The 107,197-nt window shown below is 47.2% G+C and overlaps 4 protein-coding genes and 1 non-coding gene across 9 annotated transcripts; 3 read left to right on the forward strand and 2 right to left on the reverse strand.

The window, feature by feature from the left end:
* Window positions 1-799: 799 nt before the first annotated feature.
* LOC116629011 (NHS-like protein 2) lies at window positions 800-18,091 on the forward strand. 3 transcript variants are annotated; one of them, XR_004298691.1, is made up of 5 exons: window positions 800-1,859; window positions 3,081-5,408; window positions 7,085-7,217; window positions 8,044-9,324; window positions 16,960-18,091. XR_004298691.1 is itself a non-coding variant. In XM_032399302.1 (4 exons), exons 1-4 carry the CDS (start codon window positions 1,697-1,699, stop codon window positions 8,366-8,368), a joined length of 2,949 nt encoding a protein of 982 aa, XP_032255193.1. In that variant the 5' UTR covers window positions 800-1,696; the 3' UTR covers window positions 8,369-16,388. The 3 variants fall into 3 exon arrangements, 1 of the variants encoding a protein (XP_032255193.1); XR_004298692.1 differs by lacking the exon at window positions 16,960-18,091 and adding an exon at window positions 13,769-16,388; XM_032399302.1 differs by lacking the exon at window positions 16,960-18,091 and having other exon boundaries at window positions 8,044-16,388.
* A 25,564-nt stretch (window positions 18,092-43,655) lies between these two features.
* On the forward strand, window positions 43,656-94,725 carry LOC116629013 (peptidyl-prolyl cis-trans isomerase NIMA-interacting 4). Of its 2 annotated transcripts, none has more exons than XM_032399304.1 (4): window positions 43,656-43,831; window positions 46,391-46,464; window positions 52,178-52,297; window positions 53,091-53,268. In XM_032399304.1, exons 1-4 carry the CDS (start codon window positions 43,789-43,791, stop codon window positions 53,247-53,249), a joined length of 396 nt encoding a protein of 131 aa, XP_032255195.1. In that variant the 5' UTR covers window positions 43,656-43,788; the 3' UTR covers window positions 53,250-53,268. The 2 variants fall into 2 exon arrangements, with proteins under 2 accessions (XP_032255195.1, XP_032255196.1); XM_032399305.1 differs by lacking the exon at window positions 53,091-53,268 and adding an exon at window positions 94,636-94,725 and having other exon boundaries at window positions 43,677-43,831.
* TRNAR-CCU lies at window positions 53,423-53,495 on the forward strand. Its single transcript has one exon. It is a non-coding gene; the product is annotated as a tRNA-Arg (tRNA).
* Window positions 56,360-76,556, reverse strand: LOC116629012 (DNA excision repair protein ERCC-6-like). Its single transcript, XM_032399303.1, has 2 exons — window positions 76,471-76,556; window positions 56,360-60,952 (listed from the first exon to the last, which is right to left on the reverse strand). The coding sequence occupies exons 1-2, from the start codon at window positions 76,536-76,538 to the stop codon at window positions 57,280-57,282; spliced, it is 3,741 nt and encodes a 1,246-aa protein (XP_032255194.1). The 5' UTR covers window positions 76,539-76,556; the 3' UTR covers window positions 56,360-57,279.
* A 6,629-nt stretch (window positions 94,726-101,354) lies between the features above and the next one.
* On the reverse strand, window positions 101,355-106,319 carry LOC116629010 (40S ribosomal protein S4, X isoform). 2 transcript variants are annotated; one of them, XM_032399300.1, is made up of 6 exons: window positions 106,213-106,319; window positions 105,546-105,726; window positions 105,050-105,147; window positions 103,370-103,541; window positions 102,494-102,651; window positions 101,355-101,518 (listed from the first exon to the last, which is right to left on the reverse strand). In XM_032399300.1, exons 1-6 carry the CDS (start codon window positions 106,237-106,239, stop codon window positions 101,417-101,419), a joined length of 738 nt encoding a protein of 245 aa, XP_032255191.1. In that variant the 5' UTR covers window positions 106,240-106,319; the 3' UTR covers window positions 101,355-101,416. The 2 variants fall into 2 exon arrangements, with proteins under 2 accessions (XP_032255191.1, XP_032255192.1); XM_032399301.1 differs by having other exon boundaries at window positions 105,546-105,661; window positions 106,213-106,290.
* Between the last annotated feature and the right edge of the window lie 878 nt (window positions 106,320-107,197).

Below are 107,197 nucleotides of genomic sequence, written 5' to 3' on the forward strand. Positions count from 1 at the left end.
GGGGGCGGCGGGGGGGGGGGGGGGGGGGGGGGGGGGGGCGGGGGGGGAGGAATGGAGGCATGCAGGCGAGGGGGCTCTCACTGCTCTTTCTTCACTCTCTCCTGGCACTGCCACGCTAACCGAGCCCCTTTGAGAGCAAACAAATTCCTCTTAACGGAAAACGCTAGGACTCTGTGAATGTGTGGGCTCTTCGGAACGTCCGTGGGAACTTAAAGTTTGTGAGCTAGGTTTCGTTTGGGGAGAGAGAACTTCTTGTGCCAGAAGCCAGCTTGGTAGCACCCAGATAGGAGTCGGAGTCGAAGTGTGAGGTTTGTAGTGTTGGTGGTCAGAGGGAGGATCCCACCAGGGACACAGAGCTGGGGCCTCGTGGCACTCGCAGTAGAAACTCGGTCTGCTAGAGAGGTGGGCTTCTTCACCTTGTGCGGCAAGTGTTTGAGAAGGGAAGTAATAGAAAGAGACCAAGGCAAATGCGGCTCGGCTGGCTGTGATTTGGGAGCACAGGGCACCCTAGACCATGCCCGTTATTAACTCATGCTCCACACTCCACCAGCTGTACGTGGAAGAGGAGGAGGGTCCGTCATTTCAGAAGGAGATAGGGCCAGCGACCTGATGAAATGAAGCCCTCCTAACTTAAAGGGACCAGGGGCCCCCTGGGAGCCAGCACTGGCCAGTGGTATGCTGGAGAAAAAGTTGCTGAAGGCCATGAGGGCAGGTCTGGCCACGTGTGGTAGCGCTCCCTGAATATGGGGGCATTCGGCGCCACCCGCATCCCCTCGGCAAATCAGAGGCAGAGCTCAGAGCCTAGGGAGATGCACCAGGAGGAATGAGGGCCGGGAAGAGACTCGCCAAGTGAAGGCGGGCGCTTTGTCTTTAAACTTCCACCTTACTCTCAGTGAGCCTGGCCCTGAGTTTTGCCCGCAGAGCCCCTTGCTGGGGGCAGGGTGGGCAGTGGGTTACATATGCAGCCACGGGGCCGAGAGGGGAGGGTCTGGTGAGCCCGCTGTCGCTGCGGAATGAGAGACAGCGCGGGGAACAGCGTGCCTCACCCCACCCCTGCCCCAGCAATTCCCCTGGAGCAAAGACTGACCCAGGGTTTCGAGAGAAATAGATCTCAATCACTACACAGGGGTGAACGTTGATAAAATGTGATCAGGTGACTGGAGGACAGACTAGCAGGCTGCTTCCTGGATGGTGGGGGGCCAGTGGGGCAGCTTCTTGGAGGCCCTGTCCTTACTGGCCCATACAAAGGCTTTCTTTGAGAAACGATTACAATCAAGCAACATCTAGTCTCAACCTGTCTCTCTACTCCAGTGGTTCTCACCCCGGGCTGCACATCTGAATGATCAGTCATCCGGGGAATTCAAGAAAAATGTTTCTATCGGGGTCCTACAGCCCAAGATTTCAGTGTCCTTGATGGGGTTCAGATACTAGGGTTTCAAAAGCTGCTCAGTTGGATTTGATATGCAGCCAGGGTTGAAAGCCCTGGCTCTCGGCCACCTAGGACTCGCAGGTGACCCAGGGTGCGACCTGTGAAAGCCCACATGTATGTCTTGGGGCTGCGGGTGCCCGGGGCCAAATTGGGAGGGATGAGGAAGAAGGGCCACTTGCCTGGACTCTGTTCATGCTCATCGCTACTGCCATCATCCCCTCTGTGCACCTCAGACTGATTTCCACTGTGCTGTAAACAGAAACCAGGATGCACCCAAGTGTCTTTATTTTGGCTACAGGGCAACAGTTTGATAAACACGCAAGTTTGCGACACTCGTTGTTTAACACAGAGACAGCCGTGAACCCCAAATCCACCCTGAGGCGGAGGCGGACCATTATTGGATTCTCTAACTTTTCCCAGCGAGACCAAGGTGACCCCACCACAGCTGATGCCCCAGACCCTTCCCCTTGTTCACTTCTACCAGCCCTGCCCCCCAGGAATAATTCAGAGTGCGTGCATGTGCGTGTGCGTGGGGGGGGGCTTTGGATGTCCTAAAAAAAAAAAACCCATGTGGTAATTAAGGATAACCAAGGGCCCTTTGTCAAGAGCGTCAACTGAATATGGAAAGCAGGTTTCCCAGGCTAATAAATTCATTATGTTATTGTTTCCCATTCTACATGGAATATAGCCGTATGTGTCAGATTTAGGCATATAGATCAAGGCAGGAATCATCATGAAAAGCACCATCCTAACAGAACCATTACTGCTACTAAATGGAGGCCAGCCAAAGGGCGCAGACCAGAGAGATGTGGATGCGAGTCCCGGCCTCTCCACTTACTAAAACCATGAGGCCTTGGCCAGTTTGCATCACCTCTCTGAGCCTCAGCGCCTTCATCTGTAAATTGGGGATAACAACACCAAGCTGGCGGAGTTGTGCGGATTAGAGCTGTTACATGTAATGGGCCTACCATGCGCCCGGTGCATAGTGGGTGTTCAACGAATGGTGGTTGCTCTTATAAATTTATTATAGTCGTAGCAGCAATAATGTGACAGTAAGGATTGTTGTGGATGAGAAAACCTTTGGGGATTTTGGACATCGGAATTGTTTCCCCACATCTGTGGGTCATCCCAAGTCCCTCGCGTGTGGCAAAGCTAAAAAGGGCCAGGTGCCAGAAACGCAACCAGGCTCTGAACTTGCCGCCCGTGGCATCCTCCAGATTCATTGCCGGGGCTGGAAGTCCCACGGCGCTGTCCTTTGGCAGGTCCACAGCCCCCGCTCTCGTCTCAGGAGAGGAGGAGCACTGAGGTCTGGGATCGTTCGTGAGCCTGGGCTGAAAGCTCGGGGGGGAAAAAAAAAAATCCAGGTAGCCCCACACGCCACTTGAGCTCTAAAAGGAATAATTAAAGCCGGCAAGGCTTTGGCAGCCTCCTGGACAATTCAAGGGCAAGGCACCCCGTGACTCACCATGTGGTGATGGGCAAGGACCCAACTTCCCCAGCATCCTCATCTCGGGAGAGGAAGAACCAAGGAATCCTGACCAAGCTGTTGGCAGATGCTTCTTGGCAAAACTTTGGTGCACCTGTCTCGAGACGAGGACCTCAAGGGGGATCCCTGGCGGCAGCACTAACTCTCTGTGTTTACCTTCCCCAGGTCACGGCAACAGGCCGGCCGGCAGCGTGGCCCGCACCGCCACCTCGGACATCAGGCCCAGTCATTCGGCCCCAGAAGGTGTGCATGGAAGAGTGGCAGTTGGTCAGGAAGTTCAGTTCCCAAATCTCACCTCCCCAGGACTGAGGAGCCCTTCTAGTGACCCGGAGGAACCGCTCCAAGTGCGCGGTGTCACCAAACCCCCGGGCATGGAGAGCATAGGAATGGTGTACAGCGTCCCCAGTTCTTGCAACGGGCCGACAGAATCGACATTCTCTGCTTCCTGGAAGGGAGATACTTTTACCTACATGACTCCAAGTGCCGCCAACCAGAGCAATCGAGTGGGTGAAAACGGAAGAGATCCTTCCTCGGGCAACGCTTGGGTCCCTCTGCACGCGCTGCCGCCTCTAGTTCCTAAGGAGGCCGCTACCCTCCTTGTCACTCGTGATAACCCTGCAGGATGCAGTGGGTCAGCTGGCTACTCTGAGCACCCTACTCAACGAAGGCAAGCATCAGAGCGACCCTCCAAGATCGGCCTCCTCACCAGTGGTACCTCAAGGCTGGAGACAGGCCCAGGGGGGTCCAGCAGGTTCCGGGAGCGGTCTCTGTCTGTGCCCACGGACTCGGGTGCCGCGGATGTGGACTACAAGGAGGAACAGAAGGCCAGTGAGGCCTGCGCCCTGCCTTACGCCAGTACGAGTTCTGAGGGCAGTAACAGTGCCGACAACATCGCCTCCCTTAGCGCCCAACAGGAGGCCCAGCACAGGAGGCAGAGATCCAAGAGTATCTCGCTCCGGAAGGCCAAAAAGAAGCCGTCCCCACCCATGCGCAGTGTCTCGCTGGTCAAAGATGAGCCAGCCCTCTCGCCGGAAGGTGGGTCAGCGCTGCCCAAGGACCAGAGGCCCAGGAGCCTCTGCCTCTCCTTGGAACACCAAGGACGTCCCTCATCCCACCCCGATGCTCAGGGTCACCCAGCTGTGCCAACCGTCAAAGATCCGGAAGGTACACAACTCTCCCAGCACTGGTATCTGGCTGACTGGAAGTCCGGCGACACCTACCAGTCCTTGTCCAGCTCCAGCACTGCCACCGGCACCACGGTCATCGAGTGCACCCAAGTTCAGGGCAGCTCAGAGTCTCTCGCCTCCCCTTCCACGTCCAGAGCCACGACACCTTCCCAACTCTCCATCGAGGTGGAGGCCAGGGAAGTATCCTCCCCAGGAAGGCCCACCGGGCTGATGTCACCCTCCAGTGGATACTCCAGCCAGTCGGAGACACCAACGCCCACCGTCTCCATGTCCTTGACCCTGGGCCACCTGCCCCCTCTGAGTGGCGGCGTCCGGGTGCGTCCGGTGGTACCCGAGAGGAAGTCGTCGCTGCCTCCGACCTCACCGATGGAGAAACTTTCCAAGTCTCGGCTGTCGTTTGACCTGCCGTTGACCTCTTCAGCCAACCTGGATCTGTCCGGGATGAGTATCTCCATCCGGACCAAAACCAAGGTGAGCCGACATCACTCAGATACAAATTTTGGGGCCAAGCTGGCCCAGAAAACGAGCCCCAACCAGCCCGTCATGCCCATGGTCACTCAGTCCGACCTCCGTTCCGTGCGCCTGAGGTCAGTCAGCAAGTCTGAGCCGGAAGATGACATCGAGAGCCCGGACTATGCTGAGGACACAGGAGCGGAAGTCTTCACCTTGCCAGAGAGAAAGACGAAACCCCCCATAGCCGAGAAGCCCCCCGTGGCCCGAAGGCCTCCGAGCTTGGTCCACAAGCCACCATCGGTCCCCGAGGAGTACACACTCACCTCGCCGACCTTGGCTATGACCCCCAAGAGCTCAATGCAACACACGCGGCCACTCCCTCAAGACATCTACACGGTGGTGCGGAAACCAAAGCCCTCCAGCTTCCCCGAGGGCAGAAGCCCCGGGGAGCCGCCAGCGCCCTCGTCTCTCGCTTTCACACCTTTTGCCAGTTCCTCTGGTGCTTTCTTCTCAGGAACACAGCAACCTCCCCAGGGCACCACGGAGGACGGGGGCCCCAAGGCGAGAGCCCTGCCTGAAAGAATCAGCCTCCAGAGCCAGGAGGAAGCGGAGAGAAAGAAAGGCAAGATCCCACCTCCCGTCCCCAAAAAGCCCAGCGTGCTGTACCTGCCTCTCACCTCACCCACGGCTCACATGGAGGCGTACGGGGCCGAACCGAGGCTGCCTCTCAGCCCCATCATCACCCTGCAGGAAGAAGCCAAGGGTCCCCCCACCAGTGACCACCCGCAGTCCCCTGGTACGAGGGCGACTTCACCACTGCAGGCCGAGGGTGAAAGGGAGGCAAGTCCTCTAGGTTAGTAAACTGCTGGCTTTTCCTTTCAATCCCAGGAAAGATGACGGTGAGCATAGAGTGCCAGAGACGGAAGCAGATGCCCCCCAATAATGATCCTGAGTCCAGGACAGCCGGGTCAGTAGGAGGCATCTCTTGAGGGTTGGGGTTCTTCCAAAGAGGCCTCGCTGCCCTTGGGATCAGGAGCGACCCAGGCAGGGATGGATCTCCAAGGCCCACTTTGGGCCGGTCCACCCTGGAACCCCCAAGGACTGAGAGAATAAAATCAAACTAGGTCTTAGCACCCTAGGACCTTAGGAGCCCATCTGCCTAGTCAGGCACGCATCCCCCGCCCTAGGAACTCTCTCTCTGCCTCATTGGACAGCACTTTTCTCTAGCCACGCTGAATTTAGTTTCACGCACGGGACTCAGTACCCTCCCAGGCTGAGTTCCCGTGCGACGGCCCGCTCGCAGGCTTCTGAAACAATAGCATAGGTTTCCAGCGGCACCCTTTCTTAGTGCTTTCTAGAGGAAAGGGCGCTCACTTGCTGGGATTCTTTGAGGCTGGCTCTTCCCAGGACAATAAGACTAGGCTAGATAATGTTTCTCGTCCTTTTTGGGGGTCTTTTTTTTTTTTTTCATGCCCCTTTCTTGTTTCCATTGCGGTCAAATGCACCTAACGTGAAATTTACCATCTCCAGAGCGCTCTTCATCTTGCAACACTGAAGTCTGTACCCATTAAACAATAACTCACCACCGTTCCCTCCCCCTAGCCGCTGGCAACCACTCTTCTACTTTCTGTCTCTATGAATTTGCCTCTCTCTAGGGAGCTCGTGTAAGTGGAATCACACCGCACTGGTCTTTTGTGGACCGCCTATTTCACTTAATAGATTGTCCTCCACATCCATCCGTGTTTCTCATCCTTTTTTTGAACCCTTAACACCAAACATCAAATTCTTATCACCTCCCTGGGGCACCTGGGTGGCTCCATCACGGTTTCTGTTCAGGTCATGATCCTGAGATGTTGGGGTCCTGGGGTCAAGCCCCACATCGCATCGTCGGGCTCCTTGCTCAGTGCAGAGTCTGTGAGTCTGCTTGTCCCCCTCCCTCCCCCTCAGCTCCTCCCTCACCCCATGCGCTCTCTCTCTCTTCCTCTCTCAGATAAATAAGTAAAATCTTAAAACAAAACAAAACAAAACAAAAAAACAACATCTTATGACCTTCCTTAAGCTGATTTGGACTTTCAACAGAAGTTAAATCATAGGGACTAGAACAGGCAAACAAATCAAAGCCCACAGGTAATTTTAGAATATGCTTTGTCAAACTCCACAGGCTCCCTCTGAGATTCAGATAGGTCCTGCTCCCACCTACTGGTTGAGTCATTGCTTTAGATTACTCTCAGCTTTTTTGATTTTTAAAAATGATGCATTCAAAGCAAGAAAATGCTCTGGCAACCTGTTGTAATGGAAAAGGCATGAGAAAATAAGGACCCATGCTGATTTTCACCACTCAGGCCACCTTGGCCAAAACATGAATCTTCTGAACATCGTGTTCCTCTGCAAAACGGAGACATTAAGGGTCTCTGCCCAGCAGTCCTTTCAGACTTGCTTTGAACATCAAATGAGGTACACGGGTGAGAATGTGCTTTGTCCTAACTCCTGTGGGCCAAGTATTTAATTCCTTCTGGTTCTTACGCCTAGGGAGCTCTGCAGAACCAAGCACTGAAGAAAAAAGTGTAATCAGCGATAAAACAGCCGAATGGATCGCCGAAGACGATGAGGACGTGTTTGTGGCTTCTCGCACAACGGAAGATTTGTTTACTGTGATACACAGGTCTAGACCCATTTTCTTAATTCCTAACGTCTCCTTAATGCCTTCCCTTTTGAGCCCTCTAAGCAGCCATGAGCACTGAAGCTGGAGACTAAGTGCAGATACCCACACATGGGAACGGCAGTGCCAGGCCTCGCAGATGCAGTTCGCTGACATCTTTGGGTGACGTGGAGGAGGGGCCGGGAAGGGAGGACCAGGTGCCGAGTGAGAGGCCCCTCGTCTCCTAGCAACCGCAGGCCTATTGTGGCTCCATCTGCTCTCTGCAGCTCTGTCTACAGACAGAGACATTTAACCCTTCACAGCATTCCTTGTACCAAACCCATCTCAGCAAGAAGCGCGGTGGGGCACCGAGCCGGGTGTCAGAGCAGGAACGTAGGCAAAGGGGGACCGGACGGGGACCCCCGTTCTTGGACAGGGGCACAGAGCAGGGGCTTGGTGGTGAGAAAAACTAGAAAGAGCCCAGTTGTCAGGGCTGCGGGAGGGCCCGTTCCCTCGGGCTCTCTTGAATCCGAGTCACCGAGCTACAAGCCTTGACTCCTTAAATTCTTCCTGGGTCCCAGAACCAGGGCATGGTCGAGCCTGCAGGCCCTCCAGCTGTGGGTATTGAAAGGAGGGTACAGGCAGGGAGCCAAACAGGGGACTCTGAGGACTTAGCAGCTAGTGAGAGAGAGAGAGAGAGAGAGAGAGCGCGCGCTGGTCAGCGCAACTGCTCGCAAGGCTGCTCCGTGAGGCTCCCAGGTCATGTCACTGGCCTTCAGGAAGTTATATGAAGCATTAGGAAAATGTCTGCCGCGTTGAATTCACTCAGAGCAAACTTTCTCTTATTTAGGTCCAAAAGAAAGCTGCTTGGCTGGAAAGAGCCTGGGGAGGCCTTTGCCGGCGGCGGCAGACCAAGCTCGCATTCGCCAGTAAAGAACCCAGCTGATTCTCCGGTCGGTGAGTCAGCTACCCCTCCCGGGTCAAGCGGCGGTGCCAATCTAGATGCTGGCAGAAACGATGACTTCAAGGCCTTGCTACAGAAGAGGGGAAGCAAGGCGACTCCAAAGTCCCGCCCCTCGGCAGCCGAACTGCTGAAGACCACTAACCCACTGGCTCGGAGAATTATTGCACAATTTTCAAAAGACTACGAAACCACCGATAACCCCAGTACCTAAGGCCCGGGTTCAGCAAACAGGGTTTAGTCACCAGACTTGAGTAGACGAAGGGGAAGAGAAAGGGTTTGAAAAAGGAGTCGTGGAAATAACAGAAGAGCCTACTTGTCCTTTCCATTCATTCACCCCCTGGACAGCAGGAGAGAGGCCACTCGACCTAGAACTGAAATCATCAGGCACTTTAATCACCTTCGGACATTTCGCATTGTCATACGTGTAACGATCTTGCCATTACTGACTACAGATTTTCTCCTTCTTTCCCCCCAGTGCTGTGCCCTGAGGAGAAATTCTCAGGCGCAAGGGCACCTGTGCTGTCTTTTCGGTCACTGACCGGGCTGCTCCGTCCCTGACTCCTGTCACCGAGGGGCACAGTGTGGGGGCCGACTGGGGCTGCCGAGACTGGGGGTTTTCCGATTATTCACTTTCCGGGCAAGGCCTTGATGGCCCTGTGTAGAGAAGCAGAAAGACTCTGAGGCCTCTTCAAACCACAGTCTTGCTCTCCGAAGCCCCCCTCAGAGAGGCTTGCGGGTGTACACTTATTTCAGCATGGGGTTGATTGGCTGGCTTTTGTCATGCAAAATATGAATGTGACTCTGTCTTGAAATTCATGCCTTTTTCAGTTGGATTGTCTACGCGGAGAACAGGGTGATGAGTTCCGATAAACATGTAGACCCCCCCCTCCCCCTTTAGCTAGGAAAAGTCAGGACTGGGTTGCTTTGGATGAACCAAGTTCAGCCAGCAAACGAGGCAGCCATGCGTTCTCTCAGATCTAGCCGAGGCAACTCGCACGCGCGCGTGCGCCGTGACATTCTCCAAGGGTCTGTCCACAATGAGAGCTAGGATCGGTGCCCAGCTCAGGCTGCATTCTAAGAACCCTCGTTTCATTTGCATATAACCTTCATTACAGGAAGTAATTAGCTGAAGGAACAGCATCATCAAAGGCTCAAGGAGGAGAGAAAGTAAGTGTAACTTGTCCACCTCCATTCAGTTTAGATTGTGGTTTGTGGTTGCTTTTGTTTGGGTTAAAGGAGGTCTTATTCTGTTCCCAAACCGAGAATGTATGGACTAAAAAAGGATATATCCAAAACCTAAAAGCCTGCCTTGCAAGTTGCTGTGGCCCATAACATACACACACACACACACACACACACACACACACACACACACACAAAGGGCTAATTTTTTTTTTTTTTTTTTTTTGGCCATTTAGGTTCCACCTTGTGACCAACTTTCAGTTAACTATGCTGTGGGGGAGTGGATGGTCTGGGGAAAATAGGGTGCTGACAGAGCCCCAGAACAATCCCCGTGACCCCCCTCCCACAAACACACAAGCTTACAGGCACTAACTATTCTTGTCAGTTCAATTTTCTAAACAGGTCAAGAGCAGTGATTCATTTGATTTTCGTATGTCTGGTCGCTGGGAGGTTGGGGGGAAAAAACAGACGACGCATTGAACAAAAACTGGCTGACCAGTCATGGAGGGTTAATTGTCCACGTTCCCAAGAAGGGAAAAGAAAAGTCAAAGGAAATTGTAGCCTGCTTCCTGGACCCCTTCCTCCTTCACCACTGCCATCCCCCCACCAACGGATTCATTGGCCAACCTCCTGGAGGCTGCAAAAACTGCCCCAGAGACAAGCAGTTCTTGATTTTGATAGGCCGCCTTGCTCACCAATGAGAAGCAAGCTCTTAGCTCCAGGGCCCACACTCTAGCAGGCAGAGCAGCTGAAAAGCTACCCTGAGAGCTGAGGAGACTCGGAAGCCGCTTAGAAGCCTTCAGCCTAGGCCCTGGGTTGGTACAGTTCTGAATTCCGGACTTCTGAGTACAGGCCGGCCTCACCAACTTCTGCGCGATCCGCACTTGCCCCTGGTTTAGGCAGAGGCCACTTAAAGTAATAAGCCGCGAGAACCCAGTTGCTTTCGAAAGCATCCCAACTATTTGGTTCGAAGGCCCTGATCGAATTTCAGGGGGTTTGCCTGACATCAAATAGACTCATTCCTGGCCTGAATTTACATACGAATGCCACACTCGTCTGCCCCAGCCTCAGCATTCCAAAAGACAGAAATATTTTCCTCCGTAGGGAAGTGAAGGGGTGTTTGTGCTTTGGCCTAACAAAAGTGAAAGGCTTCCAGGGCCTTCTCCTGGGGAAGCACTTTGAACAGCTCAACTCTGAAGCCGAATACGAGACTCACATAGTATAGGATTTGTTACTTTTGCTGATTTTTCTGGAAGCTTCTCGTTTGCTACTTCTAGTGGGTTTCGCCTCTCCGCTCGCCTTGCTATCTCTGGTGGTTTTCCCAAAAGGTTCTAAAGCTGAATGACCGGACACCTTTATGTTTTAACGTTTCCTTGAGTCTTGCTTTCCTCTATGGTAGTCTGTATACCTGGGATTTTTATAACGTCTTCTGCATCATTATTATGGCCCTGAAATTCCCGGTGGTGTTTCTCATTAGCACAAGAGGATTTGGGGCAGTGATTGTATGGCCAGAGGGAACACCGAGGACTAGAAATGTTCCTTTAATATTTTGCAGCAGGGGACCTAATCCCAAACAAACAGCCAGACTGTAGAATTTGTTAGTCATTGAGGACCGTAAGACCAAACATCTTTCCTGCTCTTAACACTCAACATCTCTCACCCCTGTGATTATCATAACACCAGCTCTCTCTCCCACCGAGGCACACAGCACGGTGTTTGCTGCCTTGTACCCCTACTTGCTAAGGCTAGAGAAGACAGGCTGCAAGCCCCTCCAGGCAGGCTTTCAGAGAACCTCCTGCTGCCTCTGTTACTTGTGCAGATAATAATGATAACAGGTTTTGAAGGTGGAAATCAGAAGGGGTTCAAGTGAAATGAAGTTGGCCCCAGGAGGTCAGCTTCCATTTCAAGTTGTTTCCATCCTTCTGGTTTGCTCTGATTCCAGCCAGTAGCAGCAGGTGGCTCTGCTAGGCTGACCTCAGTCTAGTCACGAGTAAAGAGAGTCATCCCCAGGATTGGTTAATGAGTAGCTAAGAGTGCTTTGCTCTAGGTGGGTGTTGATTACGTATTTGTGGTTCAAATGTTGAGGGGAGAGAGCAAGCCATTCTTGGTACAACAGGAAGCCTCGTTGGTGCCTCCCCTCCTTTGCCTGCCTCATCTCTCTCCTGGGCCTCCCACCGGGCCCCAACTTGTCCCTCAGCCCCAACTCCCATGACCTGCATCCCTAGCCTATCGCATACCCTTTCAGGAGGCGGGACCACAGGCAGCGAAATAGTTCACCTTAGCCTAATGACCACAAGTCGACCAGTTGGTCCGAGGGCATTACTTCGAGTGTGCAAAGATGGAGGAGATTCTACAAGGCTGACAATGCCCATTTCACCGGACATCCATCTTAATTAACTCTCTAGATGACACGGATCAGCTCATGATCCCACTGTACCTGTCTGTCTGAGCAGATGTGTCCATGCACCTGCCCTCTTCCTCACGAACAAATCATCCCCTAAAAAAAGACGAGTTCATGGCCAGGGCTCTGTTCCTCACCAGAGGAGTAGCCTTCCATCTTCACCAAGTGTGTAAACACAGTAGAAAGCTTTCACTGTAATCGGATCTGCCAGGGCCAGGACCAGAGTGAGGTGAATGAGGCGCCCGCTCTCGGGGCCGCGCCGTGCCTTACCCTCGGGCCAGCCCTGCTCTTTGCACTCTATAAATATCAGTTTATCTTCTTCCCGAGCGCAAGTGTGGTTCCTCCAATAACTCCCTATCTGCCGTTGCCCCAGATATCTTATTACCATCTCTTTTTCCACTGCTCTCAACCTTTGTATGCCTATACATCAGAGAGCCTTCAATATGATCAGAAGACATGGTTGATTTCCAAGTAACCTGCTCCGACTGGCAAGTCAGCCCCCATTTCGGTAGGGATGCAGACAGGGGCAGCCCTTCAGCAAGATCGTGGATAAGTTGGAGGCCTGCCACTGGGACCCTCTCTCTCCTCTTTCTGCTCCATGTTCCCCAGACCTTGATTCCCAGAACCAACCCTCCTGAGTGCCTCTTCGTTTGTTCTCCTCACTCAGAAAAACATGCTCTCAGGAAAGAGATGAAGTCCTTTACTTGGACATTGTAAGGCTTAATGCTACCTTTTTTGAGGGTCACTTGCATTGTAACAGGGGAAAAGCCTTAAGCCAAAGGAATTGAAGTTCTACTTGTAGAATGTTAGGCACTGATTAGTTGCCGAAGTGTATTTTTCACCACGGAATGGCCAAATTCCCTGACAGCTAACTCCAGAAGACAGAAAATGCTGTAGTCTCCTGGAATTATTTTATCACATTGCCGGTGGTTGGCTACATAGTCCTGATCCCCAGTGCTGTCCTCTTGGACAAGGGACCAAGGGACCACATCTACCAAGAGACTCTCGGAAATGGCTCCCGAAAGGCCGAGATCCTCGCTATTGTACAGTGACGTTTTTACACGAATGGAAGTCATACTAATCATTTTAGTAAAAGAACACAAGGCGTTAGGGTTTGTGAGACTGCGTCCTGTTCGTGAAAGGTGAAACTGTCCAATCAATGTCTGATCGATGTCGGTCGCCTGGTGTTGGTGGTGATTATTAAATTTCCCGGAGGTACAGCTTTACTGACCACAAGCCTCTGCTTCCCCTACACTTATTTATGTTTTGTGCTATCACTTTCGCTTGGTGTGAGAGAGACCAGATCTCTGCCAGAGCACCCAGTCCCTCCGAAGCCTTTGCTTGTGTTTCAGCTTTAAGTCATGAAGATATTAGGGATTTAAGAGGACAGGAGAGTGGGAAAGAGGTACAAACAGCTGCCTCCGTCAAAGGGCAGCAAGAATTGTAATTTAAACAATGACATGAAATAAAGTTCTAGAATATTCTGAAACAGACTTATATAGGGATACAGTAGTAAATGGTTAGCGACAAATATTTGAGGCGCTTTTAATAAGTGTAACAAAAATACTTTTGCATAAGTAATGGGTTGTGTGAAATACGTATATATGTTTGTTCAGCAAAGCCCAAAATCGAGGCCAGTGGTTCTCAGAGTGTAATCTCGGAACCAGCAGCAGCAGCCGCAGCCCTAGGATATGTATGTATGTATGTATGTATGTATGTATGTATGTATGTGTGTGTGTATTCCAGCGACGTTACTTCGTCAAGCCCCTGAATCACTATAGCCACGACTATCCAAATGGTTCCAGCCTTTCCCGTCGTTTCTTCTGTCCTTAGAGTGATCAGTGTCTGGCCAAGTGATGTATATTTTCGTGTTGGTCAGGTATACATTTGTCTGGTGTTAAGAAACGATCAGATTGAATCAACGTACTTGCTTAACCTGCAAAACCCTTGATTTGACTTAGCCAGGACATCTGACCTGCTTAGAGGTTTAAATTTTTTTTTTTTTTTTTTTTTGTAATTCACGAATAGGAAAAAGGAAGAAGTATTCTGTTTGTTTGGTATTGCCAACCCTTAAATAGCTATCTTCACCGTGGTGGCTGCTCTCGACGAGGGCTCCGATTTTAAGATTTTGCCTACATAGTGAAATTTGATATCAACAAATCCACCAACAAAATCTGAACTGGAACAGCCAGTTAACCCCTCTCAGCTTCTCTTTAATGCCAAGCTTTATAGGAACTTATTCCTTATGTGGTGTTCAGCTTTTTTTTTATGTCCAATTTTATAAGATGTTATGCATGCGGACGCAGCATTGTGCTCATTGTATAAGTCACACTGAATTCATTTCTTCCTCTGTATGTATGATGGTGATGAAATATCAGTCTGTATGTCCTGACTTCTCCCAATCAACTGTAAATGACAAATCTTTTCATTAATTTTTAAATGAGATATATTAACTCTGGCTAGTAGTTAAAATTTTATTCTTTTTATTATATTTCATTGCTACTCTTTTCTACCGACTCCAAAGCTTACTCTGGGGAATATTTCTTATTTCTACGTTGTTGTATTTCTCTTATTTCTATATTTATCTGTAGTCACGGAATGTTAGAACTGAAAGGGACCAACCTCTCATTTCACACATGAGGTCCAGAAAGGTCAAATAACTTAAACGAGGTCATGTACACAGTAGGAGGGTCTGGCCTCAATCCCAGGTCTCCTGCCTCTGGGCCCAGTGTGTTTTCATTTAAAGCACTGCATTTAGAGAGGACCCACGGCTGGCTTCTACTTTTACGACACATGAATTTCCCGGGTATTTCAGTGAACTAATTAGCTATGCTTTAAGGGAAAATGCTCAAGATTTCTTTAGTTGAATCTGAAGACAAATCTCATTTTCAATTTAGAAACATTCGTTTCCCCTCCAAATTCAGTATATGTTCCCTACTTTGTTTTTCCTAAGAGATGTTTGAAAAATGAATTTTTGTAGATCAAATTCTACTTTCTGGTAGAGAAGCGTCCTATGTGGGGGAATCTTCTGGCGACTTCTTTTGAAAAACAAAAAATCCAATGTCCCCTAATATCTCTACTTCTTTTTAGTGTGAACTTTTGTAATTGGTATTTATTTAAAGTAGGGCAAACCAGTATAGGCTTTCCTAGAATCTACTTTATCCTTCCCTTCTGAAACTTTATGAGATATTTTCAGACTGTTAGATGCTCATGAGATCCTTAGTTGTGTTCTAGAAACTTCACCTAACTTGATGTTATGTCAATTCCTGGGCTCAAACTCTATCTCCATCTTACCAGAAAATTACAGAATTCCCTAATCAGTACTGAGCTCTGCATGCATTCTCTTTTCTGGAACATTCTTTGCCTAGTGTGACTCTCTCTTTAGCTATTCTTGGGCTTCCTTCCATGGTTCATGCATACCTTACTATTCTGTGGAACTGCAGTCAGTGTCCCTTTAGGGCCATGCTAGTCACATGGAGTGGTATTTCCAGTTATTTCCATCGTTCCCTTGTTTCTACTGGACCTCCTCTGGTTTCCATTTTCAGGAATGCTCAGAGATTGGTGGGATCTTGACCCGGGGGGTTGACACGCTTTTTTGGCAAAGGGCCAGAGAGTAAGTACTTTAGGTTTTGGCGTCCACACGTGGTCTCTGTAGCATATTCTTCTTTGTCGTTGTTTCTTTTCTTCTTTGTTTTACCACACTTTAAAAATGTAGATACCATTCTTAGCTCTTGGGCCATAGAAAGCCCCCAAGCTGGATTTGACCTGCTTGTCATAGTTTACTGACCCCTGGTCCGGACAATCTTCTGGGACAGGCATTTCTGTGACTGGCCCCATGTGATAACTAAATTGTATGCTGGATGATGGGGCTCGCTACCCTCCCACCTACTTACTACGCTGTCACACCAGTCTGCACAGAAGTGGGTGGAAAAGGGCTGCATATGTCAACCCATGACTCTTTAATGGGGTGCTCTTCATCATGGTCTTTCTTTCTCTCTTTCTCCCTGTCTCTCTGTCCCTCTGTCTCTCTCTCACTGACTACCTTGGTGTAGAAACCTTCATTCACTTTTCCAGACCTCCTGTCTTGGTCATCTAATGTGCCTCTTCTTCCTCGAGTTTAGGGTAAACTGGCAGGGAAGAACGGATTTCTGACTTTTCTTATTTCTTTTGTCCCATCACTGGTCTCCCAAACTGTGGCTGGGCACCCCTGCCCTGGATCATCTGGCCTGCCCTGCCCCATATTGTCATTGTGAGTTTAAGGCTGTCTCTGGAAAGTCTGGTGGCCCAGGCCATGAGGTTCCAGTCCAGTCTACAATTTCCTAGGAAAATCACCAGACCTCTTGGTTCCCATGGTTGGTTTTAAAACCCAGAATATCCATGTGTCCATTCTCTATAATGCCATTTGGATCTGTTCTAGACTTATTCCCAGCAAGAAAACCAACAAGGTATAGAAAGTATTCTGTGCCCACAGTGTTTACGTGCCTAAACCCCCTGCCTCTTGGGCCCCCAGGCCCCAGGACGGACTCCTTGGGATGCCCCATGCAGCACCACACCCAGCAAGCATGCGGCACACCACCGCCTCCTGTTTCCTGAACCTTTTTTTTTTAAAGATTTTATTTATTTATTTGCCAGAGAGAGAGGGAGAGAGAGACAGAGAGCAAGCACAAGCAGGGGAAGCGGCAGAGGGAGAGGGAGAAGCAGGCTCCCCGCTGAGCAAGGAGCCCGACGTGGGACTCGATCCCAGGACCCTGAGATCATGACCTGAGCCGAAGGCAGCCGCTTAACCCACTGAGCCACCCGGGTGTCCCTGCTTTCTGAACCTTTAAAAGAATTCCCTAGGGGCACCTGGCTGGCTCAGTCCATAGAGCATCTGACTTTTGATCTTGGGGTTGTGAGTTCAAGCCCCTCATCGGGCCTAGACCTTACTTTAAAAAAGAAGAAGAAGAAGATTCCCTAAAGTTTCCTCACAACTCTCTCCATCTCACTCCCATCTCTACTTCTCATGCCACCTGGGAGTCTAAAGCTCAGATTCGCATTTTCACATTTGCTCATAGAAGCACTGAGGGGCATGACTGACGAGGGCGGGTGCCTGAGCGTGTGAGCATGGTTTCTCCCCCGGGACTGTGAAGGCCCCCATTGACTAATGTCTCTCTCTCTCTCTCTCTCTCTCTCTCTCGCTCTCTCACACACACACACACCCACGCACTCACTCCGTCCAGTGTTCTCATCAGTTCTCTGGTCCAGGTCTACGTCTGGTCAAGGAGAAGGGGATGGTGTGTGGCTCCTGAGGCATTTCCTTTTTTCTTGTCTTTTGAAACCTTCTTTCGGCTGGTTTGTGCCGGCTTCTCTCAAGAAGCCATTTGAAGAAACTCCTCTGTGACAACTGTGGACAGGCTGACGTACAGAGCGCTAGGACTTTAATTCGATATGAACTCGGTCACTCAGACATACTTCTGAGGCTGCAGTTTTTCCTATCGAAGCAAATTGCCTCCTAGGACCTTTCGGCTTGCTTCCTGTCATTTGAGCCCAGGGATCTGCCCAGTTACTGAAAACTAAATTTTAAAAAGTCAGAGGCGTGAGTACCTTTCAGGATCTCCCTATGTGAAAACATCCATGAAACAGTTTCTTTCTGCCTTTGGTGTAAGATTGCCAGACTGCACGGAGCACTGGGTGTTGTACGCGAATAATGGATCGCGGAACACTGCATCAAAAACTAATGATGGAATGTATGGGGCCTAACAGAACATCATAATAAAAAAAATCAAAAAGAAGAAGATTGCCAGACTGAGGAAGGCAACCAGGCTTATGCCTTGAACTCTAAGACAGCGAAAGGGCTACACTTGCCAAAAGCAAAACGAGGAAGGAGGGTTGCCTAGTCCTACTGTGCATAAGTCAGCAGACAGACTTTTCTTACGTTAGCGTGCAGGGCTTACGAAGTGCCAACAACGCGCTAAAGAAAAATAAGGGAGACAGGAATTTACAGACCAGTATCCTAAACTGGAAGGCGGAGATAAAGCCATTCCCCCAGTGATGAGACAGTGTCCCTGAATAAAAATTTCAAGAAGCAGCAGAAACTAGGAGAGACCATCATCCCAATCCTTTTTAGAATTCTAACACAAAATGGAAGGAAGCCCTCTGTGGGGTGATATGACAAAGGGTTTTCTTTGTCTTTTCTTTCTTTCTTTCTTTCTTTCTTTCTTTCTTTCTTTCTTTCTTTTTCTTTCTTCTTTCTTTCTTTCTTTCTTTCTTTCAGCATTCCATACTGGCTTGCTACCAGCAATTGAAGTGTATTCTTTATAAAGCTAGAGCTGTTTGTGTCTTCTCAGAATAAATTGTTTCTGTTAAAAATCATTTTCCGTTTCACCCTCTGGTTTTCATTGTAGCAGTGATGCCTTTATTCAGACACTAAGCCCAGGTCGCGAGCCTGTGTCACCGACCACACAAGTGTGGGGCCCACACACAGAGGGGCTGATTCTCACAAACCCCTGAGAGCCCAAAGCCCATAATGCAGGACATGGTGTCTTGCAGGCACCTGGCCCCCCCAGCGGTAAACCTAAGCTACCCAGGCAGGTAATTCGTGTTCAAGGACTTCGTCTCGGGGATTCAGATGCGACTGCTTATGGCAGCACCAAGGGGCCGCAGACGAGGCGGGGCTCTGGTGAAGTGGGCAGCCCGTTGCCAGGCTCCGGAGAGGAGGAGGTTGCCATAGCAACCGTGCTCAGGGCATGCACTCCCTCTTTGTTCTCTGGCTCAATGAAGCCATCCAGCAGGGCAGACCAGAGTGAGTCTGGGCTGGGGGCAAAAAAAAAAAAAAACAAAAAAACACCAGATGTGGCCCAGATCACTTCCATCCCTCAAAAAAGGGTGTGCTCCCACCATGCAGGTAGGGACAGCTATATTTCAGGGTCAACTCGCATCCGAAAGGAGCTTTGTTCTCTGTTCCCCACTGGCCCAAGCATGTAAAGCTGAGGCCCTTGCAGCCGACATCCTTGTCTCCCCAGGCCTTACGTTAGCTCACGTCCCCTGACAATACCAGGCTGTTCTTCCAAAAAGACACAACAGAGCTGGAAACAACCTAGAAGGCTCACAAGGGAAGGGAGAGGGGCCAAGGCAACTCTCAGAAAATGGTAGATGTTAGGATTGAAGATAAAGGCCAGAGACAGGCTGGCTGGAGGTGGGCCTTGTGGCAAGCAGTACCTCAGTGGGACCCTGTGGTTCTGAGTCTAGTAGTCATCCTGGCAGGGTCAGGGCCCCCTTGTGCTACCAGACCTTGAATTGGGGAAGCTTTTTAGGGACTAACCCACACTGACCAAACTCACCAAAGACATGTCAAAGGCAGGGTATGGTATATTAATTGACCAAGAAGAGAACCCACTTTTAAAGCACAGGTCATACGGACACCTGGCTGGCTCAGTCACTAGAGAATGCGACTCTGCATCTTGAGGCTGTAAGTTCGAGCCCCACGTTGGGTGTAGAGATTGCTTCAAAATAAAATAAAATCTTGGGGCGCCTGGTTGGCTCAGTTGGTTAAGCGTCTGACTCTTGATCCCAGCTCAGGTCTTGAGCTCAGGGTCATGAGTTCAGGCCATGCCCAGTGTGGAGCCCACTTAAATAAATAAATAAATAAATAAACAAACAAACAAATGAAATCTTGAAAAAATAAAAAAAATAATATAGCACAGGTCATAAATAGGAAGACTGCAGGCTGGATTGAGCTCACACACACTGTCTGGAGTACACGATTTCTTTTTCAATTTTTTAAAAAAGATTTTATTTTATTGAGAGAGACAGCAAGTGTGCACACGAGTGGGGGGAGGGGCAGAGGGAGAGAGAGAATCTCTAGCAGACTCCCCGCTGAGTGCAGAGCCCCACGTGGGGCTCGATCCCACCACCCCGAGATCATGACCTGAGCCACAACCAAGAGTCACATGCTTAACCGACTGGGCCACCCAGGTGCCCCTCCCTGTTTTTCAATTTTTAAAAATTTAGGTGGGACACAATTTCTCCAGTTTACCTAGTCCCCCACCACTCCCTGTTGCAGTAAACCCAACCAGCTTCGTTCATTTATACTGCTTGGTACGTCCCTGAAGGCATTTGAGCCTGTGAACTTTGCATCAAGGTGTAGTTGTGGGTTGGGGTCCCCCCCAGGAAGCACTCTGGGGTGGAGTTTGGTGAGCAGGATGTTTATTAGGGAACACCCTAGGGATCGACATCTGTGGGAGAGAGGAAAGGAAATAGGCTTCAGTAGAAGGGGAAAGGGGCAGCAATGCAGGCGCCAAAGAGCCTCGGCAACCTCTGGCATCACACGGACCCATCAGAGTTGTCCCGCCCTGGGCCAAAGGCAGGCCTTCATACCCCTGCTCCAGTGAGGGGGAGGAGCTAAGGGAGAAGCAGACACACCGCTGAGCAGGGAGTCCGATTGTGGGGCTCGCTCCCGGGACTTCAGGATCAAGACCTGAGCCGAAGGCAGACGCCTAAACAACTGAGCCACCCAGGCGCCCCTGGTCATCTCTTTTCTCTCAGTACTTCCTTCACATTGCTCTAAGCTTCTGCTCTGCTACTCAACTTTCCACTGCTCCCCTCCCTCCCGTCCTTTTCAACTGTGCCCACTGGAACCCCAATTAGGTTTTAGGGATCAATAGCCCTACAACCCAGAAGGCCCCCCACAATACCTTCCTTAACTGAGGACTGGCTCTCTCTTGAGAACTGCATTTCTCCTGTAGGCTTCTCCTCAGAGATCCTTCCCTGTCGTCCCCCTTCCCCGTTGTCCCCCCCACAACTACTTCTGCATCTGGAGGTGGAGTGGGTCCCTTCCTTACTCCCCGCGGCGCCTTTCAGACCATAATTCCTGAACCTCTCAGTCACTCCCCTTCACACAGTCTGTCATCCCATTCCTAGACTTGCCAAAATCTGGGACCATGTGAATATTCAGGTAGGAGACCCATTGCAAATCCCTGGCTTCTCGTTTCTTTGGCCTACTCATCTCTGATGACCTCCTTTTCTGCTCCAATCACCCACTCTCAGGGTCACAAATGGACCTCGTTATCCTCCAAAATTGCCATTTCATGGGACGCCTGGGTGGCTCAGTGGGTTAAACGTCTGCCTTCGGCTCAGGTCATGATCCCAGGGTCCTGGGATCGAGCCTGCATCTGGCTCCTTGCTCAGCGGGGAGTCTGCTTCTCCCTCCCCCTGCTCATGTGTGCTCTCTCTCTCTCTCCCTCTCAAATAAATAAATAAATAAAATCTTTTTTTAAAAAAACAAACAAAATTGCCATTTCACTGACATCTTAACTTTAATCTCCCGCAACCTCACATCTTTCCAACTCTCTCTCATTCAGTTATCCCATTACACTGTTTGATTTCATTGAGACCTCTAATAACTGAATTCATTTATTCAGTAGGCATCTACCACAAACAAGGCATTAAGTACTGGGGATACAGCTTTGAATAGGACAAACATAATCCCTGCTTTCGCGGAGCTCAGCCTACTGTTCCCTTATCTCTCAGCCCTTCTCTCTATTTTAACTTCTTCACCAATTAGCGTTTTGATCACTCTCATGCAAACATCCTCAACTACTTTAGTTCCATTGTCCTTCCTCCCGTCTTCTAGACACAACCCCACCTGGATCAATCCAACTGTCCACATTCTCTGTTCCAATGTCCAGGCTGCTGGAGAAGACCACACGCAGTCATGCAAAGTGGTGTTCTCCTACCGAAAAGGGGCCTTCAGCTCTACTCAGAAAAATCCTTCTCTGGTTCCACAATCAGCTCTCTCTTATTCATCGCAACTTCAAACCTCCACTCTCTTCAGACTCAAAACCCTCCACTAGCCCCTCCTCCCTGCTACTTCTCCAGCAGATGACTTCCCAGAGGAAATAGAAACCATCAGACAGGATGGTTACCGTCCTAACAGCAAATCCACAAACCCATCTTTTATGTGCATTCTTCCTTATCCCCCCTCTCTCTCCAACTTCTCCTTTTCAATGAACATTTATTCAACAAATATGCACCCACCATATGACAGGCAGCGTGCTAGGAGCTCGGACTGTAATGGTGAGCAAAACAGTCAAGGTTCCTGACTTTCTTCTGAAAGTCATTCCAGCATGAGGGAGCAGACAACATGTTAGTAAACAAACCAACAAAATCGTTTTAGATTATTAAGGAAATACAGTCAAATGTTATGATAGAAAGTAATAGGGGAGAACTATTTTGAATATGGTGGTCCAGGAAGGCCTCTGTCAGGTGACTTTTGAACTGAGGGGAATGAAGTTGTGTTTGAACACATTAAGTTTGAGATTCTTATTAGTTACAGAAATGGAAATCTCAAGTAGGTTACAGGTTATACCTGGAGCTAAGGAGAGAAGTCAGAGCTAGATATATAAATCTGAGAGCCATAAGTATAGGTGTATTTTATGCCTTGGTGCCAAATAAGCTCACCTAGGGAGAGAATGTAGATAGAGGAGAGAATTGAGACAGAGACGTAGGGCCCTCCAAAACTTGGAAGCCAGGTAGAAAAGGGGGTTAGCAAAGAAAATTGAGACAGAGCAGAAGGAGAAAACCTAGAGAATGTGGCATCATGAAAGTAAACAAGGAAGGTTTTCCAAGAAGGAAGGAGTGATCAAATGTGTCAGGTGCTGCTGAGAGATCAAGTAATACGAGGACTGAGATGTAACCACTGGGTTTGTTGGATGGATGAGAAGAGCAGTTTCGGTAGAGTAGCAAAATGGAACCTCAGTTGGAGCTAGTTGGATAGAGAACTGGAAGAGAGGGAGTGGAAAGAATGACGACAGACAAGCCTTTGGAGAGTTTTTGCTGTGAAGGAGAGCAAAGCAATAGGAGCATTATTTGGTGGGGGAGACTGAGTGGAAAGAGTGTTTCTGAGGATGAGAGAGATGGGTGCTCGTTTGTATACAGATGGAAATCATCTGGGAGCAAAGAAATATTGATGAAGCAAAAGCCCTTGAAAAGGTAAGAGTGAGGGGGCCTGGGTGGCTCAGTTGGTTAAGCATCTGCCTTCGGTTCAGGTCATGATCCCAGAGTCCTGAGATGGAGTCCCATCAGGCTCCTAGCTCAGTGGGGAGTCTGCTTCTCCCTCTCCGTCTGCCCCTCCCCCTGCTTGTGCTCTCTCTCTCTCAAATTAAAAAAAAAAAAAAAAAAAGTGAGAGTGAATAATATCCTGAACATGGGAGGAAGTGTTGGATGACTTTTTACTTCCTCCATAGAAACAGGACAGAAGGCAGAGTACTTGGGCACAGAAGCAAGTATATGGACTGCTATGGATGTAGGAGCCTGGGGAAGTTCACTTCTGGCTGCTTCTAATTTCTCAGTGAAATAGGAAGCAAAGCCACCAGCCGAGATGGTGCAGCCTCCTTGGGGGAGGGGTCACTCTCTCTGGAAATAAGGAGGCAATGTGGAGATCCACAAGGTGTCCCGGTTGGGGGCGGAATTCCTTTCTCTTAACTCCTTCAGGTTGGAACAAAAACAGATCCACATCTCTCCATCTGAAAAATCACTCTTCCTGGACCTCACATCACTTTCCAGCTACCGTCCCAGGCCTCATCTTCTCCTCTAAGACTAACAGCATAAAAGAATTGTCAACACTGACCACATGCCTCTCACAACTCTCTCTGATCTGACGTCTGCCTCCATCCCTGCACTAGGTTGGCTCTCCTGAGAACCACTAAAAATCTCTGTGTCAAAAAAAATCCAGTGATGCTTTTAGTCCTTATCTTGTATCTTTGAAGCACTTGGTACTGTTGACTGCTGCCTCCTTCTTCAAAAGCTTCTTCTTTTGACCTCCTCGACACCACACTCTTCTGGTTTCCTTCTCACTTATCTGACCGCTCCTTCACAATTTCCTTTGCTTCTCCCTCCACTCTTCCTCTAAGCACTGGACTCTTCAGGCCTGTGTCCCAGGCCTTCTCCCCTTTTCCTTTACAAGCTTGCCCTGTCACATCATCCACATCTACTGCTCCTCTCCCTGTTTCCTACCTCAGTGAATCGTATTACCACCCACTCATTTACACAAACCAGAGGCCTGGGCATCTCCCCAGATGTCTCCTTCTCTCCAACATCTGATACACTTTGCAGATTCTACCACGTAAATTTCTCTTGTGTCTCTTTATTTGTTTAATTTGTTGCCAGAGGGGCTCAATAAATGTTGAGAACCCTATCATCCTAGTTCATTTATTTCACATGATAAAAAAGGAGCCTCATACCATACTAAGAAATCAGTTCCAGGTAGATAAAAACCTAAATATGAACAGCAAAGCTGTAAGGCTTTTGGAAGATTATATAGGAGAATATCCTCATGACCTCAGAGTAGAGAAGGTTTTCTTAAACAGGACACAAAACCACTAACTATAAAGGAAAGGTGATAAAATTCAGCTCCTTTAAAACTAGGAAACCATTTAGAGAGTGAAAAGGCAAGCCACAGAAAAGGAAAAGATATTCACAACGCATATAACCAACACAGAACTAGTATTCGGAATCCACAAAGTACTCCTACAAATTAGTAATAAAAAGACAGAGAACTCAATAAAAACAATGGGCAAGAGACCTATATGGGCTCATGATAAAAGAAGAAATCCAAATATCCAATAAACATGGAATGATGTTTAGTCCCATCTATCAACAGAGACATGAGGAATGAACGAGGATGGATTACAAAGGGATGGGGGAAACTTTTGGGTGTGATGGGTATGTTCATCACCTCAATTTCTGGTTTCACAGATGTTTACTCATCAAATTGTCACTCTAAATACGTGCAGTTTGGGGCGCCTGGGTGGCTCAGTCGTTAAGCATCTGCCTTCAGCTCAGGTCATGATCCCAGGGTCCTAGGATCGAGTCCTGCATCGGGCTCCCTGCTCAGTAGAGAGTCTGCTTCTCCCTCACCCTCTCCCTCCCCCTGCTCATGCTCTCTCTTGCTCACTCTCTCAAATAAATAAATAAAATCTTTAAAAATAAATAAATACATGCAGTTTGTTGTACATCAATTATACCTCAACAAAGCTGTAAAACACACACACACACATAATGACATACCATTTCATACCCACCAGACTGGCAAAATATATATATATATATTTTTTAAAGATTTTATTTATTTATTTGACAGAGAGAGAGAGACAGCGAGAGAGGGAACACAAGCAGGGGGAGTGGGAGAGGGAGAAGCAGGCTTCCCGCCGAGCAGGGAGCCCAATGAGGGGCTCGATCCCAGGACCCCGGGACCATGACCCGAGCTGAAGGCAGATGCTTAACGACTGAGCCACCCAGGCGCCCCTGGCAAAATATTTTTAAGTCTGCCAGTAACTAGAGTCGAGGAAGACATGAAGGAACAGAAACCGATATGCTGCTGGTGGGCATCTAAATTGATTTCAACTGCTTTGGAAAACAGTTTGTGTTTCTCTATTAAAGTTGAAGATACACATTCCCCAGTACCAAGCAATTCCACTCCTGGCTATATAACCTAGAGAAATGTGTATATCTTTCCCAAAAGAGATATAGAAGCTTCATAGCACATTGCACATGGCAGCCCAAACTGGAAACAAGCGGACAGTCCATCAAGAGGAGAATGAGCCAACTGTGGGATTCTTTTTATTTTATTTTATTTTTTAGAGAGAAGGGGGGGCACGCATGCAACTGGGGGAGGCAGCAGAGGGAGAGAGAGAATCTTAAGCAGGCTCCACGCCTAGCACGGAGCTTGATCTCACGACCCTGAGATCATGACCTGAGCCAAAATCAAGAGTCTGACGCTCAACTGACTGAGCCACCCAGACGCCCCCAAACTGTGGGATTCTATACAGCAAAAGCAATTAAACGACAGCACTTGCAACAACATGTAGGGAGCATAGAAATATGAAGTTGAGCAAAAGAAGCACGACGCATAGCAACACATACAGGATGGTTCCATTTATATAAAGTGCAAAAGCCATCAAAACTAAATTCTTCCTTCGGGATGCAAAGGTAGATGATAAAACGATAAAGAAAAGCAAGAAGATTGTTGTCCTAAATGTTAAGAGAGTGGCTCCTTGGAAGTGGAAGGGTCAACTGGAATTGGTGAAGACACAGGGGAGGATTCTCTGGTATGGGCAAAGTTCTATTTTTGGACCCGGGCGGTGGTCACACTTGTGTGCACTTGTAACTATTTTTACAAGTGTCCAAGCTGTACATTTGTTTGAAGCACTTTTCTTCATGTGCGTATGTCATATTTCACACTAAGAACATTTTTTTAAAGACCCAGGATACAATGGTGTGTTACACCAAATTTATGGGAAGGGCTAAAAAAAAAAAAAAAAGGAGTCTAGGAAAAAGACCGCAGGCAGCAAACCAAGAAAGGAGCAGTCCCAGATTTCCAAAGGGGGTGAACAACAGCACCAACCCATACCCGCCCCTGCTCTGCAGAGCACATCAGAGCAAGGCTGAGAGCCACCAGCCTGTGTCCTTGCAGCCATAGTAGGAATATGCTTGCACAAGAGAAAAAATGAGCAAAGGCACAAATAGATGAGAATAAATACTATTAGAAGGCAAACATATGGGGGACATGTCTACTCTTCCTTAACGAGCAAAGACATACCAAATTTTAAAACCTGAATGGCCATTTTTTGCCTATTATAGTAGCTGAAATTGAGGGGAGGCAGAAGAAATTACAATATGTCTGGCTGAAAGAGTACCAAATCGATGCATGCTTACTGGCTGCTCGCGCTATGAATAAATACCATTCCTTTAAAATAAAATCTGGCAATATGCACCAGGAAACTTCACATGATCATACCATTTTACTCAGTAATCCCACCTCTGGGAATCTATGCTAGGAAAATTATGCAAAGGAAGGAAAAGGCTGTATGAATGAGTCTGGAAGTGACTCAAGTATCCTTCAACAAGTAAACCATTGAAAAGCAACTTTAAGTGCCACTAAGTAAAACTCATAATTATGATAATGGGGAAGGAAGGAAACTAAAATTTATTGAGTAATACTTTTTTTTTTTTTTTAAAGATTTTTTTATTTATTTATTTGAGAGAGAGAGAATGAGAGACAGAGAGCATGAGAGGGAGGAGAGTCAGAGGGAGAAGCAGACTCCCCGCTGAGCAGGGAGCCTGATGTGGGACTCGATCCCGGGACTCCAGGATCATGACCTGAGCCGAAGGCAGTCGCTTAACCAACTGAGCCACCCAGGTGCCCCGAGTAATACTTTTTGACAGGTACTATATATATTAAGTGCATCACTTTATCTAGCTTAACGCAATCACCTCCAAAGTCTTTTACTGTTACTTCCATTTAAACATGGAGAAACCGAGGCTCAGAGAAGCGAGGTGACTTGCCAAAGATCACACAGTTGTGAGGGGCAGAACCAAGATCTGAGTACACATCTGTCTGCATAATAAACCTCTGTAATTTTCACTCTATTACACAGCAACATGAAAAAAATACCTCTACTGGCATTTCCTGAAGTATTTTCCCCCAAACACGTAGGACATTACGAATAGTTTGTTTTTTTTTTTTAATACCAGATGTAAAAGTTTTCTTTACCCCTGGACTTCTCAGAGCCTTCATTACACTTTCACTCATTCAACCAGTATTTACTAGGTGTGTCAGACACTTAGGCGTTGGGGACACAGCAATGAACCAGAGAGACGAGATCCCTGCCCTCATGAAGCTTATACTCCAGTCAGCTGAGGCAAAATGCAAATAAATACCCCCAAATTACCCCAGATTGCAGCAGAATTAACAGGGTGACATGATAGATGGGAACTGGGAGGGGGGCTAGTGCAGATAGGTTGATTGGTTACAGAAGGTTCCTCTGAGGTCACTTTTGAACTGAGACCTCAAAGGGCCTGCAGGAAGAGTCTTCCAGGCAGGGGACAGCAAATTCAAAGACCCCGAGGAGGGAGAGAGTTTGCTGTTTTCAAGAGCTAGAAAGAACCACAGCATGACTGGGGGATAAGGAGTGAAGCATAGTGACCATGGTAAGGAGTTTGGATTCTATTCTAAGAGCAAAGGAAAGCCATTGGAGGGTTTTAGGAGGGTCACTGACATGCTTTGATTTTTAAAAAATTATTCTGGCTGCTCTGTGGCTAACGGATTGAAGTAAGAAGGAAGGGGCGCCTGGGTGGCTCAGTGGGTTAAGCGTCTGCCTTTGGCTCAGGTCATGATCCCAGGGTCCTGAGATCGAACCCTGAGTCGGGCTCCCTGCTCCACGGGGAGCCTGCTTCTCCCTCTCCCACTCCCCCTGCTTATGCTCTCTCTCTCTCAAGTAAATAAAATCTTTAGAAAAAAGAAGAAGAAAGAAGGCAGGAGACCAACGAGGAGACCACTGACCAATGAGCAGACTGCTGCAGCAAGCCAGCCAGGGAGGACAGTGGCTTGACCCAGGGTGGCGACCACGGCGATGGGGAGAAGTGGAAGGATTCGGGTTAGATTTTGAATATTGAGCCAACTGGACTGGCTGGTGAATTGAAAGTGGGTGACAGGTGAAAGGGAGGAATCCAGAACGATTCCTAGGTTTTCGGTTTCTGCAGTTGCATGGATGGTGGTGTCATGTATTGGGACGGTAAAGATTTGAGAAAGAGAGGGTTTGGGAGGGACAGAGGACTGAGTGGTTATGCTTGATGTATATGAAATCTAAGTTGCCTATTGGACATACCAGTGGTGACGCCAGGTGGATGGGCAGTTCAGGGCTGGGGAGAAATTTGGGAGTCCTGGAACATCAATGGTTTAAAGCCTTGAAACTGGACGAGTTTCCCTAAGGAGCAAAAGTAAATAGAGAAGAGAAGAGGACGTAGGATGAGCCCTCGGGCTTTCCAATGTGTAGGCGGCCAATAGAGAAGGAGCAACCAAGATAGAAAATTGAGTTGTGAACTGCCAAGAGAAGGGCTCTTACGTGCACTGTTCCCAAGCCTTCTTGACCATGGAACCTGTTTGTCATGGGGCAGCTTGTGCTCAGCAAAACACAGGGAAATGCTGGCTTATGCTACAGCGAGTGGAAGGGCAGGCTACAAAATGGTATGCAATTTATGATTGCAAGCATGTACAACCTTGGACAGAACATGCCTGGCATATGTGCCCAATAAATATTTCTTGAATAAATTAATGAATGAAAAGGAATATGCATATGGACAACAACCACAACACAACCGCTACCAGGGAATAAACAAAAATGATGGTCGTTGCTAGTGCTGAGATATGTCTAGAGATAGCTTTTCCAACTTGTCTGCAATGTTTTGTTGCCTATTTTTTTCTAATGGTGTTTTGCCAATTCTGTGCATCCATCTGTCTCTGCTGCATTCAGGGATACTATTCCCAGACACTCTATAGAAATCCACTCTGCCTGTTTGCTCTTGCTAGTTTTGAAATCCTTGACACCATTCCTGGACTGTTTAATTCTAATTCCATTTGATAAGGAAAATCTGTGTCCTAAGATGGCCGACCGAGCCAGCGAGAGAGTCCCAGTCCTTGCCCCGGGGCTCTTCCAGGTTCTTCTCCCTGCCCCGCTTCACGCATGCGCCAAAAGTGCCAAGTATGCGGAAGTAGAGGTGTATAAATTGCCCCCTTTGTGCTCGGGGTTCAGACCTTTGGAGACCACTCTCCTCTGAGTCCGCCGGTGTTAAATAAACCTCCTGTCCTCCAAGATCTCCGAGTGCCGCTTGGTTCTTACATCGGGCGATCCAGTCCAGGTTCCATAATACATTCAGTTCCATCAACAAATATTTACTGAATCATCTCCAGCCTAAAGAGATGGTATATATGAGGCCCTGCTTTCACGTTGCACATGATCTAAAGGGAGATGGATCTGCAAACCTTACTCAAAATCCACTTCCCCTCTAGTCCTTTCTAGTCTTCTTCAGTCTATCCCTAAACTTTTTTTAAAAGATTTTATTTATTCATTTGACAGAGAGGGAGAGCAGAAGCAGGGGAAGTGGCAGGCAGAGGGAGAAGCAGGCTTCCCGCTGAGCCTGGAGCCCGATGTGGGGCTCGATCCCAGGACCCTGGGATCATGACCTGAGCCGAAGGCAGACGCTCAACCGACTGAGCCACCCAGGTGCCCCTATCCCTGAACCTTGACTCCTGTTTGTTTATGCTTTCGTGCTTCCAAATCAGTCCCCTCAAGCTTCCAGCTGTATCCCTACCCCTGCCCCTCCAATTAGCCCATTGAAGTACCTACTTGAGGTAAATAAGCCTGGCAAATATCTGGAACAAAAGATTACAGTGGAGTTTCCACCACGGAGGTGATTTCTTTGAGTTCCTGTGTAAACTGTCTTTACGGACATTTGCTCATTGTTGTTAAACATGACTCTGTGTGTGTGACTGTTGCTTCTCTCTGTTTCTGGAAGGGCTCCTAAGGATTTTCATAGGTTTTGCTAGGAGAAGGCACCTTTACACTGTAAAACACCCAGCCATCCACCAGGATGTCATCTCATAGAGCTTTGATTACGTGAATTGATACATTTTGCAAAAAAAAAAAAAGAAAGAAAAAAGAAAAGAAAAGAAAAGAAAAAATACCGGCTCATGCGAACATAATAGTTGCTTACGTTTGTTGAGCATGTACCATATGTCGAGCATTGTTCCTAAGTGCTTTATTCAAATTCATTATTTAATCCCCCCAACACCCAGTGAGGAAGATACGAGTAGTACCCTGTTTTACAGAGGAGGTCCAGAGATGTTAAGTAGCTTGCCTGTGATGTCACAGCTGGTAGGTGACAAAAGTGGGATTCACACCCAGACAGTTGGGCTCCAATGCTGCCCTTACTATGCTCACTACAAACTTACTCGCATGTACAGATACATCGTACATCACTGTCTGTGCTGCTCTAAGTCCATTAACATGGATTACTATCTGGTTCATACGAACCTCTTAAAGCAGACCGAGCATACTTTCACCTCATTAAGTTAGAAGGGGCAACACTTTGAGACACTACAATGACCCCTTAGACCACGTGAACTTCATATCCTTTCTGGAGCAAGCATTTTGTTGAGGTTACAAAGGAGTAAGGTGCCTAAGATTGCTAAAACAACTACTATCTTGGAACGTTTTAGGTGTAATCCTAATCTCAGAGGAAATAAGCCAGCCCCCCGAAGGCCTGTAATTAATTTACTTTGCTTAAGAAATGTCGTTTCAGCAAAGCAAAGACTACCACATTGGAACCTTGCCATGGCACTGTTCCCTATAAAGCCAATTTAGTATCAGGCCAGAGGCCTTGGATGGAATCCAAAGGAGGTTTATTTCTGAAGTAATGAGATACCCTTGCTAGATGGCAACCTCCCTTCCTGAGGCGGTCCTATGGTCTGGATACAGAGAAAAGCTTTTATAGGAAAATCTTGTTATACTATTAGCTAATTAAGTGATCAAGGCAGCTCTTTTAAGAATAACAAGTTGGAAGAGAAACAGGTACCCTTAGACATGATCAATGGGAGCACTGGCTGGTCTTCCCCCTTCGGAAAAAAATTCGACAATTACTATGCAAAATTCGAAATTCAAAATCCTTTGTCCTGACTGTTCCATGTGTGGGAATCAATGCTAAAGATATCTCACATCTGTGCACAATGTACATTCAAGATGTACATCACGGCACTGTTTGTCACAACAAGAGACCAGAAATAATCTCTAAGTGTCAATCAGTAGGAAACCAGTTAGATAAATTATGATACATCCATATAATGAAATTCTATGCAGCCATTAAAAAAAGAGAAAATATTCATACGGTGGAATACCACCAGCAATTTAAAAAGAAACGAACTGCTGCTACTACTCACAAAAGAAGTCAGATACAGAGGAATGCCTACTACATGGTTCCATCTGTATGAAGCTCAGAACTTCCCTTTCTGGCCAAGATGGAGTAACAGGGGCCAGATTTATCTTCCGGTCTGAAATAACAACAACAACAAAAATAGAATATATGAAACTTTGGATTACGGTTTTCAAGACACTGGACGTCAGAAAATGAAAAAAAGCTAATCTCAGTGATGCCTGAGAGACCAGAAACAAACTAGGTGAGCCCTACAATTGCCCTGGCTTACTACTGTGTGAGAGTCTCCAGGTGACGGTGCTGGGAGGGGGAACGCAATTAGAGCCCAGTGGGCTTTCTGAGTTGAGTAAATGGGGCTGAAAGTCCAGGAAGACTGAAGCAGCTAGAGTTAGCAGGACGGTATTCCAGAGAGGAGGGCACTTCACAGAGAGAGAGAACCTCAGAGATCTGCAGAGAGTTATTTCCTCAAGTATTCAGATGAGTACCAATTAGTTGGAAGGAAACTGCCTGAAAGGAACAGGGGCAAAAACTGCTGGAGCTCTGGGTACCTGGGTGGCTCAGTCGATTAAGCGTCTGCCTTTGGCTCAGGTCATGATCCCAGGGTCCTGGGATCGAGCCCCGCGTTGGGCTCTCCACTCAGCGGGGAGTCTGCTTCTCCCTCTGTGCTGTCTCTCTCATTCTCTCTCTCAAATAAATAAATAAAATCTTTAAAAAAGTTGCTGGAGCTCATAGGGCTATAAGCAGTTCATGTTCTTCCCAAATAAGAGCTGAAAAACTCCTAACTATGGAGGAATTCATTAGAGTCTTTAGAAGGCTATTGTCTCAGTAGTGGGGTCAAATGAGATCTAGACTGAAGTCTATTCTAAGCCTCATTTAACAAAGCTTTAAAATGAGCCTCAGGGGCACCTGGGTGACTCAGTTGCTTGAACATCTGACTCTTGGTTTCGGCTCAGGTCATGATCTTGCAGTCTTGGGATCAAGCCCTGCAACAGGCTTTGTGCTCAGTGTGGAGTCTGGTTTATATTCTCTCTCCTTTTCCCTCCCAGTCTCTCTTTCCCTCTCTCTCAAATAAATAAATAAATAAATAAATAAATAAATAAAATCTTTAAAAACAAAATAGGGCACCTGGGTGGCTCAGTCAGTTAAGCATCTTCCTTCGGCTCAGATCATGATCTCCAGGTCCTGGGATCGAGTCCAGCATTGGGTTCCTTGCTCAGCCGGGAGTCTGCTTCTCCCTCTCCCTCTGCCTCTCCCCCTGCTTGTGCTCTCTCTGCCTCTCTCTCAAGTGAATAAATAAAATCTTTAAAATAAATAAATAAATAAAAATTTTAAAAATAATAAAAATAAAATAAAATAAAATAGGGTGGCTCAGATGGTTAAGTGTCTGTCTTTGACTCAAGTCATGATCCCAGGGTCCTGGGATGGAGCCCCGCATCGGGCTCCCTGCTCTGCGGCTAGCCTGCTTCTCCCTCTGCCTGCAGCTCCCCCTGCTTGTGCTCCCTCCCTCTCTCTGTCAAATAAATAAAATCTTTAAAAAAAAATAAAATGAGCCTCAAAGGAATCAAACTGTTTCCAAGTAACTAACTGCATCCCAGAATAAAGCTCAAAAATCCTTAAAGGAATACAAAAATCTAGCACACACAACATAAAATTCACAATGTCTGGCATCCAATCAAATAATAACATTGTGTAAGGCAGAATTACAAAATGGCTTCCCGAGACTTCCTGACCTAATCCTAATAACTGTGAAGATGGTCTGATAATGTGCCCATGATTATGTTAAGTTTGATGACAAAAACCATTTGGGAGATGTAATTAAGAATACTAATCAGTTGACTTTGAATTAATCAAAAGAGAGATTATCCTGGTGGGTCCAATCTAATCACTGAGACCGTAAAAGCAGAGCGTTTTCTCTAGCTGGTAGTAGAGGAGGAACTGAGAGAGATTCCAAATGTGAGAAGGATTCAGCACACCATTACTGACTTGAAAATGGAGAGAACCAAGTGTCCAGGGATAAAAGTGGCCCCGAGAGACTGAGAGTGGCCCAAGGCTGTCAGCCAACAAGAAAACAGGGACCTCAGTCCTACAAGTGCAAGGAAATCACTTGAATGAGTTGGGAAGCAGATTCTTTTCCAGAGGTTCCAGATAAGAGCCCAGACCAGCTGACTGCTTGGTTTTTAGTCTTGTGAGACCCTAAGTGGAGAATCCAGTCAAGCCCACCCAGCCTTCTGACCTATAGAACTGTGAGATTATACATAAGTGTTGCTGTTTTTAAAGTGCTAAATGTGTAATAATTTGACATTTAAAAAAACTAATACAGGGGCTCCTGGGTGCTTCATATGGTTAAGCGTCTGCCTTCAGCTCAGGTCACGATCCCGGGGTCCTGGGATCAAGCCCTGCATCAGGCTCTCTGCTCCACAGGAAGCCTGCTTCTCCCTCTCCCTCTGCCTCTCCCCCTGCTCATGCTCCCTCTCTCTGTATCTCTGTGTCCCAAATGAATAAATAAAATCTTTAAAAAAAAATACTAGTTGTACATAAGCTAAAGGAACAGAGAATTCAAGGACCCCACAAGAAGGAATACAGTCTCTGCAAAAATAGTTCGCAAAAGTGGCTCAATGAATGGATGACTGCAGTCTTCAACAATCAAGAACAGCAAACCCTGAGAAAGGACAAGAATCTGATTTCCAGAGTTGCCACACTATAATATCCAAACATCCAATTTCAACCAAAAAGCACCAGGCATACAAAGAAATAGGAAAGTAGGGCCCACTCAAATGAAAAAATAATTTGACAGAGATTCTGCCTGATATCCAAGCACTGGACTTAATAGACAAAGACTTTGAAACAACTCTCTTAAATATGCTCAAAGAGCTTAAGGAAAACCATGAACAAAGAACTAAAGGAAACCAGAAATATTTTGTATGAACAAAGTAAGAATATCAATAAGGAAACAAAAATTTTAAAATAATTTTAAAAAATTATAAAAAGGAACAATGAGAATTCTGGAGCCAAAAGTACATGATGATATATAGAAAACCACAAGAAATCTATGAAACAAATAACAAAAACAGCAAAAACAAACAAAAAACTCCAACCTCCTAGAACGAATAAATGAGTTCAGCAAGGTTGCAGTATACCAGATCAACATAGAAAACTCAATTGTAGGGGCGCCTGGGTGGCTCAGTCGATTAAACGTCCGACTCTTGGTTTTGGCTCAGGTCATGACTTCAGGGTCATGAGATCGAGCCCTGCATCAGGCTCCACGCTAGGTGTGGCGCCTGCATAAGATTATCTTTCCCTCTCCCTCTGCCCCTCCCCACCCCACGCTCAAGTGCTCTCTCTCTCACTCTCTCAATAAATAAAGAAAAGAAAAAGAAAAAACGTAATTGCATTTCTAAATATCAGAAATGGACATGTTAGGGGCGCCTGGGTGGCTCGGTCGGTTAAGCGTCTGCCTTCGGCTTTGGTCATGATCCCAGGATCCTGGGATCGAGTCCCTCATTGGGCTCCTTGCTCAGTGGAGAGCCTGCTTCTCCCTCTGCCTGCCGCTCCCCACCCCCCCCGCTTGTGCTCCCTCTCTCTCTCTAAAATAAATAAATAAAATCTTTTTAAAAAAAGAATAAAGTGGGAGGAATCACTCTACCCAATTTTAAGACTTAGTATGTAGCTACACTAATCAAGACTGCATGATAATGTGTGATATTATAGAGGGATAGACACATAGACCAATGGAATAGAACAGAGAATCTAGAGCACACTTACACAAGTACAGCCAACTGATTTTTTTTTAAATATGTTTAAAGATTTTATTTATTTATTTGACAGAGATAGAGAGAGAGCACAAGTAGGCAGAGCAGCAGGCAGAGGGAGAGGGAGACGAAGAGGCAGACTCCCCGCTGAGCCGAAGGCAGACGCTTAACCGACTGAGCCACCCAGGCGCCCCCAGCCAACTGATTTTAACAGAAGTGCAAAAGCAATATAATGAAAGATAGCTTTTTCACTAAATGAGGCTGGAGCAATGGGACATCTTTAGGCAAAAAAGAATGGACTTCAGGGCGCCTGGGTGGCTCAGTTGGTTAAGCGACTGCCTTCAGCTCAGGTCATGATCCCGGAGACCTGGGATCGAGTCCCACATCGGGCTCCCGGTTTAGCGGGGAGCCTGCTTCTCCCTCTGACCCTATCCCCTCTCATGCTGTCTCTCTCTCTCTCTCTCTCAAATAAATAAATAAATAAAATCTAAAAAAAAAAAAAAAGAATGGACTTCAATCTAAACCTCACACTTGCACAAAAATGAACTCAAATGGATCATAGATTTCAGTGTAAAACATAAAACTATAACTTCTAGAAATGAAATAGGATGCCTGGGTGGCTCAGTCGGTTAAGCGTCTGCCTTCGGCTCGGGTCATGGTCCCAGGGTCCTGGGATCGATCCCCACATCGGGTCCCTGCTCAGCGGGGAGTCTGCTTCTCCCTTTCCCTCTGCCACTACCCCTGCTTGTACTCTCTCGCTCTCTCTGACAAATAAATCAATAAAATCTTTTAAAAAAGGAAATGAAATAGGAGAAAATATTTGCGATCTAAGGCTTGATAAAAGTTCTGAGATATAACATAAATAATCCATAAAAGAAAAAACATTAAGGGCTTTTGCTCTGGAAATAAAAACTCTCAAAAGAGGATGAAAAGATAAGCTCAGAGACTGGGAGAAAATATTTGCAAACCACATCTGACAAAGTACTCATATTTAGAATATATAAAGAGCTCCTGAAACTCAACAGTAAAAAAATCCAATCAGAAACTGGGGGGAAAAAATGACACTTGTTTCACTGAAGAGCATATACAGACAGCAAATTAACACATGAAAAGATGCTTAACATCATTGGCCATCAGGGAAATGTGCATTAAAGCCACAATGAGATATCAGTACACACCTATCCAAATGGGTAAAATAAAACATTGTGGTAACACGAAATGCTGGTGAGTAGGCAGAGAAAGATCACCCATACGTTGCCGGTGGGAATGTGAAATGGTACAGCCACTCTAAAAAAGGGTATGGCAGTCTCTTTCAAAACTCAACACGCTTGACATACATCTCAGCAATAATACTCTTGGAAATTATCCTAAAGAAATGAAAACTTGCATTCACCTAAAAACCTGTATCTTCATCAAGATAAAATCTTCTGCACAGCAAAGGAAACAGTTAACAAAACTAAAAGGCAACCTACGGAGTGGGAGCAGATATTTGCAAATGACATATGAGATAAAGGGCTAGTATCCAAGATCTATAAAGAATTTATCAAACTCAACCCCCCAAAACCAAATAATCCAGTCAAGAAATGGGCAGAAGACATGAATAGATATTTCTCCAAAGAAGACATCCAAATGGCCAAGAGACACATGAAAAAGTGCTCAACATCACTCGGCATCAGGGAAATACAAATCAAAACCACGATGAGATACCACCTCACACCAGTCAGAATGGCTAAAATTAACAAGTCAGGAAACAACAAACGTTGGTGAGGATGTAGAGAAAGGGGAACCCTCCTACACTGTTGGTGGGAATGCAAGCTGGTGCAGCCACTCTGGAAAACAGTATGGAGGTTCCTCAAGAAGTTGAAAATAGAGCTACCCTATGACCCAGCAATTGCACTACTGGGTATTTACCCCAAAGATACAAATGTAGTGATCCGAAGGGGCACATGCACCCCGATGTTTATAGCAGCAATGTCCACAATAGCCAAACTATGGAAAGAGCCCAGATGTCCATCGACAGACGAATAGATAAAGAAGATATGGTGTATGTATATACAATGGAATACTACTCAGCCATCAGAAAGGATGAATACTTACCATTTACATCGACATGGATGGAACTGGAGGGTATTATGCTGAGCGACAGAATTCAATCAGAGAAAGACAATTATCATATGCTTTCATTCATATGAGAAATATAAGAAACAGCACAGAGGATCATAGGGGAAGGGAGGGGAAAATGAATGGAAAGAAATCAGAGAGGGAGACAAACCGTGAGAGAATCTTAACTATGGGAAAGAAACTGAGGCTTGCTGGAGGGGAGGTGGGTGGGGGGATGGGGTTAACTGGGTGACAGGAGTTAAGGACGGCACATGATGTGACGAGCTCTGGGGGTTATATGCAACTGAAGATTTACTGACCTCTACATCTGAAATGTACTATATGTTGGCTAATTGAATTTAAATTTAAAAATAAAATAAAATAAAAAATAAAAAAATAAAAACCTGCACACAAATGTTTATAGCCACTTTATGTATAATGGCCCCCAAATGGAAACAACCCAAATGTTTTTCATCGAGTGAATGGTTAAACAAACTGGTCCATATATGGCATGGACTTTTACTGAAAATCATACAAATACTGGAGATAAGCGTAGGGTGCTTTGGCAGTGCAGGGAAGTGGCAAACTCAGCCTGGGCGAAGTAGAGAAGAGAGTCAGGGAAGGCTTCCAGGAGGAAGTAACACCTGAGCTTGGCCCTGAAAGGTAAAGAAAAGTTAACTAGATAAGAAATGGGGGAAGAGCGCTCCGGGCAGACAGAACACCATGTGCAAAGGCATGAAGTCTTAAGAGAGCACTACACATTTGAGGGCCTGTAAATGGTCAAAGCCCTGTGGGGCAAGAGATGAGGCTGCAGGTGTCAGCATAAAGGCCCTTGGGTCTCCAGGCTAAGGAGCCTCTTAGACTGCAGGGAGCCACTGAAGGGTCTTAATTGAGGGAATGAAGGTCAGATCTGTGTTTCTGAGGCTCTCTGCCAGACACTGGGGAGCATAGCTCAGAGGGGATGAGACTGACGGCTGAGAGACCACACGTGGAGGCTGTTCCAATGGTTCAGAGAATGAACAAAATGCTGAGGCAGGGGGACGAGGGCAAGAGATGCTTGGTGAATCTCCGTAGAGTGTTCATTGTTCACTGTACAACGATGAGGGGTAGGGAGATGAGCTGTTTAGAAGGCAGAATCCTTTAGACACGGAGACATGTTCCTGAGCGGGGGGACACAGAAGACCTCTTCCCCACTGTCCCCCTCCCTCTGCCTTGGCTACAACACTCTGCCCACACTGGCCCCCACCCACACCATGTTCTTCTTGCCTCTGTGCTTCTGGGCTTGGGAGGTCCAGTAGGCAGAGGTGATCACCTTCCAGACGACTCAGACCCTACACACTGATGCATAAACCAGAGGCGAATTGATTTCTGTATGGCGGAGGCATAACTTGGCCCTGGCACCTCCTGGGCAGAGTGCCCCCTTGTAAGGCGTCAGGTGCCTGGGAAACTGACTTGAACATGCACTCAGAACACAGGGAAGCGGGTGTTCTTGGGCTTCACGTGGGGGAGGGCAAAGCCTAGGGCAGTGTCATCATGCAGGAGTGACCAGCTTGGAGGTCAGAGAGATCTGAGTTCAGAGCCCAACCCTGCCACAGTGCCTAGATGTGCAACCTTGCACACATCTCTTAACTCCTCTGAGCCTGTTTCTTCAGCTCTCACATGGCAACGGTGATTCTCGGCAAATAAGGCTGTTGTGAAAACAGGGGCGCCCGGCTGGCTCAGTCAGTAGAGCGTGTGACTCTTGATCTCGGGGTTGTGAGTTTGAGCGCCACGTTGGGGGTAGAGACTACTTAAAAATGAAACCTTAAAACAAAAGACTGTTGTGAAAACTGAAAGAGATAATAAAGGCAAAGCACCTGGCTCACGCTATGTATGCCACTAAGTGCTGGTTGTTTTCCACTGTCTCAAATGAACACTGCCTCAGAAAAACAATCCACCTCACCAATACTGGAATATTAATGTTCTCCAGCAAGTGCGGCTCTTGCTTAGATGATGCTGGACAAACACAGATGGGATCTTCTTCTCTGGAGCCCTTTTATATTTTTATTTTTTACTTTTTTAGAGAGAGAGAACGCGAGCGTGAGCGGGGCGGGGGGAGGGGCAGGGGGGAGAGGGAGAATCCTAAGCAGGCTCCACGGCCAGCACAGAGCCCGTCTCTGGGCTCGATCTCACGACCCTGAGATCATGAGCTGAGCCGACATCCAGAATCGGACGCTCAACCGACTGAGCCACCCAGGCGCCCCTGAAGCCCCTTTTTAAAAACCAGTTGTTCAAAGCTTCATTATCTCATGCCAGACATGCTAACAATGGCATGAAGAGGATTAGAAAGGTCTTTGGCCACCGACTGTGTTCAGGAGACACATCCATCCCATTGGCAATATACCTGCATCCACTTGCCACGATGGATGGCTACTTTTCAGGTGGCTGATCTCGTCCACCGTGTACTGATTTTCCTTGCTTTCAGTTTCCAAAGGTGACATTTTTCTACCCTTGTCCCCAGAAGCTGGGGCCCAGAGCTCCCCATGGATTGACCACCTCTGAATGGGATAGACGAGATCTCTGTGCTCTGTTGCTTCAGGCCCCCCTTTCAGAGTAAGCTCTGTGGGGGTCTCGAATGGAAAAGAAACCACAGTCCCTTGGTTGTGGAGCAGGTAGGGCAGGACAGAGAGTCTTGGTCAAGGTTTGTGAACTTCGGTCCTAGGCAGAGGGCTGTCAGCTTCCCTTCCTAATTTTCCTTGTTTAAGAAATACGTGGAAGAATCAGTCTGAGGAGATAATTAATAGAAAATACAACTGGCAGCCATTCCAGGCTCTGCCTCACTGTGCACACTCCCGCAGTTGTTACCATGGTTTCAAGGCTGAAGTTTTCTCCCCTCTGCCCCCCTGCCCACTCTTAAGTTCATTTGTCACTCTGCTCCAGACTCCTCCACAGTGGGCCTCCACAGCCTGGTGCAGACTTAACCCTGTAGAGAAGCTAGCGTTTTTTGGTGTTTGTTTGACAAATAACGCTTATTGCTCTTTTTTTCTCTTGAACAAAATAGAAATACATGCCAATTGATATAAACAGAATATAACATAAACAGAAAAAAAAAAATGGAAGGTAGGCACCAACTCACATTCCAGAATAAACACTTAAGAATTTTTTTTAAGGGGCGCCTGGGTGGCTCAGTCGTTAAGCGTCTGCCTTCGGCTCAGGTCGTGATCCCGGGATCCCGGGATCGAGCCCCGCATCGGGCTCCCTGCTCAGCGGGAAGCCTGCTTCTCGGTCTCCAAATCCCCCTGCTTGTAGTCCTGCTCTCGCTATCTCTCTCTCTGTCAAATAAATAAATAAAATCTTAAAAAAAAGATTTTTTAGGGCGCCTGGGTGGCTCAGTTGGTTAAGCGACTGCCTTCGGCTCAGGTCATGATCCCAGGGTCCTGGGATCGAGTCCCACATCGGGCTCCCGGCTCGGCGGGGAGCCTGCTTCTCCCTCTGACCCTCTCCTCTCTCATGCTGTTCCTCTCTCGCTCGCTCTCTAATAAATAAATAAATAAAATCTTTAAAAAAAAAAAAAAAAAGATTTTTTAAAAGATTTGTTTATTTTAGAGAGAGAGAGAGAGAGAGTGCGCAAGAGTGGGGGAGGTGGAGGGGCAGAGGGATAGGGACAGAGAAGCTCAAGCAGGCTCCATGCTGAGCGGGGAGCCTGATGTGGGGCTCCATCCCACCACCCTGAGATCATGACCTGAGCTGAAACCAAGAGTCGGATGCTTAACTGACTGTACCACCCAGGCGCCTGAAGAATTTTTTTAAAGACTTAATTTTTTAAAATAATTTTTAAGTTTAAATTCAATTCATTAACATATAATGTATTATTATTATTTTTTTTAAATGTTTTTTTTTTTATTTATTTATTCATGAGAGTCAGAGAGAGAGAGAGAGAGAGGCAGAGGCAGAGGGAGAAGCAGGCTCCCCGCCTAGCAGGGAGCCCGATGCGGGACTCGATCCCGGGACCCCGGGATCATGACCTGAGCCGAAGGCAGACGCTTAACCATCTGAGCCACCCAGGCGCCCGATATAATGTATTATTTTTTTCAGGGGTACAGGTTTGTGATTCATCAGTCTTATATAATACCCAGGGCTCATTACAACACATACACTCCCCAATGTCCATCACCCAGTTACCCCATTCCCCCACTCCCCTCCCCTCCAGCAACCCTCAGTTTGTTTCCTAAGATTAAGAGTCTCTTATGGTTTGTCTCCCTCTAAAGACTTAATTTTTTAAAGTAATCTCTACACCCAACTTGGGGCTCGAACCCACAGGCCTGAGATCAATAGTCGCGTGCTCCACTGACTAAGCCAGCCGGGCACCCGGAACACTTAAGATTTTATCATATTTCCTTCCCCATCTTTTTGTGATGCATACTGCATAGTTGAGATTGTACATGATTTTGAATCTGACTGTCTTATAGTGCGTTGACCTTGAAACCCACTCCCCCCGCCCCCAGCAGACCTCTGCCCATCCTCTTCTCCTTTGAGCTATTGGCCTCTAGGTACTGCTTTGGGGAAGTTCAGCCACTTACACAGGCTTGCTTATTGTTGTTGCTGTTATCTGTTGGAACACATAGAGCTCTCACAATGTTCCAGGCACTAAGCATTTGTCAGATGCATCTGCCATTTAATGCTGGCTCTTCACTGGGAGCTGAACTCTGTTTCATTCCCCCTCTTCATACCATAGCCGGTGGTCACAGGAAAGGCTGTTCCTATGAGAAATCAGAAGTAAAGGTGCCTCCTGGGCCTCCTGGCTGTGGATAAGCCGATGAACGTGAAGCCACACTGTCACTGTCGAACCCCAACCCCCACCTCTCAGCTGGACTTGGAAAGTCAGTACACAGGCAGGCTCCACCTCAGAAGCAGGGGACCAATGATTCCCTCAGCACTGGATGCGTTTCCCACAGTTGATCACTCCCAATTCAAAACAAGGAGTACCCGGGATGTGTTGTGTCCAAATGCCACAGCAGTACAACACGAGGGGGCTGCTTGTTACGGACAAGTTGGGGGTGGGCACAGTCTCAAAAATGCCTGATCCTTTGGTCTGGGCACGAAGCATCCCAAGTCCAGCAAGGCTGTATCCAAAAACTAAACTCTGACCTGGAAGCCCTGTACATTCTGGCTGGTAGTGGCCAACTACCAGCAGGGTAGCTTACGATGGCAAGGGATAGCCATCTTATGGAGCGAAGAAAAAGCTCCGACCTTATATACAAATTGGGAGGAGAGGGGTTGCCGGTAAGGGAAGAAAGTGTGGGGACGCAAATTCAAAACTCATTCATCTTCAGCTAACATTCTATGAGTTAGTCATTGGTTTATGTGCTTTACAAATTTGAGCTTGTTTAATTCTCTTAACACCCTGTAAGTAGGTACTCTTATCATCGGCTCCATTTAACAGATGATGAAACTGAGCCAAAGAGGGATGAGGTAATTTCCTCAAGGTCACAGAGCTAGTAGCAAGATGGTGGAGCAGGGATTGGAGGTGAGGCAGTCTGGCTCCAGAATCCATGCTTTTAAGTACTGTTTTATGCTGCACCATTATAGAAATTTGGGAAGACTCACAGAAACATACACAACCACCTGTACTAGCACCACTTTGCTAGGCAGCCTTCCTGTCTTTTACATGCACCCTTTTTCTAAAAAATGTACCATATTCTATAGCTTGGTCTGCAACCTTCCCGAAGGCCATATCCTGTGTCTCTACAGACAGCCTTCCACTCATTATTTTAAATGGCGCATATCCTTTTGTGTGATTGAGACATTATTTATTTAAGCAATACCCTACGGAGGGACATTTAGCCTGCTTCCAGTTTTTCTCCATGACAGAGTTCTGCAAGAGGCAGAGGGGTGATAGCCTTTTTTAATAAAACTACCTTTTAAATCCAATCAGCTACAAACGCAGAATAAAATTTTTTTAAAATGAAAAACCGCAAGGGAGGGCAGGGCCTGTGCGTAGGAGGCAGCGGGAGGAAGGCGCTGCCACCGCGGCTCTTCCTCCCTTCCCTTTGTCTGGAGGCCCCGCGGGATTGGCTAGAGCCGGCGCCAAGGGACTGCAGAGGGCCGCGCCATCCACTACGCACGCGTGCAGGAGCCGGGCCGGGAAGCGGGGAAGCACGGGAGCTGGCGCAAATAAGGGCGTGCGACAGAAGAAACAAAAAAAAGAACGCAAAGGCGGGGTTTCCCGCCCCTGCTCCACCCTTGGCTCCGCCCCCGAACAGACCCAAACTTCTTATTGGTCAGCCATCTTCGGCTCCATTAGTATGAGGGCCCAAGGACCGGGTCTGCCCCAGAATATGCCTGCTTCCAGGGCCGGAGCGAAAACGGTCCGTTTCGATGCCGTTTTCAGGCATGTGTTCTGGACATGCCCGTGGGGCCTAACGGGGCTTTGTGCGGCAAACGAAGCCGTTGAGGGGTCTGCCGCAGGTTCGGAAGATGCCGCCCAAGGGAAAAAGTGGCTCCGGGAAAGGGGGGAAAGGTAGAGCGGCCAGAGCAACCAGAGAGAATGGGGTCGGGTGAGGAGCGAGGGGAGGGAGCAGACCGGCGACCCCCGGGGTCCGGGACGGGGGCAGCGGGTGGCCGGTGACTAGAGGATTGCCCGGCAAGTGAGAAGTTGGAGACAATCGGGGCGGAATTCTCTGGAAAGCCTTAATTGAAAAAAGCATGGAAATTAGATGGTAGATAGGAGAGGACAGAGGATGAAGAGAACGTTCTGTTTGTTTCTTCAGAATGGGGAAAAGTTGAGAGTGAGGCTGACGTGAAGGATCCAGTAGTTAGGGAGGTAAGGGTCCAGAGGAGTGAGATTTGAGAAAATGGGGTCCAGGACAGGTGGAGAAGTTGACCTTTGAATGGGAGAAGGGATGCGTTATGCTTAAGGTCATAGGGAAAGAGACGAGGATGGGTGTGATTGTAAAAATCGGGGCCGGAGTGGGGGGTGGGGTTCGTATGATATCATGATTAATGGCCTCAATTTCTTAGTAAAGTGGAAGGTAAGGGTAATTTTTAAGACCGAGGGGCAGGGACTGAGTGGGGGTCTTGAGAGTGGTAAAGGTTTGGAGTGGCCATTGGGGGTGATGGGAAAGGGAAGAAAACACTAATAAAAGGATCGGCCCTCAAGGCTAAGAGCCTAAGGTTGGAAGTCCGTGAATCTGTAGAGGACACAATCTACACAGTCATGATTTACCTGGTAACTTGCAACTGGCACAATATAGGCCTGAAAAGAGCTGGGTGGAGCCTTGAGCCAAGGTTGAGGGTGTGTTGGCCAATAATAGAATAGCAAAACAAGGTAATTAAGGGTGCCAGTGGGAACACAAATGATCAAGCATGGGGTCCGGGATCATAGTCTAGGAGAACATAGTAGGATAAAGGTACCGAAGTGGGGAGTGGTTTCCGTGAAGCCAAAGAGCCAGTGTTGTGGGAGTGAGACAGGAGACATCTTTTAAAAAGAACATGAAGTTGTAGTCCGGCACTGAACTGTTCGTTCTCGGTGGCATGGTTCCATCGTGTGCCCTCGGGAGCAGGTGGCCTGGCGTAGAAGGCATGGACGTTCAGGAGGGAGGTCCGGAAGTGTGAAGTTAGGTTGTTGGATGGTTCCTCAGCATAGGTGGTGAGGTTGTCCGAGATGACAGCGAGAGTGAGGGTGGAAAGGAATCCTGAAACTGCCGCTAGAGTCCTCAATCAAAGGGAGTGAGGTAGCAGTCAGATGGCGGCATCTGGCAGGGGAGAGGATGAGGTGACTGGAAGGCATTGTCCTTCGAGAGTGAACGTACAGCAAACCCACTTAAGAGTTTGGTGTAATAAAACTCCTTGGGCAGTAATATTTTCTTAGGCATTTGGTCATCAGTGTTTTGGGTTGTCAGTTGAGTTGGACATTTACTGAACAACTGTTGTGTGCTAGATACTGTGCCAGGCATTGGAGATACTCAGACAGGTAACATGGAGTCTCTTGATTAAAACATTACAGTGGCTCCCTTTTCTAGGATAAATTCCAGGTTCCTCAGTGGGATTCCTAGGCCCTCATGCCCTAACGGCCCCCTCCCCTGGGCTTATCTCACAACACTCCCACCTCAGATTTGGCTTCATCCATAGTTTCCGACACATAACACATTGTTCCACCACCCTGCAGTGTCTCCTCATCCTTGTCCTTTCTTCATTTGGTCAGCTTCTGCTCATCCAGGAAACCTTCCCTGAGTGGCTAAAACGGCCCTCTGTGCTTCCACAGCCTTCTGTCCGTAGATCGTAGGTCATTCTCCTGAAATGATCTATTTACATGTCTGTCTTCCCCAGTAGACTATGAGCTCCGTGAAGGAAGGTACCACGGCTTGTTCATCTTTGTATCCCCAGTGTCTGGAACTTACTAGTTATTTAGGAAATCTTTATTGAACTGAACATTTAATCCAGCAATAGTTCTTACGAACATCAGGCCCTAACAGTAAGTACGCTGCCGTGAACACAGAAGTTGACATAGTGGTAAGATGACATCATGCTAAAATGTAAGATGCCACCAGTGGTTGTTAATCTGCATATCAACAGTGTTTCTTAGGAAGGTTTCAAGGGGCAATGTCAGAGCCTCCAGGAATTTGGACACGAATGTATTCTTTAGCCAAATACAGGTGGTGGGAAAGTTGATCTTTATTTAAAATACATTCTCAGAGATTTGACTTACTGGAATGTGAGTACTCAAAGACAGAGTCGCAGTGCTTATTAGACATCTTACAAGAGCTCAGGGGTTTGCTCTTAGAAGGCAGGATTTCAAATTGGGTCCAGAGAATCTGGACCAGGCTTTTGGCGCTCTTGTTCATCCATCAGCACACTCATTCGTCTGTCCCTTTTCCACAAAGGGTTTCTGTAAGGCACACATTTCTTGTTTTAAGAGAGATGAGCCACAGATGAATTTAGCCTCATGTATTAAGGTGTCTGGCAGAGGGCTCTTTTGAAGCGTGGTGCTGTGACAGAAGTATCAGCTCCCATTGTGTTGGCCTTTTGTGTAAGTATCAAGACGCATTTTAAACGAGTACCTGTGATCTCTTCTCTAAAGGGGGAGCATCCTCTGGGAGTGACAGTTCTGACAAGAAGGCTCAGGGTCCCAAAGGTGGTGGCAATGCAGTAAAGGTGAGTCACTCGTTCCTTTTGTTTTTCATGTTAAATATAAATAACATATATACATGTGTTATTCTGGTACCCAGGAAAGGAAAAGACAGTATGCTGAACTCATTCTAAGACGCTAGCCTAATATTGATGTAAAATCAAGATAACATAATATTGGAAAATAGGGACCAGTCTCACATATGAAAGGTAATTCCTTTTAAGTGTTTTCTCAAATGCTTTCTCAAACATCCCGAATTTCTTCATACTTTGTATTGTTTCTTTTTTATTTTTTTTAAAGATTTTATTTATTTATTTGACAGAGAGAGACACAGCGAGAGAGGGAACACAAGCAGGGGGAGTGGGAGAGGGAGAAGCAAGCTTCCCGCAGAGCAGGGAGCCCGATGCAGGGCTCGATCCCAGGACCCTGGGATCATGACCTGAGCCGAAGGCAGACGCTTAATGACTGAGCCACCCAGGCGCCCCTTGTATTGTTTCTTGAAAGGTACACTTCATACATTTCAAGAAGCGATACAAAGGATGAAGAAAATAAGTAAGTGAATGACCTGTTTCTCAGAAGGAAATGATATTTTATGAAACCAAGGACCTAGGGGCACCTGGGTGGCTCAGTCGGTTAAGCGTCTGCCTTTGGCTCAGGTCATGATCCCAGGGTCCTGGTATCGAGCCCTGCATCAGGCTCCCTGCTCAGCTGGGAGGCTGCTTCTCCCTCTCCCAATCCCCCTGCTTGTGCTCTCTCTCTGTCAAATAAATAAATAAAATCCTTAAGGAAAAAAAAAAAACCAAGGGCTTAGATAAACAGGCAAAGGCACAGGTCTCCTCAGATAGCTCCCCCACTGGTAGGCTACAGGCCAGGGCCCTGACCGTGAAAACTGGGGTGGGAGACAGTCACAAATAATTACTTGAAGTACTTAACCTCGTCCCAGAGGAGTGTCTGCCCTGGGAAAATACAGTGTGCGGACAACCGTACTGCTCCGTGCTGCGTAACAAGGCAGTTCCATGCTCCGGTCAGGGTATGGGATCCCGTACTTTGACTATTCATTCAATAAGGACTTAGTGACATCTGTCCCTGTGCCAAGCAGTGTACAAAGTTCTGGGTATTTTAAAAAATGGGGGGTAAGAGATGGTTTCTCTTGTCACCTGGCAGTTGGAGCAGTTAGGTCAGGAATCCATTTCATTGCTGCATAATGAGTGCAGTAGAGCATTTGCATCCTATAAATCCAGCCAAAAAAAGAGAGAAAATACAGTGTGAGCCGTTCTACCCACTTTCCTATTCCATGAACCAGAGAGACAGTGAGATGGGGGACATGAATCTGCTTTTCCACAGCTGACCGCTGTTCTCGTATGAGCATCCAATTATGTGAAGTGGGGTTCTGGCATCCAAAGATAGGTTTTCATGAAGCATGGTTCCTAAAAACCAACCAAGTACTTCGTCTGCTGTTGAGCTGAAGAAGTGGTCATTGTTGCCACGGCTGGGGAGACAGGCTCTGTTGGGTTTAATGAGGGCTGACCGGTAGGGCATCTTCATAAGGGATATTGTAGGGTAATTTTGGCCACATGCAGTTTTCACCCTATGTGCTGACTTTTACAAGCATCCAGCCCGAGACTGCTCCACTGCATATGAATTTAAAGAGGCCCCTTGCCCCTTTCTGGGAAAAAATAAGTTCAGTGAGGCTGTGCATGAGGTATGTGGAAAGAAGTGACATGTAATCAGGTAGGAAAGTTGATGAGAGCTAAATTCTCTTGTTAAGCTTTTTCTTTTGAGGCAATTTTAGACTCTCACTCAGTTGTAAAAAAAACACATGTACCTTTTACCCTGTTTTCCCAATGGTAACATCCTACCTCAGACTCTAGAAGGATAGCACAACCAGGAGATTGACATTGATACAGTAAAGCTACAGAACATTTCCATCACCCCAAGGATCCCTGTTGTGGCCCTTTTATAGCCATGCCCACGTCCCTCCCCTACGTTCCCCCCATCCTTAACCCCTGGCAGCAACTAAACTGTTCTCCATTTCTGTAATTTTATAATTTCAAGAATGTTACATGAACGGAATGATGCAATATGTAACCTTCTGGCTTTTTCACTGTCAGCATAATTTTCTGGAGATCTCATTCAAGTTGTTTCATGTACCAGTAGTGTGTTCCTTTATATGGCTGAGTAGTGTGCCATGGAATGGATGTGCCATATAATGTTTAACTGTTCACCTGCCAGAGGACATCTGGATCGTTTCCAGTGTTTGTAAAGGTCCCAGCAGGGAGGGGACCCTGGAACACTCCGGCCTTTCAGGGCCTATGCTCCTTCCACATCCTGCCCTTCTGCTTTCAACCCCACTCCTGAGCCCACACCCTGCCCTGTGTCTCTGGAGCTGTCCAGATTCTGAAATCCACCTGCCGACCATAGCTTCCCTCCTTCCCCTTCATTTCCCGCCTCCCCCGATCTTGTTCTGTTCTTCTCTGCATGCAGACCTCAAGCCCTTGAGCCCACCTGTTCTCCCCACCTTCTCCCAGGCTGTGTGTCTGTTGTCCAAGCCCCGTGTGTCCTGTAAGCTGGAAATTAGATCAGAGAGCTTGACCATTGCATCTGGGAGCCCCACCTCTTTTTCCTTTTGGTCATCTGCTGCATCCACCTGCTAAACTACAACTCGGGATCAGTCCAGTGGTCTACTTCCTTTACGTTTAAACCCAGAGATGCTGGGCCCTGAATGGAGAGTCACACGGCCTCGGGAATTGGGACCACTAATTCATGGTCTCTAACCTTAGCTAGGCCCTCAGCACTGTGCTGCAATCCTCTGCCACTCACCTGCCTCCACCCACCACCCTGCTCTAGTCAGTCAGCAGATAACTTCATCCAGTGGTTCTCAACCCTGGTGTACGTCGGATTCCTATAGACAGCTTCTAAAACTACCAATGCCCAGGGTCCCACCCCGGACCAAGTGCCTCAGCATCTCCAGGTGGTGGGGCCTGGACCTTGATGGATTTTTTTAGCAGCACTGAGGATGGTTCTGATGTGCTGCCAGGGTTGAGAAACACTGATCCAGTCTCACAGGATTGGTGTGAGGATTTCACTCGAGAACGCATGGAAAGTGCTTTGCACAGTACCTAGCAAATACTAGCTTTTAAATATTGCTAAATTTTCACACGGAAATGGAAACCAGACCTATCGTCAGGAGCTCACTGGCTTTCCAGCCCCCTGCCGACAAAGTTCTCTTCCCCCACACCTCCCTCCTCTGTCTTCTAAGGCCAACGAATTTTTCAAGCAGTGCTCTCGGTGCCACGCCTGGCTCCTTCATTAGCTCCACGCTCTTTCGTTGCTGTCTTCAGCCTTTCCCTCTTTACTGCGTCTTTCCCTTCGTTCTGAGATTATGCCCAGGGACCTTTAAAATAGATACGTGTCTGGGACCTTTTTCTTCTAAGAGCTCTTTCTCCTTTTCTGACTCAGCTGGGGGGAGTACCCCCCTCCCCCACCTCCCATTACTTCCTTCGTCTGCCCACCACAGTCTGGCTTCTGCACTTTCTGCTCTTCTGAAACTGCTTTTGCTAAGGTCATTGATCACCCAGTGCTAAATTGATGTATTTCTTCCCTGATCACTCTGCAACATTTAAGCCTGTTGACCATTTCCTTCTTGAAACTCTTTTGCAGGGTGTCTGGGTGGCTCAGTCAGGGAAGTGTCTGCCTTCGGCTCAGGTCAGGATCCTGGGGTCCTGGGATCGAGCCCCACATTGGGCTCCTTGTTCAGCAGGGAACCTGCTTCTCCCTCCCCCTCTGCCTGCCACTGCCCCCTGCTTGTGCTCTCTCATGCTCTCTTTCTCTCTTTCAAATAAATAAATAAAATCTTAAAAAGAGAGAAAGAAAGAAAGGGAAGGAAGAAAGAGGGAAAGAAAGAAGGAAGGAAAGAGAGGAAGGAAAGAAAAGGAAGGAGAGAAAGGAAAGAAAGAAGGAAGGAAAGAAAGAGACAGAAAGAAAAGAAAGAAAGAAACTGTCTTTTGTCTTGGTTTTTGTTAACACGCCTTTCTCTCCTACCCATCTGGCCTTTCCTTTGTGCTCTGCTTATTGAGCGTCTCTCTTTGCTTATGGCTTCAATGTCCATATTCTCCAAGGATGTCTTTAGCCTGCGTTTCTCCTCATCCTGTGTAGCCTCCCTGAGTCATCTCCTCACCTCCCATGGTGTCAGCTTCCTACCTCCACACTGAGCACTCCCAGATCCTCTTGAAGATGCCGTCCTCCCCAGTTGCCGGTCAGTCAGTCACATTGCAGATCCTGCAGGTACTACAGACTCGTGTCTAACCTGCCAGGCTGTCCAGACCAGAATACTTGTTGATTCATTTGTAAAGTGTTCGGTGGGATCCCCTTGCTGTGATCACAAATGCTGTAATTCATTTCACAGCAATTGAACCAACCAGAAGGTTGCTTTGCGAGTGTGGAATCCTAAAGAGGGAGGCATTCTTGAAGCAGTTGTAGCTAGGCCAAGCTGAGGGCTGATGAACCATCCTTGTTTCCCAACATGTATCTCGCTAGTGTCCAGACTGTTTGTCCCTGTCTTCCCTGGACAGCGCTGGACACATTCTATAAAAGTCTGCCTCTCTGAGCCCTGCCTTTTGATAGATTCTTTCCTTTGCTGTGTTCCTATCTCCTGTGTAGTTCCTCCAGTCAGGAAGTTATTCCTGTGGGCCTAGAATCCCCTTGCCCCTAATTTTAGGAGTCGAACCCTGAGGCCAACCTTGATTTGCTTGTCTCTGCATTTATAAGGGAGACACCTTTGGCCCCCAATCCAGTGTGTCATTTGCAATAGGAAACCATGGATTGTTGAATGAGAAATTGGGAATCCTGCAGAACAGCTCCCTTGACAAAATCATTTTTAAAGATAGAGTGATTTGGGGCGCCTGGGTGGCTCAGTCGTTAAGCGTCTGCCTTCGGCTCAGGTCATGATCCCAGGGTCCTGGGATCGAGCCCCACATCGGGCTCCATGCTCCGCGGGAGGCCTGCTTCTCCCTCTCTCACTCCCACTGCTTGTGTTCCCTCTCTCACTGTGTCTTTCTCTGTCAAATAAATAAATAAAATCTTTAAAGATAGAGTGATTTGTTTTTTAAAAAAAGCAACATGGCTTTATGTAAACATAGGTCAAATTTGAGTACTTCTGTAGGGGTGAGTATTCTTAATCAACATACGATACTTTTTCAAAGTGCCGAATTGTGAGGAGGCCTCTTGCGGTAAAAAAGGATTTCCTAGTGGGTTTTTTAGTATCTTCCCCACTCTGATAAAGTAACGGCTAACCTTTATTGAGTACTAACTGCGTTATCTTAGTCTTCACAACCCTATGAGAACACGTAGGTACTATTATTATCTCAGGGCACAGATGGGAAAACACTTGGAGGTTTAAGAAGATGCCTACGATCATACAGCAGAGCTGGGATTTGACTCGAGGGCCCAAGCTTTCAACCATTATGTCTCCTCTTCCTGTTAACCAGTGAAGTATATGGTAAAGATGGGAGCTTCCCCCAGCCCGATTCCCATTTGCCATCTCAGTCAGCGTTCCAAGATGGTGTCTTGACAAGGGAAATGGGTTTGTGGCCATTGCCCAACTGAGCAGCCTTCCAGGATTTTCTGCTGCCATGAACCTAATGTGTGTTTTCACTAAGGAGTAATCCAGACATGAGTGCTGTGAAAAAGGGGATCATTTGGCTCTCCCACATACTATGTGACCATACTTTTTCCTTGCAGGTCAGACACATTCTGTGTGAAAAACATGGGAAGATCATGGAAGCCATGGAAAAGTTGAAGTCTGGAATGAGATTCAATGAAGTGGCCACACAGTATAGTGAAGATAAAGCCAGGCAAGGGGTATGGTGCTGTTGTCATTTAAAATGATCTCTCCCCGGGCTCCTGGGTGGTACAGTCGGTGAAGTGTCCGACTCTTGGTTTCGGCTCAGGTCATGATCTCGGGGTCCTGGGATCGAGTCCCGTGTTGGGCTCCATGCTCAGTGCAAAGTCTGCTTGAGATTCTCCCTCTCCCTCTGCCCCTCCTACTTGTGCTCTCTCTCTCTCTCTCAGATAAATAAATCCTTAAAAAAAAAAAGATCTGGGGCGCCTGGGTGGCTCAGTTGTTAAGCGGCTGCCTTTGGCTCAGGTCATGATCCCAGGGTCCTGGGATCGCCCTGCTCGGCGGGAAGCCTGCTTCTCCCTCTCCCACTCCCCCTGCTTGTGTTCCGTCTCTCGCTGTGTCTCTCTCTGTCAAATAAATAAATCTTTAAAAAAAAAAAAAGATCTCTTTCCCATGGAGGACACAAAGCAGTAGGGATTATTTCTACGTTCTGCCCTTAATTTTAGCCATATCTTGCATAAAGATCTTAGAAATGTCCAACTTGTAAACAGTTGCGTACAGGTCACCTGTGTCTAAAACTAGGCGTTACCAAACTGGCACAGCTAACAGACACCTGGCAACATTGTGAGTGTGTATGTGTTCGGTCCAGGGTTGGAGCTCTTCCACCCATCTGTCCTTGGTGAGCCCACTTCTTTGCAGTCCGGCTGAATGAACCTAAGAACCTGAGCATTTGTGTTGGGAAGTTCCCAAGCTACAGTAGAACTGTTTCCTCTTCAGGGCTACCTGACATCGCGTATCTTTTGGGTTTTTCAGGGCGACTTGGGTTGGATGACCAGAGGTTCCATGGTGGGACCATTTCAGGAAGCAGCATTTGCCTTGCCTGTGAGTGGGCTGGATAAGCCTGTGTTTACAGACCCTCCGGTTAAGACAAAATTTGGATATCATATTATTATGGTTGAAGGGAGAAAATAAAGTTGTATGAAAGACTGAATATGTTTTATACGTTCTGCTTACTTCTTTAAAAGGTGTTGAGTAATCCTGTATGTTATGAACTCTGTCGTTATGGGTTTGTAGGCACAAAACGAAGTGGAGAAAGGTTGGTGTACACTGTAGCAGCTGTTCTCACAGGTAAGTTAAGCAGGGGCGCCCGGCTGGCTCAGTCGGTAGAGCGTGCGACTCCTGATCTCAGGGTCGTGAGTTCGAGCCCCACATTGGGCATAGAGTACTTAATAATTAAAATAATGAGTCAAGCAGATTCCTTTTAACCTGAGTCTCTTCCCTCCCAGAACCACTCTCTCTAATTCTCAGTATATCCCATAAGTTAATTTAAAAACCATCTCCAGGGACGCCTGGGTGGCTCAGTAGTTAAGCGTCTGCCTTCAGCTCAGGTCATGATCTCAGGGTCCTGGAATCGAGTCCCGCGTCAAGCTCCCTGCTCAGCGGGAAGCCTGCTTCCTCCCTCTCCCACTCCCTCTGCTTGTGTTCCCTCTCTCACTGTGTCTCTCTCAAATAAATAAATAAAATCTTTAAAAAAAAATAAAAATAAAATAAAAAATAAAAACCATCTCCAGGGGAGCCAAATACTAGTTCACACTATTCACACATTGAGTTGGACATCAAATAGATGGATTAGAATATGAAAATCATAAAATAAGTTCCTAGGCAACACTTGTTTTGTTAGCTAATTTGGATTTGCCAGGACAGTGATTAGCTCCATTGTCTTAATACCATACACTATATAATGGCCATTCAACATGAACTCTTTTGTTTAATTTTTTTTAAGATTTTATTTGTTCATTTGAGAGCGAGAACACATAAGCAGGGGGGAGAGGAAGAAGCAGGCTCCCTGCTGAGCTGGGAGCCCGACATGGGGCTCGATCCCAGGACCCTGGGACCATGACCTTAGCCAAAGGCAGACACTTAACCGACTGAGCCACCCAGGTGCCCCCTGAACTCTTCTTTAATGAACTCTTTTTTTTTAATTTTTTATTTAAATTCGATTTAGTTAACATATAGTGTATTATTAGTCTCAGCGGTAGAATTTAGTGACTGACTCATCAGTTGCATACAACACCCAGTGCTCATTCTATGAAGTGCCTTCCTTAATGCCCATCACCAGTTATCCCATCCCCCCACTCACCTCCCCTCCAGCAACCCTCAGTTTGTTTCCTGTAGTTAAGACTCTTATGGTTTGCCTCCCTGTTTTTATTTTTCCTTCCCTTCCCCTGTGTTTCTTAAATTCCACATAGGAGTGAAATCAGTATGAACTCTTTTTAAATAAACCTTTCTTGGAGGAAAAAAGGCAATCAGTTCCTTTACCAATTGTTTGTATTAGACTAAGCAGCCAGTGTTCTGTGTATCTGCATTTTAAAATTTTACAGTGCCATATTTATGACCTATTCGACAAGGAATATTTTAAGTACTAGACTGCTTCAAAAATAAAATTTTGCCAGGGGTGCCTGGGTGGCTCAGTTGGTTAAGCGTCCGGCTCTTGATCTTAGCTCAGGTCTTGATCTCAGGGTCCTGAGTTCAAGCCCTGCGTCAGGTTCCACACTAGCCTGCCTAAAAAAAAAAATGTTTTTAAATAAAACTTGGCCAATACAACCATGTGATTCTTAACAGTGATTCTTTTAACACCCTGTCTTCTCACTCAGCTGCATTTGACATGTAAGTTTCTTATTTTAGAGGAGTTTCTGGGCATCTCCAGCAGGTTATGCCTTCATGAGATTTTCCCCACTGAGCAGACTAATGAACGGGTGCCCCAGTCCCTAAGTACAGATATATCAGTATGATATTGAGAGATGTTCAAAATAGTAGGCATAGGATGAAACTATTTTAAAAACCCCATTCCAAACTGTGTCTCTCGGGACGCCTGAGGGGCTCCATCGGTTAGGCGTCTGCCTTCAGCTCAGGTCATGATCCCAGTGCCCTGGGGTCAAGCCCCACATCGGGCTCCCTGCTCAACGGGAAGCCTGCTTCTCCCTCTCCCTCTCCCTCTGCCTGCCACTCCTGCTTGCTCTCTGTCAAATAATTAAGTAAAATCTTTAAAAAAAATAAATGAATAAAGTAAAATACGTAGGATTACAAAGGATACCAGTTATACTGAAACAGTAATCAAAACACAGTTGACCCTTGAACAACACAGATTTGAACTGTGGGTCCACTTATACAGATTTTTTTTTTTTGGTAAACAGTATAGTACTATAAACGTATTTTCCTTACGACTTTCTTAACTTTTTCTCTAGCTTATTTTATTGTGGGAGTACAGTATATAATACAGATAACATGAAAAATATGCTAATCAACTGTTTATGTTATCAGTAAGGCTTCCAGTCAACAGTAGGCTATTAGTATTTATTCTTGAGGAGTCAAAAGTTTATGTAGATTTTCGACTGTGTGGGGAAGTTGGTACCCGGCCCCCACATTGTTCAAGGGTTAACTAGTTTTTAAACTGTTTTATATACAATTCATATATTTATTTATTTGAAGATTTTATTTATTTGACAGAGAGAGAGCCAGAGAGCACAGCGAGGGGGAATGGCAGAGGGAGGAGAAGTAGGCTCCCTGCGTAGGGAGCCCGATGCGGGACTCGATCCCAGGACCCCAGGATCATGACCTGAGCCGAAGGCAGACGCTTAACCAACTGAGCCACCCAAGCTCCCCCAATTGATATATTTAAATTATATATATTACACATTTTCTTGAATTCTGTGTGCTGTTCTAGCACATTACTGAACCTGAAGGTACAGTCATGGGAGTCCTCAATTTGTAGCCACATTGGACAGAAGTGTGGATGACAGGGGTACCCAGTACCAGCAACTGGCATCGAAAGCGAGGGCAGTTTTACAGGAGTGAGCCCTTAAACTTGGGGAGTCTGATCCTAACTCCAGGTAGTGTCAGAACTGAGTTGAACTGTAGGACACCCAGTGACTCTGCGGAGAACCGGAGGGCTGTTTGGTCTGGAAAACCTCCACAGATTTGGGGTCCGAAGGGTTGTCAGTAAAAACGGCTCAGTACATTCAGTGCAGTAAAGACAGTTTATTATTATAAGGTTTCACTAGGTAACACATGGTTTAAAAAAATCCATTTCACCCCTTACTATGTGATCTTGGGCAGGTCATAGTTCCCTCAACTAAAACAATGTAAATGCCACCGTCAACCTCAAAGGACTATGGTGAGGATTAAACAAGAAACCTATGTAGAGTACCCAGTACCCAGGACACAGTAGGTACTCCATAAATGCTAGTTCCCTGTCACAAGTACAGAGTGCTATACTGCACTTGAGGTTTCTGAGGGGCAACCAAACTCCTTTTCAGTCCGCCACCCAAAGACAACGTGCTAGCCTGTGTCAGAACGCAGCTGGTGGTGAGTGAAGAATGGCAAATGGACTCCAGAGTAGGGTGCCAGCGATAACAATGCCTAGCCCCAGGGACCTGATCCCAGCCTTCTGCTGTACGTAGTAAGCTGAGGGCATACAGTAGCATGGGAATAAGCAAGTCGTAGATTTAGAATTCTAATAAGCTCCTGCTTAATTAAACTCAGGAGCTTCTGTATGCATTTGCTAGTATCATCTCAGCAAAAGAAAGTGAATGGAAAAGGAAACCCTTGAGAAAAGTAACTTTACTATTCTTACCTGGACGGTGATAGAAGAAGGAATCACTTCCAGAATAAAAATAAGGATAGCCAGATAACTTTACAGAAACTTTCCTAGATATGACAGAGTTAAGTGTATAGAGTTTGCCTAAAAGAAAAAGGTAAGACTATTCAAGGAAAGCAGTATTAACCTAGTGTTCAGAATACCAGAATGTATGTATGGAGGAGGGGGGTAGGAAGGAGTACGGGGTAAAGGCCGAATGTCCAAAACAGTTGAAAACAAACCCTTGCTTTCTGAGAGCTCTCTCACCTCAAGCCTAAATGCTTCATGCTCCCGCAGAACCCAATTACAGGAATGAATGCATTCACACTCGGCGTTTCACTTTTAACCAACACACAGGTTAGAGTCTCAAGTTTTATTAAGCTGCTTATACAAACTTAAAGTCATGAGCATGACTTCAGGGTCGGCGCTCTTTATGTCAAGCGCTTTCACTAAGCAGTTTAAGGCCTCCTGTATTTGCCCACGCTCTTTCAGTTCCTTCCCACGACTTACAAGAGTCTCATAGTCGGTCACAGCCTCCACTGCCTCTTCCTGGGGATACTCAACCAACTGTCTGCCAGACAAAGGCTCAGGGTCCCCAGGAGGGGCCTCCGGAGCCAGAGCCGGAGCCCCAGGCCCAGTTAACCGGCCGGCCTCATTTTCTGAAGGCAGCGTTCCGCCAGAAGGCTCATCTGTGCTCTCTGAGGCTTCACTACCGCTCTCCTCTGCTCCTTCCTCCAGATCATCTGCCTCAACCTCTGCTTCACTGCTCTGGTCAGGTCTTTCCTCCATATCCTCCACGTGGTCTAAAACCATGTTGATGAGAGACCTCCTAGAAGCCAGGGATCTTCTAGGGTTGGCGGACTTATTTATACTATCAGGGATGTTCGGTGACAAGAACCTTCCCGGCGGACTGATGTCACTTTTGGGAGTTGAAGCATCAAACTGTTTCACAGGTAAGAACTGAAAGGGAGAGGTGGTGAGCGGATCTGTGCTTGAAGTATCTTTAAAAGTATCGTCTTCATCTTCACCATCTGAAACGATCCTTCTGGCTTTCCTTCTGCCTTTCACATTCCCGACTACTTCTTCTGGCTCGTCATTGGTCTCCGAAAGATCCACACTGAGACATGCCTTGTCACGCTCAAGCTCTGCCTGAGAATTAGCTGTAGAACCACACAAGCTCTTTTCATTCTCAACGTGCTGCAAAGACTGCCTGGAAAGATTTTGTCCATTGTCTGCAGAGTCTTCCAAGAAAAGATTGAAATCACAGGCATACTGTGATGAGGAGGCTAAATGTTCCTCCTCCGACTTGGCCTCATTTGCTTGAGCATCCTGCAGTGCACTGTGGGATGCTGACAAGTCGTCATTGGCTATTTTAATTACAAATGCAGTCGATTCTGTATTTTGATTTTCACTGGTCATGGGACTAATGGGCCAGGGATTGCAGTGAGGTAACATCTCATCATCCTTTGGTTGCTCTGGATTCGGCCCAAGATCAGCTCTGAGTGCTTTGCTAGGCAAATAGTTAAAATCTCCCAGAGGGTTCTCTTGCAGTGTCCCCTGCGTGGGCCCCTCTCGCAATGCCTCTTTTTGTAGGGCCATTCCCAACCAGTCGGTCCAGATTTCATCTACACTCCCACACCCCTCAGGTAAAGTAGCTACAGAATCGGCATCAGATGTACTTCCGGGTGGGTGACTACCGTCTTGTGAGACGGTAACATTCATCTTTATATTGGAGACGTCTTGATTCTCACTCTCTTCGGGCAGATCATCAATGATTACACTCGCCATTTGGGAACTGATTTCTTCTTCCTGGGTATGATAAGTAGGTAGAAGTGGGGAGGGCCGAGGCTGTGGTTTATTCAGGTCAGGGCATTTCTTCTTCGTTTGAGAAGGAAAGCGGGGTTCTCTCAGCCAGATCCCCTCATTTCCAGCTCTTTGTCTTTCCACTAAGAGCTCTGTATTTTGAGACTCTAATTCAACAAGGAATTGAGCTTTCTGAACCCTCTGTTGAATATAGTGGGATTCTTCGATCACATCGAGCTCTTCTTTCACAGAGAGATCATGTGTGTACATCAAGTCATGGTCTGAGATTCCAGCTATCCCCAAAGAGTGCAGGTAGGCAATATGTTCATCTAGTATTTTATCAGATCTCCTCTGGGCAGCATGCAAAGACTGAAGCTGCAGCTGGGTTGCAGAGTGCTGAAAATCCTCAATTGTAAAGAGCTCTCTTAATTCTTGTTTCGTAAAATATCGGAAAGGGTTCTTCTTATCACCCGTAGTTTGTCTTATTAGTGAGTCCTTGAAAACCTGTCTTCTGTATATTTTTTCCTCTACAGTCCCACAAGTAATCAGCCTATAAACTACAACATTTTCCTTCTGGCCAATTCGGTAAACTCTATCCACGGCTTGAGCATCAGTCGCAGGATTCCAGCTAGGGTCAAAAATGACCACTCTAGTGGCTGCAGTCAATGTTAAGCCAACACCACCTACTTGAGTGGTAAGCAGAAAAACAGAGTACTCTCTATTTTGCTGGAATAAGTTAATTCTTTTTTCTCGTTCCACAAGATGAGTAACTGTTCCATCAATTCGCAGTATCTTAAAGTGCTGATTCTTTAGGAGGTGTTCGATGATGTTTAGAATTTGTCTTGACTGGGAAAACACCAGAGTTTGATGCCCTTCATCTCGCAGTCTCTTTAGCAGCTCTATCAGAAATATCATTTTTCCAGATTCTTCCATCAGTGTATCATCAGTGATCTGATCAATATGGTCCCCATCTGAGGAATCTTCCCCTTCATTTTTACCTTGAACAGAGAATTTTACAGACCCTAAGTTTAACAAATGACAAGCCCGTGCAGACAGCAGCCTAGGATGATCACACAGCTTCTTTAAGACACCTAGCTCAGCCAGAGGTGAGCGTGTCTCCATTAACAACTCCTTGATATGATCTAGAGACACGAATTTCCTGTATATTTCTTCTTGTAAAGGCATGAGACGTATCCAAATAATTAAGTCATTTTTCCTGGAAAGGGAAGGCATTTCACAAATGGCATCAACATCTGGATTCTTTTCACTAAGTCTGACCTCTGGGGTGCTTGCCTTTTTCTTTTGTACCTCTTCTTTAGTCCTCCTGAGAAAATAGGGTTTTATGATTGCCATCAAGTTTTCAGATATTTTAAATCCTAAGGCTTTTTCCCCCGGGGTAGCATCCTTCTCTCTTGCTCTCGTAATAGGATTTTCATACTCCATCTTAAAAGTTTTTAAGGTTCCTAGCAGGGACCCTTGACAAGCAAAATCAAACAGGGACCACAGTTCTTGTAAATTATTCTGGATCGGGGTTCCTGTGAGGAGGATGCGATTCCTGGCAGGGACAGCGCGAGCACATATTGCTGACTTAGTGGATGAGGTTTTTATTTTATGTGCTTCATCAAGGATGACATAGTCCCACACAAACTCTTGGCCGTTCAAGCTTGAAAGTTGCTGCCAATTATTGATTAACATTTGGTATGTGGTGATGATGACGCCATTCCTTTGCTGAATCCGACTGAGGTTCCTGGTACGTTCATCCTTACTCGGACCATGAAAGGTTTTGACTCTCATTCCTGGGGTCCACTTAACAAATTCTTTTGTCCATGTGCTAATGAGATTGGTCGGCATGATCAGCAGCACATGATTCACAAGTGTAGCATCAAACATACCAGAAAGGAAAGCGATGATTTGAACAGTCTTCCCTAATCCCATATCATCTGCCAAGATGCCACCTTTTCTTCCATCCCTATATAGGCTATAGAGGAAAGCGACACCTTCCTTCTGGTGCTCAAATAGTTGGTTGTGCAGGTCTCGATAAAGCAGCAGGCCAGAGTTGCACACATCTGTGAATTCATCATCTCCATGTTCTGCCAACTCCTCCAAGGCTTCCTGTATTTTTTGGATTCGGCTCATCACCTTTTCATTGGGAAAAATGTCCTTTGCCAAATTGAAAAGTTTAAACGCTTCTTCCAGATCCCCATTCTTAGTTGCTTCTTTGGCCTCTTTCACATATCTGTTAAAAAAAAAAAAAAAAGAAAGAAAGAAAGAAAAGGGTAAAAAAGACATAGATATATATAGGGAGAGAGAGATCAGAGAGGAAGGAAACAGATTGAACATTCAATCTAAGAACACTTTAGGGTCCATTTTGGAATACAAACTGCAGTTGGGCTTTTAATATCCTCAATTCAGGATGGGAAAGATTAGCACAGAAGATGCCAATGAAAGCTGGCACCACTGAAGACACATACCCACCAGACACTGCCAGCAACACCTTCAGGCACCACTTGTGAGAAATGTACGTGCAAAGGTGACTGGTTCCATGGTATTTTAAAAAAATGCCACCCATAAGAAGTATGGAGTGATATTTTCTTGTAAAACCAACCGACCAGCCTATATCGTGGGATTGTGGAAATAGGAAGATACATGGGCACTTCTCAGTCCTTAGTTTTCTGGACCTCTGGGATGCATTTGACACTAATGATCACCCTCTCCTTAAAATTCCCTCCTTCCACTGGATTCCTCTAGATTCCTCCTGGTTTCCTCCCCCATCACTGGCCATTTCTTCCGTGTCCTTGGGCTCCTATTCTTCCCATAGGCCTGGGCCTTCTTCTCACTCCTTGTACTTTCTCCTCTGGCTTTCCACCCCAACCTAATGTGCTCATGAAGTCACTCTCTCCATTCCAGGGCTTGCCCCCAGACTCCACATTCCAACTGCCCTCTGGATGTCTCCCCTTGAAAACATCTCATAAGCACCTCAAATTCAATTAATCCCAAATTAAACTCATTATTTCCCCTCTAAAAACATGTGTCTCCATTTATGTGGTAGTAAATGACACTACTATCAACTTAGCCATACAAGCTAGAAATCTGAAGATCATCCTCGACTCCGATTCACATGAGTCATCTTTGGCTTCTCCCCTCTTTTAATCACCCTCTCCCCCAGCCAGACAACCCCCAAACCCTACTAACTTTATTTCCCAAGTATAATCTGTGTCTCCATCTCCACTACCACCACTGTGGTTCAGGTCACCATCACCTCTGGCCTGGGTAATGGCAACTTCCTACTCACTGGTCTCCTTACATCCACTCTTGGCCCCTCCAGTACCTTCTCTATACAGTAGCCAGTGATGCTGTCTTAAAGTGTAAAAGAAAAAAAAAACGTAAAAGAAATCATGTCACTCCTCTGCTTAAAATTCTCCAGTGGTTTATGGTCAGATGATCCTGAAAGGATACCAAAATAATTCACTGAGGAAAGAAGAGTCTTTTCAACTGAATATCATGTGCAAAAGAATGAAATTGGTCCCCTACCTTACACCATACACAAAAACTAATTCAAAATGGATCAAAGAACTAAACCTAAGAGCTAAAACTACAAAACCCTTAGAAGAAAATATTGGCATAAATCTTCATAACCTTGGATTTGGCAGTGGTTTTGCCAAACACACAAGGAATCAAAGGAAAAATAAATTGGGCCTCACCAAATGAAAAACTTGTGTTTCAAAGGATACCATCAAGAAAGTGAAAAGACAACCCAAAGACTGGGAGAAAATATTTGCAAACTGTGTATCTGATAAAGAACTTGTACCTAGAACATATAAAGAGATATTACAACTCAATAATTAAAAGACAACACAGGGGCATCTGGGTGGCTCAGTCGGGTTAAGCATCTGACTCTTGATTTTGGCTCAGGTCATGATCTCAGGGTTGTGAGATTGAGCCCCGTGATGGGCTCAGCAGGGAGTCTGCTTGAGATTCTCTCTCCCTCTCCCTCTGCCCCTCCCCCATCTCATGCACACACTCTCTCTCTAAAATAAATAAATCTTTAAAAAAAGACAACACAGGGCACCTGGGTGGCTCAGTTGGTTGGGCGACTGCCTTCAGCTCAGGTCATGATCCTGGAGTCCCAGGATCGAGTTCCGCGTCGGGCTCCCTGCTCAGCAGGGAGTCTGCTTCTCCCTCTGACCCTCCCCCCTTTCATGTGCTCTCTCTCTCATTCTCTCTCTCAAATAAATAAATACAATCTAAATTAGATTGATTTTCCCAGCACTTTAAAAAAAATAAAATAAAAAAATAAAAAAAGACAACACAATTTAAAAATGGACAAAGGATCTGAATAGACATTTCTCCAAAGAAGATCCACAAATGGCTAAAAAGCACATGACATACTGCTCAACATCATTAGTCATCGGGGAAATGCAAACCAAAACCACAATGAAATACCCACTTTATGCCCATTAGGATGACTAGAATCAAAAAGCAAGAAAATACCAAGTTAGCAACAATGTGGGAAAATTGGAACCCTCATAACACTGTTGGTGGGACTGTAAAATGGTGCAGCTGCTTTGGAAATCAGTTTGTCAGTTCCTCAAAGTTACACATGGAGGGACACCTGCAGTTCCCCTACGACGCCTTCCATCCCTACTCTACGCCCCAGCTGGATCAACTGTTTCACCTCAGGACCCCCTCATGTGTTCATCTCTATCCCTGCGTTTAACACACTGTATTAAAATTATTACAAAACAATCTGTATTGCAAATGTATGAGACAACCTCACTGAAAGGGTAGAGGGAAAAGGTGCTGACCTAATAACCTAGGGAATGAGTGAAGTCTGTAAGACTAAAAGCAAAAGAAACAACATGAACACTGTACTCTAGTGGACAAAGTTGTTTCGCATGGGCTTTGGGCTAACAATTCTAACGTTGCAATGCATGTATAATAGAATTGAAGAATCAGGGGCACCTGGGGGGCTCAGTCAGTTAAGTGTCTGCCTTTGGCTCAGGTCATGATCCCGGGGTCCTGGGATCGAGTCCCGCGTCGGGCTCCCTGCTGGGGGGGACAGGGGAGGGAGGGGGAGGGCAGGGGAGTCTGTTTCTCCCTCTCTCTGCCCCTCCACCCCACTCATACTTATGCGCTCTCTCTCTCTCTCTCTCTCAAATAAATAAATAAATAAATAAGAATTGAAGAATTAAGTAAATGAATGGTGGATAGTGGAAGCCAGGTTTCTCACCTGTTAGAATGGAGAAGCAAGAGAAGACAGAATGATCCATGTGCTAATGGATCAGAATTGGAGACATCAGTATAAACCCATGTTTTAACACAGATACAGATGGTTACACATAGAATATTTACAGTCATGTCTATACACGGAGATTAGTATACACACGTATTTCCTTGCTCTCTCAGGTGAGAGGGCCTAGAAGCAAGGAAACCCCAGTGCAACAAGCATAACTAGCTCCCAGATCTTGGTTTCTAATACCATTCTCCAGTAAGAGAACCTGGGCTGATTCTAGGACTGTGGCAGGAAGTACATCAGAGGAGCCTGGGGCTTCTTGTAGTGTCAGAAAGTGAGGAAGTGCTTGCTCAAACAAACAACCCCCCACAGTGACGTGAATACGGCGAAGAGACACAGGAACCAAATGAAAGTGCTCCCAGTGGTCACAGCTGGAACAGTCGGAGCAATGAAATAAAGCAGTACTGGATGAGAACCCAAAGTATAAAATAAATGAGTCCATACTGATATAAATGAGTGAAGAAGTAAAGAAGAGACAAATCTCCCATGCAGAAGAATTTCAAATAATTTATGTAGCTACTCTGCCCTCAAGGAGATGGAGCATGACTCCTACTCCTTAAATGTGGAGTGCATATACTAACATCCCCCCAAAAAGCACAGTGTGGGGACACCCGGGAGGCTCAGTCGGTTAAGCATCTGCCTTCAGCTCAGGTCGTGATCTCAGGGTCCTGGGATTGAGCCCCGCATCAGGCTCCTTGCTCAGCGGGAAGCCTGCTTCTCTCTTCTTCTGCCACTCCCTCTGCTTGTGCTCTCTCTCTCCTTGACAAATAAATAAATAAAATCTTTTTTTTTTTAAGATTTGTTATTTATTTATTTGACAGAGAGACACAGCAAGAGAGGGAACACAAGCATGGTGGAAAGGCATGGTGGAGCGGAGAGAGGGGGAAAGGGGCACGACAAGTAACTTTAAAGAAGGGAAACCTGGCAAACAGTACCTCAGCCCAGTGATTGCAGTCAACATCAACAATGATATATCACGTTAACAGTATGTGCCCCTGATAACAATTCCATGAGAAGGGCACTTTATCTCTGCAGTCTCTGCCCGCAAAACCAAAAAGCCCAGTCTAATCATGACAAACAATGACAAATCCCAATTGGCGGAACATTCTAGAAAATACCTAACCAACACTCCTCAAAACTGTCGAGGTCATCAAAAACAAAGAAAGTCCAAGAATCTGTCACAGACAAGAAGAACCTAAAGAGACAGATGACTAAATGTACTGTGGTGTCTTAGGATGCTGGAACAGAAAAAGGACTTACATAAAACTAGGGAAATCTAAATAAATGATGGAGTTAGTTAATAATCATGTATTGGTATTGGTTCACTGACTGTGAGTACTGTACCATACTAATATGAGATGTTAACAAGAGGGGAAACTAGGTGTGGGGTATATGGGAACCCTCTGCACTGTATCTGCAATATTTCCGCAAATCTAAAACTACTCTAAAATTACCTTTACTTGGGGCGCCTGGGTGGCTCAGTTGGTTAAGGGTCTGCCTTCGGCTCAGGTCATGATGCCAGGGTCCTGGGATCGAGCCCTGCTTTGGGCTCCCTGCTCAGCGGGAAGCCTGCTTCTCCCTCTCCCTCTGCCTGCCGCTCCCCCTGCTTGTGTGCTCTCTCTCTCTGACAAATAAATATTTAAAAATAAATAAAATTACCTTTACTTAAAACCCCCCAAAATCATCTGTTGGTGTTATCTGCCTGAACTTGAGAACAGGGACAGGGATCAGGTCTTAGAGCACTCAGTGAAAGCCAAGTGAATGAAAGATGAAGAGGAGGAAAGGAGGAAGGAAAGAGCCTGCTGGCTGCAAGACTCTGCTATTCCTTCTGTGGCAGGTCAGCTGCCCACCTCCCCAACTCTGCTGGGCTCTACATTCCCTCTGCTCTTGAACCTGAGGGCGTAGCAGCAACCACTGGACTCCTCCACCTTGGTGCCATCCCCTGAGCTCATTCTCCACTCTCCCTTTCCTCCTGGCCCTTCCCACCGCCCCCCCCACCCCCCACCCCGGGTGCCTTCACGTGGTCAGCTGGTCTTCTGGCTTGGTCTATGGTCCAGAGCTTGAAGGAGAAAATACGTCATTTTTTATTACCATTTTATTACTAGTTTTTATTACTAAACGTTGTTTCCAAATCCCTCAACTGGTAACCTACCCAGTATCCCGAACCCCTGTGTGGCCTAGGCTTCTAACTCCAGCCAGGCCTCCTCCCCAGAAAATAAAGTGCTGCCGGCGAACCCCAGCTCTGGGCCAGATCCCCCAAAATCATACGCCAACCTTTTAAATGACAACCGTCTGCCTAGACTTCTTACCACCAGCCTAAGACCCATTTTGTTAGGCCCTACCCATCCCCTGAAACTCCCTCCCATATTTGTCAACCTCCGCCTGAACCGCAACTCAAATTTATAGCATTCCTTGGTCACCACCACTTTCTGATTGCGTCCAACCCGTCAGCCAAGCTGCTTCGCAGTCCCTGTTCCACTCAAGTTAGTGGGTCTAATACGACATCTCAGCTCCTCCCCTCTACCCTGTCTGCTCCACCGACGAAGCCAGACCTAGGACAGTAACCTTGCCCTATAATGGAACCGGGGGGAGAAATGAAATCTGCCTATTATAGCACCACCCTGGATATCGGGTTATTTACAAGACTACAGTGTTTTCTGTAATACAGTTTGATTTAGCCGCTCAACCTCTAATCACTTCCATTTTCCAGGGCTTGAAAGGAAAAATGTCATTTTTTACTACTAATGCAATCATGTGTCCATCTCTAACACACAGGATCCCTAATGATCTGGAGAACTTAACACTTCATTGGATCTAATTTTTTTTTTCCCCCACAATCACTCCCCTCTTCTTCTTGGGCATGGCTGGGGAGAAGCCAGGCCTGCTTGGGAGCCAAAGGCACAAGGGAAAAGTAACCAGTTCCGGAGAAAGAAACTCTTTTCAAACAGAACAAGGAGAAAAACAGTGCTAGAGTATGGAAGAAGGTCAGTTTTTATTTTCATTTACCAATTTAATAACTACTTAAAAGGCACTTAACACGTGAGGTTCCAATATGTTAAAGATGTTCAGATGCAAAACTGTCAACCCAGAAAAGAGATTTCCATTCCATAGCAAGGGACAATAAAACAAAAATCTTTACATTTTAATGATTGTACCTGAAATTACATGCCTAGAACATAATTCCCTTTAAGGATCATTTTAAAGGACATACAGAAAGATTATATAGAGACAAACACCAGGTTCTGGAGGGTCCTTTGGAACATTCCCTATGATATTCTTCTGGAATATGATGGGATACGGAACTGAATGCAAAGATCCAGACCCAATAAAACTTTATTTGCTTCACATGCAAAGCAACTGAAGTTGCTCTTTTCTAACCTATCTAACTTGGATTTTTGTGGGATTTCTCCTGATTTTTAAATGGTAACCAATGCATAAGTTTTAAAAACACTGGGCACGGGGTGCCTGGGTGGCTCAGTCAGTTAAATGTCTGCCTTCGCCTCAGGTCATGATCCCAGGGTCCTGGGATCAAGTCCCACGTCGGGCTCCTTGCTCAGCAGGGAGTCTGCTTCTCCCTCTCCCTCTGCCCCTCCCCCTCCACTCGTGTTCTCTCTCTCTCTCAAATAAATAAAATCTTAAAAAAAAAAAAAAAACACTGGGCAAAACAAACAAAACTTATCTCTGAACATGGCTCATGGGCTGCCAGTTTGTGACCTCTGGTTTATCTCAGCTAGAAAAAGTGTCATTGGCTTTGGCTGGATCTCCTCTCCAAATGCTTCCTCCTAAAAAATAGTAGGCCTATGGCTCTCTGGATAGGAACCTACACAAGGTTTGGTTTGAGGCTTAACACTGACCATCTAGGGCGCCTGGGTGGTTCAATCGGTTGAGCGTCTGCCTTCGACTCAGTCATGATCCCAGGGTCCTGGGATCCCTGCTCGGCGGGGAGTCTGCTCCTCCCTCTGCCCTTCCCCCTGCTAGTGCTCTCTCTCTCTCGCAAAAAATGCATAAATAAAATCTTAAAACGAACAAACAAAAACAACACTGTCCACCTACATACTCTGTTTCACCTATAAGACCAATCGCTTAAAAACAGTGTAAGGTTTTCTATAGTATTCATTATCTGTGTCACTGGCTTTGGATTCCACACACGAGATCTGGACCAAACCACATGGCCCTGAAGAGATCCAAGGTCCGTCGTGCTCTTTCAGGTCCTTTATATCCTGTCACAAAGAGACTGCAAACAGGCAGGGAGAGCAAGACTGACTTCAAAGTGGGTGACGGCAGGTAGGGATCTAGTGCCCCTCCTGTTACACAGACCTGAAAATTTTGGTTGAACTGGGCAAATATGCTTCTGCCAGAATAAACAGGAAGACAGCATCCTCTTACATGTTAACAACATGCCCTCAGAAAACAGCTGAACTTGCTGGCTAATTACTCCGGAAAAAACAGCTAATTAATAATTATGTCAAAACCAAAATTATCTTTTTCTTTCTGGCACAGCAGATGTGCTTTGGCATCCAGATGGGTTATACCAGCCAATGCTCCTCAGCAGGAAATGGTTTCATCATTTGGGAGAGCATCTGGTGGCTCACATCCTCACTGGCCCTTTCAGATAGCCTACCTAAAGATGGAAAAGGCTCCAGGAACAATAGGATGTTCTTTTCAAGTAGGTACAGACCTTTGGTCCTTCCAGCCCCGAATCTGCCAGCCCCAGGTTATCTGGTTAACCACTGCACTATAGTGCAGAACTCTGGGGCTTCAAGCAAGCACTTATTCCAGAACTTGAACAAACCTGGGGTTGTTTGGAAAGAAGTCGTGAATCCTCAAGTTTGCCTTCAATTCACCTTCAGGCCACCTCGGTGGGAAAGTAGACAAGACCTTCCATTAAGACGAAAATAAAAATCTAAAAACCATTACCTAGGTGATGGTTGCAATAATAATTCATTATACTGAATTTTTGTTTTATACATTTCCATATAGATATATATGTGTGTGTATATATGTATATATTTCAGAACAAAAGTTTTAGAAGAATGTTACTTGCCAAAATACAACCAAATTTGAATATTGATCTCATTCCTTGCAAATCTGCTGACCTCTTTTATTAGCTTATTTTTTGTGTGTGTAGATTCATTAGGGCTTTCTATATAAAAGATCATGTTATCTGTGAATATAGTTTTCTTTCTTTCTTTCCAATCTGCATGCCTTTTATTTCTTTTTCTTGCCTATTTGCCCTGGCTAGAACATCTATTATAATGTTGAATTATAATGTTGAATAGAAATGGCGAGAGCAGACATCCTTGTCTTGTTCCTGATAAAAGGATGGAAAGCTATTTCAGTCTTTTACCATTGAGTATAATGTTAGCTTCGAGTTTCTGGAGACACCTTTGATCAGACTGACAAAGTTATCTTGTATTCCTAGTTTGTTGAGTTTTTATTATTAAAGGGTGCTATATTTTCTTTTTTAAAAAGATTTTATTTATAAAATAAAAAAATAAATAGAAGATTTTATTTATTTGAGAGACACGGGGTGGGGGGAGAGTGACTGTGTATGCGAGCAGACAGGAGGGGCAGAGGGAGAGGGAGAAGCAGACTCCCTGCTGAGTAGAGAGCCCAACGTAGGGCTTGATCCCAGGGTCCTGGGATCATGACCTGAGCCAAAGAAAGATGCTTAACCGGCTGAGCCACCCAGGCATCCCCCAAATATAGCACCAGGTGCTATATTTTCTCAAATGCTTTTTCTGCACCTATTGAGAAGAACATATGGCTTTGTCCTTTGGTTCTGGACAAGTTTGCTATGTCTACTATGAAGTGGAGATGTGAGGTAAGCAGTTGGATATGGGAGTCTACGGTTCAGAAGAGGTCAGGACTACAGACAAAAATGTAAAAATTCTCAGCATAAAGATGGAATTTAAAGCCAAGAACCTGGATAAGATCACCAAAGGAAGGAATATAATTACAAAACAACAAAACATGGTACTCCAACACTGCAGCATTAAAAACATTTACAGAAGAATTCCGGCTAATGAATACAAAAATAATGGTTAAGTTAGACAATCACCACTTTGTAATCTCTAATGAAATAACTGATTTGGGCAATGATTATCAATGGGTGAAAAGTTGATGGGGAACGGAGTACCCACAGGATGCCAAAGTATCCCCAACAGAGTATTTATTCATCATAAGGGGGGAAATGCAGCTTTGCAAAGGAGTGATCAGCCTGTGACCACCTGAACCCACTGACCAATCTTAACATTACTAAAAGTAGGAATCTCAGACATTATATGCTTCTGATATGATGCAGTAAAAAGTACACAGCCTCACCTTTGAAATATTCATGCCAAAAATATTGACCCTTAATCTCTCTCTCTTCTTTTTTTTTTTTTTGCTCCAGAACACTTTTTAAAAATTTGTAGTAGGGTATAATTGACATGCAACACTGTATTAGTTTCAGGTGTAAAACATAATGCTTCAGTACTTGGATATATTGTGAAATTATCACCACAATAAGTCTAGTTAAATCTGTCACATAGATAATTATAGAATTTGCTCTCTTGTGATTAGAACTTTTAAGACTTACTCTCTTAGCGGGGCACCTGGGTGGCTCAGTCGTTAAGCGTCTGCCCTTGCCTCAGGTCATGATCTCAGAGTCCTGGGATCGAGCCCCGCATCGGGCTCCCTGCTCTGTGGGAAGCCTGCTTCTCCCTCTCCCACTCCCCCTGCTTGTGCTCCCTCTCTCGCTGTGTCTCTCTTTGTCAAATAAATAAATAAAATCTTAAAAAAAAAAAAAAAAGATTTACTCTCTTAGCAACTTTCAAATATGCAATACAGTATTATTAACACAGTTACATAGTTAACTATATAGCCATGCAATACATTACATAGCCATTACTTATCTGTTTTATAACTGGAAATCTATACCTTTTGACTCCATTCCCCCATTTTGCCTACCCTCCCGCCCTCCATCTCTGGCAATCACTAATCTGTTCTCTGTATCTATGAGCTTGTCTTTTTTTTTTTTTTTTAAGATTCCACATACAAGTGAGATCATATGGTATTTGTCTTTCTGTCTGACTTATTTTACTTAGCCTAATGCCCTCAAGGTCCATCCATGTGGTCACACAAATGGCAAGATTTTATTCTTTTTTATTGCTGAATAATATTCTATTGTGTGTTTGTGTGTATGTGTATAGCACATTGCTTTATCCATTCCATCAAGCCTTTAAATTTAAATTGCAGGAGATAGGAGAACAAGCTAATGACACTACAAGGAAGTCATAAGACTAATCCAAATCATTGGCATAGAAATAAAAGTCGGTGGGACACCTGGGTGGCTCAGTCGGTTAAGCGCCCGCCTTTGGCTCAGGTCATGATCCCAGGGTCCTGGGATCGAGTTCCGCGTCAGGCTCCCTGCTCAGCGGGGAGTCTGCTTCTCCCTCTGCCTGCCACAAACCCTGCTTGTGCTCACGCTCACATGCTCACTCACTCTCTCTCTCGCAAATGGAATCTTTAAAAAAAAAGAATTTAAAAAAAAGAAAAAAAAGTTGGGGGTGGGGAGGGATTGTTCTAGATTAAGAGACCAAAGAAATATAACTAAACACAGTGTGTGGACCTTCTTTGGATCCTAATTCAAACAAAGCAATTATAAAAAGATTGAAGACCACCTGAAAAATGTGAATATGGTCTGTGTGTTAGCTATTATCAAGGAATTAGCTTGTTTTATTAGGCAATACATTATAATGGTTTCATAAAAATGTGTTCTTTTTTAGAGATGCACTGCAGGATTTTAAGGAAGGAATGCCATGATGTCTGAGAATGTATCTTTTTTAAAGATCTTATTTATTTATTTGACAGAGAGTGAGAGAACACAAGCAGGAGGAGGGGCAGAGGGAGAGGGAGAAGCAGGCTCCCCCTGAGCAGGGAGCCCGATGTGGGGCTCCATCCCAGGACCCCAGGATCCTGACCTGAGCTAAAGGCAGACGCTTAACTGACTGAGCCACCCAGGCGCCCCAAGAATTTACTTTACGTTAGACAAAAAAAAGTGAGGCTATGAGGAGGATCAGCAGAATCTGAGAAGCAGCAAGAGTAGGGTAAAAAGAAAATCAGGAGAGTGAGGGGTCCTGGAAGCCAAATGAATCAAGCCTTTCAAGGAGAAGTGATCAACACCATCAAATGCTGCTAGTAAGTCAAGGAAGATGAGGATTACAAGGTGACCATTAGATTTATGAAATCATTAGTGACCTTGACAAAAGCAGTTTGAGTAGAGTGATAGAAGAAAGCGGGTGACAGAGAATTGAGAAAGAGAGCAGCAGACGGGTGACAGCAAGAGAGTGTGGACCACACAGAGTACAAATGGGTGAGAGAGAGAGAGAGAGTGACACAGACAGCGAGCAAGAGACAAAAGGTGGGCAACATAAGACAGAGGGCGGGGGACAGGGATAAACAGAAGGCGCATGACTCTACCCGTCACCATTTATTGCCTCTCAGTTCCAAATTCACCCCTCAGTACCTGTTCGGTGATAACGGACAGAATGCCCGTAGGCATTGCTCCCGTATAGTGACCACGACGTTCCTCGCTCGCAGTAGAGGGCACCTGAGGGACACTGCAGGAGCAAGGGGCTCTCCTACAGCAGCTGGCTGCGGCCGGACAGGGGACAGCACAGTAGCCCAGGACCACCGCACGCCCAGCACACGCAGGCCCTCGACGACCTTGACACCTCCACCCGGCCTGGTGAGATCCCGCTTGCAGCCCTCTCACACGGACACCAGCACCCCCAGCAGCTTGCCTGCGCCCTGGGCGCCCGCCTCTGCTGCCCGTTCACACCTGCGGGCCACCTGCACTCCAGAAGCTCGCTTCCCGCCGGCCTGGGGGACGCAGCTCTGCGGGGCTGTACTGTACTGCACCTCTCCCATGAGGTCTGCACCTCAGCCTTGGCGAGGGGGTCCCCTTCCCCGTCTGTCCTAGCTTGGGCACTCTCCCTTAGCCCAAGGACACCGTGCGGAGTTTCCTTATTTCTTCTAGTCACTCATTTATATCGGTTTAATAATTCTTTATACTGAAATTTCTGTTTTCATATGCTGTATGGTTTCTACCTCCTGACTGGACCCAGAGTGATACAGTGACAGAGAGCAAAAGAGGTAGGTGAGAGAATGAAAGAGTGGGAGACAGAAAGTAGGTGACAGGGATGAAGGGGGTAACAGAATGGGTATTAGACAGAGATAGAGAGCGGGTGATAGAGATCATGGGTGACAGAGAAAGGGAGAAGGGGCAACGGGAGGATGCAGAAAGAGTAAGTGGTTGAGACAAAATGGACAACAATGTGGGCAGGTAGATGGCAGTGTCAACAGACAGATGACAGGAGAGAGAAGGGGGCAACAGAGAGAAAGATGTGGTGGGTGACAGAGAGACAATGGGAGAGAGGGAGCAAGAGAATATGAGACATGTATCATATGATCTCAATGATATGAGGAATTCTTAATCTCAGCAAACAAACTGAGGGTTGCTGGAGTGGTTGGGTGTGGGAGGGATGGGGTGGCTGGGTGATAGACACTGGGGAGGGTATGTGCTATGGTGAGCGCTGTGAAGTGTGCAAGACTGTTGAATCACAGACCTGTACCTCTGAAACAAATAATGCAATATATGTTAAGAAAAAAAAAAAAGGAAGAAGACAGCAGGAGGGGAAGAATGAAAGGGGGGAAATCGGAGGGGGAGACGAACCATGAGAGACGATGGACTCTGAGAAACAAACTGAGGGTTCTAGAGGGGAGGGGGTGGGAGGATGGGTTAGCCTGGTGATGGGTATTAAGGAGGGCACGTACTGCATAGAGCACTGGGTGTTATGCACAAACAATGGATCATGGAACACCACATCAAAAAGTAATGATGTAATGTATGGTGATTAACATAACAATTAAAAATTTAAAAAAAGAGAGAATATGAGTGTCAGAGAGGGACAGCGAGTGACAAAGGTAGGTGACACGGAGGGAGAGGTAATGGGTTACAGGAAGAGACAGGACCGAAGTGGGGAGAGGGGGACGGAAGGCAAGACAGGAGGTGGCAGGTGGGCATCTCCAAGGGAGAGCATGACACTGAGAGTGTGGGACAGAGTCACTGTGTATGGCAGAAGATGGTGTGTGAAAGAGGAAACGTGTACGCAGAGAGTGTGTGAGAGCAAGTTTCAAAGTTTTCTTTCATCTCTTAGGCAGGAGGAGCAGAGAGCTGAGGACAGAGGGACAGCAAAGGGAGAGAGGAGACAGGGAGGAAGAGAGGCAGAGAAACTGTGTGAGAGGAGTGTGCCAAGGAGGACAATGAGGAGTGAAGAAGGTAAGAGAAGGCGATGCTTTGTGTGAGGGGCTTTCAGCGCAGGCAGATTTGGAAGAGGACAGGAGAGATGGAGAAAAATTAAGAGAAATAAAAGAGAGATTGTGAGTTGATGGGTCATGAGAGACAGGGAAGCTGTGAGGGCAAAGTGGGATCGTGAGAGCAGAAGATGAGAACTATGAGGTGCCCGGGGGGTCTCAGTCAGGAAAGAGGGAGTGAGAGCAAGGAAAAGGCAAGTGCCCATGTGAGAGGGGGTGTCGGGGAAATCAGTGCACAGGCTTGCTCAGGGAAAGGGGGGGGAGCTGAAGGGCTTAATCCTTACTCTCCCCCTTTTCCAAATTGAGGCTCAGAACAGTCAAGTGACTCATTTGAGGTTTCCCAGCTAGCAGGTGACAGAGCCATCATTTGAACCCCAAATGGCCCAACTCCAAAGCTCGTACGCTACCACACCACACTGCCTCACTGTTTTCCCCAACTCTTCTCTAAACAAGTCATGTAACACGGTCCAAAGATATGATTTGACTCCTCTGTAAGGAAACCTTCTCGCTTTTAACGGCCTAAAAGCATACTTTTATTGAAAGGGAGACAGAACTATTTCACTGCCCCAATTTATATCTTTGTACTACATTAAAATTTAAAACTTCTGTGCATCAAAGGACACCACCAACAGAGTGAAAAGGCAACCTACAAAACGGGAGAAAATATCTGCAAACCATCTATCTGATACGAGTTAATATCCAGAATATATGAAGAAAAAACAACCCACCTGACTAAAAAATGGGCAAAGGACTTGAATGGACATTTCTCCAAAGATATACAAATGGCCAAAAGGTGCATGAAAAGATGCTCAACGTCACTAATCATTAGAGAAATGCAAAAAAAAAAAAAAATCCCAATGAGATACCACTTCATTATCATTAGAATGGCTAGTAACAACAACCACAACAAAACCAGAATGTAACAAGTGTAGACACTGGAGGAGGGAACATAAAATGGTGCAGCTGCCATAAAAGACCCTAGAAAAGTTAAACATAGAATTACCATGTGATCCAGCAATCCCACTTCTGGCTAGATATCCAAAAGAATTGAAAGCAGGATCTCCAAGAGATATTTGCAAACCCATGTTCAAAGCAGCTCTGTTCACAATAGTCAAGAGATGAAAGCAACCCAAGTGTCCATCACGGACAAATGGATAAACAAAATGTGACATGTGCATACAATGGAATATTATTCAGTCCTAAAAAGGAAGGAAATCGTGTCACATGACACAGTATGGATGAACCTTGATGAAATTATGCTACGTGAAATAAACCAGTCCCCAAAAGACAAATACTGTATGATTCCACTCGTAGGAGGTACCTAGAGTCAAAATCACGGGGGACAGAAAGTAGAATGATGCTTACCAGGGCCGGGGGAGCGGGGAGTGAGGAGTTAACAGGCAGTTTTAGTTTTGCAAGATGAAGAGTTCTGGAGATGGACGGGTGATGCCTTAACAACAGTACTAATGTATCTAATACCACTGAACGGTACGCTTAAGAATGGTGACGGCGGTAAATTTGACCTTGTGTCTACTTTATCGCAACTTAAGAGTTTAAATCTCATTCGCACATCACCCTACCCCCCACCCTTAGCCATATGGTTCTTCCACACAAGGTCTCCTCCCCTTGTGAAGACGACCCGTGTAGTTGGCCATTTCCTCCTTTATCCCCTTACTAGTCCTTGCCCATTATACCTCTTGCAGCACTTATCAAACATTATGGCGACTGATTATTAGTTTACCTATCCCTTTCCACGACCTAGTGATAAGCAATTTGGGGGTGGGGGCAGGGTCAATGTTTTCCTCATCTCTGTAACCCCCAGGCCCGGTGTTTGGTACTGTAAAGACTCAAGAAAGGCTTGATCAGTGGAAGTTCTGGCTTTTAAGAGAGCTATTTGGCCAAAAAAGGGGGGCATCGGGAGGCTCCCCAGGCTTTCGATGTAGAAATCCGAGCAGATTGCCAGGCCCTCCTCGGAGAACGCGAGGGCGCCTCTCACCAGGCTCCACCGCAGCAGTCTGGGCCGCTGGGAGGGTCCGAGGGCTTCCCACCCCCACTCCCGGCCCGGGTCTGCGAGCTCGACCCGCCCGGAGGCCCAGACATACCTCTGGTAAAGGGCGGCCTGCTCTGGGCTTAAGGCCGCGGCTTCCGCAGACCCTCGCGACGCCTCCATGACCCCGAGCTTGCGTACCAGGGAAGTCAGCCGGCGATTGAATTTCGCTCGCTCCCGCCCTGCGCATGCGCCGTGCGCCTGGAGGCGAGGCAGGGCCAACTGTCGGCCTCTGGGCTGGCCAATCGCAGCGCCGCGCTCCGCGAAGAGCCTGAGCCCGCCCACGAAGGTCGCGCGCCTGCGCCTAAGAGGCGGCCGCAGCCCCAGGGGAGCGGGATGGGCTCGTCTCCTCTTGTCTCTCGCGTTTTCAGTCCGGTCCAAACCGTGCTTCTGCACGCTATCCTCGTGAGTGAAGGAAAATGCCTGATATGACCTCAGTCATTTTAGTGGCCCTTAGAGACCTTCTCCATAGCCTGCTCCCCCAAATACCCTCCATTTCATGCTCTCCCTTGCCTGGCGCTGAGCACGCTTTGAATTGAAACACCCTGGGAGCCATGGCCCCCGTGACTTAAACTCACACTGAAGAAGGGTCTACAAGAGCCAAGCCAAAGCTCTCATCTAAGAAATTAGTAGTGCTGTAACGCATGGTCACCATTTCTTTAGAAGCTCCAACTAGGATGCAATCATTTTCAAACGCAGAGCTCAGAGCTTGGGGCAGGAAACGCGTTAAGTGAGTTTAAGTGGCTTGCTTGGGGGATCCTAAATAGGGGGTTGTGGGCCAACAAAAATTGTCCTTGTTCTTATGCTGATAAAAACACGGACATTGTGATTCTTCAGGGCACTAGTTAACATTCAGTATTTGAAAACTCACCTACTGACCCGGTCATGCCCACCCCAAGTCCAGAGGATTTTAAGCTTTTTGTAAATTTCATAGGTCATTAGTTTAAAAAGGTTCTAATTTTTCTGGTTCACGTGACCTTAAGTCATATTTTCATATGGCTTTAAGCCTTCTGTTAAGAGGACTTTTAGTATACTATTCTCCCCATTTTCAGACATGAAAACTGAGACTCAGGGACATAAAGTGACTTTGCCTAAGGTTCCAGAGCTGGGAAACGGCAGAGCCAGAATTCAATACCAGGTCTATATGGACAAAAATCTATGCCCATTCACTGTGTCCACTGCCTATTGCTGGAAAGAAGAGGACAGCAGTGGGAAGTGAAGTTGATGAGGTAGTGGGAAGCCAGTTTGTGAAAGAGCTTGTTTACCTTGATGAAGTGTTTGAATCCCTTCTTTTCCTGGAGGCAAGTTTGGATGGGGGTAGGTGGAGTGTGTAGGTGCGCTCAGTACCCAAAGTATGAGTGTGATAAGAAGAAGGGCTGGTGGGGAGAATTCCATAGAAAGGAAAAAAAGTGATGGGAGCACCAAAATCTTCATCGCCAATCCAGGGAAGGCTATCTCCAGTTGTCCTTTGGCTCAGTGTCCACCATCATCACTTATATATCCTTGGAACGGCTGGGAACTCAAAATGAAGCAAAGCAAAACCCTGATTACTATCTTAGGCAGCTGCCCTTCTGTGGGCTGTGGAGAAAAGCTAGAAGGAACTCCCTCAGGACCCAGGCTCCTGCCTCCCTGCTTCTCAGCTGTCAGTGATCTCCAAAGGCTCTGAATACTAGGAAGAAAGGACCAACCTTCCGGCTTGCCTGCCCTTAGGCTACTGGATTTTTCTCAGTGCCATTTTCACACAGCCAGAGGACTCCCCCTTCTTTAAACCCACTAAGTCCTCCAGCCCTCTCTCCTTCTCCCTCAGTCCCACGGTCACTTCCTTTGGGCCCTTCTCAGTGCCTTCCAGAGTCCCAGCTCTCACCGCAGGGTGCCAATGACCCAGGAAACTCATCGTCCTGGACTCCTAGTCCTCCTTTGTAAAGGGTCACATACATTCACAGACTTGAAGTAAGCTAGCTGTTGGGGAGGATTTAGAATGGATAAATGGAGAAAATGGAGGAGAATCGAAATAATAGTTACTACTATGTCCCATTTATATATCGGGCCCTGTTCAAAGCACTAAACTTATATTAATTCTCTTGGCTGTTCCTCATTTCACATCTACCCCAGAGTGAGGGCTCCCATTCCCCCAGCTCCTCTCAAGGGGATGGAGTTTAAAAAACCTTCCCTAATTATTATTTGTTTAAGTGTGATAATGGTATTGTATTTTTTTTAAAAGCCCTTACCTGCTAGAGAAGCATAATGGAGTATTTTCAGATAAAATTGTATGACATCTGGGGTTTATATTAAAATACTCCAGGAGGGAGAAAAATGAGAGGAGGAAAGATGAACGTAGAGTGGCAAAATGTTGATAATTGTTGAAGCTTGTTACAGAGGTTCATTATCCTCTTCTCTCTACTCTGCCTGTTTGAAATTTTCCATAATAAAAATTAAAAAAAAAAACTTTGCTATCTAATCTGCAAATAACACTGAGTCACCCGCACTCAAAGACCGGAAATAAGATAATGAGGCCTTGTGGGAGAGTTCAGAATGGGTAAACGGAGAGATGGATGAGGCAGAATCAGAACAATAGCTATTACTAATATAGCACTTCAGTGCCAAGCCTTGTTCTACTCAGTTTACATATACTAAGTCTTTTCAGCCTTGCAACAACCTTGTTCGGTAGTGTATGCTATTATTATTTGCCCTTTATAGACAAGGAAACTGAGGCACAGTAAGATAGAATAACTTATACAAGTGTACACAGCTTGTGGGTGGTAAAGTTGGGTTCCAAACCCAGGCACTCTGGCTTTTGACTTTTTGCGCCTTTTTTTTAAAGATTTTATTTATTTATTTATTTATTTATTTGAGAGAGAGAGAGTGCTCAAGAGTGCAGGAGAAGGGGCAGAGGAGGAGGAACAGAGGGAGAGGGACAAGCAGACTCCTCCCAGAGTGCGGAGCCCCGACACTGGGCTCGATCTCAGGACCCTGAGATCATGACCTGAGCCAAAACCCAGAGTCAGACGCCCAACCGACTGAGCCACCCAGGCACCCCTTGACACTTTGCTCTTAAACATGATGCTAGTTAGATGTAGAAAGCAGCTGATAGGTGAAGATAAGGGTTCATTCATCCATGTACTTATTCATCTATTTAATAGATACGTATTGAGCCTTTACAAGATGGCTGGGCAAGCATCTGGGTGCTGGGATACAGTGGTGAGCAAAACAGACAGGTTCTTGCTATCAAAGAGTTTGAAGTTTGATGGGGATTTGGAGGGTGGGCCTTGAAATAATAATTATGCAAGCATGTGGAAAATTACAAACCATGATGAGGGCACAGAAGGAGAGCTCCAGGGAATTCTGAGAGCATATGATGAGGTACCTGACCCAGTCTGAAGGGGCTGGGAAGGTTTTTCTGCTGAAGTAACGTGAGCTGAGAGCTGAAGGATAAGGAGGAGTTGATGGAATGAAAAAAGGGAAGGGAAGAGCATTTCAGGCAGAGGGAAGAGCACAACCAAAGGTCCTGGAGCAGGAGAGAGTTTGATGCACATGAAGAACTGAAAAGGCTAGGGGTGGTGGGAGCAAAGCCTAGAACACTAGAGTTGGAAGGGTTTTTTTGGAGTCCAGTCCAATGTCACAGGTGAGGGAACTGCCCCTGGGAAAGAAGGAAGTGACTGGTCCAAGGTCACACCCTGAATCAGTGGCAGAAACAGGACTCAACCTAGGTTCCCTGACCCCCAGCCCAGTTCTCTTTCCAGCACAGATCATGGCTTTCCTGCATATGAGGAGGAGGGAGGTAAACTGGGTGTCAGCAAAATACTGCTCACGGGGACTGAAAATGGAAGAGAGTGTTTTTGGAGATAGGTATAAATAACCAAATGAAATCTTCATGGGCAAGGAGACCAAGAGTGAGTTTGGGGCAGAAAAAAGAAGAAAGTAATTTGGAAACAGGAAGAATTTAATTTGTGATTCCCAGATCCCTAATTGGGCTTGTCTCCTGCTATTTCTAGCAAGGGATCTAAAGTGGGTGGGAGTCGGGGGGGGGGGGAGGGTTGGAGAAGAGTACTGGGGCTGAGGTCTTCGTCCCCTCTTTTGAGGTGAGGGGAGGGTGCTCTCTGGCTCAGTGGCCCAGCTGTGTGTCATCTCCAGCTCCGCCAGCAGGGGGAGCCGGAAACCGAGCTTCCTAAGAATGGCGGCTGGCCTGGCCCCTGGGCTGGAGAAATTCTTAATGGAAGCTGGTCAAACCAGTCCAGCATGCTGTGGAAATGACAGGAACCGAGGGGAAAGAGGGAGCCAAGAGTTAGGATTATCCGCAGAATCTTTGCATTAAAGTGCAGTCTTTGGTAAGTGCCTTCTAAACCTGGGTTTGAGCTGAAGCAGGCAGGCACCAAAGGGTAGGGAATCATTTGAGAGGAAAGTGCTGCTGCACGAACCAGGGCCTTCTACGCTCCCCTTGGACTACCTCATCCACTCCCCAAACCTCACAATTCTGTCGCTAGCCTCATCCTTTCTCCTGAGTCTCAGACCTAGATGGCCAGCTGGCTACAGGAACGTCTCTTCCCGGAAGCTCAAACTCAACATGGCACTGAACTCATCTCCCACCCTCCCCGAGACCTGTTCCCTCAGCATCCCTCATTTCTGTGAACAGCACTGCCAACCCCCCCAGTCGTTCAAGTCAGAAACTGGGGGGCATCTTTCCAATTCACTAATATGTCCTGTTGGCTCTACCTCCAAAATATATCCCAAACCCAAACACTTCCCTTCATCAACCCTGCCACCATTCTGGTCTATGCCAGGGTCATCTCTCACCTGGCTCACTGCAAAAGCTTCCTGACTTTCTTCCTGCTTTTACTTGTGCTCGCTCCCCACTGTTTCTGCACCCAGAAACCAGAGTGATCTTCCAAAGACACTGATCTGATCATGTCATGGCCCTGTCTAAACCCTCTGAAGCCTCCTCCTTGCCCTCCAAATCAAGTCCTGCCTCCTCAACATGGCATTCAAGGCCTTCCTGATCTGGCCCCTGACTGCTTCTCCTGCCTTATGACTCACTTCTCCATGGCCCCTATACACACACACACACACACACACACACACTCACACACCCCACTCTTCCCAAACTGAACCACTTCCCCTTAAATCTTGCCTCGCGTGCTGTTTCCTCTGCCTGGACTTTCTTCCCTTCCTTTTTGTCTCACTATCTCCTATTCACTCCTTGGCTCTCAGCTCAAGTCTCCCTTCTTCCAGGCACCTTCCATAATCCTTCCCAACAGTTATCCTCTGGGACACAATGTGATACACCCTGCCTTCATTCATCATTGGTTGTAGTCCATGGAATGTGGCTGCCTGGTTACCTCTGGCTGCCCATGATCGTGTGAGCTCTGTGAAGGACAGATCTGTCTTTTTCACTTTATAGCTTCACAGAGCTTAGCCCAGTACCTACATATAGTAGCCAATAAGTAAATACTTTTGGATGGATGATGAATGGATGGATGGATGAATTTGTCAATTTCCTAGTCTCAAAGGAGAGCAATAGACACCATGTTGGAGAGCTATAATGAGGCCGTGGGTAGGAGTGATACATCCAAGGAGGTGGGGAGGTCCAAACCTGCCCATCCCAGCCACACTTCTGGCCAGCACTGTGCCTGACTCCCTCTTAAACCCACCTCGGGAAGGACTCAGAAATAGCACAGAGCAATCTGAGTTACACCCAGGAATGGGATACTCCCTTTCTAGTCTCTTCCCAAATCTCGTGCTGGGAGAAAGCCACCCATGACTGGCTGTGAAATGAATGGGCTCCAGCCAGTGCCTAGTGTTGGTGGATTCTCCAGATGCCCCGTGCCCACTTGTTCCCCACATGAAGAGCATTTCTGGAAGCTCCCATGAGTTCCTCCTCAGCTCCCGCAACTTCTTCCTGCAGCAGCTGAGAAACGCTCCCTACACGGCATGGGCACCTATCCTAAAAGCTAAAGTCAAGGCTTCTCCCTGGTGTCAGCCCAAGAAGGGACCCCTGGGGGCACCTAATCTTAACCTTCGTGGTCCTTTGCCCTTCCTCCTTGGCACTACAGAAGACAGGCAATAAAATCTACAAGCGGGAGGGGAGGATGGAGGGTTACATTTTTCTACAGCCCTTCGAAGGCCTTGGCCCCCTGCCTAGATCTGAGTCAGGAACTGTATGTCCCAGAGAATTGGCTCCCCAGCCATCTGCTCTGAGCTTAAAGAGCCGAGGGGCCCTCGTTGGATGCTCTGTTCAAATTAGCCAAGAAGAGCAGGATGAGGACGACACAGCAGGAGGGATCTTGACCAGTCTAGGCCCTCTAGACTGTGTGTGGAGGCAAGGGGCAGATACACAACACCAGGGCACAGTGAGGGCATGGCAAGTCCCCAAGCAGAGAGCGCCTCTCACAGCCCAGCTGCACTGCTCCCAGAGCCAAGCCTTCCCAGCGCCCCTTTCGAGGGAACTCATGGCTTTGTGAACACCTACTTGTGCCAGGCCCACCACGAGCAAGAAATGACTGTTCTCCTTTACCAGTCACAGGAACCAAGGCTCAGAAGGGTTAACTGCTTTACACAAAGTCACAGAGCAAGTACGAAGCAGATTCAAAGAGACCAGGGCCAGGCATCAAGTCCCAGACCCTTGGTAAATGGTTGCCAAGGCTACTAGAAAATGATTCTCCCTTTCAGTGAGCAGGTAGGCAGCCTGAGGACAATGGCTGGGAGGGGATACAGAAAGTCACACTCCTTCTATGCCTAGGACATAGCTTGCTCCATCCAGGAGAAAACATGTCTTTAACCCTTTAACGTACACCCTATCCAGGTGGTAGGAATGGGTCAGGCAATAAGGTCAAGTTTCATACATGGGAAATTTTAGGGTGGAGGCAATGAAAGACTTAAGTCTCACATCAGAGGGTAAGGGTTCAGTTCAGATAAATGAACCAATCCAAGAAGCCAGACAGATCCACTGGAGGAAGCCTGACAAGGCACCCCTCAGTCCCCAAATCCCCACGGCCATGTATGTTCACAGGATTGAAGAACCACAAGCATCAGGCATAGTTGCCAGAGGGCATATTTAGGGACTCATAAAAATAGGGACCCTCTGGGCGCCCCGGTGGCTCAGCCAGTTAAGCGTCTGCCTTCGGCTCAGGTCATGATCCCGGGATCGTGGGATGGAGCCCCGCATCGGGCTCCCTGCTCAGCAGGGAGTCTGCTTCTCCCTCTGTCTCTCCCCCTGCTTGTGCTCGCTCTCTCTGTCAAATAAATACAATCTTTAAAAAGGAAAAAAAAGACAGACAATACAAAGTGTTAGCAAGGATGTGGGACAACCGTACCTCTCATATTTTGCTGGTGGGAGTGCAAATTGGTACAAGAATTTTGGAAAACTGACAGTTTCGAGCAAGTTCAACATAAATCCAGCCATTCCACCCCAAGAGAAATGAGTGCATGTGCCTGCGGAAAGACTGGGACAACCCAAATGTCCCTGGATGTGTGAATGGCTAAACACGCTGGTGCATCCACACAAGGGCACACCATTCAGCAATGGAAGGGACTACTACTGATCAGTGCAACAATTTGGATGAATCTCAAAGGCGTTACGCTACGTGAAAGAAGCCGATCTCAAAATGTCACATACTGCTCGATTCCACTTAGATCAAGTTGGGAGAACAATCAAAATGAATCTGTGGTAGAAATAAAAATGGTGGGTTCCTCTGGCAGGGGTGGGGGCATTGACTGGGACGGTGGAAATGGTCTATGTTTCTCTTGGGGCGGTGGATACACACTGCCCACAATTATCACAATTCATTGAACTGTACACTTAAGACCTATGCATTTTACTGTGTGTACATTTTGCCTTAATTTTAAAATACCATGTCCAGGCCCCGCCTCTGACTAATTAAATCAAAATCCCTAGAGGTGGGGCCTGGGCAAGGACCTTCTTTAAATCTCCCCAAGTGACACTAATGTGCAGCTGGTCGGAGAAGCATCGATTAATATTACCACCACCTTTCCCCAGCAACAGACTCTCTCGGCCTCCTGTGTCATGGAGACGTTTCAAAGGTGCCCATCGGAAAGAGTCCGTCCTAGGATCACCAGCAGAGGTAGGCAGGTGTGAACAGGTGAGCGGGCGTGGGTACTTGCCAATATGTCTCAGAAGATGTTTCATATCAATTCATAAAAACACTGAATTTCACACTTTAAAATGGTTAAAATGGTGAATGTACTATTCTGTGAACTTCATCTCAATTCAAAAAATTAAAAAAAATTCAAGAGCTTCCTTAGTTTTAATAGCCACATATATTCTAAGAGTGTACTTTAATTTATTTGACCAGTCCCCTTTTGGTGGATATTTTTCCATTCTGCGGCTATTACAAATAGTCCTGATACACGCATTCCTGTGAATATGTGTGAGCATATCTGTAGGATGATCTCCTAAAGGTGGAATTGTTGGGGTCAAAGTGTATGTGTCTTTCTCATTTGGATAGAAATTGCTAATAGGGATGGGCGAAATTATATTCCCATCAGCAATGTATGAGGATGCCTGTTTCCCCACACCTTTGCTAACTCCTGTTTTCCAACCTTTTGATCTTCGCCCTTCTGCTTATTAAAAAGTCATACCTCATAGTTTTATTTTGCATTTCCCCTTAGAGTAGGTCTTCACTGAGACAGGTCAAGTGGAGAACAAGGGTATCATTTTGGAGGTAGAGAGGGAGGCGGTTATCTGTTCTAGCATAGGGTTAGCTTTGAACAAGTCACCAAGAATCCCGAGAACTCTTTCCTGAATATCAAGGACTCCCGAATGTCTCTCTTAGGTCCAGACCTCTCACTTGAGCCCCAGACTCCTGTAGCAAGGCCTCCCTGACATCCCATACTGAAAACACCCAGAAGTATGGGTTCCCAACCCACCCTCAAACCTGAGCTCCTCCAGTCTATCCCATCCCTATAAATTGCACCACCATCCACCCAGTTGCTCAAGTCCGAAACCTAGAAACTGGGAACGTTGTCTCTTCTCTGTCCCTCACCCAACCCATCGCCAAGCCCTTCACGCTCTATCTCCAAAATACATCCTGAATCTCTCCACTTTTCCCCACGCAACTGCAAGCACCCAAGCCTAAGCCACCTGGCATTTACCAGTCACTTCCTAATTGGCCTCCCTATTCCCATTCTTGTCTCCCAGTCCATTTTTCTTATTAGGGTAATCTAATCCATTGTTCAAACTGCAGCCAATAATCTTTTTTAAAAATAGAAACCAGATCACATCACTCCTTTGCTTAGGACCTTTCATGAGTTCACAATGCACTGAAAATACCATCCAAACTCCTTACGGGGCCTGCAAGCCCCTAGTGCCCCGAGGGGTCCAAATCTCATCCTGTTTGTTCATTTCAGCTCAACCACGGGGGCTTTCTTTCTCTTCTTCAAACAACCAAGGCCATTTCCACCACAGGGGCTTTGCATGTGCTCTTCCCTCTGCCGGGAACACTTTCCCCTAAAATCTTAGCGCGGCTGGCTCCATCTTAGCATCCAGATCTCAGCTTTCTCTCCTGTGAGACCTCTCCTGAATACCAAGGTCTCTCTAAAGTAGCTACCCCACCTCCCTCATCCTTTAGAGCCCTTCCCAGTATTGAGAAGTATCTCCCTTCTCTGTTTACTTCCATATGGTCTCTTCGTCCTCCAGAACATTAGCTCCATGTCTCCATCTCCAATACCCACATTTAGTTCTGAGGCCCAGTAGGTGCTTTAAAAATATTCGGAAGGAATGAACCGTTCAGTAGGGCTTTCTTGTTTTCAAAGCCTCCTCCTGGTCTCAGATTTAAAGAGGGAGGAGGCCATCGGAGAAGGAGGGGCTGTTTTTCAGCACCAAGAAGGGAACAAAACTGATTTTAAGTACCTGGGGTCGGCATCTATCCAAATAATTAGCAACAAAGTCTAACCAAAGCTCTCCTTGGAAACACCGGGGAGCCTCCTTTGAATTATCGTGTGTCATTGCAAGCAATAAAACGGCCTTCTTTTGTCAATATTCTCTGCTTCAAATTTGTCACTAATTCCAGCTGGCCTCGTCCCAGCCCATCCGAATGACCGAGAGGCAGAGTGAATACAATTTAATCAGCGGCTCGGTCCCCACGGGATGAGCTGGCGGCGTCTCTGTGGGCCTCGTCGCTAAAAGGTGTTCCGGGGCCAGTGATTTTTGCACCGAATAAAGGCGGGCCAGCAGGGACCCCGCTCCTGCGGCGGGGGAATCTGGCAGGCACTGAGTCAGGGCGGGGGCAAGGCGGGCAGGAGCGGGGAGCGGCAACAAAGGCGGGGGACGAGCGGGGAAGAAGACAATGCCACGCCCACGAAGGGTCGTCGTACGAACCGTTCGGGCCGCGATCTCCTTTCCGCCGCCCCGCCCCCGCCCCCACGACGGCCTCGGGGCGGGTTCCTCTGGCCCCGGGACCAACGGGGAAACCGAGGCTCCGAGAGGGCCGTGCCCGCCACCCGCCTCATCTGCCCCGCCTCATCTCCTGCAGTCAGTGAGCCCGGCGGCGCCGGGGCCGTTGCTATGGCTGCTCTGAAGTGTCACAAGTGCCCAGGAAGCATACAAATCGACCTGCATGAGACACAGCCCTGTGCAAAACAACTTCCCATTTACTCGCAATAATTACCACCCCCAGAGAATCGCCTGTACCCAGGCGGGCGAGGGGGGGCTTGGAGGGGGAAGGGAGGCAAGAGGCGAGCGAGGGAGGGAGGCGGCGGGGTCGGGGGGGGGCGCACCAGGCAGGCGGCGGCTGCCTTGCCAAGGCTGGGGTTTGAGGGAGGGGTCTAGGGGGAGAAGAGAGGTGGTCTTCCTGAATTCGGCACTGAGAAAGGGCTCTGTTCTGGGGGGATCTGGAAACTTGAACGGTCTTCTGGATGGATCCTATCAGGGCATTGCATTCAGTAGGTATTGGGCACTCTGGTGGTGGGCATTTAGCCTGGCATTGGGCATGCGAAGGCCAGTTCTTGTGGTGGAGTGGCTCACAGACTCCTGGGAGACCAAGAAAAAAAAAAAAAAAAGGCAGCGAGATACACGAACAGGGTACAATTATAAGGGCCTTCATCCATTGAACATATATATTTATGAAGTGCTTACTCTATGCCAGGCATCTTGCTGAGGCTACAGCAGTGAACAAAACAGACAAAAGTTCCTGCCCTCATGAAGTTTACGTGGGACTGGAAAGAGACAACAACTTTTAAAAAAATATGATAAAAGTAGGGGCGCCTGGGTGGCTCAGATGCTTGAGCGTCTGCTCATTATCCCAGGGTCCTGGGATTGGGCTCCGGGCTCGGCGGGGAGTCTGCTTCTCCCTCTCCTGTTCCCCCTGCTTGTGCTCTCCCTCTCTCTGTCAAATAAATAAATAAAATATTTTGAAAATACATGATAAAAGTATACTGTTAGTTGGTGTATTTGTCTGGGTTCTCTAGAGAAACAGAACGGATAGGATGTGTATATATACGTAAAGAAATTTCCCATAAGGAATTACTTCATGCAGTTTTGGAGGCTGGGTAGTCCGAGATAATGCAGTGGGTGAGCTGGAGACCCAGGGGAACCAGTGGTATATAGAGTTCCAGCCCACGGCCAGAGGCCTGAGACCCAGGAGAGCCAATGGTGGAAGTTTCAGTCCGAGTCCGAAGGCAGGAGGAGAATGCCGTCCCAGCTCCAAGACAGTCAGGCCGAAAGAATTCTTGCTTACTCAATCGTGTACTGGATTCAGGCCTTCAATGGACTGGGGGGAAGCCCACCCACATTGGGGAGGGCAATCTGCTTTTCTCCGTCTTCAGATTCAAATGTTAATCTCATGCAAAAAAACCGCAGCAGCCACACCCAGACATAATGGTTAACCAAATATCTGCCCCCCCACCCCCGTGGCCCAGTCAGGTTGACACATAAAATGAACCATCACAGCCGAGTGAGAGGCGTGGCTGTAGTTGATGACAAGGGCCAGCAAGGGAGAAAAATAATACAGGAGAATAGGAATAGGAAGTGTTGGTGGGGTGGGGGCTGCCAATTTAAACGGGGTGATGGAGAAAGTCTCACCGAGAAGGTATCATTTGAATGAAGACCTGAAAGAAGTGAGGCAGGGGCACCTGGGTGGCTCAGTGGGTTGAGCGGCTGCCTTCGGCTCAGGTCCTGATCTCAGGGGCCTGGGATCGAGCCCCGCGTCGGGCTCCCTGCTCAGTGGGGAGCCTGCTTCTCCCTCTCCCTCTGCCCCTCCCCCTGCTTGTGCTCTCTCTCAAATAAATAAATACAATCTTTAAACAATAACAAACAAAAAAAGAGAGAGAGAAAGAAATGAGGCAGCAAGCCATGCCGATTTCCAAGAATATTCCAGGCAGAAGAAACAGTGGGTACAAAGGCACTGAGGCAAGAGCATGTCTGGTGTGTTGGAGGAACAGCAGTGAGTCCAGCCTAGCCGGAGCAGAGTTAGCAAGGGAGAGAGCGCCAGGAAAGAGGCAGAGACAGAACACGCGGGCCATGTGGGTCAACGTAAGGATGGATAGTACCAGCGAAACGAGAGCCATTGCCGGGTTTTGAGGTGGAGACACAGGATTTGCACATGTGTTTCCATAGGATCCCTCTGGCTTCTGAGTAATGAAGAGACCGTGTGTGGGAAGGGTGGTGAGGGGCAGGGGTGAGGCAGGAGCACTGCTGGGGGCTCTTAGTATTAAGGCAATCCAGGTGAAAGATGATGGGAGCTTAGACCAGGGTGGCACCTGGGGAGATGGTGAGCAATAGTGGATTCTGGTTATATTTTGAAGGTAGAGCCAAGGAATGGGATTTGCTGACAGACTGGACATGCAGTGGGGTGAAAAGCGAGGAGTCAGAGGTGATCAAGAGGGAACATGTCTTGGGACAGGCACTGTGGTATGAACTGGAGAGAGTTCAAGTGCCTAGGGACTCAAGAGTTAGACTGAGGGGCGCCTGGGTGGCTCAGTCGTTAAGTGTCTGCCTTCGGCTCAGGTCATGATCCCAGGGTCCTGGGATGGAGTCCCACATCGGGCTCCCTGCTCGGCAGGAAGCCTGCTTCTCCCTCAGCCTGCCACTCCCCCTGCTTGTGTTCCCTCTCTCGCTGTCTCTCTCTCTGTTAATAAATAAAATCTTAAAAAAAAAAAGAGAGTTAGACTGAGCTACACTCCTGCCCTTATCAGCTGTGTGGCCTTGGGCGAGTTGTTTGCCATCTCTGAACCCAGGTTCCCTCGCCTGCAGAAACTTACAGGGCTGTTGTGAAGATTTAATGAGGAGAGGGATATAAAACCCCAGGTTCCACAACTGGCTCAGAGTAGGTGCTCCCTGAGCACTTGCCCCCTTGTCCCTCCCTTTCTGAGGAAGTTGGAGAAGCTTCGAAGCAGAGCCAAGATTAGGGATTGTAAAGGAGTGGGGTTTTGTTAGGTGGGAAGGGGGTGGGGCGCCTGGATGACTCAGTAGGTACAGCTTCTGACTTGATCTCGGGACCGTGAGTTCGAGCCCCACGCTGCGGGTAGAGTTTACTTTAAAAAATAGAGGGACAAAGGAGCTCATTCTTCACAACAAGCTGGGGGCATGGGGAATGAAGCCAATGGCCAGGCAGGCCTTAGTGGAAGTCCTGGGGTGGGAAAGGCTGCAGGACGACAGGGAGCACTCCAGCATGGAGAGAGTTTAAGGAAAAGAAAGTCGCGTGCAAAGAAGGGGGCCCTAACAGTGAGGTGTGAAGGGATGGGAGGCTAACGTCCCGCCTCCTTGGTTCTGCCTTGGGCCACCCTTGGCCCAGAGGACCTTTGAAACCTTCTCGGTTACGGGACTAAGCTGGCCCTAACTATGGCATACAAATTCCCAGCACGGCGAGGGGTTGACTGAGCTCCGTGCTCTGAGGAGTCACACAACAAACATCTGGCTTGGCCACCAGCCAAGACAGCACCCCCCCCCCAACTCTGGCCGTATACTCACTGATTGTGAACATATGGCCCCCAAGGAGGGGGTTTTCCAAAAGGCCTCAAGAGCTCTCTTTGCCTTCTGGCCTGAATCACTCCACTAGGGCCCCCTTACGGACTTACTTCTTGCACAAAAGCACGAATTCCTCTTACATGGGACAAATAGGCCCATGCCAAAGAACTCCCCCCCAGAACCATGAGACATCCAATCCCTCCTCTTAACGGGAGTCTCCGACAGCAACTGCCTGGGTTCCCATCCAGTTCCATGTCTGTTCTTGATCTCTCTGAGCCTTATTTTCCACCTCCACAAAGAAGGATATAAATGATACCTCCTTTGCAGGCTTGATGAAAGGCTCTAATGGAATTATCTGAGACGGTGACTCAGAGGCTTTAAGTACTGAAAAGAGTCGATTGACCCCCGCCCCCGACTCCACACTTAACGCTACCAATTATCATTAGGTGATTCAGTGTAAAAATTGTACCAAACTGTAAAAAGGGGAAGAAAGTCCAACCAAGCTCTGATTTTTCCGGTGATGACTACTTTGATGGCGACCTTTGAAATATCAACTGTCATATTCTCTCCCCACTTGTGTTGTTGTTCCCGCCTTTTGAATGCCCTAAGCATGTTTATTGAGCAATTGGGCCCCGGAGGATATGGATTTGGAAACTGTAATAGGTCAGACACATTCTTCTTGGCCAAGAGCAGCTAACATTCAATAGAGTTTACTACCTGCCAGGGAACGTTCTAGTTCATTTTATCCTCAAAACAAACCCTGTGAGGTTGGGATAATTATTACCCCCTTTTGCAGATGGGAGAGGTAAGAACCAGGGCAGTGAATTGATTTGCCCACTGTCAAACAGCGGGCGAATGCTGGCAGAGGTCTTGAACACAGGCAGTCTTGCTGCAAAGGCCCTATGCTTAATCACGACGCTGTACCTGTCTCTCCAAACTTGGATCGAACCCTGTGAGGGGCACGGGGATCGGCTGAGGGGGTGGTATTGGCTCTCAGGAGCCCCTGCCCTGGGTAGAGAGGCAGCCCCAAGCCCTCATCCTCACTGAAAATTACATGGATGCCCAAATTGGCAATGGGGCTGCCCAGTACCCCTCTTTGGGGAGGCATCTCTAGGTGAGAGGATTGAACTCAATACCTTCCAAAGGTCCCTTCCATTCATAGAGTTGAAGTCCCAACTCCGTCTCAGGCTTACCAGCTTTCTCCTCCCAGAAGAGCAATCAGACCCTCTGCGGTGCCTTACGGAGCCTTTTCACTCGTCCTCCCGCAAACGGTGGTGCCCATCTGCCCTTGCCTTTCTCACCCTGCACACCCGGGAGACCTCATCCCTCCACAACTGGAATCGCCTTCTTTATCCTGACGCTTGGTCCAGATCCCTTCTCTGAACTCTAGAACCATCTCTCCAGCTTAGTGTCTCTCGGGACCTAGCGCTCCACCTGCAGTGTGAACTCAGTGGGTGTCTTCTTCCTCAGAACCTCTTCCTCCTTCCGTGTTCCTTTCTCTTCTTCTCGAGAAATGGCTCCACCATTTATCCATCTGCTTAAGCCAGAACCCCGGGAGTCATCCTCAAGTTTTCTTTGCCTTCACTCCCCGTATCCCATCAGGCACCAGGGCCTGTCAATGTTACCTCCTACCTATCTCGTGAATCTTCTCCCTTCTCTCCATCCCCACCGCTTCCTCCCTAGTCCAAGCCACAACCATCAGAGAGATGAAGTAAAAGGCAAAAGCCTTCCCCCTGCCCTCCCTGTCTCTATTCTCCCCCTTCCAATCCATCCTTCACCCCACAGCCAGGGTGAGGTTTTTTTTTTTTTATTTTATCTGTTTATTTGAGACAGAGAACGCGAGCGTGCACTAGCAGGGGGAGGGGCAGAGGGAGAGGGAGAAGCAGACTCCCCACTGAGCGGGGAACCCCATGTGGGGATTGATCCCAGGACCCTGAGATCATGACCTGAGCCGAAGGCAGACGCTTCACCGACTGAGCCACCCAGGTGCCCCCGAGGGCGAGTTCTTTAAAACAAAATCTGGGTGTTTCCTCCTTGCCCAAAGCCCTCTGATTTCTTTATTTCTCTTAGGATTAAGTCAAAATTCCTATACAGCTCTGAGGAAGCCCTGTGCTATTAAGCAAGCCATTTTCCAGGATGGGCCCTGGAGTTTGTATTAAACTTCAGTCCTGATGCCAAACCAGCCACATAACAGCCAGTGTGACTTTTGGTCCACTCTTCACCTCTCTGACCCGCAAGTCTCTCACCTGCGCAGTAGGACAGAACAGTTCCTACACGGTAGGATGGTAGGTGAGGCTGCTGAGCTCTGTGCCCCACACCGAGGCGCTTTAATCACTCACTGTTAGTTAGATCAGAGAAGTATAAAGTCATCGGTACCAGCCATATACATTATTATTGATTTAATCAACTAATGATTAATAATCATGATTCATGACATCATGGATCTTGTTAAATTGTACTATACATTATGATTATATTAATTTGGCCTTTATGATTATCTCTCCAGCCACACTTCTCACGACCCCCCCACCTCTCTTCCCTTGCCTTTCGTTGTCACACACTCCCCCCACCCCCCGCCCCAGTTTTCTCACTCTGTCTCCTTGTTAAGTTTTTCTCTCCCAATCCTCATTGCTCCAACCTCTTTTTGTATTGCTAAGTCCCTTCCAGTATCAGTTCAGGCATTGATTTCTCTGGGCAACCTGCTCAGACCCCCCCCCCAACCACTGTAGATGGCTCTTCCATGGGCCCCCAGGGCACCCTGTGCTCCCTTTTTAGAGCTTCTATCATACCGTATTTGTAAGTCTCTCTGCAGTTTTGCTTTCCGCGGTTTCAGTGACCCAAGGTCAACCATGGTCCAGAAGCAGATGGTCCTCTTTCTGACATAGCATCAGAAGGGCAAGAGGAGCTTAATGCTACGTCACAGTGCTTACGTCATTCCCCTCACTTCATCTCATCATGCAGGCATTTTATCATCTCACATCATCTCAAGAAGAGGAAGAGTGAGTATAGTACAAGAAGATATTTCGGGAGACAGAGACCGCATTCACATAACATTTATCACAGAATTTTGTCATAATTGTTCTATTTATTCATTGTTGTTAATCTCTTACTGTGTCCCTTTATTTTTATTTATTTATTTATTTATTATTTATTTATTTATTTTGGTGCAAAATGGTGGTTTTATTAAAGCACGGGGACAGGACCCGTGGGCAGAAAGAGCTGCTGTCCTGTGTCTCTTTATGAATTAAACGTTATCATAGGTGCATGTAGGAGAAAACATCGTATATATAGGGCTCAGTATTATCTTAGGTTTCAGGTATCCACTGGGGGTCTCGGAACATATCCCCGGCAGATAAGGAGAGAATAGGGGCGCCTGGGTGGCTCAGTCGTTAAGCTTCTGCCTTCAGCTCAGGTCATGATCCCAGGGTCCTGGAATCGAGCCCCATGTCGGGCTCCCTGTTCAGCGGGGATCCTGCTTCTCCCTCTCCCTCTGTCTGCCGCTCCCCCCTGCTTGTGCTCCCTCTCTCTGACAAATAAATAAAAATCTAAAAAAAAAGATAGGGTGGGACTACTGTATTTACTTGTTTGTCACACTCCTGTAATTAGGCCATCAGCTTGGTGAGGAGCTCTGTGTCTTATTCACCACTATATCTCATGCTCTTAGCACTCTTGAGCATATAGTAGTCGTCCAATAAATGTTTGCTGAATGAACAAGAGACCAGCCTGGCTGCAATCCTCCCCCATGAGGCCCCCTCACTCCCTTCAGGGGGCTCAAGGCCCTGAGCCAAAACTCTTCAAAGCTAAAAGCTGCTAACTGAGAGCACAGAATCAGAATGAACCAAAGCGGGTGGTTTAACCAACTGGTCACTGCAAGAACTTTCTGTCTCTGCCCTAGGGGTATTTCTCTCCTTGGGTTCATAACCATCTCATGCTCTGTGGGCCTAGTGAAGGTGTGTGTATTAATGTGTGGGGGGGGGTGGGGGGGAGGTTAAGGGCAAGTTGACTCACCTCAAAAATGAAGGTCAAATGAAATGAACTTCATTTTAGTCATCTGTAAAATGATGACTAGGGTCCACCTGGTGGGGTCATCACGGAGATTCACTGAGGTGACCCACGGAGGTGCTTTGTAAACTGTAAAAGACCCCATGTAGCGCTGCATGATGATCACACACAGAAAATATGTTGCTCTTTGGCTCAAGTCTTTTCAAGATCCCATGTACACAAGGGCCCTCCTGCTTATACAGCATTATCTTTAACAATCAGGTTACAACTGATTGACATTATCACTTTCTTTATATTTGGCAGACCTCCAGCCTGTGGCAACATGCTGGTCACCAGAGAGACCCGAGAAGCACCCTTGTCTCATCAGTACCACTCTTACAAACCAACCCTTAAAGTGGATTATTTTGCAGATGGCGGCTTTCATCTATTCAATGTTGATTCTATTAGTTCTAATTTCAGAAGGTGACATTTTCTGACCTTGTCCCCTTAAGCACAAGCAAAAACTTTGGCTTCCTTCTTTTTTTTTTTTGGAAGTGAAAATGTACAAGGCGTACTTGGGGAAACAGTGAGGAAATAAGACAGATGGAGGAGAGGGTTTGTTGGGGAACTGCAGGATATACCTCTTCCTCCATTCATTCATTCATTCATTTGTTCAGCACCCACAACATGCCAGTAACTGGGCTAGATAGTGGGGATTACGGTGGGGAGCAAGATTAGCCTTATGGACCTCACAGGCTCTTGAGGGAGACAGACAATTAAATAGACACATTTTTTAAAGTAAGCTCTATTCCCAATGTGGGACTTGACCTCACGATCCTGAGATCAAGAGTCCCGTGCTCCACCAACTGAGCCAGCCTGGTGCCCCTAAATAGGCCATTTTAATACACTGTGGTAGATTTTAGGATGGGAAGAACAGAGAAACGGAGTATTGAGGGCCCCTGACCTTCCCAGAAGTGTCCCAGAGGAAGCAGCTTCTCAGCTGAGACCTGAAGGATGGCTGAGAGTGGAAAAAGTTCCTGGAAGAAAAAAGGGTCAAAAGGATATGAAGAGAGGGGCACCTGGGTGGCTCAGTCGGTTAGGTGTCCGACTCTTGTCAGCTCAGGTCATGATGTCAGAGTCGTGACATGGAGCCCCACGTCGGGCTCCGTGGTCAACGCAGTGTCCGCTTGAGATTCTCTCTCTCCCTCTCCCTCTGCCCCTCCCACTGCTCGTGCCAAGTAAATAAATAAATAAGTAAATAGATAAATCTTAAGGAAAAAAACAAAGAATATGAAGAGAGATGGGAACAATGTAAATTTGAAGGCCTACGAGAAAATCGGGGACTACAGAAACAGAAGCACTGTGGGGGTGGGAGGGAGAAAAAAAGGATGAGTTCTAAAAACAAGCTAAGTTTGAGAGGTTTGGGGACCATCCAAGAGGAGATGTCCAGCGGGCAGGTGACTATGAGGGTCTGATGGTCCAAGAAAGAGGTGGTGATTGGAGACCTGGGATTTGGGAGATACTGTGTTGTTCTATCAAGAAAACAGCTTAAGACCACAATGGGGACGGCTTGCAAAGATCCCCCGGGGAATTTGGACCTGATTGTATAGGCAGTGCTTTTTTTTTTTTTTTTTGAATTTTAAAAAAAGATTTTATTTATTGCTTATTTGAGAGAGAGCACGTGCACAAGCAGGGGGAGGGGCAGAGGGAGAAGCAGGCTTCCCGCCGAGCAGGGAGCCCAATGCAGGGCTCGATCCCAGGACCCTGGGACCATGACCTGAGCTGAAGGCAGACGCTTAACGACTGAGCCAACCAGGCGCCCCGAACAAGAGGTTTTGAAGAGGAAGTGACAGAATTCAAGCTGGGCTCTAGGAACTGGGCTGCAGTGTGTGGTGGAGAGACTTGGGTGGAAGGAGAGGAAGTCGGCGCCCCCCCAACCACTGTAGATGGCTCTTCCATGGGCCCCCAGGGCACCTCGTGCTCCCTTTTGAGAGCCTCTATCATACGGTATTTGTAAGTCTCTCTGCAGTTTTGCTTTCCGCGGTTTCAGTGACCCAAGGTCAACCATGGTCCAGAAGCAGATGGTCCTCTTTCTGACATAGCATCAGAAGGGCAAGAGGAGCTTAACGCTACGTCACGGTGCTTACGTCAATCCCCTCACTTCATCTCATCACGCAGGCATTTTATCATCTCATGTCATCTCAAGAAGAAGAGGAAGAGTGAGTATAGTACAAGAAGTACTCTATCCCAGGTCCTGGGATCGAGCCCCGCGTCGGGCTCCCTGCTCGGCGGGAGGCCTGCTTCTCCCTCTCCCACTCCCCCTGCTCATGTTCCCTCTCTCGCTGTGTCTCTCTCTGTCAAATAAATAAAATCTTAAAAAAAAGAAATGTAAAAAATATAAATATTAAAACTCTTTTTAAATGTTATTATATAAACTTCGAAGTAAGCAAATTATATTAAATGCAAAGGTAATAAATACTAAACGCTCATTACTTCCTAATTATTTTACATTTTACTATTATCTCTATGCCCGCGAGCTTATTTATGCCTGTCGTATATATGTGGCGGAAATGCTATATAGTCGTGTGCTACTGTGCATCTCCCCCCCCAGCTCCCTGTTCAGTGACATCACAGTGGTAGCTTGAAATTGGCAAACACTCCTCCCCCTGCTTGTGTTCCTGCTCTCGCTCTCTCTCTCTCTGTCAAATAAATAAAATCTTTTTTTTTTTAAAGATTTTATTTATTTATTTGACAGAGAGAGAGAGACAGCGAGAGAGGGAACACAAGCAGGGGGAGTGGGAGAGGGAGAAGCAGGCTTCCCGCCGAGCAGGGAGCCCGATGCGGGGCTCGATCCCAGGACCCTGGGATCATGACCCGAGCCGAAGGCAGACTCTTAACGACTGAGCCACCCAGGCGCCCCAATAAATAAAATCTTTAAAAAAATAATAGTTTCTAAATATCACCAAGTACGGATTCTGGATATATTTTGAAGGTAGAACCAACGGGATTTTCTAATAAAATTACATGTGGCATGTGAGAAAAGATGAATTAAGGACATGTCCAAAGTGTTTGGCTTGAGTAATTGATAAGACAGTTTGCCATAAGCTGAGATGGGGAAGACTATGGATAGAATTGATTGGCGTGGGTCAGGAGGCACTGGGGAGGATATCATTCTTTCTGTAACGTCTGGTTTAGCAGCAAGAACACGGGATTTGGATATCAAAAAATCAAGATGACTTTTGGGGCGCCTGGGTGGCTCAGTCAGTTAAGCGTCTGCCTTTGGCTCAGGTCAGGATCCCGGGGTCCTGGGATCGAGCCCCGCATTGGGCTCTCTGACTGGAACATGAGGCCCAGCCCACTGAAGGCACAAGGGAAGTAAGCCAAACCCAGTAAAGGTCTGTTTGCTTCAGTCAGTTTCATCTCAATAACCATGTCTGCCTCCCTGTTGAAATGATCTCTAAGGTTCCCTCCAGCTCTAAGATTTTATGAGTCAAACTGGAAGTCTTAGAAAGCCCTACAGAGACACCAGCCATTTTATTTGGAAGCCTGTAGCTCAGTCTGATGATACGCAGGCTGCTTTGGCGACACCCATACGACCTTGTTGTGAGGATGGAAATCTTCCTCACGTTAGGGCTAGTTGCTACTAAAAAAATTCCTGTGTTAGTTTAACAAATAAAAAACAAAATGCATTTAAAATGTTGTTTACTTAAGCACAGTGAAGAAAACAATCAGCGAAACTAAAAGACAACCTACGGAAAGGGAGATATTTGCAAATGACATATCCAATAAAGGGCTAGTATTTTGGATAAAGAACTTACACAACTCAACACCCAAAAAACAAATAATCCGATTAAAAAATGGGCAGAAGACACGAACAGACATTTCTCCACAAAGACATCCAGATGGCCAATAGATACATGAAAAGATGTTCATCATCACTCACCATCGCTCACCATCACGGAAATAGAAATCAAAACTACAGTGAGCTATCACCTCACACCTGTCAGAATGGCTAAAATCAACAACACAGGAAACAACAGGTGTTGGTGAGGCTGTGATGAAAAAGGAAGCCTCGTGCACTGTGGGTGGGAATGCAAGCTGGTGCAGCCACTCTGGAAAACAGTAAGGAGGTTCCTCAAAAAATTAAAAATAGAACTACCCTGGGGCACCTGGGTGGCTCGGTCAGTTGCATGTCTGCCTTCAGCTCAGGTCATGGTCCCAGGGTCCTGGGATCGAGCCCCGCACCGGGCTCCCTGCTCAGCCGGGAGTCTGCTTCTCCCTCTCCCACTCCCCCTGCTTGTGTTCCCTCTCTCTCTGTCAAATAAATAAATAAAATCTTTAAAAAAAATAGAACTACCCTACAATCTAGCAATCGAACTATTGGGTCTTTACCCAAAAAATACAAAAACACTAATTCAAAGGGATACATGCAGCCCTAGGCTTATAGCAGGATTATTTACAATGGCCAAGACACGGAAGCAGCCCAAGTGTTCGTCGATTGATGAATGGATAAAGATGTGGTGTGTGGAATTGTTGAATCACTATATTGTATAACCTGAAACTAATATAACTCTCGTAACTCATGTTAACTGGAATTAAAAACCTGCAAAAAAAAAAAAGAACTTGTATGTAGAAGCATAAAAAAAAAGCGTTTAAAAATTCCTGGTGATGTAAGGAGACTGCCACCAAACACCCCAAGTCCCCCGTTGTGCAGGACGGCTGGCCGATGAGGCAGCTAGGAAACCACTTAACGTGTGGAAAGAACCAACTGGGAGGCCTCCCATTCCCATTTGCTTTGGTTCCTTAGCTAAAATTCGAGTCATTTCCATCATCTGCTGAGCGAGGAGGGGGGCGCGGCGAGAGAATCCACCAGTATTTAGGGACTCCTGCCCGTGGGCCTTTTGCTGTCGCACTGGCCTATTTTTCAAGGGCACCTTAAGATTACTTCTGGCCTGGCTCATCAGAACGGCCTATCTGGCTGAGCTCCACTCTTGATAAGAGAACCACGATGAAGCAACATGTCTGGCAAGCCCACTTTCACATCCCTGTCCGACGTGCTTTAGTTGGACCCTGTCCTTGCAGAAATTCCCTTTCTCCTGCTTAAGCTGAGGTCCGGAGGCCCCAGGTTCTACTGCTCTCAAGCCCCAGCCAGTGGGGCTTTGGAGTCTGCAGTATGAAAGGCAGAGAAGCCTTGTGGGGCCAAATTGACTTGGGAGGCTCCTAGGCCAACCCTCTTTTAGCTGAGTGCTTAGTTCGCGCCTTGCTCCATTGACAAGATCAGCGCTCTGTGGCTCCCGACTCCAGGCCCAGGATCCAGCCCCCGAAGGCGGGGAGTTGGGGTGGGGGGTACGACACTGCAAGCCACATGTTCAGCAGGCCTCCTTCTCTGTGGGACCACAGACCTGGGCACCAGGGAGGACCATCCCCTGTGCCCAGTTAAACATGCAAAGTGACCTTCCCCGGGCTCATCATGCCTCAGATAAAGATGTCCAAAACGGTTTTTGACCCCCAAACCTGTCATGGTGGGATCATTTAGTAAGCTTGAATGGTCTCTGCAACAGGATGTTAAATAAAAGTGGTGAGACACAGAAGGATCTGTAGGATAGTGGTTTTTTTTTTTTTAATTTTTTATTTATTTGATAGAGACACAGTGAGAGGGAACACAAGCAAGGGGAGTGGGAGAGGGAGAAGCAGGCTTCCCGCTGAGCAGGGAGCCTGGCCCCTGGGATCATGACCTGAGCCGAAGGCAGACGTCTAATGACTGAGCCACCCATGCGCCCCTGTAGGATACTGGTTCTTAACACAAGGCAATTTTGCTCCCCAAGAGGGATCTGGCTACGTCTGGAGTCATTTTGGGATCACAACTGGGCAGAACGGGAAGGCACGCTCTCACATGTAGTGGTCAGAGGCCAGGGATGCAGTCTAACATCCCACAATACACAGGACAGCCACCCACAGGTTACCTGGACCAATAGCATAAAGGTTGATCAGCCCTGCTATAGGAGCTAAAGGTGGTTTTTGTTTTGAGAAGACATGTCTTATAGGAGAACAGGAACAAGAGAGCTGACCCTTGTAGCAAGTGAAACAGTCATGAAGACTGGTGGGCAGGGCACCTGGGTGGCTCAATTGGTTAAGCCTCTTGATTTTGGCTCAGGTTCATGATCTCAGGGTCCTGGGACAGAGCCCCAGGGCAGGCTCTGCGCTCAGCAGGGCCTCTGCTTGAGAATTCTTCCTCCTGTCCCACCTCTAATAAAATAAATCTTAAGATCGGTGGGCAAGGGGCACCTGGATGGTTCAGTTGGTGGAGCAACTGACTCTTTGGTTTTGGCGTGTCATGATCCCAGGGTCATGAGATTGAGCCAGGTACTGGGCTCCATGCTCAGCAGGGTCTGCTGGTGATTCTTTCTCTCCCTCTGCCCCTCACCCCTCCCTAAAATTTAATCTTAAAAAAGATTGGTGGGCAAGCCTGACATGAACCTACACACTCCAGGAAGCAGGAACAAGTTGCCTTTCTACAAGAGTTTTGTTCTGCAGTCCCCCGAGGAATGGAGGTGCGCATGGCGGTGGCAGCTGGAGACAGTTAAGTCCGAGGAAGTGCGCAGCTTTGTACTATCAAGAGCCCAGACATTTATGACCATGTCCACAGCCGGAGATTTCCACTCTGGGTGAGATCAAGCTGGGCAAGAATGGGAAAAACAGATGAGCCAGTGCAATGAAGACCGGAGGAAGGAGGGCACTGGATTTTTGCTCTTTAAGTGAAGAAGAGTCAATAGGACAGAGGAGTTCTTGGCCAAAACTCTGGGCCGCCCGGCTCTCTCCGCTCCTGGGTTAGCTGCTGCTCCTCCTTTGTCAAGTCTGGTGTGTTCTCCCTCCCACCACCCAGAGTCCAGTCTAAAAAAAGACACAGGAAGCCCTACATCACAGAGCGCCTAAGCCTGCCCGAGGGGTCGGCCTCCTTTTCACGGTCTAAGTCAAAGAGTAGGCAACTGTAAATGAACACAAAACCCCAACGCAGGCCACAACAAACACCAAAGAGACAATTTATAGCGCCGTAGGACCTTTAATTAAGTACAAAGTCTTCCAATCACGTCACCCAGGGACCATTTTACCCGCTGCTCTGTTTGGCTGCCAGTCTCTTGTCTCTCTCTTCAGCAATGGTGAGTCGGATACCCTTTCCACGGGGAAGAGAAATCCACGGTTTGTTGCCCTGCGGGAGAAAACGAGCAGCATTACAACCCACCACAAGCTAACTCCCATTGGCAGCTTGGCACACGCAGCATCTATAATCTCCCTTAAAGAAACAAGAGGCCTGGAGCACCCGGGTGGCTCAGTTGGTTAAGCGACTGCCTTCGGCTCAGCTCATGATCCTGGAGTCCCTGGATCGAGTCCCGCATCGGGCTCCCTGCTCAGCAGGGGGTCTGCTTCTCCCTCTGACCCTCCCCCCATGTGCTCTCTCTCAAATAAATAAATAAAATCTTAAAAAAAAAAAAAGAAACAAGAGGCCTGAGCGCGTTTAGCAACAGCCAGCCAGTCTTAAGACATTTAGATGCCAGTTTAGCAGAAATATTTACTGCTTGGGCCGCCGGGGTCACCCTATTAAACGTGCTGCCCATACATTAGATGCAAACTGTAACACCCTTCGTAGTTAATGACCTGCAATTATGGAAGCAGCGTCCAAGGCTGACTACTAGCCCCGCCCCCAACCCCACAGGTGCAAATCGAAGAACCTAAGTCCAAATGAGGCATGTTCACTGCATTACTGGCACTTTTCTTTCTTTTTTTTAAAAAAGATTTTATTTATTTATTTGAGAGAGAATGAGAGAGCACACATGAGAGGGGGGAGGGTCAGAGGGAGAAGCAGACGCCCCGCCGAGCAGGGAGCCCGATGCGGGGCTCGATCCCGGACTCCAGGATCATGAGCTGAGCCGAAGGCAGTCGCTGAACCAACTGAGCCACCCAGGCGCCCCATTACTGGCACTTTTCACCAAGCAAGGTGATCAGGTCCCTCCTGGGGATTCTGTGATACTGCAGGAGCCCAGGTTTGCCCTGGCCCCGCTGTGTGTGAGCCCTATCTCAGAAGAGGCTTTACACTATGATCAGAAGAGCCAGCTGGACGCCGTGCTCCCAGCAGTACCTGCGCCCATGGGTTTCCCTGGATTAGGGAAGGCACACCCAGACTTACTTTGCCAATAACAAAAATGTTGGAGAGTCGGGTGGCAAAGCTGTTGCCATTGGCATCTTTCACGTGAACCACATCAAACGAGCCAGGGTGTCTCTCTCTGTTGGTGATCACACCAATTCTTCCCAGGTTGGCACCCCCAGTCACCATACACAGATTACCTAGGGAGAAGAAACAATCTGCTCAGAGCCAGGCACCATGGCAACTCACAACCCGACGTGATGAATGACAAGACATAGGCCTAAACCGGATCAGTCATTTTTCCCATTTGAATTTACTGCTATGGATAGGTTAGCCAAGCAAGGACGCTGAGGGCTCTCTTAGGATTTGCCCCACCCCTCCCCCTCACACCTAAAGACCCACCCAGAATATTCTGAGCATTTGGGCCTCTGGAAATGAACATACTGTACTACACCTGGGTGTTTGTTTCTACCCTCCACCCAAGAGAAACCTGTTCAACCCCTCACACCTCCGCAAAGCCACTCCTCCCAGCCCCCGTTCAGAATACATCCCCATCTCTAACCCTTCCTTACTACCCTCACAAAGCCATGCCGAAATGACACAACGTAAGTTTTACACATTCCCTGCCCATTTCTTCAAATGTCACTTGAGTTGCCCCCTTCCCGATCCCTTACTACATCAAAAGACCTCTAGCTCTGGTTGCTAATTAGGTGCACATCAGAATCACTTAAGAGGGCTCAAGACAAAACCAAACTCTGTACCCAGGCCCAGTACAAGTCCTAATGCTTGATTACATTCGAGAGGGAGAGAGAGAGAGAGAGAGAGAGAGAGAGAGAGAGAGAAGCAAAGAACAGCTCGGACTTTAAAGAAAGTGCCCAGAAACAAAGCGAACGCCCAGGCAGCACTGAGACTGCTTACCAGTATCAAACTTGATGAAATCAGTAATCTTTCCAGTCTCCAAATCAATCTGAATGGTGTCATTCACCTTGATGAGGGGATCAGGGTAGCGGATGGTGCGAGCATCATGAGTCACCAGATGAGGGATTCCTTTTGTCCCCACAAATATCTTTCTCACTTTGCACAACTTATACTGGAAACACAAGTTAGCCACGTTTAGTTTAGCTCACATGCACCCCGCTCCAGAATGTATGAAACCGTTAACTTCGGAACCACAAGTCACTGCGTTAAAAACGCACTTAGCTAAAGGCAACAGCTCTACATAGGAACTGCTCGTTTCCCAAACTACCGAACGGCGTCCTGACTTTACTTCCCACCCTCCATCAATTTCTCTTATGCTGTTCCTCTCCAGGGTAGTCTTCCTGTTAGGGGTTTTCCTGGTACCACACCCCCACCCCCCACGTTCAAGTCCAAGGGATTGAAGGCTTTACAACCTCCAAATCCCACAACAGGGGACTCCATCAGTAAGTGGACTGATCACCCTTCTTTCCCGAGGCTGTTTCAGCCTCACAAGTCCGCCGAATTCGTCCAACCTACCCGCGTCAGCCCCCTACCAAGTGCCTCTTAGCGGCTCCTACCACACAACTGAGTTTTGTCCCACAAATTGCAATTGCATTACCAGTTCCCCAATCAACAAACATTTCACACAAAGCATTTCAACCTTGGACTTTCACTCCCTGACCTCCCCGAAGTAAATCAAATCACCTTGATGCCATTGGACATGCCCTCCGGCCTGCTGATAACAAGGCAGCTAAGGAAATTAGGAGCTGAATCACCCAATTGAATTAACCTTCATTTATAGCCAATAATTCAAGGGGCCTTAAACTTTTGTGTAAAACCACTACAACAAACTGGATTAAATAATCAATGTCTGTAATCTTTTTTTTTTTTTTGGAACTATCTCAAACAAAGGCCCCAAGGATGACCAGTCTCCTCCATTAACACCTTTCCCTTCCCCCAGAGTAAAGCTAGAGCCACAAATGGAGACATGGCAAAGGGCCAATCAGATTGGACTAGTACTGGTTTACTGGTCCCTTATACTTAAAGGACCCATACTTCAGGCACTAATAAATGTTCCTAGAAACCACTCTCCTTGCCTCTAAAAGACAACCTGCAAGCCACTGTTAAACTAGAATTTTTTTCTGCCATAAAACAAGGTGTTAACTTCAAATGGGGATCAATTATTAGATATCCAGCAACGAACTGTGATGCCACTATTAGGACTTTTTTTTTTTTTTTTTAAGATTTATTTATTTATTTGGGTGTGTGTGTGTGTGAGAGAGAGAGAGAGAGAGAGAGAGAGAGAGAGAGAGAGGGAGGGGGGGAGGGAGGGAGGGAAAAGCAGACTCCCCGCCGACACGGCCCTTATCCCAGGACCCCGGGGATCATGACCTGAGCCGAAGGCAGACGCTTAACCTACTGAACCACCCAGACGCCCCTATTAGTAGGACTTTTAATAACATGACATAAAATCGCACACACAGTAGAACCCCACCAAACCGTTACCTGGCTATTTCCAGGTATAAGACTGTTAACTAATCTTAACCTACCGACTTCGCTCCAATGCATCAGCCCACTCACTCCAGGTTCTCAGAACGAAGTAACTTCCCTAATGAAGACCCAGCCTGTTTGAACACTCACCTTGGCCTCCTCAGGTGTAATCCGATGAACCGCAAAGCGACCCTTTGTGTCATAGATCAGACGGAAATTCTCCCCGGTCTTGTCGATGCTGATGACATCTGACATCAAAACAGTAACTAGGGTCACTATACAGCCCCACTACCCCATGCTGAGTAACAACCACGCCACCAGGGGGAAAAAAAAAAATACCCTATGCTTCCCGTTTCAAATACCAACAGGAGCTCCTAAGACTTATGACAGCTAGCTAATCTTTTAATGTTTCAAAACCCTGTTTTTATGACATGTAAAACTTAAAGTGAATTGAAATTCGGTTTTGAGAAATGATTCATATTATTTATAGCCCTATACTAGGTTAGTAAAGAAACTGAAGGGGACGGTCATGCTTTACTTCTGCGACTGATTAAAAAACCCACCAATATTCAATAGGACCACCATTTTGGAGAGGAAGACAAAACCCAAAGGAGCCAGCACTGAATGCCCACCACTAACCACTTACCCATAAAACCAGCAGGGTAGGTTATATCAGTTCGGACCTTGCCATCAATCTTAATAAAACGCTGCATACAGATTTTCTTTACTTCATCTCCTGTTAGGGCATACTTAAGTCTGTTCCTTAGGAAAATGATGAGAGGGAGACATTCCCTCAGCTTATGGGGACCAGTAGATGGGCGAGGGGCCTGTTAAGATGATTAAAACAAAAAATAGCTTGAACTAATGTTGGAATTCACGCAAGCCCACTTCCTGCGTCCTGAGATCCATTAACTAGACACCAGACTGTCCATCAGCCCCCGAATCTGGGTAAACAAGAGGTGGTCAAAACTTGTAAAACTATTCCAGACCAGAAAGCTTTATAGCATTTTCCCCTTTCAGAGGTCCAGGCGCGTTAGGAAAATTTCAGTTCGGAGTCCATCTAAGTGTACCATACGGTATGTGGAATAAACGAGACAGAGCTGTTAAGAGCGAGGTGGGGTGCAGCTAGGTAGCACAAGGCCTTCAAAAGCAGAGGAAGACAAGAACCCTCTTCCCATAGCCCTGTGCCCAAGTAACTTATGGATACAGCAATCAGGCATGTCTGGTACATAAACGAGTATAAAATAGGTCGCCTGAACGTGTCCCGTAAGGTACTTACAACTTATAACGTATGCTCACAATAGGATACTTACAAACACACCAGTCAGTTTATCCAGCATCCAATGCTTTGGAGCTGCTACACGCTTCAGATGCTTCTTGGGACCACGAGCCTGAAGGAGAATTTCAGGGTTTTAGATTTCGTTGCTGTTAAACCGGTTACAAGTTGTTTCAAGAACAGCTTAGGAATTCTATCAACTTCTTCAAAGAACGGACTCTCCGTTTCCTCTCCAGCAAAACGTGTACAGCGTTAAAAAGTGTGGGGCGGTGACAAACGCATACAGTTATCTAACAAATACTATATGCTCCGACGACTACAACCACCCCCCTCCACTGGACAGAGATCACTAATTACCGTCTTCGAGGACTGTTCGAAGTATTTTCAAAAAGTTACCGCTTAAAAGCGTGTCCGCTTCTCGAGGCGGTTTTTCCCTAAGAAACTAGTCTGCCGAAATGGCCGGGGGTTGGATCTTGGGGCACCGGGACGAGCCAGCACCAGAAACGGGCAAGAGCCCAATCTGTGCGGCTACTGGTTAATCAGTTACATAGAAAAGTTTCTCCCAACTTCACCACCTCGTTACAAAGTGTCTGCTGCGAGATTCACCTGCCCTCACAGCAAAACCACGTGCCAGGCGCTGTTCCCTCGTACTCTAAAGCCACACGCTGAGAGCCGCTTTCACTTTAAAATGCGGAAGCATTTTAACGCTGTCTACACATGCTTACCGGCCACACTACAAGTCGGGCCGTGCCAACAAACAAACAAACAAAATGCAAAATCAAAAAAAAAAAAAAAAAGACAGCGACGAAGGGAACGCTTCTTGGCCCAGCGTACACGGCACGCACGCGCCCCGGGGCCCATCGTCTGCCCGCCCGCCGCTCCGGCCGGAGGAAGCCGTTCCCCTTCGGGTCATGGGACGCGTGGCCGGGCGTGGCCGGGCCAGAGACCGAGGCCTTCCCGCCTGCAGCACCGATTCCCCCCCCCTCCCTTGCTCCGGGGCCGCCGTTCGCCCTCGCCCTGGA

This window comes from Phoca vitulina, unplaced genomic scaffold, assembly GCF_004348235.1.
Source record: "Phoca vitulina isolate PV1807 unplaced genomic scaffold, GSC_HSeal_1.0 scaffold174, whole genome shotgun sequence".
NCBI lineage: Eukaryota > Metazoa > Chordata > Mammalia > Carnivora > Phocidae > Phoca > Phoca vitulina.

What these genes read in the sequence shown, in the direction of transcription:
- LOC116629011 (XM_032399302.1), top strand. Translation starts at nt 1,697, where the DNA reads ATGCACCCAAGTGTCTTTATTTTGGCTACAGGGCAACAGTTTGATAAA. An exon ending in CTTTTCCCAGCGAGACCAAG is followed by an intron (nt 1,860 to 3,080) that starts GTGACCCCACCA and finishes TACCTTCCCCAG; the next exon opens with GTCACGGCAACAGGCCGGCC. An exon ending in TTGTTTACTGTGATACACAG is followed by an intron (nt 7,218 to 8,043) that starts GTCTAGACCCAT and finishes TCTCTTATTTAG; the next exon opens with GTCCAAAAGAAAGCTGCTTG.
- LOC116629013 (XM_032399304.1), top strand. Translation starts at nt 43,789, where the DNA reads ATGCCGCCCAAGGGAAAAAGTGGCTCCGGGAAAGGGGGGAAAG. An exon ending in GTGGTGGCAATGCAGTAAAG is followed by an intron (nt 46,465 to 52,177) that starts GTGAGTCACTCG and finishes TTTTCCTTGCAG; the next exon opens with GTCAGACACATTCTGTGTGA. An exon ending in AAGATAAAGCCAGGCAAGGG is followed by an intron (nt 52,298 to 53,090) that starts GTATGGTGCTGT and finishes TGGGTTTTTCAG; the next exon opens with GGCGACTTGGGTTGGATGAC.
- LOC116629012 (XM_032399303.1), bottom strand. Translation starts at nt 76,538, where the DNA reads ATGGAGGCGTCGCGAGGGTCTGCGGAAGCCGCGGCCTTAAGCCCAGAG. An exon ending in CAGGCCGCCCTTTACCAGAG is followed by an intron (nt 60,953 to 76,470) that starts GTATGTCTGGGC and finishes TTTTTTTAACAG; the next exon opens with ATATGTGAAAGAGGCCAAAG.
- LOC116629010 (XM_032399300.1), bottom strand. Translation starts at nt 106,239, where the DNA reads ATGCTGGATAAACTGACTGGTGTGTTT. An exon ending in TTTCATCAAGTTTGATACTG is followed by an intron (nt 102,652 to 103,369) that starts GTAAGCAGTCTC and finishes TCTTCTCCCTAG; the next exon opens with GTAATCTGTGTATGGTGACT. An exon ending in ACATTTTTGTTATTGGCAAA is followed by an intron (nt 101,519 to 102,493) that starts GTAAGTCTGGGT and finishes TTTCTCCCGCAG; the next exon opens with GGCAACAAACCGTGGATTTC.